At 35.2% G+C, this 144,179-nt stretch overlaps 4 protein-coding genes across 4 annotated transcripts in view; 2 read left to right on the forward strand and 2 right to left on the reverse strand.

Annotated features, from left to right (window-relative positions):
• Nucleotides 1–24,777: 24,777 nt before the first annotated feature.
• LOC308430874 (olfactory receptor 7G3-like) lies at nucleotides 24,778–25,716 on the forward strand (the record flags this gene model as incomplete). Its single annotated transcript, XM_080930152.1, is given in 3 exon segments — nucleotides 24,778–25,305; nucleotides 25,307–25,391; nucleotides 25,394–25,716. Coding segments are annotated over 3 exon segments (936 nt in total).
• A 16,239-nt stretch (nucleotides 25,717–41,955) lies between these two features.
• Nucleotides 41,956–42,891, reverse strand: LOC308430789 (olfactory receptor 7G2-like; the record flags this gene model as incomplete). The annotated part of the gene is made up of 1 exon (XM_080930076.1): nucleotides 41,956–42,891. The coding sequence occupies one exon, from the start codon at nucleotides 42,889–42,891 to the stop codon at nucleotides 41,956–41,958; it is 936 nt and encodes a 311-aa protein (XP_080786202.1).
• Nucleotides 42,892–55,205: 12,314 nt separating this feature from the next.
• LOC308430875 (uncharacterized protein) lies at nucleotides 55,206–88,070 on the forward strand (the record flags this gene model as incomplete). Its single annotated transcript, XM_080930153.1, has 4 exons — nucleotides 55,206–56,123; nucleotides 77,734–77,768; nucleotides 78,296–78,505; nucleotides 87,119–88,070. 4 exons carry the CDS (start codon nucleotides 55,206–55,208, stop codon nucleotides 88,068–88,070), a joined length of 2,115 nt encoding a protein of 704 aa, XP_080786279.1.
• A 50,648-nt stretch (nucleotides 88,071–138,718) lies between these two features.
• LOC308430876 (uncharacterized protein) overlaps nucleotides 138,719–144,179 on the reverse strand; it is a gene marked incomplete at both ends in the record, with an annotated part of 16,400 nt that continues 10,939 nt past the window's right edge. Inside the window, 2 exons of the mRNA XM_080930154.1 lie at nucleotides 138,719–139,671; nucleotides 143,282–143,370. Coding sequence (XP_080786280.1) covers nucleotides 138,719–139,671; nucleotides 143,282–143,370 — 1,042 coding nt within the window. The remainder of the gene's footprint in view (nucleotides 139,672–143,281; nucleotides 143,371–144,179) is intronic.

A 144,179-nucleotide genomic window follows, 5' to 3' on the forward strand; every position in this document is an offset into this window, starting at 1 on the left:
TTCTTTTATGAATGTGGGTGCTTTAGTATTTGGAGAATATATGTTAAGGATTGAGATTTCTTCCTGACAGATTTCCCTGGTAATGAGTAAAAAGTGTCCTTCCTTATCTTTTTTGATAACTTTTGGTTGGAAATTTACTTTATTCGATATTAGAATAGCCACTCCACCTTGCTTCTTGGGGCTGTTTGCATGGAAGTTTGTTTCCCAACCTTTTACTCTGAGATAGTGTCTGTCTTTATATCTGAGATGAGTTTCCTGTATGCAGCAAAATGCTGGATTTTGTTTATGTATCCAGTCTGATACATAGCCTGGTTTTTTTTTTGGGGGGGGGAGTTAAGTCCATTTATGTTAATAGATATCAAGGAATAGTGGTTGCTGTTTCCTACTATTGTTGCTCTTTTAGGTTGAGTTGTGTCTGTGTCTCTTTCTTCTTTTGGTTTTCTTACTTAGGAGATTTTTTGTTTTTACTAGGATGTAGTTCCCCTCATTTTATTGGGTTTTCCACCTATAATTCATTGTAGTGCTGGGTTTGTGGTCAGATATTGTGTAAATTTAAGTTGTTTGAAATATCTTTATCTCTCCATCTATGGTGATTGATAGTTTTGCTGGGTGTAGCAGCTTGGGCTAGCGCTTGTGCTCTCTTAGGGTCTGCATGATTCTGTCCAGGCTCTTCTAGCTTTCACAATCTCTGTTGAGCAACCAGGTGTGATTCTGATTGGTGTGCCTTTATATGTTTCCTGACCTTTTTCCCTATCTGCTTTTAGTATTCTTTTTTTGCTTTGGGCACTTGGTATTTTGACTATTTTGTGTCGGGAGGAATTTCTTTTCTGTTCCAACCTATTTGGAGTTCTGAAGGATTCTTTTATGCTCAAGGTCATCTCATTCTTAAGGGTAGGGAAGTTTTCTACAATTTTGTTGAAGATATTTACTCTGCCTCTTAGTTGATATTCTTCTCCCTCTTCTATTCCTATTATCTTTAGTGTTGGTCTTCTCATGGTGTCTTTGATCTAGATATTTTGGGTTAGGAGCTTTTTGGTTTTTTGAATTTTTTCTGACTGTTTTGTCTCTGTTTTCAATGTTGTCTTTGGCTCCCAAGATTCTCTCTTCCATCTCTTGTAGTCTGTTGGAAATGCTTGCATCTCTGACTCCTGATTTTTTTTTTTTTTTTTTTTTTTTTTTTTTTTTTTTTTTTTTTTTTTTTTTTTACGATTTCTACTTCTTGGGCCGTCTCTTTGCTTGTTTTCTTTATTGTGTCCATTTCTGTTTTAAATTCATTCTTCCATTCCTTCATCTCTTTGGTTGTTTTCTTCTAGTTCTTTGAGATCTTTGAGTGTTTTTTTTGTTTCTTCTTTAAAAGGTTATAATTCTTTGTTCTTTTTCTCCTGTTCTTGTTTAAGGATCTCCATCATCATCTTGAGGCAGGATTTCATATCTGAGCCTTCTTTTTCTGGAGTATTTTGCATTCTGCTGTTTGCTGTGATAGGAGAGCTAGGTTCTAGTGTTGCCACGTTGTCTTGGTTTTCCTGGGATATGCTCTTTTGCTTTCCTCTTGCCATCTTGTTATCAGTAATAGGTTCTTGCCTTTCCCTTGAACGTGGCCTGTGTTCCTGGATCTCCACTGCTCCAGGTGGAAGATGGTCCGAGCCCTGTTCTGTATCCCAAAGCCGCTGGGTGGGAACAGAGGTCCCAATGCTGTGTTCCTGGTCCCTGAATCATGCAGGGCAGAAGTGGTCTTTCTGTTTGTGCTCAGCAGAGATCTCTCTGCTCCCTGGCTACTCAGATCACCTTCTCACCAGGACTTTATATCTGGGGCTCCGTTGGTCCAGGTGGTGGGTGGTTGAGCCCTGTTCTGCGGACACCTGAGATTTTTATCTTACCCATTCTAACTGGTGTGAAGTGGATTCTCAGGGTTGTTTTGATTAGCATTTCTCTGATTATTTGGTATGTTTTTCATCTCTTTCGGAGCTTCTCAGCCATGTTCCTCAGCTGAGAATTTTTTGTTTATCTCTGAACCTCATTTTTAATAGAATTATTTAATTCTCTATAGTTTCGTTTTCTGAGTTCTTTATATATATTGGATACTAGCTCTCTATTAGATGTAGACTTGGCAAAGATCCTTTCCCAATATTTAGGCTGCTGTTTTGTCTTCCAAACAGTGTCCTTAACCTTACAGAAGCTTGTCAATTTCATGAGGTCTCATTTGTTGTTTCTTGATCTTAAATGCATAAGCCATTGGTGTTCTGTTCAAGAATTTTTCCCCATGCCTATGCGTTCTAAGCTCTTCCCCGCTTTCTCTTCTAACAATTTCAGTGTACCTGTTTTTTTTGTGGAGATATTTGATCCTCTTGCATTTGGGCTTTGTACAAGGAGGTAGGATAGCATTGATTTTCAATCTTCTGCATTATGACTGCCAATTGAAACAACTCGGTTTGTGGAAGAGGCTGTCACTTTTCCATCGAAATTTTTTGCTCCTTTTTCAAAGATCAAGTGGTCGTAGGTATGTGGGCTCATTTCTGGGTAATTTATTCAGTTCCATTGATCTAACTCCAGAATCATGCAGTTTCTATCACAATTTCTTTGTAATATAGCTTGATATCAGGGATGATGATTTCCCCAGAAGTATTTTTATTCTTGAGAATCGATTTTCCTATTCTAGTTTTTTTGCTATTCCAGATGAATTTACAAATTTAGTTTTCCAAATCTGTGAATAATTGAGCTAGTATTTTGATGGAGATTGCATTGAACCTGTAGATTACTTTTGGCAAGATGGACGTTTTTACAATTGTTGATCCTTTCAATCCATGATAATGGGAAATCTTTCCATCTTCTGAGATCTTCTTCAATTTCCTTCTTCAGAGTCCTGAAGTTCTTGTCATACAGATCCTCCACTTACTTGGTTAGGGTCACCCCAAAGTATTTTATAGTCTCTGTGTCTATTGTGAAGGGTGTCAATTACTTTATTTTTTTCTCAGCCTGTTTATCTATGCATATAGGAAGGCAGTTGAATTCTTTGAGTTTAATTTATAGCCAGCCACTTTGCTGATGTTGTTTATTAGTTGTAAAAGTTTTCTGGTGGAATTTTTGGAATCACTTAAATAAACTATCACATCATCTGCAAATAGTGATATTTTGACTTCTTCCTTTCCAATGTGAATATTTTTAACTTCTAATTTTTCTGGCCAGGATTTCCAGTATTATATTGAATAGGTAGGGGGATATTGGGCAGCCTTATCTACTCCCTGATTTTTATGGGATTGCTTCAATTTGCTCTCCATTTAGTTTGATGTTGATTACTGGTATGCAGTATATTGCTTTTACTATGTTAAGGTATGGACCTTGGATTCCTGATTTTTCCAAGACTTTTATCATGAAGGGGTGTTGAATTTTTGTAGAATGCTTTATCAACATTTCATGAAAGAATCATGTGTGTTTTTTTTTTTTTTTACTTTGAATTTGTTTATATGGTGGACTATGATGATGGATTTCTATATGTTGAACTATCCCTGCATCCCTGGGTTAATGCCTACTTGGTTGTGGAAGATGATTGTTTTGATGAGTTCTAGGATTCAGTGTTCAAGAATGTTATTGAGTATTTTTACATCGATGTTCATAAGAAAGAAAATGGACTGAAATTCTGTTTCTTTGTAATGTCTTTGTGTGGTTTAGGTATGACCTTACCTGTGGTTTAGAAGAATGAGTTGTGTAGTGTTCCTTCTGTTTCTATTTTGTGTAATATTTTGTAGAGTATAGGCATTAGGCTTTCTATAAAAGTCTGATAGAAATCTCCACCAAACTCACCTGGTCCTGGGCGTTTATTGGGTGGAACAATTTTGATGACTGCTTCTATTTTTCTAGGTGTCATGGGACTGTTTTGATCATTTATCTGAATCTCGTTTAGCTTTTTATCTAGTATCTGTCTAGAAATGTTCCCCTTTTCTTCTAGATTTTTCAGTTATGTTGAGTACAGGCTTTTGTAGTAGGATCTGATGATTTCCTGAATTTCCTCAGTTTCTATTGTTATGTCTCCCCTTTCATTTTTTTTTATTTTCTTAATTTTGATACTCTTTCTTTGCCCTCTAGTTGGTCTGGCTAAGGGCTTATTAATCTTGTTGATTTTCTCAAAAAAAAAAAAAAAAAAAAAAAAAAAAAAAAAAAAAAAAAAAAAAAACACCAAAACTCCAACAACAACAACAACAACAAAAATCAACAGCTATTTGTTTTGTTGAATCTTTCAATAGTTCTGTTTTCTGTATTTGGTTGATTTCTGCTCTGAGTTTGATTATTTCCTGAAGTCTACTTCTCTTGGGTGTATCTGCTTCTTTTTGTTCTAGGGCTCTTAGCTGTTCTGTCAAGCTACTAGTGTATTCTCTCTCCAGTTTCCTTTTGGAGGCACTCAGAGCTATGAGTTTTCCTCTCAGTACTGCTTTCATAGCATCCCAAAAGTTTGGATATGTAGTGGTTTCATTTTTGTTAATTTCTAAAAACATCCTTGATTTATTTCTTTATTTCTTCTGTGATCATATTATGAATGAGCGGAGAATTCTTCAGCTTTCATGGGTATGTGGCCTTTTTATTATCTCTTTTCAGTTCAGTTCAACTTTACACAGTATATGTTCAGAAATCTAGGCTTACAAAGGTTAATAAATGGAAAACTCCACCACAAGATGGGAAACTTCACTCTAAAAAAATCAAAAAACTAACACTAAAAAAGAAAAGTACACAAACATAAATCTACCTCTAAAACAAAAATAGCAGGAAACAACAATCACTATTCCTTAATATCCCTTAACATCAATGGACTCACTATTCCATTAATAATAATAAACTATCAGATTGTGTATGTAAACAAGATCCAGCCTTTTTCTGCATACAGAAAACTCATCTCAGAAACAAAGGCAGGAAGTACCTCAAAGTAAGGGGTTGGGAAAAACTTTCCAAGCAAATGGTTCCAAGAAACATGCTGGAGTAGCTATTCTAATATCCAATAAAATTGATTTTCAATCAAAAGACATTAAAAAGCACAAGAAAGGACAACTTTTGCTCATCAAAGGAAAAATCTACCAAGATGAACTCTCAATTCTGAACATCTATGCTCCAAACACAAGAGCACCAGCATTCATAAAATAAACTCTACTAGAGCTCAAAGCATATATTATACCATACAAAATAATAGAAACTTCAACACATCACTCTCTTCTATGGACACATCCTGTATGCAGAAACTGAACAGAGACACTAAGAAACTAACAGATTATGAAACAATGGATTTAACAAACATCTATAGAATATTTCACCCAAAGAAAGGAGAATATACCTTCTTATCAGCACCTCATGGCACCTTCCCCAAAATTGACAATATAGGCTGTCACAAACAGGACTCAATAGATACAAGAAGATACAAATAACTTCCATGCATTCTATCAAATCACCATGGACTAAGGCTAGTTTTCAATAAAACACCAACAACAAAAAGCCCACATACACATAGAAGCTAAACAATGGCCTACTCAATGAAAGCTTGGTCAAGGAAGAAATAAAGAAAGAAATAGAAGACTTTCTAGAATTTAAAATAAAAATTGGAGGACAACATACCATAACTTATGGGATATAATTAAAGCAGTGCTAAGAAAAAAAAAAAAAAAAAAAAACCCATAGCACTGAATGCATCAAAAAAGAAACTGGAGAGGACTTCAGGGCACAGAACAGAGCCCGGCCCATCTGCCGCTCGGACTGGCAGCTCCTAAAGGCTGAAAAACTGGTGAGTAGGAGATCTAGGCAGCCAGGGAGCAGAGAGATCTCTGCGGAGTGTGCACGCAGGGCGCACCCTCCAACCTGCCTGATCCAGGGACCAGGAACAGAACTTTGGAACTTCTGTTCCCACCCGGTGACTCTGAGGCATAGAACAGGGCACGGCCCATCTGCCACCTGGACCACTGGAGATCCAGAGACACAGACCAGATACAAGGGAAAGGCGAGAACATATCACTTAAAACAAAATGGCAAGAGCAAAGCGAAAGAGTATATCCCAAGGAAACCAAGACAACCTGGCAACACCAGAACCCTACTCTCCCATAACAGCAAACATTGGAATGCCAAACACTCCAGAAAAAGAAGACGCAGACATGAAATCATACCTCAAGATGCTGATAGAGATACTTAAACAAGAACGGGAGGAAAAGGAAAAATATTCAGAAGTTATTAAAGAGGAAACAAGAAAAACACTCAAAGAACTAGAGGAAAACAGAACCAAAGAGATGAAAGAATGGAAGAGGGAATTTAAACGGAAATTGACACAATAAAGAAAACACTAAAAGAGATAACCCTAGAGGTAGAACACCTAAAAAAGAAATCAGGAATCATAAAAGCAAGCATTTCCAATAGATTACAAGAGATGGAAGAGAGACTCTGGGGGGAAGAAGACAACATTGTAAACATAGACAAAACAGCCAGAGAAGATACAAAAAAAAAAAAAGCTCCTATCCCAAAATGTCCAGGAAATCCAGGACACAATGAGAAGACTGAACCTAAGGATAATAGGAATAGAAGAGGGAGAAGAGTATCAACTAAGAGGCACAGTAAATATCTTCAACAAAATCGTAGAAGAAAACTTCTCTATCCTCAAGAATAAGATGACCACGAGCATAAAAGAAGTTCTCAGAACTCCAAATAGGTTGGATTTGAAAAGAAATACCTCCCGACACATAATAGTAAAAACACCAAGTGCCCAAAGCAAAGAAAGAATACTAAAAGCAGTAAGGGAAAAAGGTCAGGTAGCATAAAAAGGCAGGCCAATCAGAATCACACCCGTTTCTCAACAGAGACTATGAAAGCTAGAAGAGCCTGGACAGACATCATGCACACCCTAAGAGAGCACAAGTACCAGCCCAAGCTGCTATACCCAGCAAAACTATCAATCAACCTAGATGGAGAGAAGAAGATATTTTATGACAAATCTAAATTTACACAATATCTTACCACAAACCCAGCACTACAACGAATTATAGGTGGAAAACCCAATACAATGAGGGAAAATACAGCCTAGTAAAAACAAAAAAACTCCTAAACAAGATAACCAAAAGAAGAAAAAGACACAGACACAACTCAACCCACAAAAGCAATTATAGCAGAATACAGAAAAAAGCTATTCCTTGATATCTATTAACATTAATGGACTCAACTCCCCAGTAAAGAGACATAGGCTATCGGACTGGATACATAAACAAAACCCAGCCTTTTGCTGCATACGGGAAACTAAACTCAGAGACAAAGACAGACACAATCTCAGAGTAAAAGGGTGGGAAAATAACTTCCAAGCGAGCAGCCCCAAGAAGCAAGCTGGAGTGGCTATTCTAATATCGAATAAAGTAAATGTCCATCCAAAAGTTATCAAAAAAGATAAGGAAGGACACTTTTTACTCAACACCGGGGAAATCTGTCAGGAGGAACTCTCAATTCTGAACATATATGCTCCAAATAAAAAAGCATCCACATTCATAAAAGAAACTCTACTAAAGCTCAAAAAATACATTTCACCCACAAAATAATAGTGGGAGACTTTAATACCCCACTTTCTCCAATGGACAGATCATGGAAACAGAAACTGAACAAGGACACTGTAAAACTAGCAGAGACTTTGAACAAACTGGAATTAATAGATTACTACAGAACATATCATCATAAAGTAAAAGAATACACCTTCTTCTCACCACCCCATGGCACTTTCTCGAAAATTGATCACATAATTGCATACAGAATGAGCCTCAATCGATATAAGAAGATTGAAATACTCCTATGTATCCTCTCAGAACACCATGGTCTAAGGCTGGTCTTTAACAACAACAAAGACAAAAAAAGCCCATATACACATGGAAACTAAACAATGCTCTGTTAAACAATAGCACGGTCACAGAAGATAAAGAAAGAAATTAAGGATTTTCTAGAATTCAACAAAAACAAAAACACAACATACCCAAACCTATGGGATGCAATGAAAGCAGTACTGAGAGGAAAACTCATAGCCCTAAGTGCTTCCAAAAAGAAACTGGAGAGAGCTTACATCAGCAACCTGACTGTACTGCTAAAAGCCCTAGAACAAAAGGAAGCAGATATACCCAAGAAGAGTAGACATCAAGAAATAATCAAAATTAGGGCAGAAATAGACCAAATAGAAAAAAAAGAACCATTGAAAAAATCAACAAAACCAAGACTTGGTTCTTTGAGAAAATCAACAAGATTAATAAACCCCTAGCCAGACTAACTACAGAACAGAAAAAGAGTATACAAATTAACAAAATCAGAAAGGAAAGTGGAGACATAACAACTGAAACTGAGGAAATTCAAAAAAATCATCAGATCCTACTACGAAAACTTATACTCCACAAAATTGGAAATTCTGGAGGAAATGGACATATTTCTGGACAGATACAAGACCCTAAAGTTAAATCAGACCAAGTAAACCATCTAAAAAATCCTATAACACCTAAAGAAATAGAAGAAGTCATCAAAAGACTCCCAACCAAAAAAAGCCCAGGTCAGGATGGGTTCAGTGCAGAATTTTATCAGACATTTATTGCGGATATAAAACCAATACTCTCCAAACTTTTTCAAAAGATAGAATCAGATGGAACACCACTTAACTCATTTTTTGAGGCTACAATAACCCTCGTACATAAACCACACAAAGACCCTACGAGGAAAGAGAACTTCAGACCAATCTCACTTATGAACATTGATGCAAAAATACTCAACAAAATCCTTGCAAACCAAATCCAAGAACACATCAAAACGATCATTCATCATGACCAAGTAGGCTTCATTCCTGGGATGCAGGGATGGTTTAATATAAGGAAATCCATCAATGTAATGCACCAAATAATCAAACTCAAGAAACAAAATCACATGGTCATCTCATTACATGCTGAGAAAGCATTTGACAAAATTCAATACCCCTTCATTTTAAAAGTCCTGGAAAGAACAGGAATCCAATGTCCATACTTAAACATAATAAAAGCAATATACAGCAAATCAACAGCCAACATCAAACTTAATGGTGGGAAACTTGAAGCAATCCCACTAAAATCAGGGACTGGACAAGGGTGCCCACTTTCCCCCTACCTATCAAACATAGTACTGGAAATCCAGGCTGGAGCAATTAAACAGCAAAAGGAGAACAAGGGTATACAAATCGGAAAGGAAGAGATAAAAACATCACTCTTTGCCAATGACATGATAGTGTACTTGAGTGACCCCAAAAATTCCACCATAGAACTCCTACAACTGATAAACAAGTTCAGCAAAGTGGCTGGATACAAAATTAACTCAAACAAATCAGTATCCTTCCTATACTCAAAGGGCAAATATGTGGAGAAAGAAATTAGGGAAAAGGTACCCTTCACAATCATCACAAAAACTTTTAAGTACCTTTGTGTGACTCTAACTAAGCAAGTGAAGAACCTGTATGACAAGAACTTCAAACCTCTAATGAAGGAAATTGAGGAGGATCTCCGTAAATGGAAAGATCTCCCATGCTTATGGATTGGAAAGATCAACATTTTAAAAATGGCCATCCTACCAAAAGCAATCTACTGATTCAACGCAATCCCCATCAAAATTCCAACCCAGTTCTTCATGGAATTGGAAAGATAAATGTGCAATTTCATATGGAACAACAAAAGAACTAGAATAGTGAAATCCAAACTCAGCAACAAGAATACATCTGCGGGAAACACTATCCCTGACCTCAACCTATATTACAAGGCAATTGTGCTCAAAACTGCATGGTACTGGTACAGAAATTGGCATGTGGATCAATGGAATAGAATAGAAGATCCAGAAATGAGCCCTCACATAAATGGTCACCTGATTTTTGACAAAGGAGCCGTAAACATTTAATGGAAAAAAGACAGCCTATTCAACAATTGGTGCTGGTTCAACTGGCACTCAGCATGCAAAAGAATGAAAATAGACCCTTTTTATCTTTTGTACGAAGCTCAAGTTTAAGTGGATTAAAGATCTCCACATTAAACAGATACACTGAAACTATTAGATGAAAAAGTAGGGAAAACCTTAGAACATATAGGCACAGGAGAAATTTTTCTGAACTAAACACTAATGGCTCCAGCACTAAGATCAAAGATTAACAAATGGAACTTAATAAGACTGCAAAGTTCCTGTAAAGCTAAGGACATTGCCAAGAAAACAAAATGGCAACCAACAGATTGGTAAAAGATCTTTACCAACTCCACATCAAATAGAGGCCTAATATCTAAGGTATACAAAGAACTCAAAAAGCTAGACACCAGAGAATCAAATAACCCTATTAAAAAATTGGGTACAGAGCTAAACAAAACGTCCTCAGTTGAGGAACACCAAATGGCGGAGAAACATCTGAGAAAGTGCTCGACATTTTTAGCCATCAGGGAAATGCAAATCAAAACAACCCTGAGATTCCACCTCACACCAGTCAGATTGGCCAAGATCAAAATCTCAGATGGCAACAGTAGCTGGCGAAGTTGCGGAGAAAGAGGAACCCTTCTCCACTGTTGGTAGGGTTGCTAACTAATACAACTACTCTGGAAATCAGTCTGGCGATACCTTAGAAAATTGGTTATAATACTACCTGAAGACCCAGCTATTCCACTCCTGGGCATATACCCCAGAGACACCTTAGTACACAACATAGATATATGCACCACAATGTTCATAGCAGCTCTATTTATAATAGCCAGAAGTTGGAAAGAACAGATGTCCTTCAGAAGATGAATGGATACAAAAATTGTGGCACATTTACACAATGGAATACTACTCAGCCACCAGAAACCATGAATTGACCAATTCTTAAGAAAATGGCTGCATGTAGAGAATATCATTCTGAGTGATATAACCCAGTCACAAAAGAACAGACATAATATGCAGTCACTGATAATGGGATGCTAACCCCAGAGGCTCGCACTCCCCCAGAAACCACTCACAGACTCTATGAAGTCCAAGAAATAAAGAAAACAAAACAAAACCAATGAAAAAATCTTTACACAACAAGAAAACTTTGACTATTTCTATGTTACATTTTGTTTTCCATTTACTTTATGCTCATTGTAACTATTAAGTTTTCAATGCATACTATCAAACCTTTAAAAATCAAGTACTGACTAAAAAATATATCATTTAGTTTTATGTAAAAATTATTGTAAAATCTGAAAAAAATGTACTGACAAAAATGTATCATATAATTTTATGCAAAAAATGCTTAAAATCTGTACATTTATCTTTGTTTTGTAAAATAAAGTTGTTAAAAAAAGAAACTTGGCAGAGCATACACTAACAGCTTGACAGCACAACCCAGAGCTCTAGTATAAAAAGAATCAGATATGCCCAAGAGGAGTAGATAGAAGAAAATAATCAAACTCAGAGCTGAAATCAACCAAATAGAGAAAAAAGAGCTATATAAGGAATCATTGAAACCAAGAGCTGGTTCTTTGAGAAAATCAACAAGATTGATAAACCCTTAGCCAGTCTAATGAGGGGGTGCAGACAGAGTATCCAAATTGACAAAATCAGAAATGAAAGGGGGCTATGTAACAACAGAAACTGAGGAAATTCAAGAAATCATCATATCCTATTACAAATGTCTATACTTAACAAAACTAGAAAATTAGAGGAAATGGACAATTTTCTAGAAAGGTACCAGGTACTAAAGTTAAATCAGGACCAGATAAACCATCTAAACAGCCCCATAACCTCTATAGAAATAGAAGCAGTCATTAAAAACCTCCCAACACAAAAAGCCCAAGACCTGATGGGTTTAATGCAGAATTTTATCAGACATCCATGAAAGACCCAATACCAATAATCTCTTAACTATTCTATAAAATAGAATCAGGGAATACTACCCAACTCATTCTTCAAAGCCACAATTATGCTTATTCCTAAAGCCAGGGAAACAATAAAAAGAAAGAGATCTTTAGAATAGTTTGTATCATGAACATTGATGCAATAATACTCAATAAAATTCTTGCAAACCAAATTCAAGAGAATGTCAAAACAATCCTTCACCATGACTAAGTAGGCTTTATCGCAGGGATGCAAGTATAGTTTAATATACAGAAATCCATCAATGTCATCCACTACATAAAAAATCTCAAAGAAAAAAAATCATATGATTATCTCTCTAGATGCAGAGACAGCATTTGACAAAATTCAACACCCGTTCATGTAAAAAGTCTTGAAATTGTCAGGGATTCAAGGCACATACTTAAATCTTAGTAAAAGCAATATACAGTAAAACATCAAACTAAATGGTGAGAAACTTGAAGCAATCTTACCAAAATCAGTGAGTAGACAAGAATGCCCACTGTCTCCCTACCTAATCAATATAGTACTTGAAGTACTAGCAAGACAACAAAAAGACATCAAAGGAATACAATTTGGGATGGAAATGTCAAAATATCACTATTTGTAGATGATATGATAGTATACTTAAGTGATTCCAAAAATTCACCAGGGAATTAAGCAGCTGATAAAGACGTTCAGCAAAGTGGCTGGATATAAAATTAACTCATCTGCATTAGTGGCCTTCCTCTACTTAAAGAACAATCAGTCTGAGAAAGAAAGTAGAAAATTGACACCCTTCACAACAGCCACAAAAAATATAAATTACTTGGTGTGACCCTAACAAAGCAAGTAAAGGATTAGTACAAGATATTCAAATCTCTGAAGAAGGAAATTGAAGAAGACCTCATAAGATAGAAAGGTCTTCCATACTCATGGATTAGAAAGATCAACATTGCAAGAATGTACATCTTGCCTAAGGCAATCTATAAATTTAATGCAATCCCTATCAAAATTCTAACTCAATTCTTCATAGAGTTAGAAAGAGTAATTTGCAAATTCATTTGGAATAATAAAAAACCCAGGATAGCAAAAAATATTCTCAATAATAAAATAGAACTTCTGGGGGGAATCACCATCTCAGACCTCCCTCTATATTACAAATTAATTGTGATTAAAAACTGCCTGGTATTGGTACAGAGCATGGCAGGTAGACCAATGGGATAGAATCAAAGACCCAGAAATGAACCCACACATCTATGGTCACTGGAACTTTGACAAAGGAGCTAAAAACATTCAATGAAAAAAAGACAGCTTCTTCAATAAATGGTGCTGGTTCAAATGGCAGTTAACATGCAAAAGAAATCAAATCAACCCCTTCTTATCTCCTTGTACAAAGCTCAAGTCTAAGTGGACCAAAGACCTCCACATAAAATCAGGAGTACTGAAACCGGTAGAATAGAAAGTGGGGAAGAGCTTAGAACTGACAGGCACAGGAAAAATTTCCTGAAAAGAATACTAATGGCTCATGCTTTAAATTCAAAAATTGACAAGTGAGACCTCTTTAAATTCCAAAGATTCTATAAGGCCTAGGACATTGTCAAAATGCAAAACGGCATCTAACAGATTGGGAAAAGATATTTACCAAACCTACATCTGAAAGAGGGCTAGCATCCAATATATATAAAGAACTCAAGACATTAGACTCTAGAGAATCAAGTAATGCTATTAAAAATGGGGTACAGAGCTACAAAAAGGCATCTCAATGGAGGAATAGCAAATGGCTGAGAAGTACCTAAAGAACTGCTCAACATCCCTAGTCATCAAATAAATGCAAATTAAAACCACCCTAAGATTCTACCTCACACCAGTCAGAATCTCTAAGATGAAAAACCTAGGTGACAGCTGATATTGGAGACATTCTGGAGAAAGATGAACACTCCTTCACTGTTAGTGGGATTGTAAACTGGTGCAACAACTCTGAAAATAAGTCTGGCAGTTCCTTGGAAAATTGGACCTAGTGCTACCTGAGGATCCAGCTATACCACTCCTGGTCATATACCCAAAAGTAGCTCCAACATCTAACAAGGAAATATTATCAACAATGTTCATAGTAGCCTTATTTACAAGAGCCAGGAGCTGGAAAGAACCCAGATGTTCATCAACAGCAGAATGGATACAGAAATTGTGGTACATATATACAATGGAGTACTACTGAGCTATTAAAATTGAGTTCATGAATTTCCTAGGTAAATGGATAGAATTTGAAGCTATCATCCTGAGTGTGTTAACCCAGTCACAAAAGAAACTCATGTTATGTATTTCCTTATAAATGAATACTATCCACCCACCCCCCCCAAAAAAAAGAGTTTCGAAATACCTTGGAAACCATCTTCAGAACTTGTGAAGCTCACAAAGAAGGCAGACAAGTATGTGGATGCCCCAGTCCTTCTCAGAAGGGAAAAAAAAAAAAACAGGGGAGGAAATGTAAGGTCTAATGGAGAAGCAGGGATTGAAGAAATGATCTACAGAGACTGCCTCACCTGGAGAGCCACAGCATATGCAGACACCAAACACATTCACTATTTCTGATGCCAAGAAGTGCAGGAACTTGATATGGATGCCTCCTCATAGGCTCTCCTATCATATACAGATGTGAATGCTTGCAGTTAATGTCAGACTGAACATGGGGATTACAATGAAAGAGCTAGCGAAAGGTGTGAAATAGATGAAGGGTGTGCATCCTTATGGAAAGAACAACACCATCGACAACCAAGGCATCTAGGTGGAGAGAGTGATTGGAAGAAGGAGCACCTTTATGAAAGCAAGCTGAGGGGTAGGAGGGAGAGGAGTGAGGGTATAACATTTGAAATGTAAATACAGAGAATATCCAATAAAATTGAAAATAAAAATAAAAATATTATGTATGCATGTGTGTATGTATGTATTTAATAACTTTTTACATTAAACTGGAGTTTGAAATATATGTTTACTATAACATTTTTTTGTTAACTACACTTTATTAAAATAAAGTGTCCCTATTTATACTGTCTATCTTGAGTTTGAAGTTGATTTAGTCAGAAATTATGATAGAGATATAGTGATACCTACTTTTTTCTTGGTCTTATTTGGTAGAAATAATTTTGTCCATCTTTTTATTCTCTGGTAATGCTTATCTTTAAACCAAAGATGCATTTCTAGATGGCAACAGATTCTTTATTTTTATCTTTATATATTTCTTCAGACCATGCTTTTTGAATTGAGAATCAAGGCCATGAATATTTAAATATTACTACAAATGTATGGTAATTATGGTTATCATAGTTTTTACTTTTGGATTTATTTGTGTTTTCAATTTGAATTTTAATGATTTAGCTTTGTTTTCTTTTTAATAAGCTCTTTGCTCTGCTGGTTCTTTTCTTTAGAAGTTTTGCTTGTATCTCTTTATTGAAGTCTTTTCTCAAGTCTTTTGTTTCCCCATTTTGTTCCTTTTCTCAGGATGCCAAGGCAGTGCTGTATAATGGGCAAGGAAGCATGGGAGAGGACCCGGGTTGTGAGTTCTCCATCTTTCTTTGGAATGTTCAAGAACTGCTTCAAAACAGTCAGGAAAGGATGAATTGGAGCCCAGCATGAGCTGGAGGTCAGCATGATCTAGGTCTAGCAGTGAATGCAGGTAGGAGATCTCTGAACATTTCAGTATTATGTCTCTTAGATGATATTTAGTGGAATAGTTCTGTTAGACAATATTCAGTGAAACACAGTGAAAAAGTACTACATTATCCTTGGAGAGTAGGAGGGACTCCATCTTAGAATGAAGTTTCATTGGCTGAGATCTCAGGTTCTGGAGTACCTTATTTTAATGTAAAGTAATTCCAAGCAATTGCATGTGTAATTTTGCCTATGATATATAACATTCCACAGGGAGAAGATTTAGGGATTGGGCTCCCTAAATGAGGCAGAGAAAAAGAAGTCCTGCTATGGGAAGGAAATCTTCCATTTTGTGCTGAACTCAGGAAATTTGTCTGTTTGTGGTTTACTATAATGTTAGTAGTAGGTTCTAGCAGTCTGACATCACCCAGACATTTCTAAGTAGGTTAATTTTCTTATTTTTGAGTGATTTCTTAGTTTTTTATTTAAATTATTTGAATTCTTTGATAACATTAATGATGTTATTTTTCTATGTTATATGTCCACAAATTCATCGGCCTATCTTTTAATAGCAAACATTGCTATAGGACTAGAAGGTTTGTGAGAGAAGTATAGCTATGAGCTTTCATTTTGTTAGTAATTTTGAAAAGTAACAAATGTGATGTGAATTTCTCTTATTATCCATATGTTTAATTTTTACATAGCAGGTTTTATCAGAAATAGGATGTGTGGGGTGTGTTGAGCCTTGAGGTTATTAATGGCTTTGGTGGAAGAAAACCAGAGAGACAACAGGACTTATGTGGATTACATGATATGAATTCTTATTCATATCTGAAATGCAATGGCATGTCATTTTAGGTGAAGACAATGGATGTAGTACAGGAGTGGACAATGGGTTTAGAGGTCAAAAGTCATGTCTTGATTAATTTTGAAGGACACCGATTTGGTAAACTAGTTCTTATGTCTATTTCTCATGATAGTACTTACTTCTGTAAAGTGCATAATGAATTGATTTAATTCTCTGTCATGTTTTTTTGTGTGATATTTTCTCCCTCTCAAAGAATAAAGATTTAGGGTAAGGGAATTGTTTGTTAGCATGAATTTTGCAGTGAAATCCATCTGCATAACTGGGTTCTTGAGATTTTGTCTCTTTGGGATTTTACATGACTCTTTTCATTCTCCTTTTTTTTTTTTTTAACATTGTAGTAGTAATTTTATTTATTTATATTTATTTGTTAATTATTTCACTCATTTACACTTCGAATGGCAACCTACTTCCTGGATACCCCCTTCACCAACACGCCATCCTATGATATCCCACTTTCTGGTTATCTCTCCATCCTATCCCCTATCCCACATTTGCTTTGACTTTATGAGGGCTCTCCCTTACCCACCCACACTCTCCTGTCCCACTGTTCTAGCATTCCCTGCTACACTGAACCATCAAACTTCACTGGGACCAAGGGCTTCCCCTCTCATTTCTGGAAGGCAAGGCCATTCTCTGCTGCATATATATCTGGCACCATGGATCCCTCCAAGTACACTCTTTCTTTGATAGTCTAGACTCTGGGAGAACTGGTTGGGTAGCCCAGCCTATTTTGTTCTTTCAGTGGGGTTCCAAGTCCCCTTTGCTTCTTCAGTCCTTTGGTCAGCTCCACTACAACATTTCCAGAGCTCAGTCTGATAGGTGGCCTCACACACCCATATCTGCATTGGTTAATTGCTTGCCAAACTTGCCAAAGAACCAGCATACTAGGTTCCTGTTAACAAGTGTTTCTTGACCAGGGTAAACATTTTAGGTTTGGTGTCTGCGAACATGATGGATCCTCAGGTAAGGAAGTCCCTGGTTGGCCCTTTCTTTAGTCTCTACTTCATTTTATTTATTTATTTTTTTTTTTGGTTCCTGATATAATTTTAGACTTGTGGAGAGATATGTACTTTTTCCAGAGAATCCTTCTGCTTCTTACTATCAGCTCCGAGGATACAATAATCAGATCCCTGGCAGTAAAAAAAAAAAATGCCATTATAAGAGTATGATAATAACCTTGCCTCTCAGCATCAAGGAGTTATTCATTCACACAGAACTTTCTATTTCAGTACTGTGTATGCCTTAAAAATGTGAGCTGCCTTGGGAAGATGAAACAAATGCAAATATGAATAATGAGGAGTTAGGTAATTGAACCCTGTGGGCCTCCAAACTGCAAATAATGGACATGTATCTACATTATAACATAGCAATGTATAGAACAAGAGAAGCACATTTGACTCCACACTCAGGCATGCATTTCATGTTCACAAAACTTGTCCCTGTAGCCCTTCTATGCTTCCTGGGATCACATTTTCAACCTTTATTCAGTAATATACAGTATAGAAGCAGACAACTCTTCCTTTTTATATTCAAGGTAATCTGAGGCTCACCACAGTAAATATATGGAAGATGGGGGTTTCTATTTCCTTTATTTTCTTCTATTACAATTCTCTCCTCTCGATTGGTTTTGCGTTTCTTTCCTCCCCTCTCTCCTTCTCTTCCCACCCCTTTCCTGTCCTCTCCGTTCTGTTTCTTTCACACCTTCTCAGTTTTGATATTATTTTCTTCTCTATGTCCTCTCACTGCCTCTTCTCTTTTTAATTCTGTTGTCTTCTCTCTTTTTATCTAATTTTTCACTGACTCACTTCTCCTATCATCTTTACATATTTTTTTTGACAAGTTGAAGAAATAAACATCGGGTAATATAATTGTTATTGTGATTAGTTGATGGTAAGTTTCGGAATTAATTTAATACTACTATTTTGATGTAAATTGTCAGTTTTTCAATATGCCTTCATCATATTTCTCTGTCTTTCAAGTTACAAACTTCCCTGATGTTACTAGAAATTTTGTATTTCAGTATGTGTTTAAAAATTGTCTTATTTCCTTTAATTATTTGATATCTGATGAGCTTGGGTTTAGATAAGTTATATTTTCTACACTTAACCAGCTTTGGCTCAGCATTTTAACCCTTAAAAGAAACTACTTTTTACTCTTATTTTTCGTTTCATTTTAGTTTTGACAGAAACTGTTTTTTGTAGTTCAAGATCTATTTAATCTCCTGCTTTATCTGTCTCAGCATCTGAAGGGCTTAGAATGTAGATATGCAATGCATTGCCATTCAATTCCTTTACAAAATGGTATTTATATATAATAATTTATGTATTTATAAGGTACAATGGGATGAACAGATCTATGTAAACCTCATTTGATAATGTATTCTTTTATTGGGTATTTTATTAATTTACATTTCAAATGTTATCCCCTTTTCCTGGTTTTCCCTCTGAAAACACCTTATCCAATCTGCCTTCCTCTGCTTTTATGAGAGTAGTTTCTTTTCAGGTCATATAATCTATTCTTAAAATTTGTAATTACATCATATCACTTATTTGAGAGTTCTATGTGTGAGCATGTTCTATTCTTTCAGTGCTTTGCAGTGTTGAATCAAATTGACTTACTGCAGTAGTGTCCACACTGTGCATCTGTAATAGAGGTGAATGATTTCAACCACCATTACTACCAAAGAATGGCCTAAAAAGGAGGTCACCAATGGGTATGGCAACATTGACAGGAAAAAGCCCAAGAGCAATCAAGACTATAGAGAAAACTGAGAATAGCTTAGAGTGGGGAAGAAAGTCCTCCTCAGAGAAGAGCATACCCATCAGTTGTTTGGTGACCAATGCTCAGCTCCCAAAACATAATGCCACAATAATGAATAAAATGTTCATTATATATATATATATATATATATATATATATATATATATATGTATGTATATATATATATGTATATATATGTGTGTGTGTGTGCGTGTGTGTGTGTGTGTTTAGAAGAAGGAAATAGAAGAGAGTGATGTTATAATTGTATTAGAATATCAAAAATAAAAAAGCAGAAAGCAGAAATAAAAGTGTATTGCAAGCCTGGAATGGGTTGAAGCCAGACATAGAGTCAGACACAAGTGTAGTTTTAAAAACTGATAGTCTCTGGGCATTCTAACTCTATAACTATACTGAATACTTGTTGGTAACTTCTAAAAATGTTCTAAAAACTTGCTCATTCTGAGGATTAAATGCCACTAGCTTAGGCAATGAACATGTAGCCTAATGACTACCATAGTGATTAAGTACAGTAGATTTTGTTATATCTCCACAGGAGGTGCTCTAACTTACAGCCTGCTAGTTGATGTTGCAGGAAAAAGAAACATTTTAAAAAGCTATTTTAGTCTTTATTTCTAAGTCCTTCAGAATTTTGCTTAAAAAGTTCTATCATTGATCTCAGAAACTACACTTCTTTTAGAATACATGATCACATGGTAAAAAAAAAAATCATACCTTAACACATAACTTCAAATCATAAATTATATTTAAGACTTGTGGTTATTTTGTAACCTCTTGGACTGTGGTCTAATATTAACTGATAACATTTAAGACTGGCAGAGATTTCATTGTAATTTTGATATCATAAAGTACTTAATAGTATTTCTATTATAAAATACCTTAATAATTACCAATATAATTTTAGGAATTATTATATGATCATCTCTAATAATTATAAAGTCATTTATTTGTTTATATAACATCACAACAAGACAGTACAAATTCGCTGATCTACAAAAATCTGCTCAAAAGGGTGGGCTAATACTTAGTGGTTGCTATATATGTTTAATAATAATAGGAAAATCATACTAATAGAAAAAATCTTTCCTAAAAGGAAATTCTCCTAAGCCTTGCCTAAAGAAGCAATTCTGTCTTAAAATTTAATAGTCCATGGCAAAACCATCTATAAAAGATCAGTTGTATTTAGCCTCTCCTTGATGACTCCTGGCAGTGTGTTAGAAATATAATACAGAGTTTACTCTTGAGATTGAACACAGCAACCAATGATTTAAAGCCTTTCCTTGCCTTTACTTTAAATCATGCTTAAAAAGTGTTAGTGAAAACAAAACAAAAAATTGTTTTGGAGTGAGCAATGGATCGATGGTCAAAAGTATTGGCTGAATTCCCCAAGGACCCAGATTCAATGACCAACATTCACAGCACAGCTCATAACCCTCTATAACAATAGTTCCTGGTGATCTGATGCCCTCTACAGGCATCAGGCACAGAAGAGTTCCACAGACAAAATATTTATTCCAAAAATATGAAGAAATAAATGTTTTATAGGAATGGTTGTTAATTTTCACACACACACACACACACACATACACACACACTGTATTTAAAAGTAATGGTGTATATTTTTTGTTTTCTTTATTTCTTGGACTTCATACAGTCTGGGAGTTGTTTCTGGGGGAGTGCAAGCCTCTGGGGTTAGCATCCCACTATCAGTGACTGCATATTATGTCTGTTCTTTTGTGACTGGGTTATCTCACTCAGGATGATATTCTCTAGATGAAGCCATTTTCTTAAGAATTTGGTTAAGTCATTGTTTCTGGTGGCTGAGTAGTATTCCATTGTGTATATGTACCACAATTTTTGTATCCATTCCTCTTCTGAAGGACATCTGGGTTCCTTCCAGCTTCTGGCTATTATAAATAGAGCCGCTATGAACATTGTGGTGCATATAACTTTGTTGTGTATTAAAGTGTCTCTGGGGTATATGCCCAGAAGTGGAATAGCTGGGTCTTCAGGTAGTACTATATCCAATTTTCTGAGGTATCGCCAGACAGATTTCCAGAGTGCTTGTATTAGCTTGCAACCCCACCAACAGTGGAGATGTGTTCCTTTTTCTCCGCAGCCTCGCCAGCATCTGCTGTCATCTGAGTTTTGGATCTTGGCCAATCTGACTGGTGTGAGGTAGAATCTTAGGGTTGTTTTGATTTGCATTTCCCTGATGGCTAAGAATGTCGAACACTTCCTCAGATGTTTCTCGGCCATTCGGTGTTCCTCAACTGAAAATGATTTGTTTACCTCTGTACCCCATTTTTTAATAGGATTATTTGATTCTCCGGTGTCTAGTTTTTGAGTTCCTTGTACACCTTGGATATTAGGCCTCTATCTGATGTGGTGTTGGTAAAGATCTTTTCCCATTCTGTTGGTTGCTGTTTTGTTTTCTTGACGATGTCCTTAGCCTTACAGAAACTTTGCAATCTCATTAGTCCTATTTGTTAATCTTTGACCTTAGAGCTTGAGCCATTGGTGTTTTATTCAGGAAATTTTCTCCTGTGCCTATGTGTTCTAAGGTTTTCCCTATTTTCTCATCTAATAGTTTCAGTGTATCTGGTTTAATGTGGAGATCTTTGATCCACTTACATTGAGCTTTGTACAAGGAGATAAGAACGGGTCTATTTTCATTCTTTTGCATGTTGAGTGCCAGTTGGACCAGCACCATTTGTTGAATAGGCTGTCCTTTTTTTATTGAATGTTTACTGCTCCTTTGTCAAAAATAAGGTGACCATATACGTGAGGGCTCATTTCTGAATCTTCTATTCTATTCCATTTATCCACCTGCCTATTTCTGTACCAGTACCATGCAGTTTTCAGCACAATTGCCTTGTAATATAGCTTGAGGTCAGGGATAGTGATTCCCACAGATGTTTTTTTTTGTTGTTGAGGATGGATTTCGCTATTCTAGGTCTTTTGTTATTCCATATGAAATTGCACATTGATCTTTCTAATTCCATGAAGAACTGGGTTGGAATTTTGATGGGGATTGCATTGAATCTGTAGATTGCTTTTGGTAGGATGGCCATTTTTAAGATGTTGATCTTTCCAATCCATGAGCATGGGAGACCTTTCCATTTTCTGAGATCCTCCTCAATTTCTTCTTTTAGAGGTTTGAAGTTCTTGTCATACAGATCCTTCACTTGCTTAGTTAGAGTCACACCAAGGTATTTCATAGTTTTTGTGACGATTGTTAAAGGTACCTTTTCCCTAATTTCTTTCTCCACATGTTTGTCCTTTGAGTATAGGAAGGCTACTAATTTGTTTGAGTTAATTTTGTATCCAGCCACTTTGCTGAACTTGTTTATCAGCTGTAGGAGTTTTCTGGTAAAATTTTTGGGGTCACTCAAGTACACTATCATGTCATCGGCAAAGAGTGATGTTTTTATCTCTTCCTTTCCGATTTGTATCCCCTTGATCTCTTTTTGCTGTCTAATTGCTCCAGCCAGGACTTCCAGTACTATGTTGAATAGATAGGGGGAGAGTGGGCAGCCTTGTCGAGTCTCTGATTTTAGTGGATTGCTTCAAGTTACTCGCCATTAAGTTTGATGTTGGCTGTTGGTTTGCTGTATATTGCTTTTATTATGTTTAAATATGGGCCTTGGATTCCTGTTCTTTCCAGGACTTTTAACATGAAGGGGTGTTGGATTTTGTCGAATGCTTTCTCAGCGTCTAGTTAGATGACTATGTGATTTTGGTCTTTAAGTTTGTTTATATGGTGGATTACATTGATGGATTTCCTTATGTTAAACCATCCCTTTTATCCCAGGGATGAAGCCTACTTGGTCATGATGAATGATCGTTTTGATGTGTTCTTGGATTCGGTTAGCAAGGATTTTGTTGAGTATTTTTGCATCAATGTTCATAAGTGAGATTGGTCTGAAGTTCTCTTTCTTTGTAGGGTCTTTGTGTGGTTTAGGTACGAGGGTTATTGTAGCCTCAAAAAATGAGCTGGGTAATATTCCATCTGATTCTATCTTTTGGAATAGTTTGGGGAATATTGGTGTTATATCCCCAATAAACGTCTGATAAAATTCTGCACTGAACCCGTCTGGCCCTGGGCTATTTTGGTTGGGAGGCTTTTGATGACTTCTTCTATTTCTTTAGGTGTTATAGGTTTATTTAGATGGTTTACTTGGTTCTGGTTTAACTTTGAGACCTTCTATCTGTCTAGGAATTCGTCCATTTCCTCCAGATTTTCCAATATTGTGGAGTATAAGTTTTTGTAGTAGGATCTGATGATTTCTTGAATTTCCTTAGTTTCAGTTGTTATGTCACCACTTTCCTTTCTGATTTTGTTAATTTGGATACTCTCTCTTTGCCCTTTAGTTAGTCTGGCTAGGGGTTTATCAATCTTGTTGATTTTCTCAAAGAACCAACTCTTTGTTTTGTTGATTTTTTCAATGGTTCTTTTTGTTTCTATTTGGTCTATTTCTGCCCTAATTTTGATTATTTCTTGCCGTCTTCTCTTTTTGGGTATATATGCTTCCTTTTGTTCTAGCACATCTCCATTTCTGACCTCTATCTCCTAAGTTCAACTATTTCTTTCTCTTTTATGCATCATACATAAAAAATTTAACAAAAAGTTTGTCACAGCCACAGAATTTGAAAACAATATAATTGTGCAACTGAATATTTTCAGAGGTCCAGCAACATTCTTACATCACGTATTTGACAGTGTGGGATTCATAACTGGTCCATTCTCAACCAATTCAAACTATGTTGAAACTGTTGATGAGTTTCTCTTATCTTTCTTTTGGAACAATCTTCTTCTGTTTAGATGTTTAGTTTACAATGCCAAGAAGTTGGATGGAGGGTTCATAATGTAACATTCTTACAGAAAACTCTTAAATCAGTGTTTAAAAAAGAACTTAGTACTATATATATTGTTAGTATGCCATTGATTTACTTAATAAAAACTTATCCACTCACACCCCTTTCAATCTTCATGTTCAAGAGTGTTTGTACATATATCTTTTCCCACAAACTATGATTAACTTATAAAGATGGCATATATCTTCCAAATATTTTCCAATAAGTTGACTGTTAATAAAATGTCATTTAATAGAGTGTCATGTATTATTTTAACGCTTGTGTGATTTCAACTCAAGGAAAACTTATAAATATCACATGGAATTCAGTCTTGTAGCAATTTGATGACAAAGCCACTTATTGATAAATCCATCAAATACACAATTAGCTGTTCATCCATGGTTCTTAATTACTCTAAAACACTTTTATCTCTATATGGATTACTGATTTTTATATGTGTTTATGAATTCTCACTATAGCAGCTAGGATGGGTAGCTAGCCAGAGTTTTAGACTAATTCCTCATTATTAAATTTAATCAATACAAATATTGTCACCATAAGCTAAATACATAAATGTATAACATACATTATATTCTTCTTTAAGTATAAGTCTGTGACAATTTGAAACTGAAAAACATAGAAAAAACAATAAAAACAATAAATACTGAAGAAAATACAAAATAAGGAAACAAAGTGGTAGAAAAACAATCATCACAAATAATTATTAATTTTTTCAAAGAACATTAAGAAAGCCCTCTTCACAAGTTTCCCTAATGTTCTTTCTTAGCATCATCAACATCATGAAGAGAGGAAACTTTGCAGAATCTACAGAATTCCATCTCATGGGACTGTCAGATAACCAAGAACTACAACCTGTCCTATTTGGAGTCTTCCTGTCCTTATATCTGATCACAGTGTTAGGGAATATTCTCATAATACTGGCCACTGTTTTGGATTCCAATCTCCATACCCCAATGTACTTCTTCATTTCCAACCTGTCTTTTATTGACATCTGTTTCACCACAACAACCATACCAAAAATGTTGATGAACATACAGGCTCAGGTAAGCTCCATTAGTTATATAGGCTGCCTCACTCAAATATGCTTTGTTTTAGCTTTTGCAGGAATGGAAAATGAAATTCTGGTAATGATGGCATATGACAGGTTTGTGGCTATCTGTCATCCACTGAGGTACAATGTTATTATGAATCCAAAACTCTGTGGTGTGCTGCTTTTGTTGTTCTTCTTGATTAACATCCTAGATGCTCTGCTCCACACTTTGATGGCACTGCACCTGTCATTTTGCACAAACGTGGAAATTCCTCACTTTTTTTTGTGAACTCGCTCATATTCTCAAGCTTGCATGTTCCAATATTCTCATCAATAATATTCTGGTATATTTGGTGACAAGCCTGTTGGGTTTCTTCCACTATCTGGTATAATTTACTCTTATACTAAAATTATCTCGTCTGTTTTGAAAATTCCATCAGCCTCGGGAAAATATAAAGTTTTCTCCATATGTGCATCACACTTAGTAGTGGTTATCTTATTCTATGGGACAGGGTTTGGTGTTTATCTGAGTTCTGCTGGCACTCACAGTTCTAGAAAGAGTGCAATAGCCTCTGTGATGTACACGGTGGTCACTCCCATGATGAATCCTTTTATATACAGCTTGAGGAATAAGGACATGATTAGTGCATTCAAGAAGCTCATCTCTCGAATAAAAACTTCCTCTTGATGTACCACTTGATGTGCTGAAGAATTAATACTAAGATATCCAGAATGCAACATCAATGTGGTTTTTTGGGGCGGAGGGGCACAAAACCATACATCAAATGGTAGACAATGAAAACTGAGGTTTGGACCATTTGAATGTAAATTCCATCTGTGGCATATTTTAGCTGAATAACTTTTGAAAATTTAAACTATTATGTTTACTTACTTATAAAGTGAATATTAAATTAGTCTCTGTTATATTCTTCACTAGTACATGATGCATCGATTAAATGTGGAGTAGGTATAATGAATAGACTATATACCTATGTATACAAATTTGTATACATAAATGCACATGCATTTAGGGTACCAAAATTTTGTTACTGATGTTTGGTATATATATACTATAGTGTGCCCTGACAAGAATATGGGTACAGTATTAATGAGAAGATCAGTGATTGCTCAAAAATTGTTATATCCTCACACAACCTGGCGACAGCCAACAATAGCTGTATTCTTATAGTTTTCTGTGGAATTTTTAGGTAGCTAGACTCATAATATAAATCATTTTTAACAGTCTACTCTATTTCCTGTCCCATGCCATTAATTTTTCAATTCTGTGAAGCTTGAGATGTCCCATTGAGAATCTTCTGCACTCAAACATATGTGAAGTATGTTTATCTCTCGAGTTTCATAGTTAAAAATGTGATCATATTTAAAAACCACTTTATTTCCTGAAATGTATAGGCCCTTAAAATTACATTTATGCATGTCAAGAGAAGACCAAAATATGTGATATTTAACAATGGGGAGAGAAAACAAAGATAATAGGATGTTAGAGAGGAAAACAGATTGGAAATATTAAACGGGATAAACAAAGACAAAAGAGAATGTTTTCAATACACCATATAAAAATGCCATAGTAATGTTTATTATCTTAAATGCTCATAATAAAAATGGAAAATGCATTTTAAAATAGAAAATACATATACAAAAGCCAACAGTATACTGACATTATTCAAAGAAATAAAGTACGATTACCACTTCAGTTTCTCTTAATAGTAGTCACTACACGAATCAGAATAACTAAGACTAAAACCTCAGGTGATAGTACATATTGTTGAGGATGTGGAGAAAGAGGAATACTCTTCCACTGTTTAAGGGACAGCAAAGTGGTAAAAACACTCTGGAAGACAATCTGGACATTCCTCAGAAAATTCAAATATATCTACCCGAAGATCCAGTTATACAACTCTTGGGCATATACACAAAAAATGCTGCACTATGCCACAGGAGCCCATGTTCTACTATGTTCATAGTGGCCTTGTTTGTAATAGCCTGAAGCTAGAAACAACCCAGATGTCCCACTACAGAAGAATGGATACAAAGCTGGCTTTTTTATACAATGCAAAACTACTCAGCTTTTAAAAATCACAACCTCCTGAGTTTTGCAGGCAAATGGAAGGAAGTAGAAAATATCATCCTAAGTGAGGTAACTCCAACATAGAGCACATGCATAATATGTAGATATTAGCCAAAAATGTACAGAATATTCAGTATACAGTTCACAGAACTCAACAAGGTTAGCAAGCCAAAGGGCCCAAGTGAGGATATGTCAATCCCACATGGGGGGGAGAAGAAAGCAATCATAGGATGGGTAGGAAGGGAGAGTCCTGTGTTGGAAGGGTACAGGTAGGGGAGGAGGGGAACATAGTCAAGTATTGGGTGTAGAAAAGGACTGAAACATTAAGGGCTGGCAGAATGAATAGAAACAGACAACCTTGTAGGGAGACACCCTTGAGAATGTATCAGGTGAGAGAATCTCAGGACTCAAAGAAGCTTAGATAAAATGTCTTCCAGTACGGAGAGAACTTGTAGAGCCCACCCCAAACAGAAAGATGGCATTATATGTGGGATGAGGTGGCAATGCCACAGTCAAAATCTATCATAATTATTCCTGTCTGGAAGAACTTCAGGGACAAATATGAAGAAGAGCCCGGGGAATAAAAGGTTCAGGGACAGGCCCAAAGTGGGATCCAGCTCAAGGGGAGGCCCCAAGATCTGACATTATTACTGAGGCTATGGAGTGCTTACAAAAAAGGACCTATCATTACCCCTCTCTGAAGAGAACTAACAAACTATGTCAAGATTCAGATGCAGATATTTACACCTACCAATGAACAGAAGATGCTGACCCCTGTCATTGAATTAGTAGAAAGCAAGAAGCTGAGTAGGAGGGCAATCCTATAGGAGGACCAATAGTCTCAATTAATTAACAGTCTCTGAACCCCTGAGATCTCTCCAACATTAGAACACCAACCAGGCAGCATACGCCAGCTGCTATGAGGCCCCCAACACACATAAACCAGAAGAGTGTTGGGTCTGTGTTCAGTCAGAGAAGATGCACCTACCCCTCAAGTGACTGGTGGCACCAGAAAATGGGGAGTTATGAGTGAGGTGGGTGCTTGGTGGTGGGGACATCCTCGTGAAGACAGGGATGGTGAGGAAGTATGGGATGTGGAACAGTCAGAGGGTAGACTTGAGAAGGGATAAATTTTGGAGTGTAAAATAAGATTAAATTATAAAAGGAAAACAAATTGCTAATTGTGGGAAATTCCCCTCAATTGAAAGCTATATTTAATCATACTAATAAAATTGAAGAGCTAGGTCCATTAGTTTTAAAGCAAATATTAGCCAATTTTTTTTAGCAGAAAATTTGGTATCTTGAGTTGTTACAGCTACGACAAACAAGCATGCAACAAGAAAAACAACAAAAAAATGCCACTCTATTTATAACCTGCTATACATAAAATTATTTAGAATTCTGTTTACTTAGTATGAGTCCACTGTAGCTGCCTTCAGATTCAGAAGAAGAGAGCATCCGATACCATTTGAGATGCTTGTGAGACACCATGTCATTGCTGAGCATTGAACTCAGGACCTCTGGAAGAGTGGTCAATGATCTTATATACTGAACCATCTCTCTGGCTCATATGATATTCTTTTAAATATATTTTGATGTATTTAATTGTTGTGAGGGTGTAAACATTCTAACAGGCACAAGATGAGGTGAGAGATAACTTAAGTAAATTCCCTTTTTTCCCTCTTCATGTTTCAGAAAATGAATTCACCTCTTTAGGCTTATTGACAAGGAAATTAATTGTTTGAGCCCTATTGGCATCTCCATCTGTAAGAATTTCTATAAATGAATTTGAGCACCCTCTGTATTAATCGTGATTATATATTACAGAAAAGTTAGAGAAAAGAGCCACAGCTATTACAGGTGGCTGCCAAACTAAAAAATGATCATAAAGTTATCTAATATGAGTTTATTGTATGAAAAAAAAAGAAATGCATGGTATTGTGACTAAAATACATACAGCTGTGATACCTATAATTCTCCTAATTTTGTTATTATTCATGGTAATTACCTAGGAAAATAGATAATAAACTCAGGAAAATATTGTAAATTTCATTCTTCTCTGAGGAAATTAATGATCAGTCCTTCATAAATAAATCTATAACTGGTAATGGTAGGTTGTCTCCTTTTGATATTCATCCTTAGAAGTTAAACCTATAACAAATCATAATCGAGTTTATTTACTGTTATACCATCATAATTAGATGACAGGAAAATATGATGCTTGAATGACAATATGGAAGCTTGCTAAATGACTTGTAAGAAAAAGAATCCCTCACATCAATAAACTTGGAGAATGAAAACCACTGCTTTGGAGGCAGGGATTACACAAACGCTATAGAAACATAGATTTACTATGGTACAGCACTCTGAGGAGAATATATCATTAGTTTTTCTTTCATCCAGAAAGTAACAATTCACTATCACCTAGTTATGTACCAGAGTATGGAGAGTGATATCTAAGTTCTTTAACAAGTGAATCAATATTCTGTGGTGTGTCTAAAAATTACCTGTTTAATATTTGAACGTTAGTTCTCACAGTGCATTTAAATACTCTGGAAACCATCTTTATAAATTTCTGAGAAATATGAGTATGCTATTATTTTCAGTATGATTCTTGCAGATAACTTTGCCTGAATTACAAATTAGGACCCTGAAAATAATAAAAATTTGCTGTATAAATGTTGAAAATCCAAGAGTAAAAGAAGACCATACAACCATAGAAAAATCTGACTGAATGACTGTTATCTATTTCAGGTATTTGGTCATTTTGCCTGAAAATTCACTGTCTTAATAGAGCTCAAACTTATTTTTGCTATGTATATAGATATCTCTAGATAGTGTTTCTCTACATTAATAATTGACACAAGATAATATATTAAAGAATTTGGTTGTCAGTTCAGACTCTGGAACTGAATGCAAGGCCTCTTACAAAAGAAACACGGACATTTAATTGTTCAGTAATATCTTGAGTCCTTATTTTTCTTTAATGAGAAAATAAATAAAACATAATTATTATTGAAGAAGAACATTCAGATAAAGTGAGTGGAAAAAAAGAGAAATTTATGTCTAGAATTCAGGGGAAAAAGTAGATGAGGAATGTGTTTGAATATTAATTGTGATTCTCAGGAGATAAGATTGTTTCTAATACAGTGAGAGTACGGGTCCACAACCTACAAAAATCACCAAAAATACTTCTTAGAAAGCAAATGAAAATATTTTGTGAAACACATTTTCTTTTTTGGATTTTCATTCATGAGTATTATATTTATATCATTTTCACCACTTCATCTCGTCTTTATTATAGTTAGTCTCAGGTCTGTTCTCTCACATTCATCAAAATCTTTTGTGGGTTGCCTGTAGCTAATTCCATTGCTGCTGTTTTTTCTAAGTGCAACCACATCAGGTTTTGAACTAACCCCTCATTGTAATTAGTAGGGTTCAGAAGTCTGATCTATATTTCTGGATTCATTGAAGCTATATCAGAACTTTGACAGTTTAGAAAATATTGACTATTTATTCACTAAGGAGACAATAATTTAATTGTATTATTTCATGTAAGATTTTGGGAACTTTTAGATGATCCAAGTCTAAAGACAAGGCTTTAGGTAGTACTCAGTTCCCGAGTTTGCTTATATTTCTCATGGAAAGAAACACCAAACCTGCTATGAGACCGAGCTTTTGTTAGCTTGTAGGTAAATATGTTATTACATATTAAGATGAATCTATAGAAAAACTCAGTCTCAAATCACTTAAAGTGTTTACAGAATTTTTTCTGACCCAGCAAATTGCTAGTCTTTCATATTATATTTATTTTTAGAATAGTTTGAATTAAATATATAGTTTTATAAATACATTTAATGTTTTATATATTTTTGTATTATTCCTGACTTACATTTAAAACATTTTAAGTTAAGGTAATTGTGAAAACTATTGTTTTATTGTCTTGCCACAGACATCTTACAATGTATATTTGTTTGAAAAATTGATACAGAGAATGTGATACAGTTACATGAAGGAGCACTTCTCAGCTATTAAACAACTTCATGGAATTCTTACGGAACTTGATGGAACTAGAAAATTTCACCCTGAGTGAGGTAAGTTAGTCACAAAATATCATATATAGCATGCACTCATTGAAAAGTGGATATTAGCCCAAATGCTCAGAATACCCTGGATACAATCCACAGACCACATGAAGCTCAAGAAGGGAGAACTAAAAGCATGGGTGCTTCAGTCCTTCTTAGAAGATGGAACAACTTCTGGGCATATACCCCAGAGACACTCCAATATACAACAAAGATACATGCACCACAATGTTCATAGCAGCTCTATTTATAATAGCCAGAAGCTGGAAAAAACCCAGATGTCCTTTAGTAGATGAATGGATACAAAAATTGTGGTACATTTACACAATGGAGAACTACTCAACTGTCAAAACCAATGACTTAACCAAATTCTTAAGAAAATGGTTGCATCTGGAGAATATCAACCTGAGTGAGATAACCCAGTCACAAAAGAACAGACATAATATGCAATCACTGATATTGGGATGCTAACCCCAGAGGCTCGTACTGCCCCAGAAACAACTCACAGACAGTGTGAAGTTCAAGAAAAAAAAGAAAACAAGACAAAAAACAAAACAAAACAAAAAAAGTCATGCTCAATCCTTACACACCAAGAAAACATTGACTAATTCCAGGTTACCCCCTGTTTTACATGTACTTTTTGCTCATTGTAACTAGTAAGACCTTAATGCAAAGTATCAAACCTTAAAAAAAAGAAAAAAAAGCCAAGCACTGACACAATTGTATTTGTATACATTTATGCAAAAATGTTTAAATATTTTTCTTTTATCTTTGTTTTTTAAAATAAAGTTTAATAAAATAAATAATAAAATGAAAAGAAGGTGGAACAAAATATTCGAGAGGAAATATAGAGAAAAATTATGGAGCAGAGCCTGGAAGTAAGGCCATCCACAGACAGCCCCACTTGGGAATCCATTTCATATACAGACACCATACCCAGATACTATTTTGAATACCATGAAGTGCTTGCTGACAGGAGCCTGATATAGCTGTTTCCTGAGAGGCTCAGCCAAAGTCTGACAAATAGAGGGGTGGATGCTTTCTGCCAACTATTGGACTGAGGACGGGGTTCCGATTTTAAGAGTTAGAGAAAGAACTAAAGGAGCTGAAGGGGTTTGCAACCCACAGGAAGAACAATATCAAACAACCAGACCCAACCTGGAGCTTTCAAGGAGTAAACCATCAACCAAAGGGTACACATAGATGGACCCATTGCTACAGCTGCATATGTAGCAGAGTCTGGCTTTGTCAGGTATCAGTGGGAGTAGAAGCCCTTGGTCCTGTGAAGGCTCTATTCTCAAGTGTGGGGAAATGACAGGACAGAAAGGTGGGGGCAGGTTTGTGGGTGGCGAAGCACCCTCATAGAAGCAGGGAGGGAGGATGGGATAGGGAGTTTCCAGAGAAAAAGTTGATAACATTTGAAATGTAAATAAAAAAATATCCAAAAAAAAAAATAAAAATGAACAACAGGGATGTGAGCTGGGGCTATGAAGGGACCATGAAGCCTCTTACTTCCTCACTGAGAGACTATTGGCTCTTAATATTGGTAGAAGACAAAATGATTTTTTTTTCATGGATACAGCCACTGGTACAGCTTTTTCTTGCTCTACTTAGTAGCTGTTCATCCAAACACATAAAAAAAAATATTAGTCACAGAACAAGAAGTCATGATAGCAGTATTAGAATTACTGGAATAGAAGGATTTCGGATGGAGAGGAATGAGAGTTAGAAATAGAGATGATAAAATAATTACAATTAAGTATATAAATATATGAAACTATGAAGTAATTTAAATACAGATAATACTTATGAGAAAGATACAATGCTAACATTCTGAATTTAAAATATAAAATAATTATAAATGAAAGTTAATATAGACTATGATACATACTAATTGAGGGTAGATATATGAATAAATATCATATGAAAGGCATTACCTCAATTAGTGATTTTGTAAGAAGAGTTGGCTCAGCATTTAAGAGCTCTGTGTCCAGCAGTAAATGGCCTTCGGAAAGCAAAATAAATGTTTAATGGTGTCTTTAGAGGTTTTAGTCTCCATAATATTTTATCAGGGCTGTTTAAAAAAAAAAAAAAAAAACCTTTACTGGTACTTTGATATATACATACATACATACATACATACATACATACATACATACATACATACATATATATATATATATATATATATATATATATATATACATACATGCATAATTGCTTTCAGTTCTGTGTTTTTATATGTAAACATGTATACATCTGTCTTAATATATCTTATGGTTTTTCATAGGCTCATTTTATTTTATTTGCTTTTGTCTAATTTCTACTTTTGTTTTACCTCATTTCATCATTATCTTTTAACTCCCTATTTTTATTTTTATTTATTTCCATTTATTTTTCTCTCATACATTCCTTTCAGCCTGCCCTCTCTACTCCTTCCTCTTTCCCAACCACCAAAGTATCCCTCTCCTTCTGTACTATACATTGTTTGAAATTTCCTCTCTAACTTAACTTTTAACCTCTCTCTCTTTATTTATACAATAGATTTTGAAAAACTCTGTTTAACTGCTTGCCTAGAGCTATTTTAAATATTGTTGCTGAGATTTTAATATATTTTGAATAGTTTTTCTTATTCTTTTAGAGATATGGTTCTGAATATTAGAAAGGATACACTTGCCTTTGTTTTCTAAGTTTGGGGATTAAAGATATTTGCCAAAATGCTAGGCAAGTGTATCTCTTTACTTGAAACTAACCTCATCTCTACAGCCAGTTTCAGGAAAGTCAAGACAGGGCTTCAGAGAAAAAAACTGTATCAAAAAAGAAGACATTTTTAAAATTGAGATTTGTACATGAAAAGATAAAGAGTATAGTCTTAATAGAGAACTTTTTTTTATTTACCTGATTATGACAATTGAAAGTGTACCTAATCGAAGCCATACAGGACAAAATTTGAATTAAGTTTTTTGACTAAATTTAGTTGGGAATCAACGGTTAATCCTTTGGTTCTCAAGCCCTGTAACTATTCAACTTTACAGAATTTGAGATTTCTTGCAATGTGATTGTGAGATACTCTCAGTGGCATAAGTTGTTTAGAAAATACTTCAACTCAGTCAGTAAAGATAAACTGGGACCAAATAGTTTAAGGAACTCATTTTATACTATATTTCCAAAAGAACCTTGTCTTTCAATCTTTTGACTGCAGAAAGATATGAGGACATAGATCAGAGATTTACTTATTCATCCATTCAGGAGGATCTTCATAAGTTGAGAGGTCCTAAGTATCACCTTGCAGTTGAAGTACATATCATATAACCAAATCATCCCCAAATTATTTTGTGATAGCTTTTGAAATACAGCCAGAAAAGACACAGAGAAAAAGAATAAGTAGTGTTATATCTACAAGAGAAAAAAAAAATTTGCTTTTTAGTATGTGATTGCCATGACCGTACATTTTCTCCCAATATTCTGCCACTCTCATAAGTCTTATATTTTGTAATATGGTAAAAATTGTGAAAGCTTTAATTAATAAATGAATTCACATTAATTTATTTAACACATTAATCTTGAACTCATTAAAGTTCAATTTTTAGCTATTCCCTTGGTTGTTATTTTCATTGTTGAACATCTGAGACTCAGTAATATTATTTTGCTTGAAAAATACTTCCTTTAGTTTTATTTACCTTTTTTATATTGATTGATATCTTATTTGAAAGACTGAACAGTTTAATTTAAACCAAGTGTCAAACTATGAAACAATGGCTACATTTAACATGTGCACTACATCATGAAGTTGGCAAGATGGTAGTTAATAAGAAAGCATGATGCATGAAAATATGTATACGAAGTTATAATCACCCATATGTATTTATATTTAAATCCTTAATAAAATATAAAAATAGAAAAATAATACCTAATTGTAATACAGAAGTTTGATAAATGATATAGAAAAAATAAAGAATGAGAAATATAGCTGGTTATTAGCTTCTCGATTTGGTTGCTGAAAAGCAAATCACAGACACTGCCCTGAAATACTAAACCAATGCTAGTGCCCTGAGGACTTTCTAGAAACTAAGCTAGAAGATCCTGGACAGACTCTAAGAGAACACAAATGCCAGCTCAGGTCATTATATCCAGCAAAACTCTCAATTACAATAGATGGAGAGACCAAGATATTCCAGGACAAAACAAAATTTACACAGTATCTGACCACAAGTTCATCCCTACAAAGGATAATAGATGGAAAACCCAACACAAAGAGGGAAACTACACCCTAAAAAAAGCAAGAACATAAGCAAGAACACCAGAAGAAGAAAGACACACAAACATAATTCTACCTCTAACAACAAAAATAACAGGAAAGAACAATCACTATTCCTTAATATATATTAACATAAATGGACTCAATTTCACAATAAAGAGACATAGACTATCAGAATAGAGACATAAACAGGATTCAGCATTTTGCTGCATACAGGAAACTCATCTCAGAGACAAAGACAGACACTACCTCAGAGTAAAAGGCTGGGAAAAAACCTTCTAAGCAAATGGCCCCAAGAAACAAGCTGGAGTAGCCATTCTAATATTGAATGAAGTAGATTTTCAACCAAAAGTTATAAAAGATAAGAAGATACTTTTATTTTTATTACTGTAAAAGTATATCAATATGAGTTCTCAATCCTAAACATCTATACTCCAAATACAAGAGTACTCACATTCATAACAGAAACCCTACCAAATCTCAAAACATGTATTGTACCACACACAATAATAGGGGAGAATTCAACACCCAACTCTCATCAATGGACAGATCATGAAAGCAGAAACTAAACAGGGATGCAGTGGTTATGCATTCTAACTATCAGAAGTTATGAATCAGTTGGAATTAACAGACATCTACAGAACATTTCATCCTAAAACAAAAGAATATACCTTCTTCTCAGCATGTGTTGACACCTTTACAAAACTGAACATATACTCAGTAATAAAACAAGCCTCAACAGATATAAGAAGATTGAAATACTCCATGCATCCTGTCCGATCACCATGGACTAAAGCTGGTATTTAATAACAACAAATACAAAAAAAGCCCATATACACATGGAAACTGAACAATGCTCTACTCAATGATAACATGGTCAAAAACAAAATAAAGAAAAGATCAAGTACTATTTCAAAATTTAATGAAAATGAAAGCACAACATACTCAAACCTATGGCATGCAATGAAAGTAGTACTAAGCAGAAAACTCATAGCTCTGAGTGCCTCAAAAAAAAAAAAAAAAAAGAACCTGGAGAAAATAGAAAGGAACAGCTTGATAGCACAGCTGAAAGCTCTAGAACAAAAGGAAGCAGACACACCCAAGAGGAGTAGAAAGCAGGAAATATTCAAACTCAGAGCTGAAATCAATCAAATAGAATCAAAGAGAACCATAGAATCAACAAAACCAGGAGCTGGTTCTTTGAGAAAATCAACAAGATTGAAAAACCCTCAGCCTGACTAACTAGAGAACACACAGAGAGTATCCAAATTAACAAAACCAGATATAAAAGGGAAGACAGAACAACAGAAACTGAGGAAATTCAAGAAATCATCAGATCCTACTACAAAAACATATACTCAACAAAACTAAAAAAATCTGAAGGAAATAGGTAAATTTCTAGACAGATAGCACATATCAAAGTGAAATCAGGACTAGATAAACCATCTAAACAATCCCAAAACACCTAAAAAATAAGTAGAATCAGTCATCAAAAGTCTCCCAAACAAACAAACAAACAAAAAGCCCAGGAACAGATGGGTTCAGTGCAGAATTCCATCAGACATTCATTGATGACCTAATACCAATACTCTTCAAATTGTTCCACAAACTAGAGTCAGATGGAACACTGCCCAACTCATTCTTCAAAGCCACAATTACTCTCTTTCCTAAACCAGACAAAGATTCTACAAGGAAAGAGAACTTTAGATTAATCTCTCTTATGAACATTGATGCAAAAATACTCAAAACATCTTGCAAACTGAACTCAAGAACACATCAAAATGATCATTCTCCATGATCAAATGAGCTTTATCCCTGGGATGCAGTAATGGTTCAATATATGGAAATCCATCAACATAATTCACCATATAAACAAACTCAAAAAAAAAACCTGATAATTTTATTTTTTTTAAAAAAATTCTTGCAGTGAAACATTATTCCTGTTTTTACATTGCTAGGCAAGCAGTATATTTATGAGGCTGAGCCAGCTGGGGACACAGTTAGGAAAGGTCTGAACACTGGCCAAGGGACTTGTGCTCACTTAGATTCCAGAGCCTCATGATTGGAGTCTGGTGCTGTGGGTCAGGTCAGATGGGCTCCTCCTAACGGCTTGTCTTCTGCTTCTGCTGCTGATTCTTCTTCAGCTTGCTTCACATCTTCTCCAGGGCCACCTTCCCCATGAATAAAAGGATTGCAAAATTATGCTTGTACCAGTCTCGGTTATAGCACACATGCTTCAGGAAATTCTTACTCAGATAGTCCTTATAGAAGTCAGGCATCTCTTTTTTGTCCAGCATTGCTCTTTGGCCTGACTTGTTTTTCAGGCCTGAGCCTTTAGCTTGCAGTATTGAGTAAATAAATTATTATTTTTTCCTTATTAAAGGACAAATTTTGCTCAGCCCAGAACTTCTAATTCCTTTCTTGTGTTTCTTGTCTCAATTCTCTAAGCCTTTGTTCCAAGGGAGACTCATTTTTAGGGATGTGGAAATGAACAGGATGAAGGTTTGAGTATTTGTCTGGGAAAGACTGTCTTTGAGCATCCCTGTGCTCCCTAACACATTCAGGGTCCAGCAGAATGTCTACACCAGAGAAAGACTGAGAGAGCAGCCAGGAAAGAGCTTTGCTTCCGGGCCACAAAGCCACCATGGCCTGCTGAGTATAATTTCATAAACCAAATTAATATTGCATCAGCTAACTACAGTATCAACCAACAATATTTCTATTTTTATCACATGTGTACTATATTTTTACCTGTTTCTATGTGAAGAAGTTATCTTTATAAGTTGAAAATGGTACAAGCATTTTTAAGCTGTTTGAATGAAGTTGCCTATAAGATTTTAAAAAAGAAATTTTAATCCTGTTATGTTAGCCAAATGCTGTTTCTTCTACCCTCATATATTGTTTCATTCTGGACGTGCAGCATTGTGATGTTTAGGTCAACAATCCCTTGTCTCAAGTTTTTGTAAACAGTTCTTACCATTTATTCACTTCCTTATCAATAAATTCTGTTCACCCAATTGCTAGGAAGAAGAGAGAACAGGGTGAAAACTTCTGCCAGGCAGGGGTAGAGAGAGGGAGAAGTTTAAGATCAAGAGCCCGGAGGAGAGGATCTTAAAAGACAGTATGAGAAAAATATCTGAACCACAAAGAGCCAGTTCACAAGGTCTAAGTAATATGATATATTTTATTTGTAATAGATTATAAAAGAACATTCAGTTAACATTATTCACAGAGTGGAAATTATGCTGTAATAGTGTAATCGGAATTCAAAAGTCTAACGCTTTTTATTAACTTACAAAGTATAAATTATATAACATAGTTTGAATAATATATAATCAAATGAATACATCATTTTTGGTTTTATTAATTTATTACACAATAAAGATAATTTTCTCAGTACAAACTATTTTACATTTTTGGAAAAAAATGAACAGTGTGCTTCCTTATTAAATGCTCTAAAACTATGACTTATACTAAGCAATACAACCTTGGTTTTCATAGTTTATGTATTTAATTGTTGTTTTGTTGATGAGTATTTTTGTCATTTTAATTCTTTTCTTTGGAAGTACCAATGTAATAAACACACTTCTGCAACAAATTTCCACACATATCTCGGTTCAAATTTCCATGTGATATTTGATAAATGTGTATGTTTAATCCCTTGGCATGTGAGAAATATTACTTAATTACCCAGCTATGAATATTTAGCTTTATACTCCTCAAAATCCTCTTTCAATATGAAAATTAAAAATATAGCTATTCTCGATGTTTTCAGGGTTTGAACTTGTTTTCTAGTGTACTGTATTACTTGATATATTATTAATTATTATAAATACATACTCTTAATATTTAAACAAAACCCAGTACAACCAACTCAGAAATTCCCAATGAGTAATGTTTCAAAGAACTAGGTTTTTTTGCCTTTCTAGAGCCACTTCTGTGTTGAATGCATACTTTGAATGACATCATCAGCTACCGTCTACTCCCAGCACTGTTACTGTGGACCTCATGTTTCTTACTTCCCTGTCTAGTTGACTATTCTGTGGTTAAATAACATTCTCAGCTATTCTTTTCCAGACTTATAGTGATGGGGGTGGGATACTTTCATTTCCTAAACAATTCACACCATAGAAGTCTATCTTTGAAAATACTGTGTTAACCTGGATTTTAAAGAATCCTAGGACTTACTTTAAGTAAAATTATATATTTTTAAAGCTGATAATAGCCCAAAAGGCTTGCAATATCCAAGAAACATTATACAAACATAGGAAGATCAAAGAGAAAGAAAACCAGAAGGTGGATGCCCTAGCTCCTCTTAGAAGGGAAAACAAAACACTCATGGAAGGAGATAAAGAGACAAATAAAGGAGCAGGGACTGGAGAAAGGATCATCCAGAGACTGCCTCACCTAGGGATCCATTCCATATGCAGCCACTCAACCCACACACTAATGCTGATGAGTAAGTAGCATTTGATGTGGATGCCTCTTCAGAGGCTCTGCCAGAGCCATACTGATACAGAGGAGAGTACATGCAGCTAACCATTGAACTGGCCATGGAGACCTCAATGAAAGAGCTACAGAAAGGTCTGAAGGAGCTGAAAGGTTTAGCAACTCCATGGGAAGAACAAAATTATCAACTAACCAAACCCCACACAGCTCCCAGAGACTAAGAAATGAGTTTGCATGGAAAGACCCATGGCTCCAGGTGCACACGCAGCAGAGGATAACATTGTGTGGCATCAATGGGGGTAGATGCCTTTGGTCCAGCAAAGATTCATTCTCCCAGTGTAGCAGAATGCCAAGGCACTGAGGTGGAAGAGGGTGGTTGGGAGAGGGAACACCTTCATGGAGTCAATGGGAAATGGATGAGATTGGGCGAAGGGGATAACATCTGAAATGTAAATATATAGAGTATCCAGTAAGAAAGAAATAAAACTGATTATATTGACTTTGATGTTTCTTCAGAAAGATACGATTTAGAAATGATTTTCAGCAACAAACATGTTGGGTTCAAAACATTACTTACACCATCTCTTTGGGCATCACCTGCATTGCTATTGACCTGACCTTACTGGATGAGGCAAAAGTCATTTAATAGGTTTGAAAAGTTTTTCAGTAATATTTACATTCACTATATTCAATTGATGCAGGTTTATAAAATAATATGCCCCACCCTTAAAATAAATTAGTAATTTAAGAGGAAAAAAAACATTATAAAAATTCAGTTAAATAATCAGCAAAGGAGATAAATAGGATTTTCTCCAAATAATGCATTCAAATGGTAAATCCATTTTAAAGATCATTCAGTGTCATTCTACCACGGAATCTGTATAAGTCTCATTGACACACTACCCTAGTAAAAATGGCACATTCAGGTTACAGCCAGTGAACCTGGCATTTATTCACAGGGAAACTTGATCTTTTATAACCTACTTTTGGGTAATTTGCTACACTGATTATGAGGTCACTACGAGGTTCCTTTGAAAGTTATTGAAACAAGTAAAGTTTTATAGAACGCTCTCTGAAAGTGCTGCCAATATAAAGGTAAAAAGACAAATATGCAATAGTTGTATAAACTTTTTTTATCCCATTGAAACAATACTGTCAACATTAGAAATTAATTTTAAACAATAAGAAATTAATTTTAAATAATAATCAGTGCATATATGTCTAAAGAAAAAAATTGTATAAAGACACAATATAATTCTATTCTACCTTAAACATAAATAATTTAACATTTTAGGTAAAATTAATCAAAGTAGACGCTATCGTGTTAGGTTAAAATAGGCACAGAATAAAAAATGCCATACCCATACTCTCATATGCATATTTTGAAGGCAAATATGACTTCACAGTAATAATATAACATTAATTTAGACAGAATTGAGAGGCTATATGTGACAGATAAACAGAGAATGGAGTATCTAGTATATCAGGATGGATGAACTTAAAACGTACTGTGGCTGACAAAAATGGAAAACGTAAATTCAAAGGATTTTTACTCAGTGTTATCCATTGAGTTTAACTGAAATGTTGGAAGTATCCCTTTGCCTGATTGACCTGATCTGTTCACTATATATTTTCTGCATATGTTGAAATGTTTTCTTGCAATTAAAAAACATGTATAGCTTTTAATTGCATATATTAATATACATATATCAATAAGGTTAATATATCAGTTTTATAATATACATGTGCATACACATATTAATATTTGTATGTATAAAAATGCACACATATGGTTCACTCTTATATAGCACACAGACACAAACCCAAGGCACAAACTGTGTCCCTGATTTTGTAGGAAAAGAAACCAATAACAGAATTGAGATAATTTGTCCACAATAAGTAAATTTAAGAAACATAATAAAGACAACCTGGCATTTAATTTAATTTAAACATTGAATTTCGAAGTATTAGTACAAGGATGGTCAGAATCTGGACATTCCAGGAACCTTGTCAGAGTGAATTAACTATATCCAAAGAAGATAACATTTATAAAAGGGAAACCATTCTACCTATGAGTTTTCGCAAAGCTTTCTTCATATCTGTGTTTCTCAAGCTGTAAATGAAGGGATTCAGCATTTGAGTCACCACAGTATACATAACTGATACAATTGCAGTTATCCTGGGAGAGTCAGTTACTGATGAGCTGATGCACACACTTAAACCTGTCCCATAGAATAAAGAAATGACTGACAGATGAGACCCACAGGTAGAAAAGGCTTTATATCTTCCTTGCACAGATGGTATTTTCAAAACAGAGGAGACAATTTCAATGTAAGAGAAAATTATTCCAGAAAAAGTAATTCCACCAAATGTTAAACTTGCGATATATATCAGTATAATGTTGATGGATGTGTCAGAACAAGCTACCTTAATGACCTGTGTAATTTCACAAAAGAAGTGAGGGATTTCTAAGGTTTTGCAGAAGGACATCCACAGCATCATGAGACTGAGAAGTAATGCATTAACAGTACTACTGAGCAGAGAGAATAGGATGACTAGACGACAGAGATACCAATTCATGATGACTGTATATCTCAAGGGGTAGCAAATAGCCACATAGCGATCATATGCCATTGCTGCAAGAAGGCAGCACTCCAGACTAACAAAAAGCATGGCAAAGCAAGCCTGGGTGAGACATCCTGCAAAAGTTATGCTTAGATTCTGTTCTTGGATGTTCACAAGCATCTTTGGTATTGTTGTGGTACTTGTACAGATGTCAGTCAAGGAGAGGTTGGAGATAAAGAAGTACATGGGAGTATGAAGACGAGAATCTGAATTGATGGCCAATATTATGAACATGTTTCCAATCACTGTTACCAGATATATAAATAGAAAGATTCCAAACATGACAGGCTGTAATTCAGGATCACTGGAAAGACCCAGAAGAAGAAATTCAGACGTTGTTTGGTTTATGAATTCCATGACTTTCAGATACTGAAAATTAACGGGGGTAATTGTATAGAAAAAATGTTTATTAGTTTAAAGTTAAAGACATGCTTCATAAATCAAACATCAATTTTACTCTTTGTTTTATCATCTCTATTCTAGATATTTATTTGCGTCTGTTCCCACCTGTTTCTCTCTTCTGTCTTTGTGTTGTTTTTTATTTGTTAAAGTTTTCATGTCCACCCTTCTGATATATCATTTGATTGTTTTTGTTACAATATATCTTCTCTTCCACCACACTATATTAATGAATAAAAACAACATGGTACATTGTATGTAGATGCTTCACTCAAAATAAATCTACAAAACTGTAACCAGTGGAACACCACAAAGACCACTACACTCATTATAAACTGACAGAATAGATATAAATTCAGATTTATAGTTAAACACCTCTGAGTTCAAAGGTCCATTTGTATTAAAATATACATGGAATTCTCTAAGTTGCTTCTGTGTATACATTAGTAATATGGCAACACACTATAATTATTCTAGTTATGAATTAATAGTGAGTCATAAAAGAACAAGCATTGATTTAAAATAGATCTTGTTACTTAAGGTGCCATTAACACTTGCCTTGTGTATTACTTTTGCCTTTAAAATGCCAACTTTATATTCTATTCAGTTTCTTTGTGTCTTTATCTTATAACTTCTGAATTACTAATAAAAAGTACCCCATGCAAATCATTAAGTCAAAACCCTCAAAGTACTATGGTGTCATCATGATTGAACAGCACCAGTTCTTTATCTAATGTAAAACATGCAAGAAACAAATCTTGGAAAGAGCCTTCCTGTTATACAGTAGTGAAATGATGATGTTTGAGCTCAGAGGCAGGTGTGCTGGCTACTTACCTGAGAAAGGCTGTTGTATGGCAATCTTAGGCTGATATTTACAGTCTTTGTATCCCCCAGGGTTTAACAAATAAAATGATTCCATAAAAAATGTTTTCCTATAATGTGATCAAAGGGCAGCACAAATCCTTAAGGAGAAAACTTGCCTAATGAAATGTTTGCTTTAGGTAACTGTTTTGACCGTGTTTTGATCTGTAATGTCTTCCAGTTTAATCTTTATAGCTTCCCTGACAACCACAAGAAAATTTTGTACAAAGTGTTTTAGCTTATAAGTGTTAAAATGTATACATATTTAATGAAATGAATTCTGGATATGTGACTATGATTACATTATCACTGAGAGGTGTGAATGGAAAAATTGAGTTAACTTGTCTACTACCTTACATGTATTTTCTATTTGAAAACATAATATACTTAGATAAAAATTTATAGTTTCTTCTTAGTATTAAGGTTTTGGAATATATTTAACATAAATAATGTGTACACACACATTTAAGTTAAAATTCAACATCTATCCATTTTGAAATTCATGACAAAATGTGGTTTAGGATGGTAATTTAATGACATTAAATGGGGCTAGTTCATATACAACATCATGTAAAATTATATGAACTTGAAAATAATTCTTATAGCATTAACAAAAACTGAAGAAGTCGACTCTTAACCCCCCCCCCCAAAAAAAAACGTAATAGTCACTAGCTTCAGTATCAAATATTACACAAATAATAAGTAATCCAGAAAAAAAATCAACAAACCAACTTCAGGTTTTAATTCACTTAACAAAATATCCTAAATGAGTACACCCTTTACAAAACTAATTATGATTTTGAAAATTAAGGAAATATAGAATTTAAAACCCTCTATTGAATTTTAAAATGTAACATCAGAATTTGGGGAAAAAGCATCAAAATAGAAATTGTGGGAAATGTAGAAATTTGAATTAAATCACTTAGTTTAGACAAAACATTTTTTAACCAGGAAAGAATGTAAGAATGTAATTCATTGCATGAAATAAAAAATGAAGTTGTAAAATGTAATAGTCTGAAGAGATAATTTCAGGTTCTAGAATAACAAGAGTAAAGCCATCTTTAAGTCAATGAAGTTGTTTCTGAATGCCAGAAATGAGGGGCAGTGCTTAATTCTGGGAAGGGGGTTGAAGCAGTTATTTACGTACAGCCATCAGTCCTGGGCCTGTGTGGCTCCTTAATTTAGGAATTTATTCCTAGAAATCATTATGTTTAATCTATACACTCCAAGAAAACTTTAACAATTTCAATGTTACATTTTGTTTTACATGTACTTTATGCTTATTGTAACAAGAAAGATTTTAATGCATACTACCAAACCTTTAAATAAATCAAGTACTAACAAAAATATATTCATATAGTTTTATGCAAAAATAATTTAAAAAATCTGTATATTTACCTCTGTTTTTTAAAATAAAGTTGTTGAAAAAAAGAATGTATTCTTTTTGATAAAAGGGCTGATAGGAGGTTATCAGAAAGTATTCCCCATGCATCCAGCAGGCCTGGATCCCAAACCCTTGTCCATTGAGTTAGCCCTGGCATTGCCCCCTAGGCACATGGAGTAATAGTGTCCCTTGCAGTATATTATGGCTACTTCTGCTGGGAGCTGAAAAGCTTCTAGAAACCTAGATATTAGGTGTCCATTGAAAATAGGAGTGGCATTGGTGGAAAATAAGCTTTTTTCTGCCATAAGCTATTTAAAAAGCATATTTTGAGTGAGTGTTAATGTTGACCCTGTATCTTTCAGCTACTTGGAATGCTCTGGATGAGAGCAATTAATTCTGCCTTTTCTGACATGGTGGTCATCAGAAGGCAGATGGCGTCTCCAGACACAATAACAATGAGTAATGCATAGGCTGCCTAGCAGTTTCCTGATAATTTTAAATATTTATTTATTTTACACTCGAGATTTTAACTCACTTTTGGTCCCATACCTCCTTCACATCCCCATGTCTCCACAAGGATTTCTCCAGCCCCCAAACCCTAACCCCACAAGACTTCTCCACTCCCTGGTGCCTCCAGTATCTTGAGGATTAGGTACATCTCCTATGACTGAACCCAGACCTGAGAGTCCTCTGTTGTACATATGTTGAGGGCCTCATATTAGCTGGTGTATGATGCCTGATATTTGGTCCAGTGTTTGAGAGGTCTAAGTTAATTAAAGCTGTTGGTTCTTCTACAGGATCACCCTCCTCCTCAGCTTCTTCCAGCTTTTCCCTAATTCAACCACAGGGGGTCAACAGTTTCTGTCCATTGGTTTGGAACAGTTATCTGAATCTGACTCTGTCATTGGCTTGTTGGGTCTTATGGAGGGCAGTCATGAGAGGTCTCTTTGTGAGCAATCCATAGCATCAGTAACAGTGCCAGGCCTTCGAGCCTCCTTTTCAGCCTGTCCCTAGACCAACTCTTTTTAGGCAAATCTCCATTTTTGTCCCTGCAGTTTTTTCAGACAGGAACAATAATAGTTCAGAGTTTTGACTGTGGGATGGCAGCCCCATGTCTCACTGATGCCCTGTCTCTCTGCTGGAGATGGTTTCTCCAAGTTCCCTTTCCCCACTGTAGGGCATTTCATGTAAGGTCCCTCCCTTTGAGTCTTGAGAATATTTCATTTCTCAGGTCTCTAGTACATTCTGGTTGGTTTCCTCATATCCTACCTGCAAAGGTTGCCTGTTTCCATTCTTCCTCCTGCTCTTCAGGGCTTAAGTTATTTTCCCCAACCCAATACCTGATCATGTTCCACTCTTCCTTTTCCTCATTCCCTTTCCCACTGAGGTATATCCATCCATCCCACCTTGTGATTGCATTCTTCTCTATTTCAGGTCCGACTGAGACATTATCATTTGTGCCTTTCAGCTGTTTACCTTTTTGAGTTCTGTGGACTGTATCTTCGGTATTCTGTAATTTTTTGGCTAATAGTCACTTATTATTGAGTATACACATTACATGTCCTTTGGGGTCTGAATTACCTCAGGATGATATTTTCTTGTTTCATCCATTTGCCAGCAAATCTCAGGATGTCTTTGTTCTTAATAGCTGAATAGTATTCCATTGTGTAAATAAATCACATTTTCTATATCTATTTTTCTATTGTGGGGCATTTGGTTTGTTTCCAGCTTCTGGCTATCACTAATAAAGCTACTATGAACATAGAGGAACACATGCTTCTGTGGCATGGAGGAATAACTTTCGAGTATATTCCCAAGAGTGATATTTCTAGGTCTTCATGTAGATCTAGAGCTAATTTTCTGAGGAATCTCCAAATTAATTCCCACACTAGTTGTGCCAGTTTCCAATCTCACAAGCAATGGAGGAGTGTTCCTTTTTCTCCACATCATTGCTAACATGCGCAGTCATCTGAGGTTTTGATTCTAGCAACTTTTATTATTGTGGGGTAGAATAATAAGTTCCTTTTGATTTTTATTTCTCTGATCATTAAGGACTTTCAACATTTCTTTAATTGCTTCTTAGTTATTCGGATTTATCTGTGGTGAATTCTGTTTAGTTCTATATCCCATTTTATGATTGGGTTGTTTGGTTTCTTGGGGCTTAGCTTCTTGACTTATTTATATGTTTTGGATATTATCCCTCTATCAGATGTTGGGTTAGTAAAGATATTTTTCAATATGTAGTTTGCCAATTTGTCCTATTGACTGTGTCCTTGCCTTCCAGAAGCTTCTCAGTTTCATGAGGTCTCATTTATCAATTCTTGATCTTAGAGTGTGAGTGACTGGAGTTCTGTTTAGGAAATTTCCCCATGTGCCCATTAGTTCAAGGCTCTTTCCCATTTTCTCTTCTAATAGATTGACTGTATCCGGTTTTATGAGGTTCTTGGTTCACTTGGACCTGAGCTTTGAGCAATGTTACAAAATGGGTCTGTTTTCATTTTTCTACATTTATTCAGCCAGTTAGACCAGCACTATTTATTGAAGATGCTTTCTTTTTCTATTCTATATTTTGATTTCTTTGTCAATGTTCAAGTGTAAATGTCTGGTTTTATTTCTGGGTCTTCAATGCTATTCTACTAATCAACAGGTCTGTCTCTGTAACAATAGCATTTAATTTTTTAAATCACAATTTTTTTGTAGTAGTGTATGAAGTCAGGGGTTGTGATTTTCCAGATTTTCTTTTATTGCTATTTTTTGGCTTTCCAGATGAATTTGAGAATTGCTTTGTCCAGGTCTTTGAAGAATTGTGTTGGTATTTTGATCAAGATGGCATTGAGTCTGTAGATTGCCTTTGGTAGGATGGCCATTTTTTACTATATTCATTCTGCCAATCCATGAGCATGAGAGATATCTTCATTTTCTGAGATCTTTGCTCTCTTTCTTGAGAGCATTGAAGTCATTCTCATAGAGGTATTTCCCCAGTTTGGCTAGAGTTACCCCATGATCTTTTGTATTATTTATGGCTATTGTGAAGACACAAATTTCTTTCTTAATATATTTATCATTTATTTAAAGAAAGTCCACTTATTTATTGGAGTTAATTTTATATATGGCCACTTTGCTGAAATTGATTATCAGCTGGAGAAGTTCTCTTGTAGAATTTTTGGGACTGATTCTTTATACTGTCATATCATCTACAAATAATGATACCTTTATATCTTCATCAACAATTTGTATCCCCTTAATCTCTTTTTGCTCTTCTATTTCTCTACCTAGTAGTTCAAGTACTATATTGAATAGATATGGGAAGAGTGGCCATCCTTGTCATGTTCCTGATGTTAGTGGACTGCTTTAGTTGATACTGGCTTTTGGTTTACAAAAAAATTCTTTTATTTTGTTTAGAAATGGGATTTGGATTCCTGACCTCTCCAAAACTTTTAATGTCAGGGGATGTTTGTATTTTGTCAAATGATTTTTCAGAATCTAAAAAAAATGATAGTATAAATTTTTCTTTGCATTTGTTTATATAGTGGATTACATTAATTGATTGTTGTATATTGAACCTACCTTACATCCCTGGGATTAAACTTACTTGATTATGTTTGATGCTGGTTTTTATGTGTTCTTAGATTTGATTTGTAAGAATTTTAAGTATTTGCATTGATATATCTTTTGTAATTATTTTTTCCTGGGGATTCTATGCATTTACATTTCAAATGTCATTCTCTTCCTCCCTCTGCCTTTCAGTCTCCCCCTTCCCCTTGCTTCCATGAAGTTGCTTCCACTCCCAACTATCCACTTCCCATCCCCCACCCCCAACCTTGGGATTTCCATACACTGGGAAAATGAAACTTCACTGGACCAAAGGCCTCTTCTCCCATTGAAATGTTATCTGCTTTCTCGATTTTCTCTCTAGAAATCATATATCCCATCTTCCCTCCCCCTGCGTCTTTGGGGGTGCTTCAGCCTCCCAACTGCCTCCTGCCCCTTGCCCTGGAATTCCTCTACACTGGGGCATTAAGCCTTCCTAGCACCAAGGGCCTCTCCTCCCATTGCTGTCCAACAAGGCCCTCTGCTAAATATGCGGGTGAAGCCATGGGTCCCTCCATGTTTGTTCTTTGGTTGGTGGTTTAGTCTGTTGGAACTCTGGGGAGTCTGGTTGGTTGATATTGTTGTTCTTCCATGAATTGAAAACTCCTTCACCTCCTCCATTCCTTTCTCTACTTCCTCCTTTGGAACCATGTGCTCAGTCCAGTGGTTGGCTAGTGAGTAATAATTATTTTTAGCTGTAATAAAAAGCACATTGTAATAGGTCGATAGGAATTTAAAGTATTAAAGATTCTCCTAATATCAGGATTTTAGCTATTATGTAGTTTCAGGCTTAGAAAGATGTAGTTATCGCTTTCATATGATTTAAAATAAAAAATATATCATTTAAATAAATTTGGTTTTGGATATCTGTATTGGAAACAACCCAAATGACCCATAAATGAAGTATGAATACAGATAATGTTTTTAGTTTATACAATGGAATACTATTCAGTTATTAAGGATGAGGGCACATTAATTGTTTAGGCAAATGGATGAAAGTAGAAGACATCATCATGAGTGAAGTAACTCAGACCCAAAGGACATGCATGATATAAACTCACTAATAAGTGGATATGAGCCAAAGAAGTACAGATCGCCTAGGATAAAATCCTCAGAACTCACGGAGGTTAACAAGCTGCAGGGCCCAAGTGAGTATTCTTCAATCCCACTTGGGAGGGAGAAGAAAATATTTGTAGGAGGCAGAGTGGGGGAGTGACACGATTGGGAGAGGAAAGAGAAAGGGAAAATGGGAACATTATCAGGTATTGGGAGAAAGCAATATAGAATTTTGAAAGGCTAGCAAAATGAATGGACATATGTAACCTCAAGGGTTTGGGTGTCAAGGGACCCTCTAGAAAGTATCAAAGACTCTGGGAAGTGAGAAACTGTCAGTACTCAAAAAGAGAGAACCAAAATGAAATGCCCAACACTAGGGAGAGAAAACTCAGAACTGTTCCTGTCTAAAAGAACTGAAGCGACAAAAATGTAGAAGAGTGTTGTGCCCAACCTTGACCAGTAAGGAAGACACCACCTGGGGAAGATCTTCAAGCAGTTTATTCAGGATTCTTGAAAAAGCTTTCTGCTTCTGCCTCTGTCTCTGCCTCCGCTGCTGGGGGATCGCCCGCACAGTCTTAAATCCCCTTGCACATACCAACCACAGTAAGCCATGTGGGCCCTCAGATAGGCTGCTTCAATGTGGAACGAGGCAAGCTGAACAGGCACAGCCAAATAAGGAGTTGTTTATGGCTGAGAGCACTTGCCATCAAGGAGGTGGAAGGTAGAAACCAGCTTTATCTTTGGGGTGCGGCACCTCGCAGCTCTCCGCAGAAGAGAGTGAGGAAAAGGTGGCCCAGTGACCATATCAACTTGGGAATCATCTCAAGGGGGAGGCTCTAAGGCATGACACTATTAATTATGCTATGGTATGCTTCCAGACAGAAGCCTAGCATGGCGGTCCTCAGCAATCTAACAAGCAGGTAACTGAGAGAGATTCAGACACTTAACCAAACGATTGGACTGAAGTAGGGGAACTCTGTGGTTGAATTAAGGAAAGGCTGAAAGAAGCTAAGACCCCATGGGAAGTCTAGCAGTCCCAACTAACCCAGAACACTCAGATCTCACAGAAACCAAGCCACAAACCAGGCAGCATACATGAACTGGTCTGAGTCCCGGTGTACATATATATAGCAAAGAGCCGACAGGACTAGCTTCAAAGGGAGAAGAGGAACCTAACCGTTGAGAGGCTTGAGATCCCAGGGTGTAGGAAAGCCTGGTGGTTATGATAGGGAACATCTTCTTAGAGACAGTGGGAGAAGGAAAGGATCATGCACTGTGGTACAGGGGACCAGAAGCGGGCCAAGAGTTGGATTGTAAAAAATAAAACTATTAATACTACCATTACTACTAATAATAAAGGAAGCACTTGATTTGCAAATATAGAGTAGACTTTAGGACCCCATAATAAACAGTGAGTACACATGGAGGGACCATGGCTCCAGCAACATATGTAGCAGAGGATAACAGTATCTGGCATCAGCCTTTGCCATGAATATCAGCAATGGGAATTAGGAAAAAACCTGGATCTCTAGAACTCTATAGCCAACATAGCCTAGCCTATTCATCTTGTCTCAAGCATAAGGTGGATAGTATCTATGAATCTAAGAGGGCATCACAGGATTTTCTTGTCCTCCTCATGAGTCTAAACATATGTGAACCTGTACACAAACACAACACACATGAACATGCACATGAACAGGAATACACATCCAAACAAGTATAGACATGTACACCAACATTAAACCAAACAATTACTTTTAGGTATGGGGTGCATAATTCTAACTCATAATTAAGTAGGCTATACCAAGAGAAATTTTGCAAATGAGATAATCATGGTTTCAATATCAATAACTTTTGATTCTTAAAAAACAACTGAGACTTGTTTTGACAAAATAACACTATATTTATCCTCTCATTACATCAGCATGAGCCTCTAAGTTTAGTTATTTAGCAGATAGAAGGTCAGCTACAGTTACTTTGTTCTCACTCATATAATATTTTAATAACCAGACATTTCTGAATAAACTTTTATTAGAAATTCATTGTAGACACCTTTTCCTATTATTTCTTATTGTACTTAGAATTATTAATGTTACATATCTTTAATTGTTACAATTTATATATTTAAGAAACTTAATCATAACTTCCATAATTATTTTGTCTTGATACAGACATCCTTACTTATTAAGACATGGTCTATGTTTATATTCTCTTGAGTACATCTCTTAACATTTTCTTTTATTTTATATATTTCTTAATACCATGAGACATAATAATATTAAAAATGCATTATTTATTTTTTGTGAGGAGTTTTTTCTTGGGGCATAGGTGTTGCAGCTAAGTAATAATGATAGCACAGGAATTACTTTCAAAGGGCTAAAATTGTAACATTTAAAATTATCATTACTGGAGTTCAGTTATTTAGTATTATGCAATCTGTAACAGTTCTTCTATGTTCCCCCTTACCTGTGGATGTTTCGGTTTGCTAGATAAAATTTTCTGAGAGAAAACATGCTAGAGACCAAAGTTTAGTGCCTCAAATAGCTCTAATATATGAATGAGAAAAATTTCTGTTTCAAAGTGTGTTCTTTGATAAAATGTTACTGGTAAATATCTTCCCCAGCAACATCTTGGAGAATTTTAGCTTAAAAATATACAAAGAAAAATTAGGATAATTATGCTTAAAGTATATAGTTCTACAATATGTAACCTAGCAAACATAGTTACATTGTCCATTCTAACATGATATCTTTTATTGAATGATAGAAAATATTGTTTATTATATTACTAACTGTACACTGCATAAGTAAAGTGACACATTATTTTTAAATTAATTTAAATGTTAAGAGAATTATGATGTGACATTATATACAAGGTCTATGAAATGGAGATAAACAGACATGATTATAACAGAAAATGGTATAATCAGTATCATCATGCCCCAGGAGTCAAGATGAAAACCATATTTATTTTACTGTATCCCTTGTGTTTAATGAAATGAATGCATCTGGCAGAGATTAGGTAATGAGGACTTTTGGAAATTTTGCTACTGGAGATCATAAAACTATGGGTGTTAGCCTTTGAAAACTGATGTAACATCTCTTACCCTGGCGGACACCAGAACATATGAATTTTCCCTGAGATGAGTCTCTGTAGCAAGAAAGGATTGACTCAATCTCTTTTCTTTTCTGGAACATACCTTCCATCTTCAATGTCAAGGTAATGTTTGAATCCTAATGATGTTTAGAATAACCATACAATGCAAAGTTCCTTAGTTAAGGTTGAGAAGATGAGATTATGTGTGATTCATTAATTAAATAATGCTTAAATTCACATTGATCCATTTATATTGCTTATAAACTCTTCTGAATGGGGACTTTAGTCTTAGGCATATCTTTGACATTTATAATTGTCTTGATATGGATAGTCCCGTTCTACTACATTTCTAAAATAATTTGATCACCTTTTATTAAGATTAAAGAAGAAAACTTTATATGGTAGTCTTTGTAATAAATAATAAAATTTTAGTAAAGGTGATGTGAGAATACCAACTTTTGAGGATGACAGCTAAAAGATTTCCCCTTATGCATTGATCACAACACAATACACATTCTAGACAAGCAGTGCTGTCTTCAATGTTAATCATGTAACTGATTCTCAGCATACAACATACTTACAGGTTATTTTCCAGAAACTGTTGAAATGTGTTTTAATAAATTTGTATGCATCTGAGTAAAACAATGGGATTATGAAGTATATTCATTGATTATATTAATTGATTGATTAATCAAATTAATAAATTGATTAATTCAAAATAGTCAGCTGTTCATTCCATGCATCCTCCTTTAGCACATATACGTTTTTTTCACTTTCTTTGTGATTTTTTTCACCAGAAATCATGTCTGTATTATATTTAGAATTTTTGAGTCTGGTATTCAATCAAATAATCTATTCCAAGACATTTTTCTATTTTGTTCTTCCTTATTATCTGGGACAATTCCATATAGAAATATTCATATTATCTAAACAATGTTCTTTAAAAGGTTTACATAATCTTACAATCTAGAAAATATGTGTTCTAAAGAGTATAAGACTGTTGTTAGTTTAAACTCTTTGTTTTATTTTCTGTACATTTTTATTGCATTCATTTATTTTAAGAGCAAAATGCAACAATTCAGATTATGCAAACACCTTAATATATAATTAAGAATGTAATTATCAACATTCTCCAGTTTATGTTTAAATTAATTTGTAAAGGGTTTTATTTCTCTGGGCCTTGTAATAAGGATGGACTCTAATTCAATTTTCAAATATTTACATAAGCCTGTCTAGAGAGTAGATAAATTTACCTATTGAACCTCAATTTGGAGTGAATTGATATGTTTTAAAAGGGAAGTTTGGTTTAGGAGGAAAATACCAAAACTGTTAGAGCAAGTCTGGCGTCTCACTCTATATGATAATAATATATTGTCTAGGTATATGAAAATTTGGCACTTAATCAGATAAATATTTAGATCCAAATTCTTATAGTCACTGCTTATTTTACAAGAAGAAAAAATATCTTTCCAAATATGTTCATAGATAGAGTATTTAAATTTAATAATTCATCCATAATGTTATGTGCTATTCATACTTTACACAAAGTCTCAACCCTTTATAAACAATTACAAACAACAATGTAATGCTGAGAATAAAAAAAATGAATCTCAAGGAAAGAGCACATTAATTTGTTAAGCAGTACCAAATGGTTATCTCTGAAAGCATAGATAAAAGTAACATTGTATTTACTGAAATGGTTATATTAGTAATATATATGTTTACATATACAGTGAAAAATAATAAGACGAGGATATGACTTTGGAAATGAGAAATTAGGAGTATATCAGAGGGTTTGAAATAAGAATAGTAAGGTCAATATAATGTAACTATATTATAATCTAATTTTAGAGTCTATATGAGTTTATATGAGTCTATATGATAAAGTCAAATTTTGTCTGTACACTCCCTGAAATTCTTTTGATCATATACCATAGATTATAATATATTTAGTTTTATAGACTTTTCCAATACTCAAAACCTTATTGTTTTTTTTTTAAATCGTTAACAGATGCAATAATAAATTCTGTAGAGGAACAAAGCAACCAAAATAAACTAGTTGAACACTATTTGCTAGACTAATATTAGGTATGTATTTCCTCAAAATTAAGAACATTACATAGTGATCTCAGTGGCTTCTTAGAATAGGTTATGGTTTCTCATATTAAGAGTTTATTAGGAATAAATATGATTCAGCCAATTAACTTAGAATTCTAACATCTTTTGATATTTGATTGTTGTTACATTTTATTTCACTCTGTCTTTTAAATAGATTGTTAAAGACATGGAAGGTAAAAACGAGACAGATGTTTCTCACTTCTTTTTGCTGGCACTAACAGAAGATCCAACTCTGAAGCCTGTGATGTTTTGTCTCTTCCTGTTCATGTACATGGTTACCATCATGGGAAATCTGCTTATTATCCTTGTTGTAAGCTCTTATTCCCAATTACAAACTCCCATGTACTTTTTTATTTCAAATTTATCCTTTAATGACATCTGCTTGTCCACAACTGTCATTCCAAGTATGTTACTGGTTATCCAAACACAGGATCAGATCATCAGTTATGCTGGATGCCTTACTCAGCTTTGCTTTGTCTTGTTTTTTGCTGGATTTGAAAGCTGTCTTCTTGCTGCAATGGCCTATGACCGTTATGTAGCTATTTGTTATCCACTGACTTACACTGTCATTATGACTTTTCACTCATGTGTTCTATTAATTCTGTTCTGTGTTTTCATTAGCATTTTGAACATGGGACTTCTTGGTCTCATGGTATTGAGGTTATCCTTCTGCACAAATCTAAAAATTCCCTTATTCTTCTGTGAACTTTCTCAGGTCATGAAGCTTGCCTGCTCTGACACCCTCATTAATGATATTCTGATATACATTGCAACATTTATATGTGGTGGCATTCCACTCTCTGGTATTATATTCTCTTATGTCCAAATTGTCTGTTCTGTTTTGAGAATACCATCAGTAAAAGGAAGATTTAAAGCCTTTTCCACTTGTGGTTCTCACTTGTCAGTGACATCTTTGTCCTATGGCTCAGGATTGTGGGTTTATGTAACTTCTTCAGTTTTACCCAAGAAGACTTCAGTGGCCTGCATTATGTACACTGTAGTCCCACAAATGTTGAACCCATTTATCTTTAGCCTTCGAAATAAAGACATGAAAGCAACTATGAAAAAATTCATCAGTACAATTGCTTCTCTTTGATAGGAACAATTTTCTTAAACTTCCTTTTAGTTAAGAAATATATATATATATATATATATATATATATATATATATGATATCATACATATATATATGATAAATTAGCTCAAATATTTTTAAAATTGACTGAAATAAATTCAACTCAAAAACAGGGTTTCCTTGAAAATTTGTTGTCGCATAGGAATTTAAATTTCTATTATGTTGATGCAAACAATTATTCAGTTTTAAGGACTTGGATGGAAAATTATAAACATTGATAAATTTAAAAATCATAGCATAATTTTGGTAATTCATGCTTTTTAACTTTTCTGAGATTCATTTTAATTTTTAGTTATATATATGTATGTGTGTGTGTGTGTGTGTGTGTGTGTGTGTGTGTATTGAATTTATATGTGCACATGTATACAGGAATATGGTTACCAGAAGAGGGCCAAAGAAGGAGTCAGAATCTCTTGAGAAAGAATTATTTGTAACTGTGTGTCAACTGAAATGGGCACTGGAAACTGAAGTCTAAGATTATATAAAAGCATAAAGAGCTAAAAATTGTGATATGTAATTCTTTAGCAAATATTTTTGACTTAATATTCTTTAGATATAGTGGAGAAGCAAGTTCCATTTTTCATTACCTAATATATTTCTGAATATTTATAAATTAAAAGTGCAGGCTTAATTTTTTTAATGATAAGAGATTTTCTATGACGGGAAGAACAGTAACAATAATTTGCTCATTTACATGAACACATTTACCCATTTTCAATTAAAGAAAAATTTGGATAAATTTAAAAATAGTTCAAAATTCACCAAGAATACAATGATGGAAGTCACCATAGGCATATCAAAGACATGAACTTCATTACTTCTTTTCAGGTATAGAAAAAACATTGAACTAGACAGACACTCTACGTGTGGTGTGATCCTATTTATCACTCTAATGTTTTCACTACAGTTTTTCAAAACAGATCAATACACAAGTACTTGTGACTAGTAATGTGGGATAAAGTAGGAGGTATCAGATGACTATGGTATCAACAATAAACAATGGCAGAAAAAGTCAATTATCTTCTTCCCTTGCCAAAATGATGAATCCTAAAATTGAATGTTGGAGTGTTATATACTGACCTGAATAAAGCTGTTGAGATCTATCATATGAATAGGGCTATTAGTCCCTATAGTACTGATGTTTTAATATCCGCATCTTCTCATTATTCAGAAACTTTACTTTCATATTATTATAGGGCAATGTACAATCCTTGCGAACTAACAATAAGCATTAAATAAGTATGAATTGGATTATTTATTCAGAAAGAATTCAAAAAGATATCTCTAATTTTTTTCTTTATAACCTTATTTTTAAAATATAGAGATGCATGTAGAGATTTTTAAAAGCATTTCTTGAATAAAACTACATGAATATACTTCTGTCAGCACATGATTTTTTTTAAAGGTTTGATAGTATGCATTGAAATCTTATTAGTTACCATAAACATAAAGTACATGTAAAACAAAATGTAACATGGAAATAGTCAAAGTTTTCTTGGTGTATATAGATTAAACATAATGATTTTTAAATACCAAAATTTGCCCCAAGGCTGTCTTCTTGGCTCTTGAGTTATTAATTATTTAAGGTCTAGATGTACCAGACTCTGAGTGGGTGTTATACACTTGTTGCTGTTTTTCTAAAAAGGACTGAGGCTTTTACTTTTTGGTCTTTCTTTTTTTGAGCTTCATATGATCTGTGAGTTGTTTCTTGGGTATTCAGAGTTTTCTGGGGCTAGTATCCAATCATCAGTGACTGCATATTATGTCTATTCACCATGTTTATAGAAGCCTTATTTATGATAGCCAGAAGCTGGAAAGAACCCAGATGTCCTTCCGTAGATGAATGGATACAAAAATTCTGGTATATTTACACAATGGAGTACTACTCAGCTAGTAGAAACAATGGCTTTATGAAATTCCTAGGAAAATGGAGGCATCTAGGGAATATCATCCTGAGTGAGGTAACCAAGTCACAGAAGATAACTCTAATTTTGATGTGAATTTATTTCACTTCTCTTTAAGCTTCAAAATCTGGTTTCCATTTTAATTATACTATTTTCTATGTACATTGAGAATACTCTACTATTAGATGTATTTTTGTTTTGAGTATAAATGTTTTGAGTCTGTGAGAATTCTATATTTATTCACATAAGTAGATTTATTAACTTCAAAAGTAATGTGATAACTTTGTAAATACATGCTAAAAATGAGGTGCTGAAGACTAGCACTGTCAGTTTAATAGTACAATTTTATTGTCTATTCTATTTAAGTATTTAAGTGTGTACATACCAAAATAATATTTTCATTACTAAAAATGTTGTTCATGATAATAAATTTTGTATGTTTTATCTATGTAAATTTGTGTATTGTGATATGTATAAAGATATTTTGTTTATCTAGACTTGAAAACTTCTTAACCCAGTGCTAATAGATTACTCACAAAAACTTTTCTATGGTAAATATAAAGATTTTATTTTCTAATCATTAATTAATCATAGAGTTTTTGATTCATTCTTTGTCTCAATAAATATTTTTTAACAATTTCATCTAGTGCATAGTGTGCTTTGATTAGATCAATTTTCTATTGCCTCTTTTTAGCTCCTCTTAAGATACCCCAAAGCATCTGTCTACCCAAATCATGCTCTTTTTGATTAACTTAATAAGTCACTGAATCCAATAAGTGTTTGCCATACACCTGTGAATGAGGAGACATTTTCTAGATAACAATATTTATTACTGGCTACATTCCTAAAAATAATTACTATCTTTTCACCAAGAAACATCATGTACCAATTATTCTTCAACTAAGAATGGGGCCTGTGAAACTCCTTCCTCACTCCTAAGTTTTAGAATTTTGACTGCTTTGATCTAACACAGATATGCAGTTAACTCAGCTGCTGTAACTTATTGTATTTACTGATTTTTACTTTTTAATCTGCAAGGAATTCAGTATTAGGTCTATCCATTATTGTTCTCTTACATTAATTATTTATATATAATTTAATATTTTAACAAATATTCCCATGATAAGTAAAGTTTCTGATGTGAGCCTTTTTGTTAGGATATATTTATATAGTTTATTTATTTTTTATATAGTTATTATAGACAAAAATATATAAATCATGAAGGTTATGCTAAAATAATTTAGAAATGATTTTGTATTTTCACCAGGGTTATATAATTAAAAGTTCTCATAAGCTATGTAAAAATATTTTTTGATGATAAATGTCACTAAATTGATTTTAGTTGTTTTAATTATAGACACTCTAAATACATTCATTTACATTGATTTTGAGATTTGCTTCCACTATTCAAAACATTATAATTACATTGAAATAGTATTTGGTACTTTAAAAGTAAAACGATTAATTTGTGTTCATGTTAAAAAGATGAACTCATACCTTGCAGACACTTGTATACCTATTAGAAGATTGTATGTAGAAATTGTGTGTGCATGGCTAGTTACATGAATACTTGCCACAAATATAGTTCTAGTGGCTTTGTCTAAGGTACACAAAAACTCAGTGATCATACAAGTCACTGCCCCTAGGAAAATGACATTAAACTATGACTCCCTTAACCCATCCGATTGAAAACTCTGTTACCTTTGCCTTTGATTTTGAGTTTCTAATTTAATGCACAATTCTTTTTGGTTTTGTTCAAAATGAAAGCATAGATATCTCTGTAATACAGAACAATTGAAAGTAAGGCAATAAAAATATTTCAGTGATATATAAGAAAAATATGAACTTGCAACATAGAAAGAAAATGATAGTGGACACTTACATGCTAACTACTAGAGCTGTTAAAATATAAATCTAGGTTATTTGTCAATACACATCCTATGTAGAGGCTGAAGTGGACACTTTCTGGTTTCAGTAGGAAAGAAGCAAAAACCTTCAAAATAAACAACTTAAACAAAAGGAGTGGTATAGTTAGATCCTGTGGTAGCAATATGTCAAATTTTCTGAGGAAAACTCAGAATGATTTCAGAGTGGATGTAACAGTTTTCAATCCCACCAAAAATAGAGGAGTGTTCCTCTTTCTCCACATTGCTACCAGTATCTGTTGTAACCTGAGATTTTCATTGTAATCATTCTGACTGGTGTGAGGTGGAATCTCAGGGATGTTTTCATTTTCATTTTTTGATGACCACGAATGTTGAACATTGTTTTAGGTGCTTCTTGGAAATTCAATATTTCTCTGTTGAAAATTCTTTCTTTAGCTATGTACCCCATTATTTCCCCACTGGAGAATAAGTTCATATTTAATTACTGTGTACTTTTTTAATTATTAAACAATTTTATTTAAAAAAAACAAGATAAATGTACAGATATTAAAAGCCTTTTTTCATAAAACCATATGAATATATTTTTGTCAGTACTTGATATTTTTTTAAAGTTTGACACTATACATTAAATCTTACTAGTTACAATGAGCATAAAGTACATATAAAACAAAACATAACATGGAAGTAATGAAAATTTTCTCGGTGTGTAAAGATTAAACATGATGATTTTTAAATCCCAAGATTTGCCACAAGGATGCATTCTTAGCTCTTGAATTATTAATGATTTAAGGGCTAGGTGTACCATACTCTGAGTGTGTACTATACACTATTTTTTTTTTCTTTTTCTAAGAACAACCAATGATTCCACGTTTTGGCCATTATTCTTTTTGAGATTCATATTGTCTGTGAGTTTTTCTCTGGGGTATTCAGAGCTTTCTGGGGTTAGTATCCAATTATCAGATAATGCATATTGTGTCTGTTTTCTTGTGACTGGTTTACATGCATCCATTTGCCAGAAATTTTGTAAAGTCATTGTCTCTAATAGCTGAGTAGTACTCCATTGTGTAAATGTATAATTTCTGTATTCATTCATCTACTAAAGGACATCTGGGTTCTTTCCAGCTTCTGGTTATAATAAATAAGGCTGCTATGAACATGTTGGAGCATGTTTCCTTACTATATGTTGGAGCATCTTTGGGGTATATGTCCAGAAGTAAAGTAACTGGATATATACCCCAGTTCTTCAGGTAGTACTATGTCCAATTTTCTAGGAAACTGCCAGACTGATTTCAAGAGTGGTTGTATGAGCTTACAACCCCACCAACACTGGAGAAGTGCTCCTCTTTCTCCAAATCCTCGTCAGCATCTGATGTCATCTGTGTTTTTATCTTAGCCATTCTGACTGGTATGAGGTGGAATCTCAGGGTTATTTTAATTTGCATTTTTCTCATGACTTGGGATGTTGAGCATTTCCTTAGGTGCTTTTTAGCCATTTGTTATTCCTTAGGTGAAAATTGTTTGTTTAGCTCTGTTCCCATTTTTTGATTCTCTGGTGTCTAATTCCTTGAGTTCTATATAAATATCAGATGAGGGTATGGTAAAGATCCTTTCCCAGTCTGTTGGTGGATATTTTGTTTTCTTGACAGTGTCCTTAGCCTTACAGAAATTTTGCAATCACAGCAATTTCCATTTATCAATTCTTTTTTTTAACGACTTTATTTTGCAAAACAAAGATAAATGTACAGATTTTAAACATTTTTTGCTTAAAATTTTACATTCTTGTCAGTACTGTTTTTTCAGACAATAAAATAAATTTTACATAAAACCATGTGAATATATTTTTTAGTCAGTACTTGATTTTTTTCAAGGGTTTGACAGTATGCATAGAAAATCTACTAGTTACGATAAGCGTAAAGTACATGTAAAACAAAACGCAACATGGAAATAGTCAAAGTCTTCTTGTTTTGTGAATATATGTATATTTTTTGTTTTCTTTATTTCTTGGACTTCATACAGTCTGTGGGTTGTTTCTGGGGGAGTGCAAGCCTCTGGGGTTAGCATCCCACTATCAGTGACTGCATATTATGTCTGTTCTTTTCTGACTGGGTTATCTCACTCAGGATGATCTTCTCTAGATGCAGCCATTTTCTTAAGAATTTGGTTAAGTCATTGTTTCTGGTGGCTGAGTAGTATTCCATTGTGTATATGTACCACAATTTTTGTAACCATTCATCTTCTGAAGGACATCTGGGATCCTTCCAGCTTCTGGCTATTGTAAATAGAGCTGCTATGAACATTGTGGTGCATATATCTTTGTTGTGTACTAAAGTGTCTCTGGGGTATATGCCCAGAAGTGGAATAGCTGGGTCTTCAGGTAGTACTATATCCAATTTTCTGAGGTATCGCCAGACAGATTTCCAGAGTGGTTGTATTAGCTTGCAACCCCACCAACAGTGGAGAAGTGTTCCTCTTTCTCCACAGCCTCGGCAGCATCTGCTGTCATCTGAGTTTTGAATCTTGGCCAATCTGACTGGTGTGAGGTGAAATCTTAGGGTTGTTTTGATTTGCATTTCCCTGATGGCTAAGGATGTGGAGCACTTCCTCAGATGTTTCTCGGCCATTCGGTGTTCCTCAACTGAAAATGATTTGTTTAGCTCTGTACCCCATTTTTTAATAGGGTTATTTGATTCTCTGATGTCTAGCTTTTTGAGTTCCTTGTACACCTTGGATATTAGGCCTCTATCTGATGTGGTGTTGGTAAAGATCTTTTCCCATCCTGTTGGTTGCCGTTTTGTTTACTTGACAATATCCTTAGCCTTACAGAAAATTTTCAATCTCATTAAGTCCCATTTGTTAATCTTTGACCTTAGAGCTTAAGCCATTGGTGTTTTGTTGAGGAAATTTTCTCCTGTGCCTATGTGTTCTAAGGTTTTCCCTACTTTCTCATCTAATAGTTTCAGTGTATTTGGTTTAATGTGGAGATCTTTAATCCACTTACACTTGAGCTTTGTACAAGGAGATAAGAACGGGTCTATTTTCATTCTTTTGCATGTTGAGTGCCAGTTGGACCAGCACCATTTGTTGAATAGGCTGTTCTTTTTCCATTGAATGTTTACTGCTCCTTTGTAAAAAATCAGGTGACCATAAACATGAGGGCTCATTTCTGGATTTTCTATTCTATTCCATTGATCCACCTGCCAATTTCTGTACCAGTACCATGCAGTTTTCAGCACAATTGTCTTGTAATATAGCTTGAGGTCAGGGATAGTGATTCCCGCAGATGTTTTTTTGTTGTTGAGGATGGATTTCGCTATTCTAGGTCTTTTGTTATTCCATATGAAATTGCACATTGATCTTTCCAATTCCATGAAAAACTGGGTTGGAATTTTGATGGGGATTGCATTGAATCTGTAGATTACTTTTGGTAGGATGGCCATTTTTAAGATGTTGATCTTTCCAATCCATGAGCATGGGAGATCTTTCCATTTTCTGAGATCCTCCTCAATTTCTTTCTTTAGAGGTTTGAAGTTCTTGTCATACAGGTCCTTCACTTCCTTAGTTAGAGTCACACCAAGGTATTTCATAGTTTTTGTAACGATTGTGAAGGGTACCTTTTCCCCAATTTCTTTCTCCACATGTTTGTTCTTTGAGTATAGGAAGGCTACTGATTTGTTTGAGTTAATTTTGTATCCGGCCACTTTGCTGAACTTGTTTATCAGCTGTAGGAGTTCTCTGGTGGAATTTTTGGGGTCACTCAAGTACACTATCATGTCATCGGCAAAGAGTGATGTTTTTATCTCTTCCTTTCCGATTTGTATCCCCTTGATCTCCTTTTGCTGTCTAATTGCTCTAGTCAGGACTTCCAGTACTATGTTGAATAGGTAGGGGGAGAGTGGGCAGCCTTGTCGAGTCCCTGATTTAAGTGGGATTGCTTCAAGTTTCTGGCCATTAAGTTTGATGTTGGCTGTTGGTTTGCTGTATATTGATTTTATTATGTTTAAATATGGGCCTTGGATTCCTGTTCTTTCCAGGACTTTTAACATGAAGGGGTGTTGGATTTTGTCGAATGCTTTCTCAGCGTCTAGTTAGATGACCATGGGATTTTGGTCTTTAAGTTTGTTTATATGGTGGATTACATGATGGATTTCCTTATGTTAAACCATCCCTGCATCCCAGGGATGAAGCCTACTTGGTCATGATGAATGATGGTTTTGATGTGTTCTTGGATTCGGTTTGCCTGGATTTTGTTGAGTATTTTTGCATCAATGTTCATAAGTGAGATTGGTCTGAAGTTCTCTTTCCTTGTAGGGTCTTTGTGTGGTTTAGGTACGAGGGTTATTGTAGCCTCAAAAAATGAGTTGGGTAATATTCCATCTGATTCTATCTTTTAGAATAGTTTGACGAATATTGGTGTTATATCCTCAATAAATGTCTGATAAAATTCTGCACTGAACCCGTCTTGACCTGGGCTTTTTTTGGTGTGGAGGCTTTTGATGACTTCTTCTATTTCTTTAGGTGTTATAGGGTTATTTAGATGGTTTACTTGGTCCTGGTTAAACTTTGAGACCTTGTATCTGTCTAGGAATTCGTCCATTTCCTCCAGATTTTCCAATTTTGTGGAGTATAAGTTTTTGTAGTAGGATCTGATGATTTCTTGAATTTCCTTAGTTTCAGTTGTTATGTCACCACTTTTCATTCTGATTTTGTTAATTTGGATACTCTCTCTTTGCCCTCTAGTTAGTCTGGCTAGGGGTTTATCAATCTTGTTGATTTTCTCAAAGAACCAACTCTTTGTTCTGTTGATTTTTTCAATGGTTCTTTTTGTTTCTATTTGGTCTATATCTGCCCTAATTTTGATTATTTCTTGCCGTCTACTCTTTTGGGTATATCATCTTCCTTTTGTTCTAGGGCTTTTAGCTGTGCTGTCAGGTTGCTGATGTGAGCTCTCTCCAGTTTCTTTTTGGAAGCACTTAGGGCTATGAGTTTTCCTCTCGATACTGCTTTCATTGCATTCCATAGGTTTGGGTATGTTGTGTTATCGTTTTCGTTGAATTCTAGAAAGTCCTTAATTTCTTTCTTTATTTCTTCTTTGACCCTGCTATCCTTTAACAGAGCGTTGTTTAGTTTCCATGTGTATGTGGGCTTTTTGTTGTCTTTGTTGTTGTTAAAGACCAGCCGTAGACCATGGTGATCTGAGAGGATGCATGGGAGTATTTCAATCTTCTTATATCGATGAAGGCTCGTTCTGTGTCCAATTATGTGGTCAATTTTCGAGAAGGTGCCATGGGGTGGTGAGAAGAAGGTGTATTCTTTTACTTTAGGATAGTATGTTCTGTATATATCTATTAATTCTAGTTGGTTCAAAGTCTCTGCTAGTTTAGCAGTGTCCTTGTTCAGTTTCTGTTTCCATGATTAGTCCATTGGTGAGAGTGGGGTATTAAAGTCTCCGACTATTATTGTGTGGGGTGAAATGTATCTTTTGAGCTTTAGTAGAGTTTCTTATATGAATGTGGGTGATTTTTTATTTGGAGCATGTATTTTAAGGATTGAGAGTTCCTCCTGACAGATTTCCCCGGTAATGAGTAAAAAGTGTCCTTCTTTATCTTTTTTGATAACTTTTCGTTGGAAATTTACTTTATTCGATATTAGAATAGCCACTCCAGCTTGCTTCTTGGAGCTGTTTGCTTGGAAGTTTTTTCCCACCCTTTTACTCTGAGATAGTGTCTGTCTCTGTCTCTGAGATGAGTTTCCTGTATGCAGCAAAAGCTGGAGTTTGTTTATGTATCCAGTCTGATAGTCTATGTCTCTTTATTGGGGAGTTGAGACCATTTATGTTAATAGATATCAAGGAATAATTGTTTCTGTTTCCTGACATTTTTGCTTTTCTGGGTTGAGTTGTGTCTGTGTTTTTTTCTTCTTTTAGTTTTTTTGTTTAGGAGTTTTCTTGTTTTTACTCAGTTGTATTTTCCCTCCTTGTATTGGGCTTTCCACATATAATTCGTAGTAGTGCTGGGTTTGTGGTCAGATATTGTGTGAATTTTGATTTGTATTGAAATATCTTTGTCTCTCCATCGATGGTGATTGATAGTTATGCTGGGTATAGCAGCTTGGGCTGGCACTTGTGCTGTCTTAAGGAGTGCATGATGTCTGTCCAGGCTCTTCTAGCTTTCATAGTCTCTGTTGAGAAATCGGGTGTGAGTCTGATCGGTCTGCCTTTATATGTTACCTGACCTTTATCCCTTACTGCTTTTAGTATTCTTTCTTTACTTTGGGCACTTGATGTTTTTACTATTATGTGTCGGGAGGTATTTCTTTTCTGGTTCAACCTATTTGGAGTTCTGAAGGCTTCTTTTATGCTCGTGGTCATCTCATTCTTGAGGGTAGGGAAGTTTTCTTCTATGATTTTGTTGAAGATATTTTCTGTGCCTCTTAGTTGATATTCTTCTCCCTCTTCTATTCCTATTATCCTTAGGTTCGGTCTTCTCATTGTGTCTTGTATTTCCTGGACATTTTGGGATAGGAGCTTTTTGTTTTTTGCATCTTCTCTTGATGTTTTGTCTATGTTTGCAATGTTGTCTTCTGCCCTCGAGATTCTCTCCTCGATCTCTTGTAATCTGTTGGAAATGCTTGCTTCTGTGACTCCTGATTTCTTTTTTTGGTGTTCTGACTCTAGGGTTATCTCTTTTAGCGATTTCTTTATTGTGTCAATTTCTGTTTTAATTTCCCTCTTCCATTCATTTATTTCTTTGGTTCTGTTTTCCTCTCGTTCTTTGAGTTCTTTGAGTGTTTTTCTTGTTTCTTCTTTAAAAGCTTCTGAATCTTTTTGCTTTTCTTCCCTTTCTTGTTTAAGTAACTCTATCAGCGTCTTGAGGCATGATTTCAGGTCTGTGTCTTCTTTTTCTGGATTGTTTGGAATTCCGATGTTTGCTACTATTGGAGAGCTGGGTTCTGGTGTTGCTAGATTGTCTTGGTTTCCTTGGGATATACTCTTTCTCTTTCTTCTTGCCATTGTGTTGTCAGTGATATGTTCTTGCCTTTCCCTTGTATCTGGTCTGTGTCCCTGCTACACTTTCTGTGTGCACTCCGCAGAGATCTCTCTACTCCCCGGCAGCCCAGGTTCCGGGTGGCAGCTGGGCCAGGCTTCGCTCTGCGTCCTGAAGTCGCCTCCGGGTGGAAACAGACGTTCCTAAGATCTGTTCCTGGTCACTGGATCGGGGAGGACAGGGCAGGTCAGGGCAGGGGGTGCCCTTTCCGTGTGCACTCCGCAGAGATCCCTCTGCTCCCCAGCAGCCTAGGTCTCCCGCTCACCATTTGCTCAGCCTGTACGAGCCGCCTTTCTGGCTGGCAGTTGGGCCAGGCTCTGCTCTGTGTCCTGAAGTCGTCTCCGGGTGGGAACAGAAGTTCCTAAGATCTGTTCCCGGTCACTGGATCGGGGAGGACAGGGCAGGTCAGGGCAGGGGGTGCCCTTTCCGTGTGCACTCCGCAGAGATCCCTCTGCTCCCCAGCAGCCTAGGTCTCCCACTCACCAGTTGCTCAGCCTGTATAAGCCGCCTTTCCGGCTGGCATTTGGGCCAGGCTCCGCTCTGTGTCCTCCTCAATTCTTGATAATAGATCATAAGCCTTTGGTGTCCTGTTCAGGACAATTTTCCCTGTGACTATGTGTTCTAAACTTTTTTCTACTTTCTCTACTAATAGCTTCTGTGTACCTGGTTATATGTGGAAATTTTTGCTCCACTGCATTTGAGCTTTTTACAAGGAGATAAAAAAAGATTGATTTTCATTCTTCTGCATGCTGAGTGCCAGTTGAATCAACACCATTTTTTGAAGAGGTTGTTTTTTTGTCCATTGAAAGTTTTCAGTTCCTTTGTCAAAGAATGTTAGAGATAATTTCTTGATCTTCTATTCTGTTTCATTGATCTACCTATATTGTCTATATCTGTACCAATACCATGCGGTTTTAAACACAATTGCCTTGTAATATACCATGCGGTCAGGGACGATGATTCCTAAAGAAGTTTTCTTGGTGTTGAGAATAGATTTCATTATTCTAGTTTTTTTTTTTTTTTTTTATTTCAGATGAATTTGCAAATTGCTTTTTCTAACTCTATGAAGAATTGAGTTGTAATTTTGATGGATATTGCATTGAATCTGTGGATTGTTTTTGGTAAGATGGCCATTTTTGCAATGTTGATCCTTACAATCCATGAACATGAAAGATCTTTTCATCTTCTCAGACCTTCTTCAATTTCCTTCTTTAAGATTTTAAGTTCTTGTCTTACAGATCTTTCACTTGCTTAGTTAAAGTCACACCAACTTATTTCATAGTGTTTGTGACTATCGTGAAGGGTATCGTTTCCCTAATTTCTATCTCAGCATGTTTGTCCATTAGGACAAAAAGGCTGCTGCTTTTTATAAGTTAATTTTATATCCAACCACTTTGCTGAAATTCTTTGACAGCTGTAAAAGTTCTCCAGTGAAATTTTTAGGGTCATTTAAGTATACAAACATTCCATCTGCAAATAGTGATATTTTTACTTTTTTTTTCAGATTTGTATCCCTTTAATTTCCTTTTGCTGTCTAATTGCTCTGGCCAGGAATCCAGAACTATATTGAATAGGTAGGGGAAAAGTGGACAGCTTTGTCTAGTTTTTGATTTCAGTAGGCTTGTCTCCAGTTTCTCTACATTTAGTTTAATGTTAACTACTGGTTTTATGTATATTGCTTTTGCTGTGTTTAGGTATGGACATTGGATTCCTTCTCTGTCCAAGACTTAACATGAAGTGGTGTTGAATTTTATTAAATGCTTTCTCAGCATCTAGTGCGATGACCATGTGTTTTCTTTCCTTTGAATTTATTTACATGGAAAGATAATATTAATGAATTTTCATATATTGAACCATCCTTGCATCCCAGGAATGAAGCCTAAGTGATAGTAGTGAATGATCCTTTTGATGTGTTCTTAGATTTATTTTGCCAGTATTTTATTGAGTATTTTTGCATCAATGCTCATTAAGGAGAGTAGTCTGAAGTTCTCTTTCCTTATAGGGTCTTTGTGTGGTTTAAGAATGAGAGCAAATGTTCCTTTGAAGAATGAGTTGGGTAGTGTTCCATATCATTCTTTATTTTGGAATAATTTGGATAGTATTGGGATTAGGTCATCAATGAATGTCTGATAAAATTCTGCACTGAACCCATCTGGTCCTATATTTTGTTTGTTGGTTTGTTTGGGAGCCTTTTGATGACTACTTCTATTTCATTAGGTGTTATGGGATTGCTTAGATCATTGATCTGATCCTTATTTAACTTTGGTTTCTGGTATCTGTCCAGAAATTTGTCCAATTCTTCCAGATTTTCCAGTTTTCTTTAATATAGGCTTTTGTAGTAGGATGTGATGATTTCTTGAATTTCCTCAGTTTCTCTTGTTATGTCTCTCTTTTCATTTCTGATTTTGTTAATTTAGATACTATCAAGAATCATCTTGATATACTTTTACTGTAATGAGTAAAAAATGTCCTACCTTATCTTTTTTGATAACTTTTGGTTGAAAATGTATTTAATTCTGTATTAGAATGGCTATTCCTGCTTGTTTCTTGGGGCCATTTGCTTGGAAGGTTTTTTTTTTCCCCCAGCTTTTACTCTGAGGTAGTGTCTGTCTTTTTCTCTGAGATGAGTTTCATGTATGCAGAAAACTGCTGGATTCTCTTTATGTCTCCAGTTTGATAGTCTTTGTCTCTTTTTTGGGGAATTGAGTCTATTTATGTTAACAAATATTAAAAAATACTGATTTTTTTCCTTTTATTTTATTTGTTAGAGGTTGAATTATGTCTGTGTGTCTTTCTTCTCATGTTTTTTTTTTTTTTTTTTTTTTTTTTTTGGCTTAGTTATTTTCTTGCCTTTCTTAGGGTATCGTTTTCCGCCTTTTGTTGGGTTTTCCATTTATTATTTTTATAGCAGTCGATTTGGGTCAGATATTTTGTAAATTTAGTTTTGTTCAGGAATATCTTGGCCTCTCCATCTAGGGTAATTGAGAGTTTTGTTGGATCGAGTAACCTGGAGTAGCATTTGTGTTCTCTTATGGTCTGTATGATGTCTGTCCAGAAACTTCCAGCTTCATAGAATATATTGAGAAGTTGGGTGTAATTCTGATTAATTTGCCTTTAAATGTTACATGTCCTACTTTACTTACTTTTTTTGTATTCTTTTTTGTTTTGAACATTTGCTGTTTTGACTATTATGTGTAGGAAAGAATTTATTTTCTGGTCCAACCTGTTTGCAGTTCTGTAGGCTTCTTTTATGCTCATGGTAATCTTTTTCTTAAGGAAGGGAAGTTTTTTTCTATGATTTTGTTAAAGATATTTACTGTGCCTTGTAGTTGACATTTTTTTTTTTTTTTTTGCTCTCTTATACACCTATTATCCTTAGCTTTGGCCTTTTTATTCTGTCCTGGATCTCCTGGACATTTTTGGCTTAAGACTTTTATGGTTTTTGTGTCTTCTCTGACATTTTTGTCTGTGCTTTCTAAATTGTCTTCAGCCTGTGAGATCCTCTCTTCTATCTCTTGTAGCCTTCTGCTGATGCTTGCATCTGTGTCTCTGATTTCTTTTTAAAGTTTTATATCTCCAAAGAGTGTCTCTTTTTGTGTTTTCTTTATTATTTCTATCTGTTATCAATTCCATCATGTTTGACTGTGTTTTCCTGTAGTTCTTTGAGTGAATTCTCCTGGTGCTTCTGTAATTGTTTAAGGTAGTTATCCACTCACTTCTCTAATATCTCCATCATCATTATGATGTATGGTTTCAAGTTGAAATCTTGTTTTTCTGGTGTGTTTGATAATCTACTATTTGCTGTGATGTGAGAGCTGAGTTATGATGTTGCAGGTTGTCTTGGTTTCCATTGATTAAGCTCTTTTGCTTTCCCTTTGCCATCTTGTTATCTGTGATTATAGGTGATCTTGTTGTCACTGACTTGTGCCTGTCTCTCCTGTGGTTCAGAGGGCCCATGGGCTGAGGAAGTAACTTGCTTATGAGTGTTCAGCAGTTTGTGGGCAAGTAGTGAGTTCTGATGGCATTAATTCTGTTCTGTCTTTGTGGGATCAGCTGTTGGAGCTCTTGTGAGGCTCAGCCCTTTACCCACAGGTCTTGGGTCTTACTAGTAAATACCAACTCTTTCTCTAGACCAAAAAGGACCATTTCCCAGAGATCACACCACTCTCTGCCATCTGAAAATCCTGGTGTGACCTCCCTGGGCCCAAGTGTGAAGCTCCTCTCTGATGCAGGTGTAAAAGTGCCTGTAGAGTTGATATTTGAGCACTGCCTTTCCCAGGGCAGATTGTGAGTACTGTTGACAGAGACCTGGCTCTCACTGTGGGCAAGAAAGGACCCTTTGCCAGAGAGCACAGCACTCTCTGCACTCTGAGAACTCCCAGAGTGACCTCACCTGGCCTGTGTCCCACTGATGGTATTCACATATCCACTCTTCCCACACATTAATTTGTACTAAAAATCGCCATCTCTTATCATTTTTGTCTGTCTCTCTGATAACTTTTTTACTTTACTTTTGTATTTCTATTTGAGTATTTTTTTATTTTCTCATATATACAAATGAATTACTTCTACTCATAGTCCACTTTATATACTAATGTTTATTTTTTTCATTATTTAAAATTTTTACATAAAGAGCTATGTTTTTTTTGTCTGCACCCCAATTTTAAATATGGCTATTTGGTTCTCTGAAGTCTATAGATCAAGATGTTTCCAGGTAACTATTAGACTTAGCACAGGGACTGCAATGGAGGAATTAGAAAAAGAATTGAAGGAACTGAAGGGCTTTGCAACCTCACAGGAAGAACAACATCAACTAACCAGAACCTTTGCCCCCAGAGCTCCCAGTTATTCATGGATCTAGCCTCATATGTAGCAAAGAATATCATTGTCTGTAATCAATAGGAAGAGAGGCCTTTATCCCTGTGAAGGCTTGTTTCCCAATTGTAGGGTAATGCCAGTGTGTTGAGGTGGGAGTTGATGGGAAAGGGAACATCCTCATAGAAGCAGGGAGAGTGAGAGAAAAAAGTGGGGAACAAGGAAAGGGAATGACATTTGAAAAGTAAATACATAAACTATCCTACAAAACAAGTGAAAAATAAAATAAAATAAAAACTAAAAAAAACTAAATGAAAGAAAGGCTCAGTACATATCTGGACATTTTCTTCTTCTAGTGTGGAATATTTGCAACACCTAAATATTGAAAATATATTTTCAAAGAAAGACAGAACTTCTGAAAATATACACTGTACTCTTAGTACCAGAAAACATTAAGGTCAGTGAAAGTGAGAATAAGAGATAATTTTACTATAGGAATATGAAGACAAAATTCCTGTGGTATTTGACAGGAAAAAATGGGAGAGATCAAAGGGACAAAAGAGGAGAGACTCAAATCCTAATTAACACTGTATACATCAGTGAGATTTTTCATACAACATTATAAGAATACCACAGACTTTGTGACATAAAGCTGTTTGAAAAATTCCCCATTTTTTTTTTAACCTGAGTACTGGAACAAAGTGATGTAAAGTAGGTTTCATATGGTTCTAAAAAACAATTCCAATGCAAATATCACACAGATAACACAGATAAAATTCCATAGGAACTCAATAATTAACTCAAACACATTAATATGAAAAGGTGTTTAGTGTAGAAATCTACATTCAATATAGGACTAATATTCAACATATACAAAGAACTGAATACGCTGGCAAGGATGTGGAGAAATAGGAACACTCCTCCACTTTTGGTAGGGTTTTACACTGGTATAACCACTCTGTAAATCAATCTATTGGTTCCGCAAAATATTGGGCATAGTACCACCTAAGGACCCAGCTATAACACTCCTGGGCATATACCCAAAAGAAGCTATACCATCTAACAAGGACACATGTTTATCATGCTCATTGCAGCCTTATTTATAATAGCCAGAAGATGAAAAGAACATAGATGTCCTTCAACAAAGGGAATGCTAAGGTGGAGAGTGTGTTTTGAAAAGGGAACACCTTAGTGGAAACAAGTGAATGGGGAGGAGGGAATGGCAGTAGGGGGAAAGCAGACAACATTTGAAATATGAATACAAAAAGTTTCCAATAAAAAAAATCCAACACTGGAAATTTTTTAAGCCCAGGTACACTCACACTGTCCATAGTTTCTGGAATTAGATAATCTGAGAAGGAATTGGGAAATTTAAAATAGCAGGAGCCACTATCAGTAGCTACCACTCTGCCTTCTATGGCAGAATTCTCAGACGAAGGAGGTGAAAAGTTAGACCCTGGACTCTAAAGAAAAAATGGATTTTAGTAAAGCAGGTGTCCTCCTATTCAGGATGGTTTGGCAATAGAGAAAGAAAATGAACATAAACTGTTCCAGGACTTTCTTGAGGACAGGAGGATGTCGAGGTCAGGGCTAGTCTTACCTCCTCTCTGACTCCTACTGGAGAAATCCTTATTTCTTTTATTCCTCCCAAATTTTTTAATTGGAAATTCTCTGCATTTATATTTCAAATGTTATTGCTTTCCCACAATCCCATTCCCCCCACCCACTCTCATTTCCTCCATGAAGATGCTCCCTCTCCCACCTCAGAACCTTGGCTTCTGCCTCCACTGAAAATGAGCCTTTGCTGGACAAATGGCTTCTTCTAACATTGAATTCAGAAAATGCTATCCTCTGCCTCATATGTACCTTGGGCCATGGGTCTTTCCATGCACATTTATTAGTTGGTGTTTTAGTCCCTGGGAGCTCTGGAGAGTTTGGTTGATTGATAACGTTCTTCCAATGGGGTTACAGACCCTTTATGCTTTGTCAGTCCATTCTCTAGCTCTATTAATTGGGACCTTGTGTTTACACTTATGGTTAGCTGCAAGCATCCTCACCTGTATCTGTTTATGACTCTGACAGAGCCTCCGAGAAAACATCCTAAACATCTATGCTCCAAATACAAGGGCACCCACAATCATAAAAAAACTCTACTAAATCTCAAAGCATATATTGCACCACACACAATAATAGTGAGAGACTTCAACTCCCCACGCTCATCAATAGACAGACCATGAAAGCAGAAACTGAGCAGAGACATAGTGAAACTACTATAAGTTATGAACCAAATGGATTTAACAGATATCTAAAGAATATTTCATCCTAAAACAAAAAAAAAATACCATCTTCTTAGCACTTCACAGCACCTTCTCCAAAGCAGACCATATAGTCAGTCACAAAACATTCCTCAACAAATAAAAGAACGTCAAAATAATCCCATGCATCCTATCAGATCACTATTGGCTAAGACTGATCTTCAATAACAACAAAAGAACAAAAAGCCTACATATACATGGAAGCTTAACAACGCTCTACTCAGTGATAGCTTGGTCAAGGTAGAAATAAAGAAATAAATCAAATAGCTTTTAGTATTTAACAAAAATTATTGCACAACTTGCCCACACTTATGGGATACAATGAAATCAGTGCTAAGAAGAAAACTCATAGCTCTTAGCACTACCAAAAAGAAATGGGAGAGAGAATTCACTAAGAGTTTGATAGAACACCAGAAAGTTCTTGTTCAAAAAGAAACAGATACACCCAAGAGAAGTAGTGTGCAGGTATAGTTTTTGTTATCTTAGGTTTTTTATTATTAAAAAAAGCTGGCAAATTGCTCATTTAAACTCTGAAGAATTGAGTTGGAATTTTAATGTGGATTGCATTTAACTTATAGATTGCTTTAGGCAAGAAGACCATTTTTACTATGTGGAACTGAAAGAGTTAAAGTTTATAGTTGTTCTCAAGGCTGAGAACAAAAACCACAGATCACCTGGTCTGACTCTACAGTCCTGGGAGAAACAAGAATGAAGGTCAATGTTCCCCAAAACAGGGTGGCCTAGAGTTGAACCATGTCCAAATTAGAGTGTGCCAATTTGAATGAAGCAATGAAATTGCTATGCACCTGTTGCTAACTGCTTATGTGATTTTCCCTATAAATACTTCTCAGTTGAGTTCAGGGTCAACTCCTCTATCTCCTGCTTGAGATATGTGTTGTTCCCAGAGCTCTGGCCTCCCCCCTCCCATGAATAAACCTCTTGCCTGATTGCAGCAAGATTGGCTCTCTCTGAGTTCTTGGATTTGTGTTCTCTTGGTACTTGAATGAGGGGCTTCCCCACCCAAATTCAGGGGTATTTCAGATCCTTCCATTCCATTAGCATGGGAGATCTTTCTACCTTCTTAGGTCTTCTTCAATTTCCTTTTTCAGAGTTTTGTAGTTCTTGTCATACAGATCCTTTATTTGTTTGGTTATAGTAATCCCAAGGTATTTTATGTTCTTTGTGACTATTGTGAAAGGTGTCAATTTTCTACTTCCTTTCTCAACCAGGTAATCTTTTGAGTAGAGGAAGGTTATTGATATGTTCAAGTTAATTTTCTATTCAACCACTCTGCTGAAGATGTTTATCAGCTATAAAAGTTCTCTGGTGTATTTTCTGAGATCACTTATGTATACTATCATACCATCTGCAAATAGTGATATTTTTACTTCTTCCTTTCTGACTTATATCACTTTGACCTCTTTTTGCTGTCTGATTTCTCTGGCTAGTACTTCAGTACTATATTGCATAGGTAAGGCACTCTGGCTAGTACTTCAGTACTATATTGCATAGGTGGGCACTCTTGTCTAGTTCCTGATTTTAGTAGGATTGCTTCAAGTTTCTCACCATTTGGTTTGATGTTTGCTACTGGTTTGCTGTATATTGATTTTACTTTTTTTAAATATGAGCCTTGAATTCCTGACCTTTCCAATACTTTTAACCTGAAGAGGTATTGAATTTTGTCAAATGCTTTCTCAGCATCTTAAGAGATGATCATGTGGTTTTTTTTTCTTTCTTTGAGTTTCAGTTCCTATTTCCTAACGGAGAACATGTGTCAGTGCTATGTATGCTCGCCTTGTGTTTGGAGCATAGATGTTCACAACTGAGATATCATCTTGGTAATTTTATTCCTTTTGATGACAGAAGTGTCATTCGCCATCTCTTCATTTTAATTTTGATTGAAAGTCTACTGGAATGGCTACTCCAGCTTGATTCTTGTGTCTTTTTTCTTGGAAAACTTTTTTTCCAGCCTATTATTCTGAGATTATATCTCTTTAATACTGAGGTATGCAGCATTTTCATGTTATCCCATTTCTTTGTTTTTATTTTTACAATTTTATTTGAGAAACAAAGATAAATGTACAGATTTAAGCATTTTTTGCATAAAAGTATACAATACATTTTTGACAGTACTTTTTTTTTTTAAAGGTTTGATAGTGTGATTAAGATCTTACTAGTTACAATGAGCATAAAGTACATGTAAAACAAGATGTAACCTGGAAATAGTCAATGTTTTCTTAGTGGGTAAAGATTTTTTTATTTTTTTTTTACAATGAGCAAGCAAACAGTACATGTAATACAGGGTGTAACCCGGAATTTATCAATGTGTTCTTGGTGGGTAAGTTGTTTCTGGGGCAGTGTGAGCCTCTGGGGTTAGCATTCCACTGTCAGTGACTGCATATTATGTCTGTTCTTTTGTGACTGGGTTATCTCACTCAGGATGATATTCTCTAGATGCAGCCATTTTCTTAAGAATTTGGTTAAGTCATTGTTTCTGGTGGCTCAGTAGTATCCCATTGTGTAAATGTACTACAATTTTTGTATCCACTCATCTACTGAAGGACATCTGTGTTCTTTCCAGCTTCTGGCTATTATAAATAGAGCTGCTATGAACATTGTGGTGCATATATCTTTGTTGTGTATTAAAGTGTCTCTGGGGTATATGCCCAGAAGTGGAATAGCTGGGTCTTCAGGTAGTACTATGTCTAATTTTCTGAGGTATTGCCAGACTGATTTCCAGAGTGGTTGTATCAGTTTACAACCCCATCAACAGTGGAGAAGTGTTCCTCTTTCTTCGCAACCTCACCAGCATCTGTTGTCATCTGAGTTTTGGATCTTGGCCAATCTGACTGGTGTGAGGTGGAATCTCAGGGTTGTTTTGATTTGCATTTCCTTGATGGCTAAGGATGTTGAGCACTTCCTTAGATGTTTCTCAGTCATTTGATATTCCTCAATTGAGAACCTTTTGTTTAGTTCTGTACCCCATTTTTAATAGGGTTGTTTGATTCTCTGGCGTCTAGCTTTTTGAGTTCTTTGTATATCTTGGATATTGGGCCTCTATCTGATTTAGTTGTGAATGTTGTCTTTCGTGACTTTGTTAAAAATATTTTCTGGCTTTTGGAGGTTTTGCTCCTCTCCTTGTATTCCTATTAGTATTCCCAATTGTCTGGATGTTTCATGTCAGGAATATTTATATTTAACATTTTTTTTGATTTATATATCAATATTCTTCACTGTGCCTTCAATGCCTGAGATTTTCTCTTTCACCTCTTACATTCTGTTGGTGATGCTTGTATCTGCTGTTCTTGACTATTCACTATGTCAGGTTTTTTATCTCCAGGATTCCCTCAGTTCATGTTTTCTTTATCTCTTTCATTTCCATTTTCAGGATTTGCACAGTTTTATTTCTTTCCTACACCTGTTTAATGACATTTTTCTATCATTTCATCAAAGGATTTTGTTGTTACATATTCCAAGATCTCTACCTTTTTTTAACTGTATTTTCATGTATTTGTATAGTGGATTTATTAATTTCCTCCACAAAGGCCCATTTCATGTTTATATGATTGAAGTTAAGGTGATTTTCTTGTGCTTAGGATGTGTTAGGATATGTAGAAATCACTGTAGTAGGGTAACTGTACTCTGAAGGTGTTGTATTGCCCAAGCTTTTGTTGATTGTGTTTTTCTAGGACCTGTAGCCATTTGGATATCTGTATTCCTTGTTGTAGTAAGTATTGGTATAGGGCTTCTCAACATTACTGGCATGTTAGGCCACTGAAGTTATATACTTAGGATGTATGGTTCTAGATGAGCATGTCTAAAATGGTGTGTGGACAACTAATGGCATAATGCAGGTAGCTCAGGGCACTTTGTGGTACCACAGAGAACTCAGCAAGCAGGATCATATGATTCTTTTGTACCACATTCTTCTTAATATCTGAGTGATGAAATTATTCAGTACTGTCTTGAATTCAATTCTTTTTTTTGGGGGGTGGGATAGAGGGTTTATGGAGGAGAAACCAGGAAAGTGGATAACATTTGAAATATAAATAAAATATATCCAATTAAAAAATGAGCGGGAAGAGGAGAAGAAAGACTGGAAGAGCCAGATGATCAACAAAGAAGTCTGCTCTGATTCCATGGCTCTGAAATTGATAGGGAAGCTACACTCATGAAGCTTCAGTCTCTGAGGGCTGAAACAAGACCTGAACAATGGCAAGAGCAACAGACAGCAAAGATGGAAGGGAAAAATCTCATGGGGCCCAACCAAGACAAAGAACTACTGACAAGTGGTGACCGCAAGGAGAGTAAGCCCAGGCTTTCTCAAAAGGAAGCCGTGGCTAAAGACAGTCACATACCGAAACTTCAGTAATAATTGTTTGCAGAACAGTATGAGAATTGAAAATGTACAAGCTATGTTATAAACAATGTTTTAATCAATAAAATGCACAATAAAATGATATATATGCCAAAACAAACTCTTCACAGCTTACACAAGACTGAAGTACATGAGAGATTTACACTTGTTAGCAGAGTATGAAAAGGCAGGGGATGGAGAGATGGCTCAGTGCTTAAGAGCACTGACTGCTCTTCCAGAGGTCCTGAGTTCAATTTCCAGTGACCACACGGTGGCTCACAACCATCTGTGACGGGATCTGATGCCCTCCTCTGGTGTGTCTGAAGACAGCTACAGTGTACTCATACATAAAATAAAAAAAAATTAAAAAAAGAAAGAAAAATCAGAAAGCTTAAATTCAAAAAAACAACACCAAATTTCAGATCCAATAAAATAAATGTGTATTTTTACTTAGGTGATATAAATGGTAATTTTTATAACAGGTTTTGCGTGGGATGGAAAATATAATGAACCATTCTACCTGCCCTTAGCATTACTAACATTTGACACTCACACTGGCAGTAAGTTCCTCTTCCCTAAAGGCTAGTTCTTGACTTGGGAGGAAGCCCAGTGCTATGGACTATTACTATTTTCTCTTTTATTGCATGTTTTTAAAATTTTTATTAAAATGTTATTTTCTTTCCTGGTTTCCCCTCCAGAAACCATTATCCCATTCCACCCCCCTGCTTTTATAAAGGTGCTCCCACACTCAACCACCCACTCCCTCCTGCCTCCCTGCCCTGGCGTTGCCCTACACAGGGGCACTCAGCCTTCACAGGACCAAAGCCATCCTTTGGTGCATAAGCAGAAAGATCCATGAGTCCCTCCATATATACTCTTTGGTTGGTGGTTTAGGCCCTGGAAGCTCTGGGATGTCTGTTGGTTGATATTGTTGTTCTTCCTATGGGTTGCAAACACCTTCAGTTCCCCCAGACCTTTCTCTAACAACTCAGCTGGGGACCCTGTGCTCAGTCCAATGGTTGGCTGCATGCATCTGCCTTGGTCTTTGTCCGGCTGTGGCAGAGCCTCTCAGGAGACAGTTATATCAGACTCCTGTCAGAAAGCACTTCTTGGCATTTGCAATAGTGTTTGGGTTTGGTGACTGTATCTGGGATGGATCCCCACATTGGGCAGTCTCTGGATGGCATTTCCTTTAGTCTTTGCTCCAAACTTTGTCTCCATATTTCTCCTGTGAATATTTTTGTTCCCTGTTATTAGAGAGACTGCAGCTTTCTTAAGCCTTCAAGAGAGGGACACCTATTTGGCAGTGGTAACAGCAACATTTAAATTCTCAAGAAGGACTTTTCACAAAGCCTTTTCTGGTTGAATGAATACTCCTGTTTGGAGCAGTCACAGCTGAACCACACTGAATATGGCAATTGGCATCTGAATGCCTTTGTGCATAACTGACAAATCTCTAGAGTGACCATGAGAACTCACATGGCCATTCCTGTATTTGAGGTGGCTCCTCCCATATCTGCCCTTATGTACCAAAGATTTTTAGTTTGGCACCAACCTCTACTATCTGATGTGGCCCAATAGTTTCTGTTTTAATTAAATCTGCTATTTATTTTCTATGCAGTTTTGCTGTGCTCAGTGCTTTCTTGTTGCTAATATTTGAATTTGATGCAGATACCTGATAGAGATCCTTAAGTTTTCCTTTGGACATTTGATCATTTTAAATGGACCCAAAACTTCTGATTTAGGCATCTTGGGGTATAGATGCTTGTGTTTACCTCTGCCACACACCATAACTGACTCTAAACTTTAGAGTACATTTCTTCAACAATTTCTCTCCATACATTCTGTCTCCTCTCATCTTTTGCACAATCATTTTGGGTTTCATACTAAGCTGTCTGTTCTATGTCTGTATATTATACCACAAAGTCACACTAGTTTAGGCAGGCTACCTTTCTTCACCCTCCTAGATATCAACACTAAGTTAGGAACATCCATCTCTCTGGGTTCGGAAATTCTACTGAAGAATCTCAATGCAATTCAAATACCTTCTTGATAAAGTTTCCGTCCTACTACACACACTGCTGATACTCACTGCAGCTTATTTTTCCATTCCCCTGCATTCGTTTAATTTGCATATCCTATTTTAATGTTTATATACAATGTTGATTTCCTTCTAGCAATTTTCCTAGTCATAACACCTTGTAAATGAACTTGTAGAGAAAGATATTTTTCTTATTGTTTACAATCCATTTTTTGCCCTAATAATGGGATTTATTTTCTGTAAAGCCAGCCTTAGAAATTTTCTGTCTCAGCAACTCTGAGGTCTTCACAGTTTTACTCACATGCTTCCACTCCTCTTGCATTTCTTCCCAAACATCTTTTCTGCCTTTGCGTCTCTAAAGCCATGAAGTTTGACATTTGATTTTGCATTGCAACACAATCTTGCCTCAATACAAAGTTAATTATTAGTGTCTATGGCCAGAAAATGGCACATTGGTTTTAGAAATTCTCCCATATCCTATCATTCTTTGTCAATGCACTATCAAATGATTAGAAATATCTTACATTCAAGGCTTCCCTTTCCTCCCTTTACATCTCTTTCCAGGAATATCAAATCCTCTTGGCAAATTCCAAAGCTTCTTACAAAACTAAGTATAATTCTTGGGTCCACCAACTCCTATGCATTTGATTTAGACATAGAAGATTTGGCTCTACAACAGGTAAAATCAAGACATGTTGTCCCACCAAGAACTTCTCCATCAGGCTTCTCATCCATCACCTATTTCTCCTTCCCCAAAGCCTCTCTATTTACTAATTTCACATCTCAACTTCTATATGTATTGCCATTTTCTTCATGCAATGTCTTCTATCATTTTCATTCTCCCTGAATGCCATTGCCACTCTTGTCCCCATTAAGTCCCTACATGCCCCACACTAATGGAATTTATACCCTTAGAGAGGTGGTAAGAGCTCAAACGCTTCTTTATGTCCATGTCTATTCTTATGTGTTTGGTTTCTTCTAGGTAGAGAAAAATCTGACCTTTTTTCAAATTATTCCACTAATTTATTAAACAATGTTGTTATCTTATACACTAATAGCTTTATTGGATTTGGTCTATTTTCTATTTTCCCAGAAATAAAAGAGCATATTCCATGAAATTAAGAGACTTTAAGACAGAAAGCACACAATCATCTCAATAAATGCAGAAAATTCCTAAAATTCTACATTCTTTCAAGTTAAAATTATAAAGAAATGAAGGAGATAAGAAGCATCTCAAAATAATTTACAGGTAATATAAACATAAACATAGAGAAGGTCAAAGAATTTACACCAAAATCCAGAACAAGACAAGATGTGTACTATTCCTATACTTCCTTAAAGGAATACTAGGATTTAGAGCTATAGTGATGAGACAGTTTAGGAACCTAAAAGAGATATTAATAAGAAAGTAGACAAACTATATTTATTGATGGTATGTTTTAATAAACAACCATAAAATCTCCACTTTGAATCTTATACAGCTAAAAAACACTATTTTAAAAATATGAGGTTATGTCATCAGCATATTTCTATACATATTTCAGACTTAGGAAAAATTAGAGAAATAGTATTTTTCCCAATAGTCTCAAATCATATTGCTAGCAAGTAAAAGACTTGTATAATAAAAATTTAAGACATTGAAATAATTATAAATGGACATATGAAGGAAGAAAAGTCACCTATGCTTATGAATTAGTATGCTTGATATAGTGAAATTGGCGAATCTAAAAGTTCATTATGACCCCTATTAAAATTCCAATGTAACTCTTTTCAGAAAGTGAAAAAAAAATTCAGTGTCATGTGGAAAGACATAGGCAAAAATAGATTCCACCTCACACCAGTCAGATTGGCCAAGATCCAAAACTCAGATGACAATAGATGCTGGTGAGAAAGAGGAAAACTTCTCCACTGCTGGTGGGGTTGTAAACTGATACAACAACTCTGGAAATCAGTCTGGTGGTTCGGCAGAAAAATGGACATAGTACTACCTGAAGACCCAGTTATTCCACTTCTGGGCATTTACCCCAGAGATGCTCTAACATACAACAAAGATACATACACCACAATGTTCATTGCAACTCTATTTATAATAGCCAGAAGCTGGAAACAACACAGATGTCCTTCAGTAGATGAATGGATACAAAAATTGTGGTACATTTATATAATGGCGTACTACTCAGGTATCAGAAACAATAGCCTAATGAAATTCTTAAGAAAATGGCAGCATCTAGAGAATATCATCCTGAGTGAGATAACCCAGTCACAAAAGAACAGACATAATATGCAGTCACTGATAATGGGATACTAACCCCAGAAAGCTCTGAACACCCCAGAAACCACCTACAGACTGTGTGAAGTTCAAGAAAAAAGAAAGAAAAATATATTTTAATTAAAATAGAACTGTATCTTATCCCCCTTTCCTTCTTACAGCCTCTCCCAGTTTCTCTTCTATCCCCTCAAATTAATAACCTCTTTTACTATATTATTGTTACATATATACATATTTATATGTATATGTACCCACAAATAATTAATTACAACCTTATAAAAATGTATTCATATACTTTTATCCAAAAAGCTTAAAAATCTGTACATTTATCATTGTTTTTTAAAATAAAGTTAAAAAAGAAACAAAACTAAAACATAATAATATTTAATAAAAATTTTATTGGATGTATTACTATCTTAGATCTTAAATTTTACTACAGAGCTACAGTACCAAAAACAATATGATATTGCCATATGCAGATACTTTAATCAATGATATAGAACTGAAATCCCAAATATTAGACTACATATATATGGATTCCTGGATTTTAAAAAAATTTAAAAATATATGCTGCTTAATGATAGCATCTTCAACAAATTGTGTGGGCCCTACTGAATGACTGCATGTAGAGATATGGATATAGTTAAGCATTTACCTCCCTGTACAGATTTAGCTACAAATGCTTGATATATCTCAACATAAGGCCAGATATAGTGGATCTTATAGACAAGGGAGTGGAAAGTTATATTAAACTCATTAGCCCTGAGAAAAGACTAACAGTGCAGCCACAATGATGATCAATAAATGAGACCTTATGAACCTGCAAAGGTGCTGTATGACAAGGACAATATTATTCGTAAAAAGTGTCAGACTACAAAATGGGAAACATTTTAATCATATATCTGGTAGAGTACTGATACCTAAAATATGTAAAGAAAAAAAATCACAACAGCGAGAAAAAACTAATTTAAAAGAGAGTTTAAAATAAAACAAGCAAAGAGTTTTTAAAAAATGAGACATAAATAACTGAGCAACACTTAAAACAGTGTTCAATATCAAGAATATGCTAATTTAAACTGCTTTCAGATTCGATCTTAGAGCCACCTAAATGGAAAATTTTTTTAAAAAAGCTCCTAATGCTAGCCAGGAGGTGAAGTAAGAGTAATATTCACTGCTGCTGTAAACACAAACCTGTGCAGTCACTCTGGTAATCATTGAGGAATTTTTTTTTAGAAAGCTAAGAATAGACTGAATATAAGCTCCAACTCTACCATTTTGGGGTATACTCCTAAACATATATCTTACTACACTGGTACTTGTTAAACGGTGCTTATTTTTAATCCATTCGTAGTAATCAGAAATTATAAATAGCCTACCTGTTTGTCTTTGGATGAATGAATACAGGACAATATGGTACATGTACACAATGGAATATTACTCAGCTCATATAAAACAAAATCACAAAATTTTCAAGTAAATAGATGAACTTGGAAACAATACCTGAAATGCGGTGACCAAGACAAAAAGGCAAATATCATACATATTTGTTTTGTGTATGTATGTGAATGTTAACTACTAAGTCTTTGATTAGCAGTGTACAATCAGTATAACCATAGAAAGTAAGTATAAATAAGTGATAATGTAACATAAAGTATTGCTAGAATGAGAAAAATAAATATAGATGCATGAGGAAGGAGGGCACTGGCCTGGATCCTAAGGGTCAAATAGTCACAAGGAGGAAAAGGATGAGAAAGGAAAAACAGGGAGCGAGAGCAAACACTAAGAGACATCTAGGTATCATGTAGAAAACTGGTAGAGTAGAAATTTAAAAAGCTACACATTTATGAATGAAATCTAAATGGAACCACTAAACAACAGGAGAAACAAAACATCAGTTAGTTAGCTCTCACCAAAACCTAAGCTACAGTGACATATAGAGCTTACATCCTAATAATGTTGCAGAAACACCACAAAAATCTAGGCTATTAAAATGCTAACTTTTATAGTTGCAATTATAATAATAAATTATAGTTATAATAAAACTATAGCACCAATAAAATGTTGTTGTAAATCTTATCAGATAAGGCACTTATATATAATGTACATGATTCTGATGGCTTAGTTTCTAAGTCACAAGTTCATTTAGTCTTGGTGGTATAAGCCTAAATCATAGCTGCTTTGAATTATGAAACACTAGAGTTTAGTATTGAAAATAAAATAATGTATGTTTGCTTCAGACACTTCAGTAGCAATTTTGTGTATGTAACTCAGTGGTATAGTTTATGAGGTAGATATCTGTGTGTTCAAAATATAAATCTCTTGTACCAGAATAGATTTAAATTTTTCATTTTAATTCGAAGCCTATTTAAACGAAGAAAACTATTGTATGGCATAGTCATAAAATAAAGTACAACTGCAGAAGAGTCTGTCCCTATCTTTTGGATGTATATGATTTCCATTCCATACTGGGCCCCCTACACTCCACAATTAAGAAAGAGAGGTAGGAGCATGCACATGTTGCAGATAATGGGTGTGAATTCATAATATCTATTGTAAAATAGAACAATCATTTAATGCACATATAAGCTAGTAATAGATTGCTTGTTTTAGTTTACTGCTCTAGAACAAATGGTTCAAACAATACAAGGTTGATCAATTGGACAACTCGACTCACCCTTTTAATAATTTCATGGGTACAAAATGAGGGTATAATATAAAAGTTGAGAGAAGTGAGAAGGCAGGGAGACAAATCTCTAGTCTTAAAAATGTGACTCAATAAAAACAAGACTGAACTGTGAATTTTTTTAACCTTTTCCACCATTCCAGAAAACCTATTAGTAGAGATGAATTATAAGGCTGATTCATTTCTTAGGTTTAAGCATATTAAATACATGCCATTTTACTCTCTGAATAATGATCAGCTTAAAATCACACAACACCAAAAGAAAAACAGTTAATTAAAATTAAAAACAAATTATGAATACAACCCTAAACCAAACCTTAAACTAGACACTTTGGTTCATTTCATGACAAAAGTAATTGCAAACAATTGTGGGAAAGATTATGTTTCACAAATTTAATATGTAGGGTTTTAGTACATGAACACTTTTACTACTATCAGTAATCAAAAAATTACAAGAAATATACAACAAAGAACAAAAATTAATATTCAGTCAATAAAGACTGTACACATGGAGGATAACCTTGTTTCAATTTTTATAATTGGAAACTTGAACAACTATAATTTTGTACACATATAGAGGACCTATCCATAAAAATAAAATGAAATCCTGGATACAATATATCATGGCAAAAATAATGACCATTTAGTTTGTAAAGAGCCTTAAACAGGATGTGTAAAGTTTATGAAGGCAATGGTATGTTTTATGTCTGCAATGCTATGAAGTATGAGAGGAAAATAATTAGTGTTCAGCTGTTCTCAGGTGTCAAAGAATCAAATGTTCAAAGCTCTATCCTATTGTAAGTACTGCTCTTTAAGGACATGAACTAATGGGTTTAGACTAATAGTTATGTAGTTGGTATAATGAGGAGCTTTGATCATCAAGCCTCTCGAGATTAAAAGATAAAGCGCTTAGCTTGTGACCTACTCAACAGCATTTCAAAAATCTTAAAATTTCTTTAACAAAGATTGGAGATAATTCATATTTAACCCGGAGCCTCTTCTTTACTTGAGTTTGTATTTCTAAGGGAGATTTCTTCCATTTGTAACATACAGGTGAGATGTTTACATTATTCTGGGTGTCATACAAAAATAAGACTCAATTTTGGATTATTAGAAACACAGGAGGAATTGTTAAATTATGAACATGGTAAATCAGAAGAGCATACATAAAATTATTTGAAAAAATTCCACATAATTTTTCTCTCATTATCACCTGACTACATAATTCATTACCATAAACTTTTCTATCGAAATTCAGTCTGGATCATTCTTTAACTGATATCCTGTTGTAATGGTAGGTGCCATTTCACTCAAAGAAAATTAAAAAAAAAAAAACCCTATCATTTCTGAAACACAGTGACTTTTAATATTCAATAGGTCATTCTTGTACTGGTAGAAGAAGTAAGTTCACTAAGAGTATTAACTACTAGATAGCAAAACTACATAGGACAAGCTAGATGGTGTTGCTTTTAACTGATTTCCTCCCAATTCATTTATAAAATGAATATATATATATATATATATATATCTGAACGCTAAAAGACATATAAGGTTCTTTTTAAACAAATCTAAATGTATAGTGCTACTACTCATTCTTGTATTTCAATAACATTGTGCCCCCTTTCCTTAAGATGCATGTGCAACATGGAAGTTAAAAACATGTCAGTTGTCTTGGATATTTTTCTTCGTGGACTCACAGATGATACAGAACTGAAGCCCTTCCTCTTTGGCTTTTTTCTATGCATGTACTTGATCACCATCTTTGGAAACCTTCTCATAATGTTGGCCATCAACTGTGACTCCCACCTTCACACCCCTATGTACTTCTTTCTCTGTCATCTGTCTTTTAATGACATGTATTTGGTCAACATCACTGTCCCAAAGATGTTGGTGAATATACAAACACAGGACCAGAGGATCACTTTTGCTGGTTGCCTCAGCCAGGGATGCTTTGTGGCAGTTTGTACCATCTTTGAGTGTTTTCTCCTAGGAGTAATGGCCTATGACCGCTATATAGCGATTTGTTATCCTCTAAGATACACAGTCCTCATGAACCCCCGCTTCTGTGTTATCATGGTTCTTATCTCTTTATTCATTAGTATTGTAAATGGTCTGCTGCACAGTCTGATGGTGCTGCACCTGTCCTTCTGCACAGACCTGGAAATCCTCCACTTCTTCTGTGAAATTGCACAGATCCTCAAGATGGCCTGTTCTGACAACCTCATCAACAACATCCTGATATTTTTCACAGCTTCTATTTTTGCAGGTGTTCCTCTGTTCGGAATAATTCTCTCCTATGTTCATATTATTTCTACAGTATTGAAAATGCCATCATCAGAAGGAAAGTACAAAGCCTTTTCCACTTGTGGGTCACATTTGTCAGTTGTTTCTTTGTTCTATGGGACAGGATTTGGTGTATACATTACTTCAAAAGTAATTGATTCACCGAAGGAAATTGCTGTGGCATCAGTGATGTATTCAATAGTTCCACCAATGCTGAATCCCTTTATCTATAGTATGAGGAACAGGGATATGAAGGAGGCATTGAGGAAGTTAATTGGTAGGACAGCTTCTCTTTTGTGACATATGATGAACCTTTGGCTTATCTGCTTCATGTATGTCAAAGTTATAGATTCTGTCTTGAGCCAACTTGGTTTTTCATCTGTGTTGATTTTATTGTACTTCCTTCAATCTGGACACAAAATTTATATTTAATATACTTATCATTCATATTTTGGTTAGGTGTTTTGGCTGTATGTATGTAAGAATACCATGAGTTTGTCTTCTTCCTATATATGACAGAAGAGTGTGTCAGATACTCTGGATTCATAGCAGCAAATAGTTGATATCTGCAGAGTTTGGATTCATTTCAGGTCCTCTGGTTGAGCAGGCACTGTCTTAAACACTGAACAATTTTTCTATCCCACTATAGTTTTTCTCATAATAGCATTCATAAGTGCTATGTTTATGCATTTATCGGTATGCCACATGTATTCAAATAACTACTGAAACCAGGAGAATGATTTTGAACCTGCTTAAAAGAAGATCTTTTAGTCCTAGGCTGATTGACCATAGTGCTAGTAAAATACACTCTAGAAAAGCAGCAAGTACTGAACAACTTTTTTGTTTTTGTTTTTTCATTTTTATTGGATATTCTTTGCATTACATTACAAATGTTATCACCTTCTTCCCCATTCCAATCCCACTCCTTCTCTCCTTGTTTTCATGACGGTTCACACTCACTCAACAACGAATTCCCAATTCAATTCTTTGGCATTCCCCTACATTTGGAAAATGTGTCTTCACTGGATCAGGTATCTTCTCCCATTGATGCTGAACAATGTTATCCTGTACTGCATATGCAACTGGTTCCATGGGCCTTACTGGTTGATATTTTAGTCTCTGAAATCTCAGAAGGGTTTGGTTGGCTGATAATATTGTTCTTTCCATGAGGTTGCAGACCCTTTCAGCTCCATCAGTCCTTTCTCTAGAAACTTCATTGGGGTCCCCATTCTCAGTCTGATAGTTAGCTGCATTCATCCACATCTGTATCAGTATGGCTTTGGCTGAGCCTCTGAGGAGGACTCTATATCAGATTCCTGCCAATAAGCACATCACTAATAGTGACTAGTGGCTGCATATGTGATGGTGCCCAGGCAAGGCAGTCTTTGAGTGATCTTTTCCTCATTATCTGCTCCTCTATTTGTTCCTTTCTCCTATGAGTGTTTTGTTCTCCCTCCAAGGAGGGGTAAGGCATGCACATACTGGCCTTCCTTATTTTTCAGATTTATAAGGTCTGTGAATTGTTTCATGTGTATTTTGAGATTTCTGGGTTGGTATCTTCTTATAGGTGAGTGCTACCATGTGTATTCTTCTACGACTGGCTTATCTAACTCAGGATAATAGCTTCCAGTTCCATCCATTTGCCTAAGAATTTCTTAAAGTCGTTTTTTTCCAGTTCTTGTTTTTCTTACAACATTATTTAAAATGAGACAGGTATATGTACAGATTTTTAAAGCATTTTTCCATAAACCTATATGAACATACTTTTGTCAGTATTTGACTTTTTAAAGGTTTGATACTATGCAATGAAAACTTACTAGTTACAGTGAGCATAAAGTACATGTAAAATAAAACCTAACATAGAAGTAGTCAAAGTTTAATTGGTGTGTAAAGATTAAACGTAATGATTTTTAAATACCAAAACATGACACAAGGTTATCTTCTTAGTTCTTAAGTTATTAATGATTTAAGTTCTAGGCATACCCCATTCTGCGTGGGTGCTATACACTTGTTTTATTTTGTCCTACAGACTGAGGTATCTGCTTTTTGGCCTTTCTGTTTTTGAGTGTCATATGATCTGTGACTTGTTTCTTGGGCATTAAGAGTTTTCTGGTGCTCCTATTCAATTATCAGTGATTGCATATTGTGTCTGTTCTTCTGTGAGTGGGTTACTTCCCTCAGGATGATATTCTCTAGATACATCCATTTTCCTAGGAATTTCAAAATTTAGTAAACTTCTAAGAAACTTTATTTTAATGTTTTATATATATATATATATATATATATATATATATATATATATATATATATAATTTCTGTTTCAATGAACTTTTAAAGAAAATTTTGTAAGCTTTCCATTTCTATGATAAGTTCCTGAGATAATCAAGTTACAACAGTTTTAAGACATCAGTCAATGATCATTGGGCCTCAGGTCTTTGCTCCTCTGGTAGCAAACAGGGAGTATAATATATAGTGAACTTATGAAATTCTTAAGAAAATGGATGATTCTAGAGAATATCATCCTGAGTGAGGTAACCCAGTCACAAAAGAACAGATATTATATGCAGTCACTGATAATTGGATAATAATGCCAGAAAGCTCTGAATACCCCAGAAACAACTCACAGACTGTGTGAAGTTCAAGAAAAGAAAAAGAAAAGAAAAACCATTATGTTTATTCCTTACACACCAAGGAAACTTTGAATAATCCCAGGTTACATACTGTTTTACATGTACTTTATGCTCATTGTAACTAGTAAGATCTTAATTCACACTATCAAACCTTAAAAAAAGTCAAGCAATGACAAAAATGTATTCATATACTTTTTTGCAAAAATGCTTAAATTTTGTACATTTATCTTTGTTTTTTTAAAAGAAAGTTCATCAATTAAAAAAATAAAAACCGCATATTTCATGAATGGTTAAAAAGTATAAAAAGAAAAAGTATCATTATTGATATGAGGCCTTCCCTGTAAATCCCATCATTTGTAGAGATGACTAAAATCATTTATATAGAGACTAAACCTAAAATGTCGGAACAACTCAAAGCATCATTAGAATTGTTATTAAAGGCCTAATCATAAAGATTTAAAAGCCCATTATAGAAGGGTCAAATGTTAAAAACACCAAAATCAGATAAAATAAATGTTAAGGATATCTTACAAATAGTAAAATTCTTACTAGAAAAGCAAAACAGGAAAAGGGATATGTGTTATTGCTTAGTAGGTGATTATTATGCCCATTAAAAATCCCTCCTTTTTCAAATTCATACTGACTAGGAAAGTTTATAAGTATCACAATGAAAATTAATTCAATACATTTATCGTGTTCCTCAAATATGTACTCTTTCATAATTGCTTAAAGTCAACATTAAACTGGTTTTGTGCAAATTAAATCCTATAAAGTGGCTTTAAAAAGACAGTCTTGTGGCAATGTTTGGTAGTTAAAAATCATTATGTTTAATCTTCACACACCAAGAAAACTTTAATTATTTCTATATTACATTTGGCTTTACATATACTTTATGATCACTGTAAATAGTAAGATATCAATGCATAGTATCAAACCTTTAAAAAAACCAAGTACTGACAAAATACATTTTATATATATATATATAATATATATATATATATATATATTTATGCTAATATGCTTTTAAAAATCTGTACATGTATCTCTGTATTTTTAAAATAATGTTGTAAGGAAAAACCTATAAACAGCTAAGATTCCAGTTATGTCAAGCGTAGGATAAGAATTTTTGCTTACAAATTAAGGGAAAGAAAACCTAGTTGACATGGGAAAAAAAAGGATTTTTTTGTTTAGCTCTGTACCCCATTTTTAGTAGGATTGTTTGATTCTCTGAAGTCTAACATCTTGACTTTTTTGTATATATTGGATATTAGACCCCTTTTAGATGTGGGATCGGTAAAGACCTTTTTTCCAATCTGTTGGCTGCCATTTGTTTTCTTGACAGTGTGCTTAGCCTTATAGAAACTTTGCAATCTCATTAAGTCCCATTTCTCAATCTTTGGTCTTAGAGCACAAGCCATTGGTGTTCTGTTCAGGAAATATCCCCCTGTACTTATGTGTTCTACGGCCTCCCCAATTTCTCTTCTAATAGTTTCAGTGTACCTGATTTTTGTGGAGATCTTTGATACACTTGCACTTGAGCTTTGTATAAGGAGATAAGAAAGGATCTATTTTCATTCTTCTGCATGCTAACTGCCAGTTGGACCAACACCATTCGTTGAAGAGGCTGTCCTTTTACCATTGAATGTTTTCAACTCATTTGTCAAAAATCAAGTGGTCATATGTGTGAGGGTTCATTTCTGCATCTTCTATTATGTTCCATTGATCAACTTGCCTATCCTTGTACCAGTACCCTAAGGTTTTTAACACAATTGCCTTGCAATAATGCTTGAGGTTAGGGATGGTGATTTCCACAGACGTTTTCTTGTTGTTGAGGATGGATTTCAATATTCTAGGTTTTTTTCTTATTTCAGATAAATTTGTTATCTTTTCTCTTATGCTTTCTTGAGTATTATTACATGCAACTTAACACTGGTCCATTTATATGTTATGCTTTGACTATTAGTAGACATCAAAATTAATGACATCAAAATTAAGAAACATTTTTTTGTTGGTATGAATATTGTTCTAATTTTTTGGTTTGGTGAATAAATCTATCTTAATATTTCCTGCATGAAGTCTGTAGGAAATAGAATGTAGTTTTTTTTAAATGGAATATTTTACATCTAGATAGGCACACATTATGACAAAATAATGAACTCAATTCTCTTCTTATTAACTTATTTATTATTTTCAATCATCACATAACTGTATACCTTTCTCTTAGCAATATTTTGGCTCTATTATATCTAAGTATTAATTAAATTTTCCTTCATCATAGAGTTATTTATTTTTGAATCTGTCTGTTTGTGCATACACACATGCATGCATGGGTATCTCTCTCTCTTTCTCTCTCTCTTTTTGTGTGTGTTTGTTGGCCAGTATGTCTTTTTGCCCATCTGATGATATGTCTACAGAGGTTAGTAGAGTGCATTGGATTTTCTGGAGCTGGACTTACATTTTTGAGCAATTGGAAGTTGTTTAGAACTGAATTATAGTTCATAGCAATGTCAGAAAGTCAGAAAGTACTTTTGACTTTAAAGCAATCATTTCAGATCACATAAACATTTTGATTAATCAATGTAAAATATTTCCATTATATATTTCTTTATTTCTGATCTAGAAAGTAAGTATAACATTTAGTACATACAAGTCAAGTACTCTATCACTAACTTTCACCTCCAGAACTACAAATTGTTAATATTTTTTATGAGTATTTCATATGTACTCTGTATTCATAAACATCTAAGTTGTTAACAAGGTAATTTTGTGGGCAAAAATTTAATTAGTTTTCCATTCTGGCTTGAAACCTACTTTGAATTCTAGGCTACCCAAGTTTTCATAACTCATTCTCCCCCGGTTAGAATGAAAATATATTGTAAATATTCCCATTGAATTTTGGCATAATAATTGTGACTCAAAAGACATTTATGGAAAGAAAAAGTTAACACATGAGGTTATAAAGACAGAGAAAGCATGTGTACAAACAATGGTATTGAAGCAAAAGAAAACAGTTTCATTCAGAAGGCTAAAAAAAGTGTACAAGATGATGCAAATAATTCTCCTAATCTGATATAGTTATCATTGGAAATGTAACACTGAATTGTTATATAAAATAAACTTATATAAGTTAAAACTAAAATTATGATAAGGTAGAGAATAGAGAAGTATGTATTTGAGTTAATTTTTACTGTTTTGAGAAGTCTAAGTAAAATTTTAGATTGATTCATTCTTTGCTTTCCACATAGCACATACCTCTCACAATTCTCAAAATTTAAGAAGCTATGGAAAGAGTATGTGAGGACTATGAAGATGTCTCTTGATAAAACATTTACTTTGCAAGCATAAGAATAAGAGTTTTGTTCACCAGAATACACAAAAAATTATACTAATGGGTAAATGTGAATTTACAGCCTACGAAATAAATACAAATAAAGACAACCGAAAGAGGAAGAGTTATTCATCCCTAGAGACTAGCCACCTAATTGGTTATATAATAACAAATGTAGATTTCTGAAATCATTATCTATCTATCTATATATATATATATCATATATATATCATATATATATATATAATATATAATCACAGTAGTATATGATTGCTTTCTAAACCTAACCTTTCAGAACTAGGTGTCTTTGATAAATAACTGGTGTTTTCAACTTGAGTAAAACTACTCCTCAACTCCAAGATTTTCTCAGTTAGCTATACTGATTTTATAGGGTGGAGACCTTTTGAACTTTCTCTGTCAATATTGGCATTTTAGCAGACATTCTTTAACAATGGGATTTTCTAGCTTGAATTTCATTGCAACACAATCTTGTATGTTATCAAAGCCCAGTTGAAAAACTGATGGTAGCAAAAGCTTACCCAGACCTACATGCAGGAGCATGAAAAATAAATTTATTGTTTTATTGCTTTACTTTGTCTATCCTTTATTTTATTCACCATGGAACAGAAATACCTAGAATCTTATTCTAAAAATTTCTAGGTAGATCATTTCTTCTCAGATAAACAACTGAGGTGACTTGATTGTGCTTGGTCCAGGAAGTGGCACTTTTAGGAGGTGGAGTACTATGTTAAAGCTGTTCTTTAGTTGTGGTTAAAGCTTAACTGTTCCTGCCATGGTCATATCTTTGACTAGTTCCTTTAGAGGGGCCATAAAATAGGTAAAATTAAAGTTTCTTATTCTAAATTCTTTTTACATTATACTGGAAAAAGAAGCAGTCTTTGTATAATTATAAATTATACACTCAAATAAAGGAGGTGAAAGTCAAGCAAACATAGGTAGAATATCAAATTAAATTTATTGGTTCACTCCATTAAAAAAATAATGTGTCAGTAGTATGAAGCAATCAAGAACAAATAAATCTGCCCTTTTCACTTAGTATAGAAACAGGAGTTAAAAGCCGTCACAGTAAATAAGTCATCATACTAATCAAGTTCCTCAATGCCTTCTGTTTATTTTTGTTCCTAAAATTATAGATAAAGTGGTTCATGCTTACATGAACCACAGAAAATATATAACCCAAGCAACTGCAATCTTCCAGGATAAATCAATTATTACTGAGTTATTGCATATATTCCAAACTTTTATATAGTACAAATAAACATACAAAAAATAAGGCTCACATGTGGGGATATCTTCATAATGTCTTTCTAATGGTGGTTTTGTCCACAATATAATACATAACAGAAAACAAGTTTAGAAAATGAACCACAAGCAAAAATAGAAAATGGAATAATTTCCAGAAATTCTATCAATGAATGTGTTAGAACTGATGGGTTTGATGAATTGAACAAGTTCAAAAAAAGAAATATGTGTTTTCCAGGATGTCCAGAAGACCATTAAAACACTAACATATTATCTAACAGGTTGTTAGCAACCATAGTGCACAGAAGTAGCAATATCATAATAGTATTGTAGTAGGATTCATAATCACCATACAAGGTGCAAGTGGTAACATAGTGATTGTAGGCCATAACTTTAAGCGGAAAATCTTCCATGCTTGTACAAATAACAACATAGCAGATCAGGCTGAGAAAGCCTGTGGAAATGATGCTATTGATTCTCAGCTTATATGTTCTGTGACATCTTTAGGACAGAGTTGCTACATAAAGAAATGTTAAAAGACCAAAGAGAGACAAAGTACTAGCTAGGAAAGCCAAAGATAAAGGCCAAGATTATTAAAATATTTCCAAACACTATGATCAACTATACTCACAGGAAGAAACTGAAAATGATGGGCTAAAGCTCTGGATCATTTGTCAGAACTGGTAGAGTATTAATAAATATTAGTTTTGAAATTTGGGGAACTAGTTGCTTTGCATACATGAGGCTACAAGTAGGATCAAATGTCCATTATACCATACCAAAGTTTCAACATACAGCTGATGCCAGGTAGTGCATGGAAAACTTAGATTTCCTCCAACTCGAGCCAATAGAGGAGACATGACTTAAAAGTTATTATTTTACTTATTTATATTAAAAAACCCTGGCCCCTTGCTCGAGTTCTTCACCTCATGTACTCTCCACCTTGAAAGGGTGCTCTTCCACTGGCCCAGCTCACCCCTCAAGAATCCCCCTTCCTTAGGGCATCAAGTCTCTACAGGTTTGAGTGCATCTTCTCCCACTGAGGTCATACAAGGTAGTTCTCTGCTCCACTCATGACAATAGTCAGCTCATGTATGCTCCTTTGCTTTTGGATTTCTCTCTGGGAGCTTGGAGGGGTCAAGGTTACTTGACTCTGTTGTTCTATGAGACTGAATCCCCTTCATTCCCTCCAGTCCTTCTAAATCTTTCATATTTGTCCCCAACCTCAATGAAATGGTTGGCTGTAGGTAACTGCATTTGTCTCAATCAGTTGCTGGTAGAAACTCTCCGAAGAAAGGCATGCCAGGCTCCTGTCTGTACATACCATGCACCATCACTAATAGTGTCAGAATTTGGTGTGTGCACATGGGATTGATCTCAAGTTGGTCTTGTAACTGGATGACCATTTTTCAGTTTCTGCTGCATTTTGACCCTACATTTTTTCTAAAACAGGAACAATTCTGGTTGGAGTATGGTCTGTAGACCCTTGCCTCAACTAAGGACCATGTCTATCTACTGCAGGTGGTCTCTTCTAGTTTTATCTCCCCACTGTTGGGCTAATGTCATTGCCACTGAGTCTGAGAGTTTCTAGATATTCCCCCTCCCTCTTAACACCCACTGCCACATGTTTTTCTTTATTCTCCTAATTTTGTGGATACCCCTTCTCTATTACACCATACCTGATCCTGCCTATTCTTTTCATTTTCTCCTTTCATTCTCCCTTCATTCTCCCTTCATATTTTCTTTTACTATCTGCCCCCTGTGATTATTTTTTCCTTCTCTAATAGGGTTCAGGTATTCTCACTTGGGCCTCTCTTCTTGTTATGCTTCCTGTGGTCTGGGCATAGTGTGAGTTAGGTTAGAAATGACTTAAGTTCTGAAAAGAAGTATGCATTAAGCAGATACCAGCCAAGACAGTCTTAACATAAATTGCAATAAGACTTTCAGGTTTTGAGATGTCTACATGAAGCCTGAATGATGACAACACACTACAGAAAACATTTTTATGTCTATTTACCATGAAAGATATTGTCCATATTCTCCAACTTATAGTGATATATTTAAGGCAGTGTATCATTTTAAGGATTGCAAACTTATGTATTAGTTGATCATTAGTATCAGGCTGCTTAATCCTTTTCTACTGTATTTTCTTTTTCTTCCTCTTTACTTTGTGAGAAGTAGAGAAGGGGTATTAAATGATCATGAGAATGGTTGGTAATCCCACTTTTAGAGATGAGTTACAAGGCTGAAAGATTGGTTTGGTATAAAGATATTAATTGCATGCCTTTTTACTTTTTAAATAATAATCAGCTTTAAATACAGCCAAATAAAGACGCTATGTAAAATGAAAAGCAAAATATAAAATTATAATCATAAACAATCTTCAAAATTAAAGAAATTGTCTTTCTCCATGTGAAAAATAATTGTAAAGAATTGTGAAAAAATGGTGTCTCACAAATTCATTGTGTGGGGTCATAGTATTTGAATACTGTGTTACTATTAGCAGTGATCATAAGAAACAGACAAGAAATATACAGCAGGAAAATCCCCAAATTATGTTTCAGTTTAGAGAGATGATGCATGGGGAAGACAACATTGTTAGATTTTTTTGTGGTTATTGGAAACTTGAACAATACAATTAGGTGCACATAAGTATAGCACATTATAAAATATGATTGGATACAGGCAAGATGTCCTGGATAAGATAAAGAACCTCTAGCTTGTATGGAATCTTAAAAAGGATGTGTGAAATTTATGAGAGCTGTAGTGTATTTTGTGTATGTGATATTATGAAGTGTGGAAACTCAGTTGTATTCAACTTGTCTCCAGGGTTAGAGAATTAAATGTTCAAAACTGACCATTATTGTTTGTACTAGTGTTTTATGATATGAACTCATGGGTTTAGACTAACAGTCATGTAGTTGGTCTAATGAGGAGCTTTGAAAATAAAGCTTCCTGAGATTAAGAGAGATAAAGGACTCAGCTTGTGACCCAGTCAATAACATTTTAAAAATCTTAAAATATCTTGGACTCAGTTAAGAGATAATTCATATTTAACTATGAACCTTTTTCCCCCTGATGTCTGTTTAAAATTCTAAGGGAGATTTCTTTCATTTGCAACATACAGGTTAGATATTAACATCATTCTGAATTACAGACAAGAAACAGAGACCCCATGAATAGTTTTGAAAAATAAAGCACAGTGTTTTTAGACTATCAACAGGGTGAATAAAAAAGCATGCATAAGATGATCAGAAAAAATTCCAAATAATTGTCCTCCCATTATAAATTTACTACACAATTTATTACCACTACAATTTCTACTGAAAATCAATCTGGATCACTCTTTGTAATCATGAGGATATAAAAGTAGGTGGCATTTCATTCAAAGCTAAACAGTTCTTTTCTCACACAATGACTTTTAAAATTTATTAAGACACATGTAATCACTCTTTTTTATTTTTTAAATGACTTTATTTTGCAAAACAAAGATAAATGTAAAGATTTTAAACATTTTTTGTTTAAAATTATACATTTTTGTCAGTACTGTTTTTTCAGACATTAAAATAAATTTTACATAAAACCAAGTGAATATGTTTTTTAGTCAGTACTTGATTTTTTTCAAGGGCTTGACAGTATGCATTGAAAACGTACTAGTTGCAATAAGCATAAAGTACATGCAAAACAAAACGCAACATGGAAATAGTCAGTCTTCTTGTTTTGTGAATATATGTATATTTTTTGTTTTCTTTATTTCTTGGACTTTATACAGTCTGTGAGTTGTTTCTGGGGGAGTGCAAGCCTCTGGGGTTAGCATCCCACTATCAGTGACTGCATATTATGTCTGTTCTTTTGTGACTGGGTTATCTCACTCAGGATGATCTTCTCTAGATGCAGCCATTTTCTTAAGAATTTGGTTAAGTCATTGTTTCTGGTGGCTGAGTAGTATTCCATTGTGTATATGTACCACAATTTTTGTATCCATTCGTCTTCTGAAGGACATCTGGGTTCCTTCCAGCTTCTGGCTATTATAAATAGAGCCGCTATGAACATTGTGGTGCATATATCTTTGCTGTGTATTAAAGTGTCTCTGGGGTATATGCCCAGAAGTGGAATGGCTTGGCTTCAGGTAGTACTATATCCAATTTTCTGAGGTATCGCCAGACAGATTTCCAGAGTGGTTGTATTAGCTTGCAACCCCACCAACAGTGGAGAAGTGTTCCTCTTTCTCCGCAGCCTCGCCAGCATCTGCTGTCATCTGAGTTTTGGATCTAAGGCAATCTGACTGGTGTGAGGTGGAATCTTAGGGTTGTTTTGATTTGCATTTCCCTGATGGCTAAGGATGTCCAGCACTTCCTCAGATGTTGCTCGGCCATTCGGTGTTCCTCAACTGAAAATGATTTGTTTAGCTCTGTACCCCATTTTTAAATAGGGTTATTTGATTCTCTGGTGTATAGCTTTTTGAGTTCCTTGTACACCTTGGATATTGGGCCTCTATCTGATGTGGTGTTGGTAAAGATCTTTTCCCATTATGTTGGTTGCCGTTTTGTTTTCTTGACGATGTCCTTAGCCTTACAGAAACTTTGCAATCTCATTAAGTCCCATTTGTTAATCTTTGACCTGAGAGCTTGAGCCATTGGTGTTTTGTTCAGGAAATTTTCTCCTGTGCCTATGTGTTCTAAGGTTTTTTCTACTTTCTCATCTAATAGTTTCAGTGTATCTGGTTTAATGTGGAGATCTTTGATACACTTACACTTGAGCTTTGTACAAGGAGATAAGAACAGGTCTATTTTCATTCTTTTGCATGTTGAGTGCCAGTTGGACCATCACCATTTGTTGAATAGGCTGTCCTTTTTCCATTGAATGTTTTCTGCACCTTTGTCAAAAATCAGGTGACCATATACATGAGGGCTCATTTCTGGATCTTCTATTCTATTCCATTTATCCACCTGCCTATTTCTGAAACAGTACCATGCAGTTTTCAGCACAATTGCCTTGTCATATAGCTTGAGGTCAGGGATAGTGATTCCCGCAGATGTTTTTTTTGTTGTTGAGAAGGGATTTCGCTATTCTAGGTCTTTTGTTATTCCATATGAAATTGCACTTTGATCTTTCCAATTCCATGAAGAACTGGGTTGGAATTTTGATGGGGATTGCATTGAATCTGTAGATTGCTTTTGGTAGGATGGCCATTTTTAAGATGTTGATCTTTCCAATCCATGAGCATGGGAGATCTTTCCATTTTCTGAGATCCTCTTCAATTTCTTTCTTTAGAGGTTTGAAGTTCTTGTCATACAGGTCCTTCACTTTCTTAGTTAGAGTCACACCAAGGTATTTCATAGTTTTTGTAACGATTGTGAAGGGTACCTTTTCCCTAATTTCTTTCTCCACATGTTTGTTCTTTGAGTATAGGAAGACTACTGATTTGTTTGAGTTAATTTTGTATCCGGCCACTTTGCTGAACTTGTTTATCAGCTGTAGGAGTTCCCTGGTGGAATTTTTGGGGTCACTCAAGTACACTATCATGTCATCGGCAAAGAGTGATGTTTTTATCTCTTCCTTTCCGATTTGTATCCCCTTGATCTCCTTTTGCTGTCTAATTGCTCCAGCCAGGACTTCCAGTACTATGTTGAATAGGTAGAAGGAGAGTGGGCAGCCTTGTCAAGTCCCTGATTTTAGTGGGATTGCTTCAACTTTCTCGCCATTAAGTTTGATGTTGGCTGTTGGTTTGCTGTATATTGCTTTTATTATGTTTAAATATGGGCCTTGGATTCCTGTTTTTTCCAGGACTTTTAACATGAAGGGGTGTTGGATTTTGTCGAATGCTTTCTCAGCGTCTAGTGAGATGACCATGTAATTTTGGTCTTTAAGTTTGTTTATATGGTGGATTACATTGATGGATTTCCTTATGTTAAACCATCCCTGCATCCCAGGGATGAGGCCTACTTGGTCATGATGAATGATGGTTTTGATGTGTTCTTGTATTCAGTTTGCAAGGATTTTGTTGAGTATTTTTGCATCAATGTTCATAAGTGAGATTGGTCTGAAGTTCTCTTTCCTTGTAGGGTCTTTGTGTGGCTTAGGTACGAGGGTTATTGTAGCCTCAAAAAATGAGTTGGGTAATATTCCATCTGATTCTATCTTTTGGAATAGTTTGGCGAATATTGGTGTTATATCCCCAATAAATGTCTAATAAAATTCTGCACTGAACCCGTCTGGACCTGGGCTTTTTTTGGTTGGGAGGCTTTTGATGACTTCTTCTATTTCTTTAGGTGTTATAGGGTTATTTAGATGGTTTACTTGGTCCTGGTTAAACTTTGGGACCTTGTATCTGTCTAGGAATTCGTCCATTTCCTCCAGATTTTCCAATTTGTGGAGTCTAAGTTTTTGTAGTAGGATCTGATGATTTCTTGAATTTCCTTAGTTTCAGTTGTTATGTTACCACTTTCCTTTCTGATTTTGTTAATTTGGATACTCTCTCTTTGCCCTTTTGTTAGTCTGGCTAGGGGTTTATCAATCTTGTTGATTTTCTCAAAGAACCAACTGTTTGTTTTGTTGATTTTTTCAATGGTTCTTTTTGTTTCTATTTGGTCTATTTCTGCCCTAATTTTGATTATTTCTTGCCGTCTACTCTTTTTGGGTACATCTGCTTCCTTTTGTTCTAGGGCTTTTAGCTGTGCTGTCAGGTTGCTGATGTGAGCTTTCTCCAGTTTCTTTTTGGAAGCACTTAGGGCTATGAGTTTTCCTCTCAATACTGCTTTCATTACATCCCATAGGTTTGTATATGTTGTGTTTTCATTTTCATTGAAATTTAGAAAATTTTAATTTCTTTCTTTATTTTTTCTTTGACCCTGCTATCGTTTAATGGAGCATTGTTTATTTTCTACGTGTATATGGGCTTTTTGTTATCTTTGGTGTTATTAGAATAGTGATCTGAAAAGATGAGTGGGAGGAGCATTTCAATCTTCCTATATCGATTGAGGATTTTTCTGTGTCCAATTATGTGTTCAATTTTTAAAAATGTGCCATGCAATACTGAGAAGAAGGTGTATTCTGTATTTTTAGGATGATATGTTCTGTAGATATCTATTAATTCCAGTTGGTTCATAGACTCTTCTAGTTTTACAGTGTCCTCGTTCAGTTTCTGTTTTCATTATCTGTCCATTGGTGAGAGTGGGGTACTAAAGTCTCACACTATTATTTTTTGGGGTGAAATGTACTTTTTGAGCTTAGTAAGGTTTCTTTTATGAATATGGGTTCTTTTGTATTTGGAGCATATATGTTAAGGATTGAGAGTTCCTCCTGATATATTTCCCCTGTAATGAGTAAAAAGTGTCTTTCCTTATCTTTTTTGATAACTTTTGATTGGAAATTTACTTTATTCGATATTAGAATAGCCACTCCAGCTTGCTTCTTCTTGCCGTTTGTTTGGAAGTTTTTTTTTTTTTTTTTTTTTTTTTTTTCACAATCTTTTACACTGTGATACTCCCTGTCTTTGTCTCTGAGATGTGTTTCCTCTTTGCAGCAAAATGCTGGTTTTTGTTTATGTATCCAGTCTGATAACCTATATCTTTTTATTGGGGAGTTGAGTCCATTTCTGTTAATGTATATTAAGGAATAGTGGTTGTTGTTTCCTGCTATTATTGCTTTTGTAGGTTAAATTGTGCCTGTGTCTCTTTCTTCTTTTGGTTTTCTTGCTTAGGAGTTTTCTTGTTTTTACTAGGATGTAGTTCTCCTCATTGTATTGGGCTTTCCACCTATAATTGTCATAGTGCAGTGTTTTTGATCAGATATTGTGTAAATTTAGTTTTGTCTTGTAATATCTTCATCTCTTCATCTATGGTAATTGATAGTTTTGCTTGGTATAGCAGCTTAGGCTGGCACTTGTGCTCTCTTAATGTCTGCATGATGTCTGTCCAGGCTTTTCTAGCTTTCATAGTCCCTGTTGTGGAATCGGGTTTGATTCTGGTTGATCTGCCTTTATATGTTACATGACCTTTTTACCTTATTGTTTTTAGTATGCTTTCTTTACTTTGGACATTTGGTGTTTTGGCTATTATGTGTCGGGAGGAATTTCTTTTTTGGTCCAACATATTTGGAGTTCTGTTGGCTTCTTTTATGCTCCTGGTCATCTCATTCTTAAGAGTAGAGAAGTTTTCTTCTACAATTTTGTTGTAGATATTTACTGTGCCTCTTAGTTCATATTCTTTGCCCTCTTCTATTCTTAAAATCCTTAGGCTTTTTTCTTCTCATTGTTTCCTGGATCTCCTGCACATTTTCAGTTAGGAGCTTTTTAGTTTTTGCATCTTCTCTGAATGTTTTGTGTATGTTTCCAACATTGTCTTCTGCCCCCGAGATTCTCTCTTCCATCTCTTGTAGTCTGTTGGAAATGCTTGCATATGTGGCTCCTGATTTCTTTTTTAGTATTTCTACATCTAGGGTTTTATTTTTCAGTGTTTTCTTTATTGTGTCCATTTTCATTTTAAATTCCTTCTTCCATTCCTTCATCTCTTTGGTTCTCTTTTCTTCTAGTTCTTTGCGTGTTTTTCTTCTTTCTTCTTTAAAAGCTTCTAATTCTTTATGCTTTTCCTCCCATTCTTATTTAAGGATCTCTATGATCATCTTGAGGTATGATTTTAGGTCTGAGCCTTCTTTTTCTGGAGTGTTTGGCATTCTGCTGTTTTCTGTGATAGGAGAGCTGGGTTCTAGTGTTGCCAGGTTGTCTTGGTTTCCCTGGGGTACACTCTTTCACATTCCTCTTGACATCTTGTTGTCAGTGATTGGTTCTAGCCTTTTCTTTGTACCTGGCTTGTGTCCCTGGATCTTTGCTGTTCCTGGTGGTGCATGATCTGAGCCCTGTTCTGCACCCAAAAGCTGCCGGCTGGGAACAGAGGGCAGAATGCTGGATTCCTGGTCCCTGGATCAAGCAGGACAGAAGCATACTTTCCGTGTGCGCTTGAAAGAGTTCTCTCTGCCCTTTAACTAGTCGGAACCTTTTTTCACCAGGCCTGTGTCTCTGGGTCTCCACTGTTCCTGTTGGCGGGTGGTCGAGACCTGTTCTGCACCCATCTTTTTTTTTTAAGTCAAAGTATAATTAAAAAAAAAAAAAACTTGACACCCGGAAAGGCAGCTCATAAAGGCTGAACAACTGTGACATGGAACAGAACTTAGGAACTTCTGTTTCTACCCGGTGGCTACTTCAGGACGCAGAGCGGAGCCTGGCCCATCTGCCACCCGGAACAGCAGCTTGTAAAGGCTGAAAAACTGGTGAGTGGGAGACCTAGGCTGCTGGGGAGCAGAGGGATCTCTGTGGAGTGCACACAGAAAGTGCACCCCCTGCCTTGACCTGCCCCATCTGCCCGATCCAGTGACCTGGAACAGAACTTACAAACTTCTGTTTCCACCCGGAGGCAACTTCAGGACACAGAGCATAGCCTGGCTCATCTGCCACAAGGAACGACGGCTCGTAGATGCTGAGCATCTGGTGGGTGGGAGACCTGAGCTGCCAGGGAGCAGAGAGATCTCTGCGGAGTGCACACGAAAAGTGCACCCCCTGCCTTGCCCTGCCCCGCCCTGTCTGATCCAGCGACCAGGAATAGAACTTTGGAACTTCTGTTCCCACCCGGCAACTCTGAGGCATAGAACAGGGCTCGACCCATCTCCCACCCGGACCAGTGGAAATCCAGGGAAACAGACCAGATACAAGGAAAAGGCAAGAACATATCACTGACAACAAAATGGCAAGAGGAAAGTGAAAGAGTATATCCCAAGGAAACCAAGACAACAGGCAACACCAGAACCTAGCTCTCCCATAACAGAAAACATCGGAATTCCGAACACTCCAGAAAAGGAAGAAACAGACCTGAAATCATACCTCAAGATGCTGATAGATATACTTAAACAAGAACAGGAAGAAAAGCAAAAAGATTCAGAAACTTTTAAAGAGGAAACAAGAAAAACACTCAAAGAACTCAAAGAACTAGAGCAAAACAGAATCAAAGAGATGAAGGAATGGAAGAGCGAATTTAAAACGGAAATTAACACAATAAAGAAAACACAAAAATAGATAACCCTAGAGGTAGAACACCTAAAAAGAAATCAGGAATCACAGAAGCAAGCATTTCCAATAGATTACAAGAGATGGAAGAGAGAATCTCGGGGGCAGAAGACAACATTGTAAACATAGACAAAACAGCAAGAGAAGATGCAAAAAAACAAAAACCCCCTAACCCAAAATGTCCAGAAAATCCAGGACACAATGAGAAGACTGAACCTAAGGATAATAGGAATAGAAGAGGGAGAAGAGTGTCAACTAAGAGGCACAGTAAATATCTTCAACAAAATCATAGAAGAAAACTTTCCTACCCTCAAAAATGAGATGACCACGAGCATAAAAGAAGCCTTCAGAACTCCAAATAGGTTGGACCAGAAAAGAAATACCTCCCAACACATAATAGTAAAAACATCAAGTGCCCAAAGCAAAGAAGAATACTAAAAGTAGTAAGGGAAAAAGGTCAGGTAACATATAAAGGCAGGCCAATCAGACTCACACACAATTTCTCAACAGAGACCATGAAACTAGAAGAGCCTGGACAGACATTTGAACCAACTAGAATTAATAGATATATACAGAAAATATTATCCTAAGTAAAAGAATACACCTTTTCTCACCACCCCATGTCACCTTCTTGAAAACTGAGCACATATTTGGACACAGAGCGAGCCTCAATTGATATAAGAAGATTTAAATACTCCCATGCATCCTCTCAGATCACCATGGTCTACAGCTGGTCTTTAACAACAACAAAGACAACAAAAAGCCCACATACACATGGAAACTAAACAACACTCTGTTAAAGGATAGCAGGGTCAAAGAAGAAATAAAAAAAGAAATTAAGGATTTTCTAGAATTCAACGAAAACGAAAACACAACATACCCAAACCTATGGGATGAAATGAAAGCAGTACTAAGAGGAAAACTCACAGCCCTAAGTGTGTCCAAAAAGAAACTGGAGAGAGCTTACATCAGCAACCTGACAGCACAGCTAAAAGCCCTAGAACAGAAGGAAGCAGATATACCCAAAAAGAGTAGATGGCAAGAAATAATCAAAATTAGGGCAGAAATAGACGAAATAGAATCAAAAAGAACCATTGAAAAAATCAACAAAACCAAGAGTTGGTTCTTTGAGAAAATTAACAAGATTGATAAACCCCTAGCAAGACTCACCAGAGGACAAAGAGAGAGTATCCAAATTAACAACATCAGAAAGGGAAGTGGGGACATAACAACTGAAACTGAGGAAATTCAAGAAATCATCAGATCCTACTACAAAAACTTATACTCCACCAAATTGGAAAATCTGGAGGAAATGGACAAATTCCTAGACAGATACAAGATCCCAAAGTTAAAGCAGGACCAAGTAAACCATATAAATAACCCGATAACACCTAAAGAAATAGAAGTCATCAAAAGTCTTCCAACCAAAAAAAGCCCAGGTTCAGACTGGTTCAGTGCAGAATTTTATCAGACATTTATTGGGGATATAACAACAATACTCTCCAAACTATTCCAAATAATAGAATCAGATGGAATACTACCTAACTCATTTTTGAGGCTACAATAACCCTCATACCTAAACCACACAGAGACCCTACAAGAAAAGAGAACTTCAGACCAATCTCACTTATGAACATTGATGCAAAAATATTCAACGAAATACTGGCAAACCGAATCCAAGAACACATTAAAATGATCATTCATCATGACCAAGTAGGCTTCATCCCTGGGATGTAGGGATGTTTTAATATAAGGAAATCCATCAATGTAATCCACCATATAAACAAACTCAAAGATCAAAATCACATGGTCATCTCACTAGATGCTGAGAAAGCATTTGACAAACTCCAACACCCCTACATGTTAAAAGTCCTAAAAAGAACAGGAATCCAAGGTCCATACCTAAACATAATAAAAGCAATATACAACAAACAAACAGCCAACATCAAACTTAATGGCAAGAAAGTTGAAGCAATCCCACTAAAATCAGGGACTTGACAAGGCTGCCCACTCTCCCCCTACTTATTCAACATAGTACTGAAAGTCCTGGCTGGAGCAATTAGACAGCAAAAGGAGATCAAGGGGATACAAATCGGAAAGGAAGAGATAAAAACATCACTCTTTGCCGATGACATGATAGTGTACTTGAGTGACCCCAAAAATTCCACCAGAGAACTTCTACAGCTCATAAACACTTTCAGCCAAGTGGCTGGATACAAAATTAACTCAAAATATCAGTAGCCTTCCTATACTCAAAGGACAAACATGTAGAGAAAGAAATAAGGGAAAAGGTACCCTTCACAATCATCACAAAAACTATGAAATACCTTGGTGTGACTCTAACTAAGCAAGTGAAGGACCTGTATGAAAAGAACCTCAAACCTCTAAAGAAAGAAATTGAGCAGGATCTCAGAAAATGGAAAGATCTCCCATGCTCATGGATTGGAAAGATCAACATCTTAAAAATGGCCATCCTACCAAAAGCAATCTACAGATTCAATGCAATCCCCATCAAAATTCCAACCCCGTTCTTCATGGATCTGGAAAGATCAATGTGCAATTTCATATGGAATAACAAAAGATGTAGAATAGCTAAATCCATCCTCAACAACAAAAAAACATCTGCGGGAATCACTATCCCTGACCTCAAGCTATATTACAAGGCAATTGTGCTGAAAACTGCATGGTACTGGTACAGAAATAGGCATGTGGATCAATGGAATAGAATAGAAGATCCAGATATGAGCCCTAATGTATATGATCACCTGATTTTTGACAAAGGAGCTGTAAACATTCAATGGAAAAAGGACTGCCTATTCAACAAATGGTGCTGGTCTTACTGGCACTCAGCATGCAAAAGATTGAAAATAGACCCTTTCTTATCTCCTTGTACAAAGTTCAAGTGTAAGTGAATCAAAGATCTCCACATTAAACCAGTTACACTGAAACTATTAGATGAGAAAGTAGAAAAAAACTTAGAACACATAGGCACATGAGAAAATTTCCTGAACAAAACACCAATGGCTCAATCTCTAAGGTCAAAGATTAACAAATGGGACTTAATGAGATTGCAAAGTCTCTGTAAGGCTAAGGACATCGTCAAGAAAACAAAACGGCAACTAACAGAATGGGAAAAGATATTTACCAACACCACATCAGATAGAGGCCTAATATCCAAAGTATAGAAGGAACTCAAAAAGCTAGACACTAGAGAATCAAATAACCCTATTAAAAAAATGAGGTACAGAGCTAAACAAAATGTTCTCAGTTGAGGAACACCGAATGGCCGAAAAACATCTGAGGAAGTGCTCAACATCCTTAGCCATCAGGGAAATGCAAATCAAAACAACCCTGAGATTCTACCTCACACCAGTCAGATTGGCCAAGATCCAAAACTCATATGACAGCAGATGCTGGCGAGGCTGCAGAGAAAGAGGAACACTTCATCACTGTTTTGGGGGTTGCAAGCTAATACAACCACTCTGGAAATCTGTCTGGCGATACCTCAGAAAATTGGATATAGTACTACCTGAAGACCCAGCTATTCCACTTCATGGTATATACCCCAGAGACACTTAATACACAGCAAAGATATATGCACCACAATGTTCATAGCGGCTCTATTTATAATAGCCTGAAGCTTGAAAGAACCCAGATGTCCTTCAGAAGATGAATGGATACAAAAATTGTGGTACATTTACACAATGGAATACTACTCAGCCACCAGAAACAATGACTTAACCAAATTCTTAAGAAAATGGCTGCATCTAGAGAATATCATCCTGAGTGAGATAACCCAGTCACAAAAGAACAAACATAATATGCAGTCTCTGATATTGGGATGCTAACCTCAGAGGTTTGCACTCCCCCAGAAACAACTCACAGACTCTATGAAGTCCAAGAAATAAAGAAAACAATATATATATATATATATATATATATACAAAACACGAAGACTTTGACTATTTCCATGTTGCGTTTTGTTTTGCATGTACTTTATGCTCATGATAACTATTAGGTTTTCAATGCATACTGTCAAGCCCTTGAAAAAATCAAGGACTGACTAAAAGATATATTCACATAGTTTTATGTAAAAATTATTATAGTATCTGAAAAAACAGTACTGACAAAAATGTATAATTTTAAGCAAAAAAATGTTTAAAATCTGTACATTTATCTTTGTTTTGTAAAATAAAGTCGTTTAAAAAAATAAAAAAAAAAAACAACCAAAAAAAAAAAAAACTTTAATTAAATGTGTCTGTTTTTTCGCTAATGTTTCTATGTCTCTAATTGTATTGAGTTCACAGTCACCCATTAATGTGCAATGCCTTCGGGTACTGTAATGCATAGTGACATCAAATTACTGCCCCAAAAACAACTCACAGTCTGTATGAAGTCCAAGAAATAAGGAAAACAAGAAACAAAACAAAACAAAACAAAACAAATCTCTATACAGCAAGAAAACTTTTACTATTTCTCTGTTAAATTCTGTTTTACATGTACTTTATGATCATTGTAACTATTAAGTTTTCAATGCATACTATCAAACCTTTAAATAAAATCAAGTACTGACTAAAAATTATATTCATACAGTTTTATGTAAAAATCATTTTAAAATCTAAAAAAAAGTACTGACAAAAATTTATTGTATAATTTTATGCAAACAATGCTTAAAATGTGTACATTTATCTTTGTTTTATAAAATAAAGTTGTTAAAAAAAGAAATTTTCATTTTTATTAGATATTTTTTGTATTTCCATTCAAATGTTATCACCTTTCTTGGTTCTCTCTTTCTCATACCCCATTCCTTTGCTTCTGTGAGTATTTTCTGGCTCCCACACCCTCCAACCCTATCACACTGACATTGCCCTATCCTGAGGAAAGGAGCCTTCAGATTCTCTTATTGATGCTAGACAATGCTATCCTCTGCTACATATTCTGCCGGAGCCATGGATCTCGCTACATATTTACTCTTTGGTTGGTAGTTTGGTCCATGAAAACTGTGTAAAAGGGGATCAATATTCTTTATTCCAATATTTTTTTTCTTATAAATCATTTTCACAATGTGTTTTAGTTACAAAAATATTGCACAAGATGAGAAATCACACTTTTAACAATGATTATAATAATACAAAATATGTTGGTGTGTTTCTAATCAAGAAGTGAAAGGTCTATATAACAAGAACTTATGTTTCTGAATGAATCAATGAAGATCTCAGAAGATGGAAAGATCTCCCATGTTCATGGAATGGCAAAATCAATATAGTAAAAATGGCCATGTTGCCAAATGCAATCTTCAGATTCAATACAGTGCCCATAACAATTCAAACTGATTCAGGTAGATGTGATGCACAAGTATAAAAATCTCTGTACTTTTGTCAAGAAGATGGCAACCTAAAACTGATGACAGAAAATCAAATATATGAAAAGGCAATTCTACAAACAAGACCACCTATAACAAATATCAAAACATTATTGAAAACAGGTATCATAATAGGCAAGCCTGATAACCTCAGGCAGCTCAGGAAAAAAAGGCTGGAATTTCTAATTTGGTGCAGAAGGTAAGCCCCCAAATTACTAGACTGTAGAGTAGATTAAAGCACAATGAGAATAGAGCCACCAGATAACCACAAATATGTTGCATGATGAATGTGTGCCTCATGGGTTTGCAAATGGCTATATAGCTGTCAGAGGTTATCATTGCCAGGAGAAAAATTTCCATGTCACCAAAAATTGAAACAGAAGAGTTTTAAGAGACAACTATGTAACATGTGCTGTCATCTTGTGCTTGGTTGTTCACCAGCATTTTTGGGATAGTGACTGTACTATAACAAATGTTGCTAGTGAATAGAATAGAGAGGAAAATATACATGGGAGTGTGCATTTGCGACGCAGAGCTGCTAGTCAGGATAATGAATAGGTTCCCTAGAAATCTACATGATCAAATACATGTAGAGGAACATAGTAAATGAAGGACAGAAGTTTGTGTTTGTCAGTTAATCCAAGCAGATGGAATCCTGAAACAGCTGTTTAGACTTTTGGTTCCATATTTTTTATGAACTTTCAAAATTATAAAGTAAAAAAATATCATCAGCACCTGTGTCAAAATCACCTGTTAGAATAGCATTAGTATAGAACTGCCTATTATAATTGACTGAGAGCAACTTGTATTTAAGACACTCCTCATGTATTTTAGTTTATCACATAACTCCCCAAACTTCTCTCCACAGTGTAAAAAATCAAGAAAAGACTGTACTATTTAGAAGAAAAAAACTTGATTCTACAATGGGGTAGGTGCTGGGCTGGGCCAATACAATTCCTGAATCAAGGTCTTAGAAATAAGACATGGCAAGTCACCAGCTCTCACACTCTAATATACTTTTCTCTGTCTCACCTGAAACACAAAGGCTAACTTTAATTTTTTGTACAAATTAAGTAAAGGACTGCTTATTCTAGTGTAATAGCCAGTGTGAGACATGATCATGTCTCCCACTTTCATAACCCTGAAGCAAGGTCACCTTTCTGCCATAGACGGTAAGAGATTAGAAGGACAGAAGGGTGTCTCTTTCTTATTTGTGTCACGACCAGCACACATGATTGCTTTATATTTTAATCTCACCTGAATATTAGAAATTTAATATCTGTCTTCAGTAACTGATGTCTTAAAAGGTCCAAGGAGTTCTGATTCTGAGAGTGTAGGCACTCAACTTTAAACTTATACCACACAATAGAAACACATCTTCTTAGCTCATGAAGATTAAAAGAACAAATATCATTAGTCTGTTTATCTACTTTACTGATGTTCTAATCCCCACCATGCCTACTGGGATAAGCAAGTAGTATTTAACCTGGCTTATTCTCTGACTCTGAAGATCAGATGAAATAAATCTTTAACTTGGCACTAACACTAATTTATTTACTTATAAACATATATTCTTTTTGCAGTCCCTCTCTTCTCCTGCCAGTCCCAACCCTCATGGACACTCCCTCTCCCATTTTCTCTGTTCTGCTCAGAAAAGATAAAAATCTGCTTTTGTACTACCTAAACATGGAACCCAAACATTTTGCAGGAACACTATGTGCATCTTCTGACATTGAGGCTAGACAGAGCAATTTGGCTGGACTTGGGGGGCAGGAATCCATATCAGGCAGAAGAAACAGAGACAGCTTCAATTCTAATGGACAGAGGACTCATGAAAACAAAGTCATACATCTTATCTTTCTATTTATTCCAATACCCTTGTTTCACAGAGGTGACTAGAAAAATAGGTGAAAATATATTCTTATCTGTTATGTAGTCCTGTGATCATAATATTTCCCACAATACATATGTCAAGCAGTCATTGACTTGACTCTATAAAACTATGATACCAAAACCCTAAAATTTGTATTTTTTTCTTTTTTTTCTAACATTCTCTGTGTTTACCTATTTTTTCTCTTTTTTCTTTTGTATTGTATAATCTCTGTATTTAAATTTTAGATATTATCCCTTCTCTCCCCATCCCATGCTTCCTCTCCCAACTACACTCTACCTGCCTCAGTGCCTTGGCATTTTCCTACACTAGGAAAATAAAACCTTTCCTGGACTAAAGACATCTCCTCACATTGATGCCCGAGAATGGTGTGCTCTGCTGCCTATGCAAATGGAGCCATTGGTTGGTCCATGCAAACTCATTGGTTGATTTATTAGTCGCTGGGAGCTCTGGTGGGTTTGCATAGATCTGCAAATAATGATATTTTGACTTCTTCCTTTCTGTCTTATATCCCTTTGGCTTATTTTTGCAGTTTGATGATTCAGGTTAGTACTTCCAGTGATACACTGAATAGGTAAGGAGAGAGTGGGCATCATTGTATAGTCCCTGATTTTAGTAGGATTGCTTCAAGTTTCTCACCATTTAATTTTATGTTGGCTACTTCTTTGCTATATATTGATTTTACTATGCTTATTTATGAGGCTTGGATTCCTAATCCTTCCAAGACTTTTAACATGAAGGGGTGTTATATTTTGTAAAATGCTTTCTCAGCATCTAGAGAGATGATCATATGGTTTTTCTCTTTGAGTTTGTTTACATAGTGGATGACATCTCATAGATTTCTGCATATTTTACCATCATTGCATCTCTGGGATGAGGCCTACTTGATCATGGTGAGTGATCATTTTGATGTGTTCTTAGATTTGATTTCAAAAATTTTATTAAATATTTTTGCATCAATGTTCATGAGGGAAACTGGTCTGAAATTCTCTTCTTTGTAGTTAGTGTCTTTGTGTGGTTTAGGAAGAAATGCAATTGTGGCTTTGAAGAATAAGTTGAGTAATGTTCCCTCTGCTTCTATTTTGTGGAATAGTTTGGAAAGAATTTGTATTAGGTCTTCTATGAAAATCTGATAGAATTATGCACTAAACTCATCAGGTCCTGTTTTGGTTTTTTGTTTGTTTTTGTATTTTTTATGTTGGGAAACTTTTGATGTCTGCTTCTATTTCTTTAGGGCTTAAGGGCTTAGATGGTTTATCTGATCATTATTTAACTTTGGTAACTTGTATCTTTCTAGAAAAATTTCCCTTTCCTATAAATTTTCCAGTTGTGATGAGTATAGGATTTTGTACTTGGATCTAATGACTTCTTATACCCAGACCGTGGGGTCTTTAACATAGACCTGAGGAGGGAACTGACAAATGGGAGACAGGAGACACAAAAAAGGGGAGTAAGTAGAAAGTATTGATCAAGTTCTCATTTATTATGCACCAAAACATTTTTAAAAGGAAAAACAAAGAATTACATGAAAAAGAGGACTTCCTAGGTGCAACAGAATGTTCTGCCAAGCAGGATCTGTTACCTTGGTTACAGTTCTACTTGGCTAGCTATTTGAACACAGAGAAGCCACCTAATATCTGGAAAAAGACTTCCATCATGGGAAAAAGAAACCTAGGCCTAGATCTATGCAAAATGGCATTACTCAGGCTATGGAAATTTCTTAATTCTGTCAGCTCTCTGCATCTCCCCCCTTTTTCTTTGTTTTCTGATCTACATTCATGTAGATAAGTGGATATCTACTCTTCTTGAGGTGGTGGGCCTTAATCAGAGAGGGGAATTTCTTACCTGATACTCTTAGATGTGTATCCATGGTGTCTTTTTGAGAAGGAGCCAGTCCAAGTGTCTGTGTCAGAGATTGAGAATGGCTGAGCAGCACCTCTGCACAACAAACTCTAGGTAACCAGGTTAACTTCACAGAGAACTCAGATACAGAATGTATGGTTTTCCCCTTGTAGTGCTTTACTTCGAAACTCGCACTGATGCCCAAGTTGCACATAAGCAAGCATGTGTAACTCTGAGTTCTATGAAGATCTTGTAGGAGGCCCACTCACCATGGGTTCATCACAACTACTATCTGCTATGTCAAGTTGCTGGTAATGGAATTGTATAGGTTTAGATATAAGGGTGTCGATTTGCTGGCAGATGAACTTCATGGGCTTATTAAAGACTCAGGGTCTAGCATTATCAGCAAACCTACCAAAGGGTCAAGGATGGAGGGGAGAAAGGTGGTAAGCCATGGAGAAGTAGACAACCAATTTTAAACCCAATTTCTTCTGGTTTTTATCTACTTTTTTGTTCTGTTCTAACCATTCTCTCACTTTGGATATGCTACCTCAAGCAACTCCTATTTGGTCAATATAAAATTAACATTCCTATTTTAATGCTGTACAAAGGCCCCTTGCTGAAGTAATGTTGAGGGCCTAATGAGTGTTTCTTCTGTCTGGTTCATCATATGCCAGGAATATCATGGCCGTAAGTATCAATTGATACATCTTTGTTTCCTGTAAGAAAAAAGAATCTCTTCTCAAGGAAATTCTTTCCCCTGGCTAGATAAGGGTAAATTTAAAATGGGAGTATCTATTTTTTTTACTAATCTTTTTTGGAGCCATCTGGCAGCACCTCTTATGTATCATAAACACAAACTTATCTTCGGCCCCATATGAGGGCTGGGGCAGGGCCATTCCATTTAAAAGTAAAAAGTTCATTCCATAATACTGTTTCAAAATTTTTATTGGTCTCTGTCTGCCAAAAGCAGTCTATACCTTATTGCTTGTCTTTATTCAGGTCAAAAAATTGAGCAAAAACATTTTATGGTTTAGGATGTTTCTGGGGGGGGGGGTCCTTTGATGGGGAATAATTTACCCTTTTAAAAATTTTGAAGAGCATTTTTTAAGGTTTGATGTGCATGCTCAACAATGTCTAGACCCTCGGGATTATAAGAAATATTTATGACATATTGATTTGGAGCTGTGTGTAGAATTGCTGAAAATTTCTTTCCAGTGTAAACAGGTCCGTTACTGCTCTTAATTATTTTGGGTTTACCCATGACAGAAAGGCAGCTCAGTACATGAACAATTGCATTTTTAAAGGCCTCTTTGGCTTATAGGCAGACAAAGATAATTCCACTAAAGGTATTAATTGTAACATTCATATATTTAAGCTTGCCAAATTATGTAAGCTGTGTAATACCTATTTGCCAGATCTCATTAAGGACCAGACCACAGGGATTAATTCTGAGATGAGGTGTGGAAAAGTGTTACACAGTGGGCATTGTTTAACAACCTATTTCTCTTCTTAGCAAGTAAGCTTGAAAAGAAGTCAGAGGTTCTGAGTATTTAAATGATATAAGGCATAAATTTACTTTGTTTGTTCAACAAAAGTAGTTAGTATAGAGAAAGTGAGCCAGGTATCAGTATCTGCACAAGCATTTGCCTTAGAAACGGGGCCAGGTAAGTCAGAATGATTATAGCCAATGAAAATAGATACCAATGAAAATGAGATAGCCAATGAAAAAGGGATACTGTGTAAAGAAAATTAAGCTTTAAAGCTGAAAAAAAGTGAAGCAACATTTGTAGAAGGTTTAATGTATGAATGGGTCATGAAGGCACTATCTGCATACAAATTAATGAAAAAATTACTAACAACTGAACAACTTTTAGAACTGCAAAATATTCAACAAGCTGGCAGACATATTTGAGTATTGAACAGACGTAACTTAACCATCTATAACACAGGCTGTAATCCCAGTAGGGGATCCATCTCTAAATACCAAGCAGGCTTCTGGCAATGGACAGGGGGGAGATAACTTTTGGAAAAATAAAAGGATGTATTTTAGCAAATTGAAGCAATTTATCAGCAGGGTAATGGTTATCAATTGTCCCAGAAAACGAGAACCAAGCTACAGGCCACTCATCTGTAATCTGAAAGAGAAAAAGCCAGTCTAATTGTTCCTTAGAATAGGAACAATTGGTCTATCAGGGTCGTTACCAAAAAATTGGTAGTTATGTTCTCATTCCAACATAGTAAGTTTTACAACTAAGGAAGGATAAGGGGCAAACACTTTAGAAGAAGAGGCTGAAAGGTGTAACCAAAGAAAGGGGTCATTCTGCCAAAATACCCCGGAGAGAGTTTGAGTTGTAGCACATATAACAAACAGAAGATGCTTATGAGATGAAATGAAAGAAACTTCTTGATTTTGGATAGCTTTTTCAGCCAATTTTAAAGTTTCTCTTGCTGTAGGGGTCAAGATTCTTGGGATAGAAGGACTATGATTGCCTTTAAAAATATCAAATAGTGGCTTAAGTTCTCCTGTAGTAAGGTTAAGATAAGGACTAACCCAATGAATATCACCTAAGAGTTTCTGAAAATCATTCAAGGTTTGTCAATTGCCTATGTTTAATTGAACCTTTTGAGTAATTATGTTTGATGGCAGAGTTCAAAACCAAGATAAAAATAAATGTCTTTTAATTAAATTTTGTCCAGGGATATCTGGAGACCAAGATCTATCTAAATGACAGATCAGTATTCTCAAAAGCAAGATGTTTTATAAAAACACTTTTGTTTTTTTCTCCATCCAAAAAGCCTCTCTGCCTCATCAATAAGGCAGCTGATGAATTGCTATAAGGCTCATTAGATCCTTGAAGCTTGGCAAAAGATGTGGTGGCTGGGCCCTTAGGAGAGAATTGGTTCTAAGCCTTGATGCCTGCATTTTGAATTTAAGCCAAAAGGCTCTGAGGAACTGGGGTTGTTTGTAGTTGGAGTCATCGGTACTGTGGCCCAAAAGTTTATTTATTGTCTGCTTTTTAAATGAAGTGCCTTCAATATTACATGGTGCCATTTCTCTAAAGTTGTCAACAAAACTCTGTTTTCCAAATATCTGCTAGCCTCCTCCTCCAAGAAGGCAGCTGCCTCAAGGCCCATCTGTTAGAGGTGACTTTAACACTTCAAGGTAGGGGTAAATGCCTCCACATAGTTTTTTGGGAAGCTGGTTTCTTAACTAACTAGAGGCTTTCCAGAAATACTTGCAGGAACCTCAGGCTCTGGTATCAGGACAATTCCCCAGTCTGCTCCATATTTTTTCAGTAATAATTTCCTCCTGGGGGAACCATGGGCAGACATCTCTAATAAAATTAAGTACTTTTTATGATCCTTTTTCCTTACCCATTCCTTGTGTATCAAGGGACTCCTTGAGTCCTTTAAGAATAAGTCATTCTGACTAAAATGCTTGTCCCATAATTGTGCCACTCTCACTTAATCATCTCTCCAACAGATCAAGCTCACAGGTTCACAGGTGATCACAGTGCAGATCTTCACTCACAGCTCCAAGCTTCTTGGTGATCTTAGAGTTTACAGCAATTTATACTGAGGAGTATTCCTCAGGATCTCTGTTCCTCAGGCCCCAAATTGTGCACCAAGATGCTGCAGGTCTTGGGGTCTTCAACCTAGATGTGAGGAGGAAACTGAAAAATGGGGGACAAAGACACAAAGAGGGAGAGCCAGTAGAATGTGCTGATCAAGCTCTCATTTATTATATGCCAAAACCATTTCTTTTAAAGAAAAACAGGGAGGAGGAGGACTTCCTAGGTGCAACAAATGTACTGCCAAGCAGGATAGGTTGCCTGTGTGACTTTGCTAGTTTTCTTTTTTGACTGTGGGTACCCTTGTATTTGGAGCATAGAAGTTCAGCATTGAGAGTTCATCTTGATAGATTTTCCCTGTGATGAGTAAAACGTGTCCTTCCTTATCTTTTTTGATGACTGTTGATTGAAAGTCTATCTTTTCAATATTAGGATGGCTACTCCAGCTTATTTTTTTGGAACCATTTGCTTTGAAATCTTTTCCCAAACTTTAACTCTGGTAGTGCAAGTCTTTGTTGCTGAGATGAGTTTTCTGTATGCAGAAAATTTCTGGGTCCTGTTTAAGTATGCAGTCTGATAGTCCTTGTCTTTTTATTGGAGAACTGAGTCCATTGATGTTAAAAGATATTAATGAATAATGATTGTTGTTTTCTGTGATTTTTGTTGTTAGAAGTAGAATTGTGTTTCTGTGACTTTCTTCTTTTGGTTTTCCTGCAAGAGTATTGTCTTCTTGTTTGTTCTTATATTTTTCCCACCTCACCATCACACAATTTTTATTGTAGTGGCACTTGGATGCCATATCAAAGTTCTCTATTCCAGGAGTTTCCCTGCACCTGCCTAATGTTTTATTTTTAAGATTAAGTTGTTTGATTATAAATAAATTTGAGATATTAAACTTATACAATGTAAATATGCAAAGAGTTTTTATCTATGTACTTTCTTTGACCTCATGGTTCATTCTATTTATTTGCAACAGTATTTCATTTTATTAAACCAGTTAGTAAATTTGGTGTGTGAGGTGGCTGTGCATTTATGAAACTAACATCAAAGAAGGAATATTACTTCTAATCAGAGAGGCTTCCTTCAGCTGCCGATGGGAGCAGAGGCTCACAGCCAAACATTATGGAGAGAGAGAGAAATGGAGAGAGAGAGAGAAAGAGAGAGAGAGAGAGAGAGAGAGAGAGAGAGAGAGAGAGAGAGAGAGAGAGAGAGGTGCAAGTCCACCTTGTTCCTCACTTCATAGTTATTCATTTTGTCTCTTACATAAGAGTAAAAGGAATATCAAAAAAGAGTCAAAGGAATAATTTTAGAAGCCAGAAGGGTCAGAGAAACCATGGTAAGGCATCCTATATAATCCAAAAGTGTCAGAATTATATGGGCTTATAGAGACTAAAAGAATAACCATGGCGTCTGCATTGGTCTTTGTTATAAAATCGACATATATATTAAAATTGTTAGTTAGGGGTTTTTTTGTAGCAATTCTACAGGTTAGAATGAGTATCTGACTCAAATGCTTTTAGGATGGTTTTCCTCTTATGGTACTGCCTTGCCCTTGTTTGAAGGTTTGTAAGTCACTGTTATGCTATTTTCCCATGATATCACTGTGAGGGCTGCTCTTTTCTAAAGGAAATCTAAGGAGGAGCATACCTGTGGAAGAGGGCAGGTAGCAGTGGCAGTTATAGTGATAGAATAGTTTTGGGGTAGGAGATGTGGATAGAGAAGAAACTGTAGTCAGTATATATTGTGTAAGAAAATAATTTCAAGAAGTGAAGAAACAATAGTTCAATTAAGTATTACTTTATGTAATTCCTTCATTTATATCCCAAATGTTATCCCCTGGCTACCCCTCCCATAGTTCACCACATTGCCCTATCCCTTCATTTCTGAGAGGCTGTTCCTACTGGAATTCTCCCTTTTTTGGGTTATCTAGTCTGTACAGAATTAAGCACATCCTTTCCCACTGGGGACAACCCTCTGATACATATGTACTGGGCCCTCTGACCAGCCAGTGTATGCTCTTTGGTAATCAGCTTACTCTGTAGCATATCACAGGGGTCCAGGTTAGTTGACATTGTTACTCTTCCTTTGGGGACACCATCCTTTTCAGTTCCTTCAATCCTTCCCCGAATTTTTTTTACAGGGATCCAAAACTTCAATCAAATTATTGGCTGTAAGTTTCTTCACTAATCTCAGCCATCTGGTGGTAGAACCTCTCCAAGGAGAGCTGTGCTCAGCTCCTGTCTACAAACTTAACAGTAATAGTGGCAAGATTTAGTGCCTTCTCATTGGTCCAGCAATTGTTTTGCCATTGGGTTCATTATACAAAAGAATACTACTCAGCTATTACAAATGAGGACATCATGAATATTGAAGCATATGGATGGAACTAGAAAATATCATCCTGAGTGAAGTATAAAAGATCTAAAAGGCCATGCCAGATATATTCAGATAAGTGGATATTAGCCAAGAAGTATAAAATACCTAAAACACACTCCACAGAACTTAATAGATTAAGTAAAAAGGAAGTCCCAGGTCAGCATGCTTTAAAAGTAATCAAAATAAACACAGGAAGCCAAGGGAGGAACAATATAGGTGGGTGGATGGAGAGGAATAGGAAAGGAGATCAGGTATGATGTGAAACAGGAGAGAAACCGAGGGCATCAGGCAAATGGCTAGAAATATACTAAGAATAGCATAGAAGAATTGCAGATAGCCTAGAATATTTCAAAAGTTCAGTTTAACAACATCACAACGATTGAGTGTGAATTTCTGATATTCCATGTACCAATTTACTGATAAAGCTCAAAACTTATACTGCTAGAAAATAATTTGAAACTACTTGGAGAATAGGATAATTATAAAAGAATACAAATGCAGCATAGTGTATGGGAGAAGGTACTAGAGGGATACCATTTCTAGGACAAATATCATAACCTTTAAAAATGAAAGCAGGCTCTTACTATGAAGTTTATACCAGACTTAAAGTTCAATTCTCCTGCAAATACCATCTGATTGATGATATTACAATTATGTATCATATGTATATTAATACATTTTAAAGAATGTGAATCTTTTCACTGAAATTTACATTTAAAACTATAACAAAATAACAAAGACCATGTCATTATGCTAAAACTTAACATCCTAGTATGCATATTCACTTTTTGAACCTCTTTGCCTACATATCTGCCAAGGAGATCAATTTTATTTGAGACAGATCAACAATTCTGTGTAGAAATTGAAATCTGAAATAAAAACTCAATTAAGATACCATAGTTTATGGATTAGGAGAATTGAAAAACTCTTTGAACACATAAGATAATCAATTTTAAATTCTAAACTAAATGTACTTACATATAATGTTATTATGACATGTAGAAGAAATTAGTGACAGATAACTCAATAGCTTAGTATCATAACTACTTTGTGTTTTGTGGATGTTTTAGCAGTGGGAAAAGGTGTATTTCTGACTCTTATGCCTGCTCTGAGAATTGTTTATCTTCTATTAAACTGCATTGACCAGTATGAATGAGAGCACTTACATACTTAGCAATCCTTGCTCAGCTGCTATATCTAGAAGAACACCTCTTTTCTGAAAAGAAATGAAGATAGTGAATCTGGAGAACAAAACTTGGGGGTGGTGTTGTTGGAAAATTGAAGGACAAGAAACTGGTTTATTAAAATCTATTAAATCCACAAAATTATACATTGATGGTTCTATTTTTAATAATAAATAATACATATATACACAAACACACACATATAAATAAAAAAGAGAAGAAAAATGTTTTTTTTTTATGTTTTTTATACTGAGGAATCTGCAGCAATAAGGAAATACTGAAGGCCTATTAGAATTAGCTTGTACTCTAAAGCAAAACTGAAATTAAAAGTGAACTTTGCACATGTAGCCTATAACTGAATTGCCCACAATTTTATTGTGCTTCACATTATCTAAAAAAAAACTCTTAGATGGGGTAGAGTATCCTATCTATCTAATATCTGTTTTAGCAAAAATCCCCATTTAGGTTTTTTACAATGTTATTTCAGGCCTTAGATTACCTGATAACTTATTTAACCACCTATGCAAATGCTTCTGAATACAGAATTAACAATGCTAATTCATAATGATTTTATTTGTGTTTGCAAATATGTATGCGAATTTCACGCACAAAAATGTTTTTGTTATTTCACAGATACATGCATCCACATTCAGGTGTGATGACCAAACTAACTAGGGTGTTGTTTTTCAATCCTTAGTCAATTTACAACTTTCTGGTATTTAAATAAAATCGCAGTGAAAGATGTGTGGCCAGAATGCCACAGACATAGTAATAGAAAGAATCTACCTATTACTACCTCTCTACTACTGAGATCAAAACTACAAAAAAATTCTGGATTAAAAAAATATAGATTGCTTTTAGAGTTTAAATTCAGGTCCTTATGTGACATCAAATGTGCTTTGCCCACTGAGCCATATTAGATGCTTTAAAAAAGTGTTTCAATCACTTTATTAACAGCAGCAAAATATTTTATTAATTTTCTAAATAGAAATGTTTGCTTATACTTATTATATCACCTGTGACAGGTGGAAAGTTTCCAGGTGCTCTGTAGCAATAGTCAGAACATATTGCCTCTCAACAGGAGTCATTTAGATAATCTTCCTGAAAATTAAAACAATCTGTTTTAGTAATTCCCTCTGCATTTATATGAATATAATTGTTGGAGTCTTTGTCTTTTCCTAATGGGCCCTATTCTCTTGAGATTTAGAGCATGTCATTATACAATATAAATATGCACTAAAAATAGATAAATGAGGAAAACAACAAAATCTTCCATGAAAACAGATCAGAAGGCAATCTCCCAGTAACTGTGATTAACCACATAATAGATCTGAATAATTAGGATTTTTAACTAACATTTCCTTAGAGAATAATGGTTTCAAGCTCCCTGATAATATGAAAGTAGTTTGGAAATAATAATCATTTAATATTATATTCATTCACTTGAACAGTGATAATTGTCTCACTTTCTTTTAGAACAGGTGAACACGTTAAATTGAATGTGGGGACCCTGTTCTCATGGAAATAGCTAGGTATATTTCCTAAAGGCAGAATAGGAATTACTGTGCAATGTGCACTTGGTTTCAAATTTTCTAATCATTTACAAGCAGAATGAAAATGAAAGAAACTCATTATGATTGGAGGTTGACTCATCATGTTGAGGTTTTTTCTATTCCATTCATCCTTGCTCTTTCCCAACTATCTTCACTCTCTCTCTCTCTCTCTCTCTCTCTCTCTCTCTCTCTCTCTCTCTCTCTCTCTCTCTCTGTCTCTCTCTCTCTCTCTCTCTCTCTGTCTCTCTCTCTCTCTCTCTCTCTCCCCCCGTGTATATTTGTTTGTGTGTGTGTGTAGTGTGTGTGTGTGTGAAAATGACTGACATGATCTGACCTTTATACATCCTTAGAAATAATAGAAAATTGGAATAGACTTAGAAAGAAAAATTCTTGAGTACAATAGATGCTGATTTCAAACAAAAGTTTATTTTGTCTACTTACTCCTGGAAATATTAGTAATAAATAAAAATATAGGATTCTACATCAATTATATAAAAACTTTTTTGTATTGGATGTATTATTTTATTTAAAATTTTATACAAAAATCTTTGTATGTACATTTAAAATGCTATCCTTTTCTTCTTCCATTCCTATCTCCCCTTCCTGTCACCTTGCTTCCAAGAAAGTGTTCCCTCTCCCAACCACCTTCTCTCTTTCAGCACATTGGAATTCTCCTACACTAGGAAATATACCTTCAATGAACTAAAGCCCTTTTCTCCCATTGGTGCAAGACAATGCTATCCTCTGTTACTTATGCAAGTGCATCCATGAGTCTCTCCATGTATACACATAAGTTGATGTCTTAGTCTCTTGAATTTTGGGGGGAATTGGTTTGTTTGATAATGTTGTTCTTCCCATGGGTTGCAAACCCTTTTAGCTTCTTCAGTCCTTTCTCTAGATTCAGACTGATGATTAGCTGCAAGCATCCCCAACTCTATCTGTATGATTGTAGCAGAGCCTCTGAGGAGGCATCTATATCAGGTTTCTTCAAGTAAGCACTTTTTAGAATCAGCAATAGTGCTTGAGTTAGGGGTAGATAAGGGGTGGATCACCACATAAGGCAGTATATGAGTGATCTTTTCTTCAATCCCTGCCTCTGTATTTGTCCCTGTAATTTCTTCCATGAGTATTTTGTTCCACGTTCTAAGAAGAACTGATGTATCCAAATCATGGCCTTATTTATTTTTGAGTATAATAAAGCCTTTGAATTGTTTCTTGGGTATTTTGAGCTTTTTGGGCTAGTAACCACTTATCAGTGAATGCACACCATGAGTTTTGATTTTGTTTTCTGTCTTCTTTTTTGTTTGATTGTTTGTTTTGTTTTGTTTTTCATTTTTTTGTGATTGTGTGACCTCAGTCATGATGACAGCTACTAGTTCCATCTATTTGCTTAGGAATTTCATGAACTCATTGTTTTTAACACCTAAATAGTATTGTGTTGTGAAATGTACCACAATTTTTGTATCCATTTCTTTTTTGAATTATATCTGGAAACTTTCGGGCTTATGGATATTATAAAATGACTGCTATGAAAGTGGTGGATTATGTGTCCTCAATATATGTTGGAGTGTCATTTAGGTATATGGCCAGAAGTGATATAGCTGGTTTTAAGGGTAGTACTATGCCTAATTTTCTGAGGAACTGCCAGAATGATTCCCACAGTGGTTGTACCAGCTTGCAATCCCACAAACAATGGAGGAGTTTTCTTTCTTTGTTCCACATCATTTCCAGCATCTGCTCTCACCTGAGATTTAGATATTAGCCATTCTGATTAATATGAAGTGGAATCCCAGTATTTTGATTTAAATTTCTCTGATGACAAGGAACGTCGAACATTTCTTTAGGTGCTTCTCAGACGTTCAGTATTCCTTAGTTAAGAATTCTTTGTTTAGAGGAAGGATACTGATTTCTTTGAGTTAATTTTATATCCAACCACTTTAATGAAGTCATTTATTAGCTGTAAAAGTAAAATTAGCTGTAAAATTCCTGGTGGAATTTTTGGGGTCACTTAAGTATACTATCATGTAATCAGCAAATAGTTATATTTTGACTTCTTACTTTCTGATTTGTATCCCTTTGATTTCCTATTGCTTTCTAATTGCTTTTGGCAGGACTTCCAGTAATATGTTGAGTAGGTAGGAGGAGAGTGGGCAGTCTTGTCTAGTCTTTGATTTTAGTGTGATTGCTTCATGTTTCTCACTGTATAGTTTGATATTGGCTATTGATTTGCTGCATATTGCTTTTATTATGTTTAGGTATGGGCCTTGAGTTCTTACTCTTTCCAAGACTTTTACAATGAAGGGGGACTGAATTCTGTCAAATGCTTTCTCAGCATCTAGTGAAATGATCAGTTTCTTTTTTTTTCCCCCTTTGAGTTTATTTATATGGTGGATCACTTTGATAGATTTCCATATATTAAACCATCCCTGCATAGCAGGGATAAAGCCTACTTGACCATTGTTAATGACCATTTTGATGTGTTCTTGGATTTGTTTTGAAAGAATTTTATTGATTATTTTTGCATCAATGTCCATAAGGGAGATTGGTCTGAAGTTCTCTTTTCTTGTAGGGCCCTTGTATGGTTTAAGAATGAGAATTATTGTGGCTTTGAAGAATGAGTTAGGTAGTGTTCCATCTGACTCTATTTTGTAGAATAGTTTGGAGACTATTGGTACTAAGTTGTCAATAAATGTCTGATAGAATTCTGCACTGAACCCATCTGGTCCTGCACTTTTTTTGGTTGGGAGGCTTTTCATGACTAAATATATTTCTTTAAGTGTTATGGGATTTTGTAGATGGTTTATCTGGTTCTGATTTAATTTTGTTAACGGATATCTGTCTAGGAAATCTATCCATTTCCTTCAGATCTTCCAGTATTTTGAGTATAGGCTTTTGTAGTAGGATCCGATGATTTACTAAATTTTCCCGGTTTCTGTTGTTATGTCTTCCCTTTCATTTCTGATTTTGTTAATTTTGATATTCTCTCTGTGCCCTCTAGTTAGTCTGGCTAAGGGTTTATCCATCTTTATAATTTTCTCAAAGAACCAGCTCCTGGTTTGTTGATTCTTTGTATGGTTCTTTTTGTTTCTTCTTGATTGATTTCTGATCTGAGTTTGATTATTTCCTGCTGTCTACTCCACTTGGGTGTATTTGCTTCTTTATGTCCTAGCACTTTTAGCAGTGTTCTCAAGTTGCTAGTGTATGCTCTCTCCAGTTTTATTTTGGAAGCACCCAAAATTATGAGTTTTACTCTTCGTACTGCTCTCACTGCATTCCACAAGTTTGAATTTCATTTTTATTAAATTCAAGAAAATACTTAATTTCTATCTTAATTTCTTCTTTGACCATGCTATTGTTGAGTGGAACCTTGTTTAACTTCCATTTGTATGTGGGGAAGAGCTTTGAACACATAGGCACAGGGGAAAATATCCAGAACTGAATACCAATAGCTTGTTATCTAAGGTCAAGAATCAATACATGAAACTTAATGATACTGCAAAATTTCTGTAAGGCCAAGGACACTGTCAATAAAACAAAACTACAGCCAGCATACTGGGAATGAATCTTTAGCAATCCCACATCTGATAGAGTGTTAATATCCAATATATACAAAGACCTCAAGAAGTTAGCCTCTAGATATCAAATAATCCCATTAAAGAGGTGTTACAGAGCTAAACAAAGAATACTCAATTGAGGAATATTGAATGCCTTAGAAGCACCTAAGAAAATGCTCCACATCCTTAGTTATCAGAGAAATGCAAATCAAAACAACCCTGATATTCCCCATCATACCAGTCAGAATGGCTAAGATCAAATCTCAGATGACAGCAGATGTTGGTGAGGACGCAGAGAAAGAGGAACACTCTCACAATTTGGTGGGCTTTTAAGCTGGTACAACCACTCTGGAAATCAGTCTAAAGGTTTCTCAGAACTTTGGACATAGTACTACTTGAATACACAGTTATTCCACTTCTAGACATATACCCCAAAATGCTCCAACATACAATAAGGACACATGCACCGCGATGTTCTTAGCAGTCCTATTTATAATAGCCAGTAGCAGGAAAGAACCCAGATGCCCTTCAGTAGATGAATGGATGCAAAAATGATGGTGTATTTACACAATGGAGTATTATTCAGCTATCAGAAACAATGACTTAATAAAATTCTTAAGAAAATGGATGCATCTAGAGAATATCATCCTGATTGAGATAACCCAGTCACAAAAGAACAGACATATTATGCAGTCACTAATAATTGGATACTAACTCCAGAAAGCTCTGAATACCCCAGAAACAACTCACAGACTGTGTGAAGTTCAAGAAAAAACAAAGGACAAAAAGAAAGAAGAATTATTATTCTTTATCTTCACACATTAAGTAAACTGACTATTTTCAGGTTATATCTTGTTTTACATGTACTTTGTGCTCATTGTAACTAGTAAGATTTTAATGCACACTATCAACTTTAAAAAAAAGTCAAGTACTGACAAATATGTATTCACATACTTTTATGCATAAATGCTTAAAATCTTTACATTTCTGTTTGTTTTTTAAAATAACGTTGGTCATTAAAAAAAAACGATATAACCTAAAAAAAAAAAAAAACTTGATAGGAACATTTGCAGCTGTGATTGAAATTTCAAAGTGAATAATAGATGAGTTACAAAATGAGCATTGATAATGATGATTGCCTTCCAATTATTTCTTACTATTCTTGTTGCTTTATGTAACCTTCTAGAAAATTCATGACATAATTGACAAAGCATTAGATAAATGACTGTTATTTGTTCATTTCTAAAAAAATATTGTTAGCATCTCAATTATATAATTAAATTGAAAGATACATCTTTCAGATAGAATGAATTAGAGTGCTAGTTACTAATTTTCTGTGTTATACTTAAGGTGTTATTTTTTCTTATTGCCTGAAGACTTGCATATTCTTGACATATCAATATACAAAGACTTTTGCTTGAACTTCAGCTTTGCAATGATTTCAATTCTATGATAAAATATCCATAATGAACAAAGACACAATGAGGACTAAATAAGTGATAATTTCGAGGTCCCCAACACATGCAACAGTCTTGTCTCATTCTCTTATCCTCTACTTATCAGATCTTCTATACATAGAAAATACCACTTTTCATACAAATTGTAAAGTTTCATGTATTTTTTAACTTTGTGTTTTGTATTTTATACATAAAAAATTCACTAAATTTTGTGTGAAATATACAGTCCATGTTTTATCACAGTATATATTATTATACATATTAGCACATATCTGTGTATATATAAAGTAAATGTTTATTGATTACTAATTTTTATATTCTTTGGAATTTTTTAACTATATTTTGTTCTACATTTACATTTACAAAATTAGCAAATGGCTGGAGTGATAATTTAGTGGTACTTTTTAGGCACAATAATTTTTTGTGCACTGTTTAAAGGTTATCCTTGTGTTACTGACATGCTGATTTTTTTTGTTTTAATCAGGACATGGTATTGTAACACTTATGCAATAATTTTCTTTTACAAGTTTATGAAAACATTTTAAATTATTTATTTACTTATTTGTCAATAAATTCAGATCACTTACTGACTGGACAGAAGAGAGAATATAGGGGAGGTCTACCAGTGAGAGAAAAGAGAAGAGAGGAAGGCAGATTAAGATCTGCAAAGAGTCCATAAAGGAGAGCTTGTTCCTAAGAGTTCAGAAAAAAAAAATAACACTTGCAAGTATTATTGGAATAATGGATAAGAAAATGCCAGATTAGTTTAGAGGATTAACAATAGATCGCCCATGTATTCAGTTAAAGCTTGAAAATAAATCTTGATTTTTCTGTGTTATTAGTGGAAAATAATGTATGATAAAGAAAGAAGAAGAAGAAGAAGAAGAAGAAGAAGAAGAAGAAGAAGAAGAAGAAGAAGAAGAAGAAGAAGAAGAAGAAGAAGAAGAAAGGAAGTACACAAACATAAGTTTACCTTTACCAACTAAATTAACAGAAAACAAAGATCACTATTCTATAATTTCTCTTAACATCAATGGATTTAATTCCCCCAATAAAAAGACATAGACTATCAGATTGGATACATAGAGGATCCAGAATTTTGCTGTTTACAGGAATCTCATCTCAGCAACAAATACAGATGCTACATCAGAGTAAAAGGCTGGGAAAAAACTTACAAGCAAATGGGCACAAGAAACCAGCTTGAGTAGCTATTCTAATATCAAATAAAATATATTTTCAACCAAAAGTCATCAAAAAGATAAGAAAAGACACTTTTTAATCATCACAGAAAATAATCTATCAGGATGAACTCTCATCTTGAACTTCAATTCTCCAAATACAAGGGCACCCACATTTATGAAAGAAATTCTATTAAAGTTTAAAGAACATATTACACCACACACAATAATAGTGCAAGACTTCAAAACACCACTCTCAACAATGGGAAGATCATGGAGACAGAAACTGAACAGAGACACAGCAAAACTATCAGAGGTTGTGAACCAACCGGAATTAACAGATATCTGAAGGACATTTCATTCAAAAACAAAAGAATATACTTTCTTCTCAGAACATTATGGTACCTTCTCAAAAATGGACAATATATCCATTCACAAAACAGGTCTCAACAGACAAAAGAATCTTGAAATACCCTCATTCATCCTATCAAATCACCATGAACTAAGCTTGGTCTTTAATAACAACAAAGACAACAAAAATCCCACATACACATGCAAACTGATCAATACTCTGCTCAATGATAACTTGGACAAGAAAAAAAAAAGAAAAGATTCAAGAATATTTTAGAATTAAAAAAAATGACACTACTGCATTCTCAAATTGAAGACACTGAAGGAACAGTCAGAGTTTGACCTGATACCTGGTTCACTTTCTTTGTTTACTAGCTGCAGCCCACAATATATTTGTGGCCATCATTCACTTAAGGCAAACACCCCATTTTCCATATTTAGAGAACATGACCTGTGGTCCAGTAGGCTCAAGACTGATCTTCATTTTAATGAGGTACCTAAAAAGTTGGAGAGCTTAATGAATAAGATTTCTTCCCAGACATTCCTCTCTGTGAAAGGTATCTAACCTGAAGCCAACCCTAAAAAAGAGGGTTATGGTTTTACTCATCTACTTTCTACTAAGACAATAAATGTCTTAAAACTGTGGACTGCTGCTTATAATCGAGATCCATCATGGGGACCTGTATGACACCTCTGCAGGATCTTCTAGCTTCCATAATTTCTGTTTAGAAGTTAGGTGTAATTCTGATCTGTCTGCCTTTATATGTTACCTTATGTTAGCTGTCCTTTTTCCATTTCAGCTTTTAATATTCTTTTTTTTTTTTTTTGTTTTTTTTTTTTTTGTTTTGCACCTTTGATGTTTTGACTGTATGTGTCAGGAAGGATTTTTTTTTTTTTTTTTTTTTTTTTGGTCCAATCATTTTGGGGATCTGTATACTTCTGGTAGGTTTGTGTTTTTTGTTTTTCCTCTTTAAAGGATTCAAATTGATTATATGTGTTCTCCTTGTACTTCTTCCTGTACTTCTTTCCTGTACTTCTTTATGTCTGTCAGATGTGAAGAAAGAGGAACACTCCTCCACTGTTGGTGGGGTTGTAAGCTCTTACAACCACTCTCAATATCAGTCTGTCGGTTTCTCAGTAAATTGGACATAATATTATCTGAAAGCCCATCTATTCCACACCTTGGAATATATGCCTAAGATGCTCTAACATATGACAAAGACACATGCTCCACCATGTTTGTAGAAACCTTATTTATCATAGCCAGAAGCTGGAAAAGACCCAGATGTCCATCCACAAATGAATGTATATAGAAAGTGAGGTACATGTATACATTTGAGTATGAATCAGCTATTAGAAACGATGACTTCATGAAATTCGTAGGCAAATGAATGGAACTAGAGACCATCATCTTGAGTAAAGTAACCCAGTCACAAAGAAACACAAATGGTATGCACTCACTGATAAGTGGATACTAGCCCCAGAAAGCTTTTAAAACTCAATACCCAAGAAAAGATTCACAGACATTATGAAGTTCAAAAAGAAGGAAGGCTAAAAAGGGGATGCCTCATTTTTTTCTTATAAAAGAGAATGAAACTCTCATGGCAGAAATGCTAGGTCAAATAGAGTAGCAGGCATTGAGGTAAAGATCACTTAGAAGCCACCTCACCTGGAGATCCACCACATATGTAGTGACTATGTCCAAGCACTATATCTAATCCCAAAAAGTACTTACTGGCAGACACCAAACAAAGATGCCTCTCAGGGACTATTGTAGAGTCATATAGATACAACTGAGCATGCTTGCAGCTAACCATTGGTCTAAACTCAGGGATCCTAATGAAGTTGCTAAAGAAAGGTCCTATGGAGCTGAAAGGGGTTGCAACCTCATGGAAATAACAACATTATCAACCAACTAACCCCCCCACAAAAAAACCTCCCATGGAATAAAACTCCAACCATTTTGTGCACTTTTACAGACCTATTGTTCCAGTTGTGTATGTAGATGAAAATAGTAGTGTCTGGCATCAAAGTGCTAAGAGACTTTTATTCCAGAGAGGTCATGTTTTCCAAATGTAGTGGAATGCCAAGGCAATGGGGTGGAGAGGGGGATCAGAAGGGAGTGTGCCTTTGTTAAGGCAAATGGAGGGGGGTGAGAAAAGGGCAGGGTAAAGTGATGACATCTAAAATGTAAATACAGAGTATCAAATCAGTTCCTTCCCTCAAAAGCTTCCCAATTTGTCAAGTTGTCAACTCCTTAAAATGTTTTATATGCATTTCTGTATCTGAGACTTTAACTCTTTCCTTTTTGTGGTGTTAAGTTTTCTCAGTTCTGTCACACTGGAAGCTAATCATTATTGTGGAGTGTTGACAAATACTTTATATTGACATTAATTTGAGCTACATCTTTCTCATTGAATATATTCAATTTAGCACCCTGATATTCCACAATGTTATCATGATTTTGAGAACCCCTGTTTCAACTCAATGGCTTTTCATAGAGGGATACTCTTGCACATTACTTTATCCCAACTTTTTAGGTAACACATACTCATAGACAAATCTGTCTTTATATACAGTGTAATTCAGAATGAAAATAAGCATTGGATTCAAAATATGAAATTCATATATTCAGTAAAATGTAATAAGAAACCCTAAACACATAATTATTTAAAAAGTTACCTGTAGATTTGCTTATAGTATATTTTGTATAATTATATTGAAAAAAGTTTATTTTCAATAATGTAGTTTATATAAACACATTTACAAAAACGCACATGTACACACACACACACACACACACACACACACATAGCATATGCATGCTATGATTAAAGTCACCAAGATTAATTCTAGTCTTTTACTCCTATTTCTTTACCACCTTCTGATGCTAGAGCATATTAATTATTATTTAAACAAAACTTGTTTAATTAGTGCTCTCTTGTATGTGCATAAATATAGTGTCACATATAGGATCTTTGGTACACAGTACAATCATATCTTAAAGATCAAAAAGCAGACATGTACATAGAAGTCCCTGCTTCCCAAGTCCAGCACAGGGAAGTAGCATGACAATTATTTCACTTAGCTATTACTGTAGCAAAGGAAAGGGCTTAAATGATATTTCTTTAATATAATATTTAACTTTATCTACATTTCTATAAACTATTGTAGCTATTATCAAAATCAGTCATAGATAGCAGAGATTTAATGGAGAAGCAAAGGGAAATTAACTGTAATCTGCTACAGAAGTTTCTTTTATCTTATATTTTTGGGAAAAAATTTTCTATTTTAATTCACTCATGTTAACATTGATTCATAACTTCTGTCTGAGAGTACTTTGACTGTTCATTTTAAAGCATTATGTACCTAAACTGATATTCTCAAGGACACAAATTTAATTGGTGATGACATATTATTTTTTGTTGTTTTTGTTTCTGTTTTTTACAACTTCTGTATCCATTCCTCTGTTGAAGTATATATATCTGGCTTCTTTCCAGCTTCTGGCTATTATAAATAAGGCTGCTATGAACATTGCTGAGCATGTGTCCTTTTTAGATGTTGGAGCTACTTTTGGGTATATGCCCAGGAGTGGTATAGTTGGGTCCACACGTAGTATTATGTCCAATTTTCATAGGAACAGCCAGACTGAATTCCAGAGTGGTTGTACCAGTTTACTCCACAAACACATAATGGAGTATTAATCAGCTATTAAAAACAACGAGTTCATAAAATTACTAGGAAAATTGATGTAATTTGAAGCTATTATTCTGAGTGATGTAACACAGTCACAAAAGAGTATTCATGGTATGTACTCGCTTATAAGTGATACTGCCTCCCCCTTCAAAGCTTGGAATACCCAAGAAACCATCCACAGAACTTATGAAGCTCAAAGAGAAGGACGACCAAAATATAGATGCCCCAGTCCTTCTTAGGAGTGAGAACAAAGCAGGGGGAAAAGCTAAGATCAAATAGAAGAGTAGGGATTGAATAAAAGATCTACAGAGACTGCCTTACCTGGAGAACCACCCCATATGCAGCCACTAAACCCAAAAACTACTGCTGATGCCAAGAAGTGTTTACTGGCAGGAACCACATAATGACGTCTCCTCAGAGGATTTGCCATAGTCATATAAATACAGATGAGGATGCTTGCAGCTAAACATCAGACTGAACACTGGGGCCCCAATGAGAAAGCTAGAGAAAGGACTGAAAGAACAGTAAGGTGTGCATCCTCATGGAAAAAATAACATCATCAACCAGCCAAGGAACTGAAGTGGAGAGGGTGATTGGAAGAGGGAGCACCTTCATGGAAGCAAGTTGAGGGGGAGAAGAGAGGAAAGTGGGAGGGAAGGGTATAACATTTAAAATGTAAATATAGAGAAGATTCAATAAAATTGAGAAAAAAAAATTCTGACCCCAAGCAGTTTTATTTTGACACATTGAAGAACTTTATAATTTTCAAAAAATAGTTTTCATGTGATAATTATCACAACCAGAGCTTAAAGCATGACTACTTGGAAACTACTTTTCAAATTAAATTTAAAGAATTAATCTACTTTTTCCCTGTTTTTCAAGACAGGGTTTCTCAGGGTAACCCTGGGCTTCTGGAACTCATTCTGTAGACCAGACTGTAAGACATCTTTAATCCTGCATACTGGTCCTAAAAGATAAAAACAATGTTTAACATAGCAAGACATTATCACACTGCCTGATATTACAGTTCTACATTTTATCCCCCACCACCAAAAGACATTTGAACTCTACACTGATGAACTGAGAGTTAACACTGGATACAATCAGTAAAGACAACATCATATTAGGGTCAGTATTATTGTATTCTTGTTGTTTCTCCAAAGTCTCACTTGATGAGTCAGGGTCTTGTTGTCTCCCCATGTCTTAAGCTTGTTCTTCCTTTTGGGAATGACTTCTCTTGAAGAGTTTCCCATCGGTATTTAGACATTTCATCATGTGCCCGCCATCTGGTACATCATTTTCCAAAAAGACACATACATATATTTCTCTGGGGTTAAAAGAGCAGCAGGCCCTTTTCATTGATTAGTCTGCAGTTCTTTCTATTCGGCATACTTGAGGTTATGTCTCCTTTAGGGCAAAATATTTTTGGCTATCAGAAGCATTACCGTCAAAAGTGAACAATTTTAAGTTAGTGTTGCTAAATGTAACATATGTGGGGAATTAGATAGGTGCATATACTGGCTTTATCTTTTCAAAATTTGATGTATTTGATGAGGGTAGTTCCACAATAGCTTGACCCTTGGGTTATAAGAGACTCCAGTAACATGATTAATATTCATAAACTGCAAATTTCTCAAAAGTGTTTATTAGTATAAACAGGGACATTATAAGTCTTTATTTGATCTAGGAGTTCTAGAAAGAAGAGTTTTATTGTAAATAGATTATGGTATCCATGGTTGTTTCTTCCCAGTGAGCAGAAGCAATAGTCATTAGAAAATGTATCAATTGTTATATGAACATATTTGAACTTCCAAATTCAGCAATATGATTAATATGTTTAACAAATGGCATTTGATTTTAACCCTTGACAACTAATTCTGCCAGCAGATCGCAATGTGCTGATAGTTTACTGGGCTGGCTCTTGAGGTTGATGAAGAAGTTCAAGAGTTTCTGAGTGGCCTGAAAAAAAAGATTACTGTGGGGTGGCAATGAGTACGTAACTGAGCACTGGCAGATGTTAATAAACCTGGTAAACTAGAATGAGCAAAACTGGGAGTGTAAAAAGACAGACATGTGATGGGAGAGAAATAACACTTAAATAGCATTACTTGTCCCGCTGCATTCAAGTCTCACATTTTCTAGTAGAGAAATAATTTTGACACAGTATGGAGAGTTGGTTACAATATTCAGTGGCTGTGAAGCATCTAATAACAGCAGATTGATTGTGGCAAGTTCAGACCCTTGAGCTTTTCCACAAGGGATGGGTATAATCTTCTTGAGAAATGTGTGGCATTTGTACATAAAGCATATGTGCCTATATATGTATATATATATTTTTTGAGATCCTTCTGTAACAGCATTGAAAGCAATCTTTGTAGAAGATTTAGATGTAATTTTAGGAAAGACCAATGAGTTATCCTCAAAATGATCTTAAAGGAGGACTTTTGGAATAATGATTAGTATCCCAAATAGTGAGCTAATGCTACCTGCTAATTATTATCAGTATGTCACAAATAATCAACCTGTATTTTACTTAACAGTATAACGATTCTTGTGGGCTTTTTAACAGCAAGTTGTTTAAAATGTGTCCTCCCATCATTAATAAATCTATAATTTCTTATAAATTAGCACTTAGAACAATGTAGAGAATTGTGGCATGCATACATTTCTGATACCACTACCTTATTGATATGCAATTCCAATGGAGGAAAAGAGGAAGGGAGGTTACATAATTGGTAAGAAGGTGAGGGTTAATTCTGGAAGCTACTGACAAAGCAGAAGCAGCCTTAATTAAGCAGCTACTAACCTGCATCACTTCAGGTGTCATTATATATATATATATATATATATATATATATATATATATATATAACTGACAATATCCAGAAAGCAGCTTAGAGAATAGAACCAAATCCTTAGTAGTGGTCAGAAAATAAGAATATATCAAACTGACATGGCCCCAAAACCCAAACCCAACGAGCCTAGTGTTTAATGTTGGACTGCCAAAGATCCTTCTTCTAGTACTGGACAGCCTTAGGTTATTGCAGGACTCTCATATAATCCTATATAACAGTAAACACACACAGTGGTTACCATTGCAACTAATTAACCATACAATAATGATACAGAAAACCACATCTCTCCCTAATAGGGCTCATTGATCAGGAGTCTTCCTTAAAACCTCTAAAACTACAATGGATTTCTGATTACCTTGTATGGATTGAATAATGGCCCTTTCAAAAGGGAAAATTAAAACAATCCGAACTGTTGGTACAGAAACAATTGTAAACTAAAACATATACAGCCCTATGTTAGTTTTGGGAACTCTTCTTCTTATGTAATTCATAATAAGACAAAAAAAAAAAAAAGTTTGATTGTTTCATGATCTTAGAGGCCAAAATTCTACTATGAAAACAGTGGAGACCCCCAACAGGGCTCCCTGCCCCTACTATAATGCTTCAAGGACATTATATTATTTCATTTAACTTAAAAACTTTTTCTTTATTAATTTACATCTTGATCTCTGTCCCTATTTTGAATAACCAACAGCCAATGACTAGATAGCAATGGAAGGTTTTCCCACAGTGGATGAATAATAGCCCTATTACATGTCAGCATTATGTACGTAAGGCCATGACACCATTGCTGATAGATTAAATTGAGGCATCGATTGTTCATCATATCAATGACATAATGTCCCCTCTCCTGCTTATTCACTAGCTTTAAATGAAAGCCTTTCATAGTAAGTACACTAAAATTACAAAATTTAAACATAGCTCTAGATAAAATGTGAAGCCTCCATTCTACAGGTATTTAGGAACTCTTCCTACTCACCAACTAGTTTGCCATCTACCTCTCAGCTTAAAATAAGAGCTTTCCAAACAGTACACCTTCAATTATTTACTTGGGTGTTCTTATTATTACAGAATATCAGTACACATCTACCTTGAGTGTCAGAATCTAAAAAACGTTGCTATTCTTTGATCACCAATAATATTATCACATAAATGCAATTTTGTATCAGTGGTATCCATTCCATGTACACGTTATCAACTATAATTAATTTTGCAAAATCAACAAAGAAAATATAACTCCATGAAAACTGTAATCGTTTGTTCAGTATTTTCATGCTAACCCGCGTACATTTTCAAACAAAGAGTCCATGTGAATACTGAAAAAAAAAAACAAAATGTGATTGAATCATAAGCATAGTGAAGAATATTCATTTAAGAACTTTTAAAATTTGTATTAATTAGATACATTATGTGGATATTAGTTGTGGGTGACAAAATTGGATTAAACATAAATTGTGGTAGGATGAAAAAAGTCAATACTTGAAATTAAGTATGGACTTCCCAAATCTGAAAGTTTTCTTGTCTACTAATTTTTGGCTTTATTACCTGAAATGTTGTTAAAATAGTTCCGCTAGTTACACAAAACTGAGGAAACCTTTTTATCTTCACTTACTGGTTCTGCATGATCTAATACTTAAGGATTACCACATCATATAATACCATCTAAATGAAAGAAAAAAAAAAACTAGAAATCTATTTAACACTAACATTTGGTACAAAGTCCACACAATATTCAGCACCCTGTAGAAACTGAAATCAATATTTGAATGATGCAAAAAAAATTTTACACAGTACACAAATCAATTATCCAAACATTAATATTTAATATATTAAATATTCTGATTATGATATAAAGAACAATTCTCTGTAATATCTATTTGATTGACCAGAATCTAAAACAGAACTTTAGGTTCTCCAGTATTAAAAATTTTATCATGTAAATGCACTTTTGTTTCAGTAGTAACTATTCAGCATAGAATTCATCAATAGTACCTACTTTTGAGAAATCAATAGAGAAAACATGGCATTATGACTCTTGTAATTTCAGTTTCTCATTCTGTGTACTGTGGATATAAAATGTGCTTTTAAATCTAAAGTTAATTGATTAATATTAGCAAAACAATATAAATCCATCAAAAATGTATTCCAAATGAGCACACATTATGGTTATTTTTAAAATTACAGAAAACTGTAGAAGTTCAACTCTCTTATAATTCCCTTTAGTTTTAATTTCTCTAAAATGACACATTCACTTTGCAGGATATATCACACATGATTAACGATTCTATAAACAACAGGTTTCCACAATAGAGGAAAAACAGTATGCATCGCAGAAATAATTTCCTTGTTTCTGATAGAATCTCTGAAAGCACTAGTGATATATACCCAAAACAGTTCATTTACCAAGTTGCTAAGATTCTAATAAACACCGGTCAATCCTCTGGTAACCAATAATATTATCACATGAATGCAGTTTGGCTCCATATTACCCCTACTATGTATAGGTTGCCAAAAGTAATGAATTCTAAGAAACATCAGAGAAAATATAACACCACAACACCAATAATTTAGCGTGCCCTTCTGTGAATTGTAGATAAAGAAAATACTATAAATACTAAAGCAAAATATGGGGTGGATCTATAAAATATATTAAAGTAAATCTTAGCATTAGTTGAAGTACACCAAGTGTACATTCAAGTCATTTTAGTGAGTACAGAAAACTGGAGTATATTTGCTCATTAAGATTATTTCTAATTTAACTTTCTCTGAAATACCACATCAGTAACACATAATACATCACATAAGAAAAATGAGTCTACCAACAAGTTTCCTCAAGGCTTCCTTCATTTCTCTATTTCTTAGACTGTAGATAAATGGGTTGAGCAATGGAGGAACTACACTGTACATCATGGAAGCTATTGCTGTGTTTCTAAGAGAATCTGTTATGGCTGAACTGATGTAAACCCCAAAACCTGTCCCATAGAACAAGGAAACCACAGACAGATGCGATGCACAAGTGGAAAAAGCTCTGTGCTTCCCTCCAGAAGATGGCATTCTCAAGACTGATGACACAATATAAATATATGAAAAAACAATTCCACAGACAGGACCACCGCCAAAGAAAAAAGCTGCAAGAAATATTAAAAAATTATTGAGAAATGTATCAGAACAGGCAAGTTTGATAATCTGAGCCAACTCACAGAAAAAGTGTGGAATTTCTAGATCTGTGCAGAAGGAAAGCCTCAAAACCATTAGACTGTGGAGAAGGGCATCCATAATGCTAAAGAAAAGGGAGAACAGAACCATCAGAACACAGCAAATAGGGTTCATGATGACTGTGTACCTCAGGGGTTTGCAAATGGCCACATATCTATCATAGGCCATTACTGCCAAGAGAAAATTTTCCATGCCACCAAAAATTGATACAAAGCAGATTTGAGAGAGGCATTCTATGTAACTTATACTGTCATCATGGACTTGGATATTCACCAACATTTTGGGAATTGTGACTGTACTGTAGCATATATCATTAATGGAAAGAATAGAGAGAAAGAGGTACATGGGAGTGTGCAGTTGGGAGCCAGAGATGATAGCCATGATGATAATCAGGTTTCCGAGAACTGTAATCAGATACATGGAGAGGAACATGGTGAAGATGAGGGGCAGCAGTTTCTGATTGTCTGTCAGTCCAAGTAGATGGAATTCTGAAACTGATGATTGGTTTTTCAGTTCCATAATTTTAGTATAAACTTCAATATACAGAATGTAAAATGAAAATAGAATTCATGAGAACCTTTTTTAGAATCCCTTAAGTTCCTTTTAGAATGACATTAGAATACCACTGTCTATAACAATTCTATTGATATAAACCTATATATCTTTTAAATAGAGCCTCTGTAGAATAGTTGGTCAAAGTACTTAAACTATCCTAAAACTTCACTCCACAGTTTGAAAAATCTGAAAAATTCTTTAGTTTTTTTGAAGAGAAATATTTAATGAGAAAAGACATGTTTTTCAATAGAAAATAGAATCAGAACTGTCATTATCCAGAGTTTGAAACCTGTCAATAAAACATTGGTTAATATTTGGTTAAACTCATGTGATTATTTGATGGAGAAGAAGCAATCCAAGAGAATCTCTTTTCATATTTCACTTTTCCTGGTTTACTTTCCTATTCCTGTTTGGTTTGCTTTTTCAGGCCAAAAATTTCATAAGATGTTTGCTTTATTTTTTTCATTTGTTCTTTTTGCTTTTCCAGTTATGCACCAAGAATACATTCCTGTCTCCCTCTTATCTCAGTGGCTCTCTTTTTTTGAAATCTTCATGCCACAACCAGCAACTGAAAAAAAATCTCATCATAGATGCTATAGTGTATCACAGCATGATACACAGTGCCTCTCCAAACCTCTTTCATTGCAAAGATGCACTAGTCTGGTATGAGGCTTCTAGCTTCTGCTACTCTACCAATTCTTGAACCTCACTGTGATTTCTTTAAATACTTTGCTATTTCCTGTGTCAAAGATTTTCTTGAATTTTGTATCTGTAAATCTGGTTACTTCATACACAGCAGCAGTTCACCAATGGTGTAGATGTTGACTTGGGCCAATTCAGAGTCCTGAATCATATACTCTGTTCTAGCTCAAATAAAACCTCTGCAACTAGAGCCATCTTTAACATTTGGTCCAGGTGATGTACATGGTTTACTTATCACAATGTTAAAGCCAGGGATAGAAATGGCCAGTTCTCCCACTCTCAAACACTGCAACTGACTGTCACTTCTGTGCCATATGGTAAATAATTATGTGGTGGTGGGAAAGACAGTTTCTTTTCATTTTCTGTCCCACTGTCATTGCCTTAATATTTAAAGCTCACCTGATTATTTGAAATTGAGTATATCTCCTTAGGAACTGATGGCATAAAATGTCCAAGGTTTTCTCGTACTTAGAGTATAAGTAAATATGCTTTAAAATTATAACATACACCAAATTACATACATTCTTATCTCATGGGTGATAAATAACGAAGCTCCTCATTAGTCCATTTATCTTCCTCACAGTTGCAATCCCCACAATACCTACACTGTTAAGGAGGTAGCATTCCAAGTGGCTGGTTCTATGACTCTGGAGACCTTATAAGTCACAGTCTAATTCACTATTTTACATTTATTGATTCACTTTACATCGCTATTGCATTCCCCATTCTTCTCCCAGGCCAACCCTCACAATCCCTTTTGCCATTATCCCCTTCTTTTTTTCTCAGAAAATTGGTAGCTCCCTAGAGTTCCTGCCTACACCAAAGGACACCAAATTATATCTGAACTAGGTACTTCCTCTCTACTAAGGTTATGTGAGGCAACCCAACTGTGGGAATGGGATATAATGGCAGACAAAATAATCAGAGACAGCCCTCATTCCAATATTAGGGGATCCCCTGAATACCTAGATGTGCATCTTATTCTATTTACTGCATCTCCTTTATTTGACAGATGTAGCCATAAATCAGATGTGAAATTATTGTCCTCATTTATGTAATCCTACAACTGTAATGTTCACCCAAAGCTTATAATTTCAGGCAGTTTTAGATTGAACTCTCTGAACCTGTGAATAAAAGAAAACTAAAATTTGTATTATTTCACTGTTTCCTCAAGTATCTTCAGTGCTGAAATAAATTGCTTATACACAAACTGAGGACCTTTTTACTCACATGCATATCATTAAATCACATATTGTCTTCATAACTAGATAGATATTAGGATGACAAATAATAGATAAATGTTTACAATATATAGATGATTTAATTTTAAGATTTTAATCCCAATTTCAGAGTCTGCTTTGGGGAGCATTATCTCATTTTATTGATTGATTAATTTTACTTTATTCAACATAAGATTTTTATTGATTTTTTGGAAATGTCACATAATATTCTCTAAGCACAACCACTTTCTAGTCCTCCCATGTATTCTCTCTCACCACACAACACTGCCAGAAGACATCAGCTGTGGAGAGTTCTACTCCAGCATTTGTATCACACTTTTGAGAAGTTCACTTGGGCTTTCTGTTTAGGCTGTTGACATTTTGTGTTTGTTTTGTTTTGTTTTGTTTTGTTTTGAGCAGGTGTTCATGTATGGAAAGAGATTTTTACATAAATTTGCATTGTCTGTTTTTCTCTGTTGTTGTCCAATGTTATTGATATTACTGCCAAAGTAGCTTCTTAACTCAGAATTAAGATCATGATCAGATAGTAGGAATATGAGCCATGCACTTCGACATGGTTTGTCAATAGCACAGGCTACAAGCACAAGCCCCAGCTACATTAGAACCATAGACCAAGACAAGGCCCTCACAGGAAGCTTGGAACACAGATATCAATATGGGCTCAGGTGTGAACACAAGCCACTCAGATCAATATGCACCCCAGTGGCCAGACATCCCACAAAGCTCTTTATGGCTTTGTAATAACATCAGTCATGGACACTAACAGAAAGTCCAGGTAGAGAAGAAATTTTGAACCTGTTATGTCCTTAGGTATCATAACAGACCTGGCCATCTCCATGACCACAAGTGACAGATACAAGCAATTGTATCAATATGGCCACTGGTGGCAGGAAGGATCACACACATCAATTAAATATTAGGCAACGGCAAAGGTAATAGACATGTGCCAAGCCTTTGTTGTTTACACATATCTCCCAGCTGCAGTAGGAGTTTGACCCAGACATAGATTTCAGTGACAGCCACAGGTTGAAGCACAGGCCACTCATATCCACATGGGCCCAAGAGCAGCACAACCTACTGATATCAACATGGTTCTAGGCTACAGCACATACTTTGAACATCAACACAGACTTGTGTCATTGTGGTGACATGAACTACTGATATCAATCAACACAGACCATTACATGGTCTCTGATGGCATCACAGATCTGGGCATGACAATGTCCTCAGGAGGAGGCAGAGTCCACCCACAATGAATGTCCCCCAGCAGCACAGCCAACAAACATCAACATAGTTCCAGGTCAAAGCAGAGACAATGGACATTCACATGGTGTTAGGTTGGAACATTGGCATTAGACATCAGCTAAGTTCCCATTCCTATCAAAAACACTGACTCACATATGGCTATCAGCCACATCTTGTACCATAATGTTACTTCGAGCAGGTCCTATCCAGACAGTAAACCATTCTTCATCTCAGGCCTCACTATTGCCTGGAGCAAGGGCAATTCATTGGTTGGGCTGCATGTTTTAGGGTTGATTAAACATCTGTGCAAAATCCAGGCATCTGAACACTGCCCTGCCAAACTTAGTAGAAAGTAACATGTTCCTAAATGTATGTAAGGTCTCTTTCACAATTATCATACCCATCATATCTCCAGTTTCATCTCTATTCACAGTTCTTGTGCTGCTTTGCTCTTCCATATTTTCCATATCTTCATCACACATGTTCTCTCTATAATGGTGATTAGTTGGTCTGAGTTAATTCCTCTAGTTTTCAAATTCCCCTGCACCTGTGTAATATTTTATTTTTAAGAATAAGTACTTTGACCATTATTTGTACTCATGATATTAAACCACTGTAAAACAGAAATTGTGAATAAAGTTCATATCTATGTGCTTTCTTTGAACTGATAGTTGATTACATGTATGCATATATTTCTACATATAACATTATTTAGACTTATAAGTTCCATTTTTAAATTTGGGTGTGACATTGTCTTTGTTCTTCAGAAAGTTGCATTTAAGATATAGTATTTTTCATAATCAGAGAGGCTTCTTCTAGATTCTCTTGGTAGCAAAGACTCACAGCCAAACATTATAGAGAAAGAGTGTGCAAATTGAACTCTCCATCTAGTTATTCACTTCAGAGCTCAGTGAATCCCAAGGAAAAGTGGGAGAAATAATTGTAGAAGCTATATTGGTCAAGAATACCAGTGCAAAACATTTTGCCGAATCAGATAAAAGGTCTCATAGGGGCTCACAAAGCCTGAAACAATAATCATGGAGCCTTTGCGGATTTTGGATTTTGACTAGTTCTATAGTATATATGTTAATCTTATTAGTTTGCACTTTTGTTGGACTACTCAGTGTGAAATTGGAGTGTCTCTAGATCTTTCACTTAAACTTTGAACCCCTATTCTCTTACAGAATTTTCTTTGCCATCTCAGATATGATAATTTGTATGTAGTCTTATTATGTCTTCTTATGCCATGTTCCATAATATGCCTGTGAGGACTGTTCTTTTCTGAACCGAAATTGCAG

This window comes from Micromys minutus, assembly GCF_963924665.1.
Source record: "Micromys minutus genome assembly, chromosome: 16".
In the NCBI taxonomy this organism is placed as follows: Eukaryota; Metazoa; Chordata; class Mammalia; order Rodentia; family Muridae; genus Micromys; species Micromys minutus.